The sequence below is a fragment of the Cyrtonyx montezumae genome, unplaced genomic scaffold (assembly GCF_038088225.1).
Source record: "Cyrtonyx montezumae isolate F1298 unplaced genomic scaffold, pur_monq_1.0 scaffold_4, whole genome shotgun sequence".
NCBI lineage: Eukaryota > Metazoa > Chordata > Aves > Galliformes > Odontophoridae > Cyrtonyx > Cyrtonyx montezumae.
In genome coordinates, this window is record NW_027072045.1 from 3,969,115 (window position 1) to 4,099,877 (window position 130,763).

The 130,763-nt window shown below is 44.7% G+C and overlaps 2 protein-coding genes across 13 annotated transcripts; one reads left to right on the plus strand and one right to left on the minus strand.

The window, feature by feature from the left end:
* Positions 1-8,453: 8,453 nt before the first annotated feature.
* Positions 8,454-112,173, minus strand: TACC2 (transforming acidic coiled-coil containing protein 2). Of its 12 annotated transcripts, none has more exons than XM_065746363.1 (23): positions 112,029-112,173; positions 107,231-107,306; positions 98,536-98,705; positions 87,439-92,487; positions 73,747-73,872; positions 69,401-69,535; positions 46,526-46,683; positions 39,742-41,059; positions 37,231-37,266; positions 35,657-35,717; positions 34,169-34,370; positions 30,605-30,666; positions 29,695-29,810; positions 28,777-28,948; positions 27,781-27,921; positions 26,785-26,874; positions 20,336-20,479; positions 19,455-19,531; positions 15,800-15,843; positions 11,446-11,606; positions 10,828-10,934; positions 9,718-9,838; positions 8,454-8,722 (listed from the first exon to the last, which is right to left on the minus strand). In XM_065746363.1, exons 2-23 carry the CDS (start codon positions 107,261-107,263, stop codon positions 8,657-8,659), a joined length of 8,589 nt encoding a protein of 2,862 aa, XP_065602435.1. In that variant the 5' UTR covers positions 107,264-107,306; positions 112,029-112,173; the 3' UTR covers positions 8,454-8,656. The 12 variants fall into 12 exon arrangements, with proteins under 12 accessions (XP_065602435.1, XP_065602436.1, XP_065602445.1 ...); XM_065746364.1 differs by lacking the exon at positions 112,029-112,173 and adding an exon at positions 109,844-110,142; XM_065746373.1 differs by lacking the exon at positions 87,439-92,487 and having other exon boundaries at positions 112,029-112,131.
* Positions 112,174-121,740: 9,567 nt separating this feature from the next.
* On the plus strand, positions 121,741-130,290 carry NSMCE4A (NSE4 homolog A, SMC5-SMC6 complex component). Its single transcript, XM_065746407.1, has 10 exons — positions 121,741-122,068; positions 123,089-123,169; positions 123,727-123,857; positions 125,324-125,475; positions 126,673-126,772; positions 127,541-127,631; positions 128,230-128,324; positions 128,790-128,838; positions 129,520-129,611; positions 130,135-130,290. The coding sequence occupies exons 1-10, from the start codon at positions 121,741-121,743 to the stop codon at positions 130,213-130,215; spliced, it is 1,200 nt and encodes a 399-aa protein (XP_065602479.1). The 3' UTR covers positions 130,216-130,290.
* The last annotated feature ends 473 nt before the right edge of the window (positions 130,291-130,763 follow it).

The following is a 130,763-nucleotide window of genomic DNA, read 5'->3' on the forward strand; positions in this document are numbered from 1 at the left end:
GTGATTCTAGATGCTTTCAGGGTGCTGCACGCCAAGTTAGCTGCTTCCAGCTAAAGCATTCTTCTTCCTACCTACACATCATGGGACTTGTGAGAAAACACAAGAGTTTGGTTGGCTTTTGTGGGAAGAGAGGTCACCAGCAGCTTCTACTTCCCTCCATCCCTTGCAGGGAGCACAGAAAGGCAAGGCTGCAAAAATACTGGCAAATCAGAAATTGTCATCGTATCATAGAACATTGTGGGTTGGAAGGGGCCCATCATTGAGTCCAACTGTTGGCTCCACACGGGACCACCCAAAGTGTGGGTAGAAACGTCAGCTCTGCTTTAAAAAGGACCCCTTTTGGCTCCAAAAGCCATCCTGGGGGAACTGAGCAGAGAATGGTGCTACAGTGGCCACTTGAACCAAGAAAAAGCAGTCTGATAAGTATTTTAGTTCCACGTTTAAACATATTGTGGCCTTTTCCTGGGAAGTCCATTTCCTCCTCTCCTCTTCCTTCCCCTCCTTTCCCACCTGAAGCAATGGCTACCATAAAAGAGAGGCCGTGCTCCCAGATGTATTGCATTTCCTGCAGTAAAAATTAAAATCAGCGTGCTACTTAAGGACTTTCTGTGACTGCTGCAGTTCCAAGTGAATAAATCAGGAGGACTGGGCGAGCTTTCCAGCGTTTTCTAGTTTGTTTCTACTGGCAGAAGCGCTGCAGTGAGTTTCATCCCAACAGATTTGGTGGCAGCATCTGCTCTGTAATGACCTACATGTCTAACTCTAATTTTAGAAAGCCACTTGTAAAGGGTTCAAGAGAGGCTTTCACAGCTCGGTCCTGATTTTATTTTCACTCCTTTCAGTGAAGAGCTGATTCACTGCCCTTACGTGAGTGGCAGTGGCTCACAGGCCCATGGTAGGCCCCACTCGGGGCCCGCTGCGTATAACCCACTGGGAGCTGATATCCTCAGCAGAGGACCTCTGTGTTCCTGCAGTTCTTCACTGCTGTGTGCTTTTTTCCCACATTCCTTTCAGCCATCCCTGATGGAAGCTGCTCCTGGGGCTCTCTCAGACTTTGGTTGCCAGATTTTGCTCTGATCTGCTCTTTTATCACTGGAATTCTGTCGTATTCCAACATCTGGGTTTCTGAGCTTGGATGGGCCTTAGTGCCCAGGATTGCTCCACGGGTATTTATGTGATTTTTACATCCATACTGTGCAGAGGGTTAAAAATAAATCTCAGCTAAAACAATGTAAGCACGTAAGCAAGGCCGCGTTTCTGAGTCGTACAAGAAAATCACAGAACCATAAAACCTCCTGAGTTGGAAGGATCATCGAGCCCAGCTCCTGGCTGCACACGGGGTCACCCAAAAATCAGACCCTATGTCTGAGAGCTGTGTCCAAATGCCCCTTGAGCCCCATCAGGCTCGTGTTCTTGAAGGGTGTTTTACAAAACTAAGGTATCGTTCTGAAATTAAATTCATTGCATTGATGATGCTAATAAAATGTACATTCAATATCACCAGATATAAGGGACTATTGCTATATACAACGTAAAGAAACCATTAAAGAGCATGTTCAGTCCCATGAGACACATATAGGTTTGGTCTTGTATTTCAAGACTCTCATATGATTTTCTTTTTTTTCTTAAAGCTAGTGGTAAAAACACATTTCAGGTCAAAATAGTAAATAATGAATCACCCAGAAATTCATCTCATTTCCTATCTCTCACTGAAAAAACGTCAATCCCAGGCATGGGAGTGCAACTTTGAGCCAAACAATAATTTCTTTATGGTGTGTGTGACTCATAGGAAAGAATGCCTCATGGGGATGGCAGCAGAAAAAAACTAAATAAGAAACCCCGTAAGTAAACTCACTTTAAAGGAACAGGCGGTCAAGTAAAGGGCAAAAGGTCAGCAGCTGTGTGCTCTTCCCCATGTCCTCCAGCTCCTTGGCCTTGCTGTGTCCTCCCCTGGAGCTGAGATGGGGCAGTGTCCAGGAGGCACTATGGTAAGGTTTCTATGCACAAATGTAGATTCTGAACTCCTGGAGATGTATTGGCCTTCCAAGCACATTAAATGGTGACTTCCTTCAACATAAAGAATCATTTCTATTTAATCATTGCACAACGAGCTCCAATGGTGCTGTGCTTGCAGGGACTCCCATCTCACATCCTTTAATTTCGGGTTAATTTAACATTTTTGAAGACTGTGAAGTTTACATGGGTTAGGGGATGGCACTTGGGTTGGGTGTCCCATTGGGTTGGCCGCCACCATCCATCTGCCATGTATATATTTCACTGACTTTCAGACCAGATTTTAAAGGCAGGACCCTATCAGGCTTTCTCCTAAGTCAGTGTTCGGGGTGAGCAACGGCACTCCAATTATTTCTAATCATTTTTCTCTCTTATTGAAACAGCATCAGCCAGATGTGGATAGAGAGAAACTACGCTGAGCCCCAGCAAGGTGTGAGCCTTCCTGCAGCCCGCAGACAGCTTCGCCTGGAAGGGCAGTGGTGAGAAACGGCACAGAGAGCTTTGCCTTGGTGTTTTTGTACCCATCGTCATGGTGTTTGTTTGTTTTACAAAGCCGTGCTCCACTGGTAGACGTGGTGTGCTGCACAGCGTTTCCAGACGTGGAAGAATGTTTATAAATCCGTGGGGAAAGATTTAGCTATCTTTTAAAAACAGGCTATTTATGTATCTGGGTGTCAGAGTGACGTTCCCTCCTGAGCCCTCTCCCATCAGCTCCTTGCTGCTCTGGGTCACCACAGGCACTGCTGCGGGACCTCCCTTGGGGGAGAGACATCTGAGATCCCTAAGCCCACCCAAACCATGCCCACTGCCCACGTCCCTCAGTGCCACATCCACCTCCAGGCACAGGGGCCTCCCCACCGTGCTGGGCATCCTGCGTCGGTGCATTACCACTTTGTTTAGAGAAGAATTGTTTCTTAGCACCCAACCTGAGCCTCCCCTGGATCCACTCCGTGATGCAGCACACCGCTGAAGCAGCTCTGGTGTGGCCTCCCCGTGTTGGACAGGATGCACTACTTCTGAGGATGGGAAAGCAATGCTGCACCAAACGGACTGCTGGTTTTTGGGCTGTTTCGGGTTAAGTTCAGTAGCAGAGGGCACAAAAGAGCACGGACATTTGTGAGCCCCGGGTACCCCCTGCTGGTGGAAGTAGTTAACGTCAAATCAATTCCGTCGTACTGTTTGTAAATCTCAAACTGCGGGAAAGACATCTCGAGTCCGAAACCCTCACATTCCAGGTGGACGTAAACGGACGGGCGACTCGCTCAGCATCCATCGCTATTCCGGATGCGCAAAAATGAGGTTTCCGAAGCACGCATCCGAATCAATCTGACATTACACACAAAGCGGGGCACTATTCACTGCCTGCGAGCACAAAGCACCTGCCTGCTGCTTGCCCTGAGCTGCCTGCGCTCCAGTAACTGGGGACAAACACCGCAGTGCTCGGGGTGGGAAACGGGCGATGGTGAGTGGGAAGCTGGCACCTTTGCCATCAGTGAGGTCACGGGGGCTGGGACACAGCTTTCATAGGCTGCTGCTTTTAAAAGCAGTTACAATTCTGCACGCTCTCGCACAGCACGCTCTCAGGAGTCCCTGCTGATCGAGGTGGTGATGCTTGTGATCCCACAGAGAAATGCAACTGAAGGCGCAGAGCGACGTCAGATCACCCACCTCAGTGCGGCGCTGGGAGCTGTTCTCATTGCAACACAAAAGCAAACGTTTCTGCGACTGCTGAGCAAAAAGAAAGGAGAGGGAGAACTATTTGAAGAGTTGGGTTTTGCTCCTGGAGAGCGCTCAGCAGCAGCCTGGCCTGGAGCAGTGGGCATTTGCTGGCCCAGGGCGGTAATCTGCCACTCATCCCGAGCAGAGCAATGCAAGAGCTGTCCGGGATTTGCCCCAAATAGCTCCGGGTGTCTGCGGAGCCAAAGTTTGGATAAGCATAAATCGCTTTGTGTAAGCCAGGGGGAGGGGGAGGGGCGGGGAGACCACAGGCTGTCTGCTCACGTAGGAGCGATGTTTTATTTCCCGTTTCCAAGGAGATCCTGAGCTTTGAGCAGGCAGAAGATGGCTTTTTAAGGGCTTAAGTACCACCGACAGGAAAGTCAATCACAGTTTTCTTTTTCTTTTTTCCCATATCCATGTGTATTCTCAGGAACGTCCCACCATGGCTGGCTCTGAAGGGCGTGCACAGCCCCTGCAGTGTCAGCAATCACAGCAACCAGCCAGGCTGCACAGCCACCCACTGAGCACTCCCCTGGGCTCCAGAAGCTGCAAAAAGAGCCAAGGATGATCTGGTGGCAGGAGGCAAGGAGGCCCCTGCAGCTATCAGTGCTCACGGGAGGAATGGGGGAAGAGCACAGGAACAGACTCTCACAGGTTAGTGGTCAGTGGGAGCCACCTCTCAGACATTACCTTTTGCTGATGAGTCCTTCCATTCGGATGATTTTCTACTGAGAACCTTTCCTGGCACTCTTTTGCTCTTGCACTCTCATTGTGACTGAAATTTTATCTGAAACATGCTGCATTTACCCACAGCAGCAAAAATCCATCACCTCCAGTGAGATGCTTACGCCCAGATGTACTTCCCACCAAGCCAGGCTGACAAACACATCGTTGTCCCTGAGCTCAGTTCCACTCAGCTCCTCCCTTATCACAGAACCACGAAGGGTGGGAAGGACCTCTCAGAGGTCCACGAGGTTGGCTGTCACAATGCTCTCCTTTACCCAGAGACACTGTCAGACACTGCATATGTTTTAATCTGTCATCAAGGAAGTGCACAGAGCATTACAGAGGTTGCATTAAGTAGAGTTTTATCATTACAGAGCAATGAGAAAATAAAGGTACTGTCAGTGCGTGTTTCATGTAGCAGAACAGCTGGACGGGGATGATTTGAGTTGAGAATGAGATGAAATCTTATCAGCTCAAGTGATTTGTTGCACATATGAGATATTTAAGCCTCAATTCATATTCTCAGCCAAGGCATTGCAGTGCAGCAATCCTGTCTCAGCCTTGTGCCTAAGAGCTACCCACAGAGCAGAACCCCCCGGTGTGACAGCCCCTTCCAGCAAAACCCTGCAGGAACAGCCTCAACCTGACAGCACAACCTACATGAGACAACGGAAGGATCCAACTGGAGGGAGTGCAACAGGACGAGCACGCTGCCTAGTACTGTTCTTGCAAAGCACTCTACTTAAAAACAAAGCCACAGCACAGAAAATCTGCTTTGCCACATAGTTGGTGAGTTCCATCAAACTGCTTGAATTCCAAATGGGCAAAAAAAATCAGGACTCCTCACTGGAAGACCACCTCTGCTGCGATGACACCACTGGAAGCTGCTGTGTGCTGGAGGTTAAACCTGGGTACAGCTGGCTGCTGACAGCTACACAGAGAATGAATCACCCCTGCCCTGCCAGCTCCTTCCTGGCATCCCCGACCCAACAGCAGCTCAGTGCAGTCACGTTGTGTTACACCACTGCCACGGCCCAGGTTGGGCATCACCACTGTGAGCAGCAGCCTGCAGGCTATGGCTGTGCAGTGACGTGGCCCACTCCGGGTCATTTACTCAGTAAAACTGCAATGAAGGGATTGTTAATTATGTTAATTTAGTTCCTCAGCTCTCTGGACATCCCCACGTGATTTCGCTTTGCAATATTAAGATGTTATATAACCCACCACACAACACTCTCTAATGACATCAAAGCAAGGAGGGTCGTGCACCCTTTTCACTCTTGAGGACACTGAAGGACACAGAAGAAACCACATTAGGGATCTGGGTATTCTGAAACGTTGTGACCCGAGTTATTAGCTGCCTACAGCACGGGGACTGACCAACGAGCTCCAAAGGCAGCAGTAGAAACAGCCAGACAGAGGGAGCCTACCTCAGAACACTCCCAGGCTGCATTTTAGCTGCTGCTCCCACTGTTGTGATACGATCTCAAAGTATCAGAGGAGAGGAGACAGGAAAAGCTCTTTTAGCCCTATAAATATATGTAATACAGTGTGCTTCCAGTTTTTTCTCTTAATAGCTTTCTCTTAGTGCTTTGTATCAATACTAAACCAGTCATACATCGGGTTGTCTGCCTTTGTCCGGATTGGAGATATTCTCTGAACAACTCAAGAGCAAGTTAGAATTCTCGGTCACTTTGAGCCTGAAAATTGTAGCTTGCTTTTGAGTGTGTGCTGCCAGCAAACAGCAGCTGGAGCACGTCGCTCCCTACCTTAACTACAAGGCTGCTACCCGCACCTAAGTGCCTACGGCTTCTTCCTACCGAGAAACGCAGAACAACGCGGTACAGGAAGTGTAATTACAGCCATCCCTTTCTATAAAGGCAGAGTCGTTGCTTCAGAATCCCATTCCCCCTCACGTCAGCTTCAACAGCGGGTGCCAACACAGGGACAAGAGGAGGAGGGTGAAGCATCCACCAGAGGGGCCGAGCCTCGCGCCCCGGCTCTTGGCGTTGCAGTGGCTGGAGTAGCAGCAGTGGACGCTCACTCCGGGTGCTCGGGCTCCATCCCTCATTGCCCTCTCACAGAAGGAGCGGAACGAGCAGGACTTCATCACACCGCCTGGAACAGAGCACAGGGAGCACTCGACACCACACGACACGACAACACAACACGACACGACACAACACGACACGACACAACACAACATGACACCACACAACACAACATGACACCACACAACACAACATGACACCACACGACACGACAGGACACCACACCACACGACAACATGACACGACACGACACAGACACCATTTTGATGGTGGCTAATGGCTGCTGTCAGCAGCCCTGAGCCTGAGCTGCTGGTGTTACTGACTTGCTTGTCCTCGCATGACCGCGCACGCATCGGAATGCCCCGGGCACTGCTGCGTCCCTTGTCTGTTGCAGTCATCATCACTGGAACCTACGCAGGTGTAACACTGCAGTGCTTCACCTGTCATTAGGAGAGAAAAGAGCTCTTGTAATAGTAGCAGTTAGAGTTTGCAAACCAACAAAGAAAACCAACAAAAAAACAACCCTTTCAAAATCCCATCTGTGCAGTCTCTGTGGTTCTGCTTGAAGCACGTGCAGAAATTGCTGAAAGATTATACGTATCTAAAGATTTTGTGTATCCTATCCATTTTTCCATCACCAGGGTTGGAAAAGACCTCCAAGATCACTCAGTCCAACCATCCGCCTCCCACCAATATTGCCCACTAAAGCCACGTCCCTCAGCACAGCACCCAAACGTTCCTCAGACACCTCCAGGAATGGTGAATATCTGATGCACTGCAATTGCACCCACACCTCCTGGTAACAGTTTTAGAACAAGCTGGAGTGTGATGGATTTCCCTCTCCATCGTGGTCCATCCACAGCACCATGAGGAGGTAACACTGTGAATGCCTAAAATCGTATTCTTCATGATGTCTCTGGTGAGATGTGTGGAGCAGGAGGAAGGAAAGCATGCTTGCCTCCACATTTACATTAGTTTGCATTCACCTCCATGTTTCCATTACATAGCAGAAGTGAAATGCTGCCAACCGCACACACACCAACGCTCTGAAAACCAACCCAAGCTGGGAGGAAAGCCCAGAGCAGCAGAGCAGCTCAGCCACGCCTGAAACTGGACATAAGGGATAAAGAAAGAAGAGAGCTGACTTACTTTTGATGACAAAAAGGGAGCTGACGAGAACCAGGCTGAAGACCGTCCGCATCATGGAGGTACAGGAGATGCACCATTAGACAAAGAAAGCAGTTTGTTTGCTACGAAAGCTCTAATGCTTGTCTTACATACTTAATCCTCTGCAGAGGATGACTTGGAGGATAAGGAGGTGTGCGAGAATGCTACTTATCTAGCTTATTCTGGTCGTGCTTCTAATCACACGCATCTCACAAACGTGGCAGCAAATTCTTCCAGTGGCAGAAGCACAGAACACATTCACCCACCAACGAATCGCTTCAAAACCACCATCCCACCCCCCCACGTCACAGCACCCATCTGTCCTTCCCTACGTGCTTTCCTGGCAGCACGACCTCGTGTCCAGGCCCACCGTGGTGCAGGGGCACCGTGGAGGAGCTCCTTAACCAACCTGCACGGCAGAGGCAGCGAGCACGGCACACGAAATACAGCCACTCATCTTCAACTTCCAACGAGAAAAAATTTATTTACAATAGAGAATCTCATTTAAGTGACATGCATCTTCTTTTTTTTTATTATTATTATTTTTTTTCCCATTTTTTGTTTTTATTTTACAAATCAGCAAATGCAGATAAAGTTTACACTCCTTAAGGCAAGAGTCCCCATGCAAGTAATACATGTTTATATTAAATCCAAAAGACATCCAACATGGGAACTCATGTACAAAGGGAAGGCTAGGATCAGCAATTTGTAATTCCTTAGAGAACTTGACAATCTCCCTGATACAGGAACTCTGAGATCAACTTGCTATGAATTAGACTATGAAAATGCAAACGATAGCAAGAAATTCTGATAGTCATCTTAGTACTGCGTACAATTAAATCAACTTTTTGTTTAGAAAGAAAATACAGTAGTGCATACGAAAAAAGTGAAAATATAACCTGTCCACGTCAACGTCGGGACGTCAGCGTGCCAGAGGTCATATTGCACTCAGTGCTGAAGTCTGGTGATTTGGTTCCAAGTTAGCTTTTCCCCATTTTGGCAATCAGCTCGTCGCAGATCTTTGTTAGCTCTTCTATCTCTTTGTTCTGGGAAACAAGAGGTGGGGTTAAGTACCACGACAAACACTGCTGCATCGAGATGAGTGTATTTAGGGACCATGTCTGCTTTCCTGTAAGCATCTTCTCCAGGACTGAGAAAAGAATATATGTATGTATAATAGGTATGCACACGAAGTGCAGCTGTGCTCCAACAGTTCACTTCTTTCCACGCAGAGCCCCTCTGCCTGCAGTAAATGCAATCACATGGAGATTGAGGACAGGAGCACAGCAGTCACTCCTGGCACATGGTAATAACATGCAGTGTGCATTTGTTTCTAGGCTGTTCCCTAGGGCATCATTTCCATTCTGTTTTCATGGGGCTCTGAGCAAAGACCTGATGTGTTAAACTGGAAGCAAGCTCCTTTGCTAATCTAGAGAACATATAAAGAGTGATTTTCTGCATCACTGTACAGGTCTGCATGTGATGACTTTGTCTATATAATGGTGACTAACATTTAATACTATACTGCAATTACAGCTAAAATAATGAAGCAAAGAACTGTAGAACTAAAATTGAGAGAGAACTCACATACAAAAAAAACAAAGCACACGTGCACGCTGAGCTTGGCCTGAGACTGAAGCAGCCTTTGACAATGGCCAGTGCCTGAGATCAAGGCCTGGCAGTGCATCCATGTGCCTGAGCTGCCTGGTGCACAGCAGGATGGTTCTGTTCCAAGCACTGGGCTTTGCTGCTCTTTGGTCTAAGCTCCAAAGGATGCAGCCACACCGAGGGAAAAGTTTTGCTTTGCTTTGGTCATGTCATTGCCTTAGAACCACAGAGTCCTTAAGGTTGGAAAAGACCACTGACATCATCAACTCCAGCTTCCAACCCATCCTCACTGACCGTGACCCCGCACCACCTCCCTGGCTCCTGCACATCTACACAGACAGTGGCCCCACTGGGCAGGCAGTGCGTGTGCATCACTGCTCTTTCTGAGAAGACACCCTTCCTGATATCCAACCTGAGCAGAGCTGCTTCTCACCTTTTGTTCCAGTGTTCTTTCCAATGCGTCCACCTTCAGCTGCTCTTTACGAAGGCTGGCCTGGTATGCTGCTTGCTCTTGCTGAGCCTTGCCTCTCACCTGTGCAATTTCAGCATTGGCTCTAGAAAAACACAGATTCTTGTCACATCAAGCGCTCTACAGGAGAGGATGAAGAGTATCCAAGGAAGGACTGCGTGTTAAGAGATGGGCAGGGCTGCTTTCTGCCTATCTCTGACAGCAGCCTGAGCCTCACCGCTACAGACTTTTAGTGAGCCTTTCTCTTGCTCAGCAGTCTGTAAAGCCTTTTCTCTATGTCTCTAAGAGAAGGGGCCAAAGATACCACCCAGCACGAGGTGTTCTGTGCAAGTTTACCAATCCGACCTCCAGTTCTCACAGACAAGGCTCACAGCTGGGAAGCAAATCCAAGTCTCACTTTGCTTTAGGCTCTGATCAACACAGGCAATGTCTTGGAGACATCTCCTGGGCCTAGAGGACTGCATGCAGACTCTAGAAATGCTTACTTGGTCCTTACATGGAAGCATTAAAGATGTCAGTAACAACCACCAAGTGGACCTACATGTCCTAAGGCACAGTCAGGTGTTCACACCTTGATGGTGGCTTATGGATTTACTGCTGACGTGGTGTGACCTTTTGTGCAAGTGCTCATCACCATCAACACAAGTGGGCAGACAGCTCAAACCAAGGGTCCAGAATTAACAGACAGAGCCTGCTCTGAATTACACACTCGGTTCTGCTGACTGATGTCAGGGCAGTAACACAGCACAGGGCAATAGCAAAGCACTGGGGCACGAACAATAGCTGCAAATATCTGAGCACAGCCCTTTGCAGCTGCAGAAAGCTGGCTAACAGCTTCCTCCTCCATCTTCTTAGGCAGGCCTAATGCATGAAGATACTCGATGAGGAGGATTTTAAGGTGCTCAGTATGGACCCCTCCCAGAGGATGTTTTCAACGTGCAAATAATTCTTTCTTTAGCTATGGACAGGAGCTGGACCATGGCAGGTGGAAGGAGCAGCTTGGGAGTGCAAGGCTCAGCCACAGGGACCTTCCTACAGTGCAGGTCCTCAATGGGGAGGTGTGTAGGCAATTACCTGTCCAGTTTTTCCTCAGCGTGGATTTTGAGTGCTTGATACCTCTGTTCTTCTTTCTTTACTCGTGACAAATACTCTTGTGCACATTTCTTTAATACTTCTTCATTCTTAAACGAAAACACGACACTGCATTTAATCCAAATCGCATTCAGATGCTTTGAGGGAGCACAACTGACACACCCCCACAGATTTCAGCCAATGCAGTTCTGCACAGTGCAAAAAGCTCTGCAGTGCTTCTGTCTGTGTCTGGTAGCGGGCTGGAATCCTCTGTTTGAGGGTTCCACCACACCATGCACTTCAGACATAATCTCTGAGTGGAGATACACATTTCTCCAACCACTCAGCCTGCAACCCAGCCCTGACATGTGCTCAAATCACACAAGTGCACGGCATCTATTGAAACAGCACCACTGTATATGGCTACTCTTGCTCAAGGAGAAAGAAAGCACAATGAGCATCCCCATCATCCCTGCCTGCAGCGTGCTGCAGTGCCACACAGGGAATCAGACTCATCCCTGGAAACCGAGAGGTGCCCCCTGTGAAGCAGCACAGGCTCAGCACCACACGAGAACCCACTCAGCTTTCCCCGTAACAGGAAAGGACATTCCTAGCACTCACCTTTCGAAACCCCTCCAATACTTCTTTCATTTTTTCATATCTCCTGAAAAGATCTGCCAGGGATTTCTCCACCGAGTTCAGATCCGCCAGCGCTTGCTCCTTCTCCACGATCAGCTGCTGAACAGTGTGATGGGAGACAGACTTCTCTCTCTGCTCGTCCTCTGGTAGAAAGAAGATGGGGGAGGGAAAAGAAATCAATACAGACACTGATTTCACTGTCATCTATAGTTCCTACTACACTGTGCTCCATGCTGTCTGCTTGTAAGTCCACAGAAGATCCAGAAGCCATTGTCACTCAAAAAATGCAACCAAAGGTTGCTAAAGGCAGTGATAGTTAATTACTGTAACACTGGGGAAAAAAGGTGAAAACCTCTTCCTACAGATGGTTTATTTCACTTGGAGCTCACACGGAGGAGGCACTGCATTCCCCATTTGGCAGAAGAGGCAGCAGCTGAAGGAGATGACATGCAGCGGTATTATGAGCACTGGCAATACATTATTTGCCACTTCTGATCCGTGTTGTGATCTCCCACCATCTTTTCTAATCCCATACAAACGTGCCACTTCATTTCATTTAATCCAGCTCAATTTCTCCCCCTGGAAAAACAATGTTTTGCAAACTTCCCTTCCCAGGAGCTCTGCAGATAAGTGCCAGGGAGGAAATCTGACTTTGAGCAGAACTTCTAAGCAGAGAGGGTGGGAAGAGTAAAACAGGATTCCAAATCTGTACAGAAGACAATCTTTATCAAAGTAATAAATTGGAATAATTTTATAACAGCAGAAAAGAAACATCTGCCACTGCCTCCAGGAATGGTGCAGTGTTGGCTGCAGATCCCCAAAGAAGATTTTTATGCCTCTGTTTCAGGGGCTGCTTTGAAATATAACACTGTGAGATAAACTCAGAGAAATGAGCAGTTTTATACTACTGTTTTCTTCGACCTCTGACAGGAATTAAAATACAGGGAAACGTTCTCCCATCTAAACAGCAGTTTCAGAATGCACAGCTTTTCATTTAAGCCCCCTACATTTTGCCATCTTCTGACAGGCAGTTAGTTTTCCACTTGAAGAGAAGCCTGTATCAGGGAGATGTATTTCATGGTCAACCCTGAGACACTGCAGGTCATGCTGTGCATTCCCAAGCTGCAATTAAGCTCTTCCTTTTGCATATTCAATCTCTTTGTAATCCTCTGTGTTTGTGTCAGCCTGGCAGTGACAAACACCTCTGGGATGGCAGAACTGGGGAGCCCAGCACCCTGTAATGCCCCATCACTCTGATAACTCTTCTCCCTTTTGAATTCTTGAAGACAACACAATGGGATTATTTGTAATACTCAAATAAAAGGAGAAACCCATTAACTTCCCTTCCTTTATTTATATCATTTTTGATATAAGATCTGAGTAGCTGCCACCCCGTGCTCCAGCAGAAACCTTCCTTAAGCACACTGGAGATACAATGTGCCCAGCCCTCCCCCCAAGCACTGATCCCTGTACTGGGCAGCACCAGCCACATCTCAGCTAACCAGTTACAGACACTTGTTTCTGCACCGTTTCTAAAGCAGTATGAGGCCTGTGTGATTAAAATACTCTAATTAAATGACTCCCATGTCCATAAATGCACACAGTGTCTGTGGCTCACCACCACCACGAGGATGCTCAGGACTGACAGTGGACAGCAGATCCACCCCCAGGCTCAGCACAGCGTTATTACATTACGGAATGGGAATGCAGCAAAGGGAGAACAAAAGCAAAAGAAAGGAAAAATGCAGAGTGGTGGGGTGAAAGTTGGTGAAAAGCTTTACTTACCAGGCTTGCCTGTTTGTTTTTGCAAGCAAATAGCAAGAAGCAACGAAAACGGAAGCAAAATAGAAAATCAGGAATTGTTAGGAAAGCAGAAAATAAGTAATGCACAAAGCATAACATCTGTTTGTCTTCATAATGAGAACTTCATTATGTCTTTAAGCTTACAAGTACACGGATACACTAAACAAAAATAAAAAGCCCAACATCACAAATCCAACAATACAAATAAATCTACAGCAAGGATTCCGGACGGGGAGCAGGTGACTGATTGCATGAGCTGAGGTGGGTTAACATTGGCTTCCGTATGTGGCAGCAATGGCCTTTGAAATCAGTGCCAAGGACAGCTTGCAGTGCTTGTTTGATTTATAGGCAAACACATCCACAATGTGATTTTGTTAGTACGTAGTATTTTCAGTGTTCCCTCTGCATACACACAGCAGCCTGCAGAAGCTGAGTAGGATCGCTCAGCCACACTGAATGTTCACCAAAGGGATTTGTGAAATCGGTTCACTTGCAATGCCCTCCTAGCAGAGGGCTCTACAAACAGCTCAGAGGGGTTAGATCACAAACAGAAAGAGCACAGGCATTCCTTCTGTTGAAATGCATACTTTGCTCCAGCAGGGAGACAGTCACTGGGATAACAGCTCAGTGAAGTGTATGCAGATAGCACACAGACAGTCCCCTCCCTCACAATGTGGCATTTGGGGGAGAAAATTCCTTCATCAGAAGGGGCAGTAATTTACAGCAAATGTCAGGAGAAAGTGGGTTAATTAGATCGAAACTTTACACTAAATGCAGGGAGAGGCAGCCTCACATTTATCATGCTGTAAAATTTGCATGCTGCTCTAATTAGCACACGCTTTCTGTGTCACTGCTGTTGTTTCAGTTCTTTTGAAAATGAATGGCACAGTACATTATTTGCAGCCAAAGCTCTTAAAAATTTGCTGTACTTCATTTGGAAGACTCTGACTGAATACTCTGAATTAGAAGTTCCAAGTCCTTTCTATGCCCTCAGTGGTCAAAGGCCCAATGCTTTAAATATCCTTGATTTCTTTAAAGAAGATGAACTGTCAGCTGTAGAATCTTCCACGCATGCCATGGCTGTGCTGCTACCTTAGGATCCCTGTTCCACACCTTCTCTTTGCACTGCAGACTCACAGCTTATCTACATACATTTAACCTGTTTCACAAGGAAAGAATTTTGGCCTGCAATCAAAAGAAACTTCTGTTGCTAGCTGCATGCAGATGCATGGGGAGAATAGGGCAAGTCCTGTGTCTGTCCATACAAATGGCCATTTGAAGCTGAAGAACTCCCTGCATAGCAGTAGAATACATATAAAATAGGGAACAAATATCCCCACTATTTTGCAGAAGAAAAAAAAATTACATTTTGGAGAATGGTGACCCTGAGTCCTTTGCCATGCTTGGTAATGTCCATGCTGGTGCATGCAGCAGCACCAGAGTACACCCAGTGTACAATAAAGGGAATCAAGTTCTTGGCATAGTCAGGTCACTCCTTGCATGATGCATGATGAGAGTGACAGACATGATGTCAGAAAGCAGGCAAATTCCTTCAGGTTTACACACAAAAGGCAATGGAGGCAGAGCACTGCGTACAGAGGAGGAAGCAGAGATGAAGACTTATTTCTAGACCCTTTTTTTCCCCTTTTCGTGAAAGGAGGTCAGGGTGTCTCCCATAGGCTGTGACATGCAGGAAGGCAGCAAAGCACCAGGCACTGAACAGCTCAGCTCCCCCACCACTCTTTTTGGGCAAAAATAAGCAAACCTGCTATAAAATTGAGAGAACTCAAGCATCAAATGCTAACAAAACAATGTAGAAGAAATCAAAAATGTGGGGGTTACCCCACCCAGACCACGAGGGGACTACAGATTTTAAAAGGGGTAAAACATATCTATATTAGGAATCAAAAACTGTGAAGAAAGCTCTTCTGTGTTAAAACCCTTTCAGAAAGATGCACAGATGCCTTTTGTGCTGCTGACATGCAGTGCTCTCGATGACAGCTCTCCCAGAGGAGTGAGAAGAAGAATTTCTTGTCTTTTTCAGTAGGTTGTGCAAATAACTTGGAGACCTTTATGGGTGGATGGGGAGGTGGATTGGCCACTCACAATCTCTCAGCTGGGATTGAAGTTAATCTCGGTTTTGGTCCAACCAATGCACTTAGCACAGATAATCCCTGTTGTTGTGAAGAGCTAAGTTTGGTATCTCCTGTTTAACAGCTGTGAGCGGACTAAAGGGTTTTCAGGTCATTTTATGACCAGTGAATGCTGGGCAGAGTGTCTGAACACGTTTCCTATGGGACAGTTTGCTTTGGCTCAGGAGAAAAAGCCCTGACCTTTCTGTATTACCTGGACAGCCTCAGGGTTTACTTTCTGCAAAACGAAGCACGAGCTTCTTGTCCCCACCTGGAAGCACACACTGTGTCCTCAGTGCTGACTCCCAGCAGCACGAGCATCACAGTGAAGCCCACACACTTAAATCCCATTTCAGAAAATCAGAGTGCAGGACAGCATCTTTCATGGCAGAAACACCTACCTATCATCTGAGCAATCGTCTTCTCATATTCTGAAACTATTTTCCTAAAAGAAAAAAGAAAAAGAAAAAAAACTTTTGGCACACATCATAATAGCTAATAGTTATGTAGGAAACTGAATTATGGTATAAAAACAGATACAGATCCCACTCCACACTTTTATATGCTCCTTAGTACCACATAACAAATAAAACTGAGAGCTTAAACGTTGCTCCTCAGCAGGGAGGGAAAAGGAATTACTTCGAAATGTACACAAAGAACATTACTGATCTCAGTTTAAACAGGAACATAATTACATCAGCCTCGTTTAAGACTTGCATCAAGTCTCCTTTTCCTATTGCCTTCTCCCATCCCCTCTATTTTCTGTTTGCTTGTTTTCAATGTAAACATCAATCCAAGTTATCGCTGGTAGGCAAGTAAATCTAACAGGAGTACAGCTGGCCCTCATCCAAAATAGATCTACTCTTCCACTCTCCAAACGTGAAGAAGTGACCCATTAGCATTTAAGACAACACAGCTAAAACATTTAATTACCAAGCACCAAGCCCACCGTGTTCTACTTCACAAATCTTTTGAAAAACAGAGGGGGCAAAATGTTACTTTCAAGACTGTTTTATTTCACACACTCGTAGTAGGCTTTGAGTTTCCTTCTTGAAAAGAGGTTAGCCAAAATAAGCAGATTAAATGTGATTTAGAAAGATGATCCATCCCTTTCCAGAGCCAAATAAAGCTAATGAAATGAGACTAACTTGATCTGTGCTTTGATTTGTGAGCCACGTAGGATTGCCTATGAAAAACAAAATTACTGTACATTTCATCTGAAGTGGATATTCCAAATAGCCCACTGGTATTTGAATACTTTTTTTTTTTCTTGAAGTCTTTGCTTGCTTTGACTTGCTCCATTTTAGCTAAGCCTGCTGCAGTCAGTGAGGTTACAGCAAGGATAAGGGGAAACCCTAGGACAAAAGTCAGTGAGGAAAGGGAAAAGCTGTGGAGATCCCCCAAACCCAGTGCAGTAACTCCAAGCATGTACTGCCTTCTCTGCACCATCCAGCCTTATGAACAACGTGGCAGGTGTTCTCTAAACGCGGATACTACAGTGTCACAGTGATTTTAATACTATTTGATTTGGAAAGTGAGGCTCTCGAGGCTTGTTCCATATTCATCACAAAGCTCTCTCACTCAAGCAGCCTAAAGAAGGGTCATTGCAGGTGGGGAAGCCAAGGATGTTGGCCATCTTGTTCCTCTCTGTGATAGAGCATCTCAACCCTTCACTACCTAGGCCTAACTTCTGCTGTTTTAGACCTTTGGTCTACTTATTGACTGTCCACGATTTTGTAAGTCAAAAAACCACACAAATCCAAGGCTACCTCTCAAAAGGTCTTCTGCTTGACTTCCCACACAGAGGTATGATCAATGAGACCTCCAGTGAACTGTGTTTAAACGTATCTGGCCTGACTCTGGTTCTACCCTTGGGCTATGGCACAGCCCATCACTGTTTATCTGTTAGATAGGTACTACATCATTATCACAGCTTCTCATTTAGCTCTTCTCCAGAGTGGAATTTCCTCCAAACTGACATTTTTCTGAACACTTGTCTAAACTTGGGATATTCCAGGTAGAGCAAGGAGTGCTTGCATGAAGAGGCATTGCTTCTCCTGCAGAAAAAACAGTGATGCTACTATGCTTGCAACTCGATAATCCAGGCCTCTCCTATCTTACAATTGTCACCTCTAATTCCTGCTTCTCTAATTTACCACACATGGACCGTTTCAGCACTTAATCTTCCAAATTAAATCTTTGTGTACACATGCACATTTCATCATCTTGTGACAAAATTAGCCAGACTTTTTCCCCCACGTGCCTCTGGGAAATTTGGCTTACATAAGGCTTTTTTTTTTTTCCCCAAATCAAATTTTATTGAGGACACAGATACAGGAGCAAATCAATGCGAGGTTCAGAAAGGAACAAATCTGCAGTGTCAGATGCTCTATCTCTCTGCTCTCCTTTCATTAAGGGATAAGCAACCTCTGCCAGTGCCTGCTTGCAGCCAGCAGGCATGTGTGCCCTGGCAGCTTCCAGAAAACAGACACAGTGCTGCACTGGAGTGTGCACTGAACTCTGAGTCATTCTTTACATAATTCCTAGGGGCTTTTTTTCATCCCAAGTTTTGTTTTTTGGATTTGACTGCTTGCAGCAGCTCCTTTCCATTTTGCCTCATTATGCACTGAGAGAGCTCTGCCAGGGTTTTGGTTCCTTTCCCAGGCAGACAGCAAGAGAGGTGAGAGAACTCAGCGGGTGCTGGGAGATGGTTCCTCTCAAAGACATAAAGGGGCTGCCCTCGCCTTCTGCAGATGCCTCTCTTAAGATGTGTTGGCTCAGAGCCCTGTGCTCCTCTATTCAAATCTGCCACGTGTGACTCCTGGCATCTCTGCTAGCATTTGATGACTAGTGCAGCACAGTTTTCTTTTAGCCCTATGCCATCAGTACAAGCTTCCTGGATGCCAGCAGAACTGCAGGTGCAGATCACCTCTTGATTCAGCTCACTGGCTTTAGCTTTAAGCTACCTAGATCTTCAATTTTGGAAAGAAGTTGGCACTAGGACAGAAATTTCAGACTCAGAATTTACCATAGAGATTACTATTTGAAAGACAGATGCTAAAATAATCTGCCAGATCTCTTTTATTTTATTTAAGTACAGAGGTAGAGAGAGAGCATGTCTGTTTGAAGGTAGAAAATAATAGGCTTTAAAAATTCCATAGAATATTTATACAGAATCTCTTTTAAAAGTGATGACTTTTGCAGATTCAGGTCAGTGAATGGCTCCAAGTTATCTGTACGTTGTCCTTATGGCATTACCACTGCATAAAAAAAGAATGGCTGAAGCCTTCAGCTGACTAGATGCAAAAGCCATTGTTTGAGCAACTTCATCCACTACAGTGACTTCCTTTCTCATTTTTGCAAATGGCAGGGAGCTGGGCTGGGAAGAAAGGCCAAACCAGTTTTCCTCTAGTATATTGATATTTAATGTCACAGAGACAGGCTTGCAAGGAGAAATGGAACATATCAGAACAACAGAACTAGAAAGAACTGAAAAGCTCAGGGTGCTGAACTCAGTTCAAAGAAGAGGATGTTGAAACTCCTTGAAAGTCAATGCTCAAAGGCGAGAGTGGCTCCAAGACAAAGAAAGGTTTTCCTACTGGCAATTGAGTTTTTGTTCTTTAATGTTAAAGAAACTTTTTATCATTATCTCCTGAAGGGAGCCCCCGCTGCTCATATCTGTATTCAAACCTTCACGTGCTCTTTTCTGTTGGCAAAACTCCTCGTGAAAAAGAACTTCAAATTGTCAGGTAGACACCTCTGCCAGTGCTGGGGGTGCTCTCATTCAGACAGGCTTTTATCTCTTTATCTCTTTATCTCAGTACTTTGAGGATGTAAATGAAATAAGCAACATACAAGTTCTCAATGATTACCTTCAACAGGAGTGCCCATCGTGCACAGCAAAGACAAAATATCAGCTTAGGACCAGTCTGAACCCCGAATTTAAATATAACTAAACAACTTCAGTTAGCCACAACTGTGTACAGTCACTGTACTCTGTGTACTACTCACAGCCTGAAATGAGACTCTGTGATTAGTGACAAGTGAATAACCCACCTCATCTCCATCACTTCCCTTCTGCTTTCTTCATATTTCTCTTTCCATTCAGATACTTCTCTTTCCTTGGCCACAATCTGAAAAAAGGCAAAAGAAAAGAAGTGATCCACTGAAGAGAAAACTGAAAAAGTGTACATACGGACATCAGATTCTATTTGATACAGCTACAGTTTTTCCAAATGCATATGGGCTCCACATACAAGCATCTCTGGTGATTTACAGACTGCGAGGTGCAATTTTAACAAGTTCACATCGTGAGAATTTCAAAACAGTTCATACAATGTCTGATTTGGAGCCAATCCTGAAGTAATGTTGTCTGTGGCTTTGGAACACAGTCCCACATCTTGTCCTCTAAGGGGGCTCTGTTACTTCAGCATGCACACGTCGGGCCGACCATCCATGAGACTTTATACTTGAAGGACTATGTTCCTTTGCCTTCCTTTTATTCACATGATCTGTCATAAAGTTTGGAATGTCTAACCCTAGGCTGTAGCCTTTTTAAAGATCGTTAGACATCAGAATGGGTTTTCTAGAGAGGCTGTTGACATCTTGTGCCTGTCCACTTCTAAGTGAGTTTTGGATAATGCTCTTATTGCTATTTTTTGCTTTGGGTCAGTCCTGAAGTAGTCTGACAGTTGAACTCAGTGATTTTTACAGCCCTCTTCCAGCCAACACTGATCCTCACTGACATCCAAAACAGGCAGCACTTACAGTGTAAGTGCAGCACCTTTTGCTTTGGTAGCCTCCAGTGTGGCCTTAGCATTGCCGAGAACAGACTCAAAAATGGCAAATGTAATCATAACATGAACAGTCTGGGAGAAAATGGGAAAGAATGAAACCACAAATGTCACTATTTCCTTCTCCCAACTTTGAAAGATTACCTCTGCCCTGGCGAGCCGTAACGCGGCGTCTACGTCTTGCTGGGGGTACAGGAGACTCGTGGTGCTCTCTGCATCCGAAGCGCCGATCCGTGAGTACAGCACACTTTTAGAGATGGAAACATCTGCTGGGATAGCAGGTTCTCTCTGTGTGTTTGGGTTTTTTTTTTTAAATACAAAGAAATGAGCCATTAAATGCATGTTGAGCTGATGTTTTCTGGGTGCTAGGCACCAGGGTCCTGAGCTAGGACTGGAAGCCTGTGCACTACTAAACTAAAACAGTGGTAACACTGACAAGAACATTTCAATACACATTTAAAATTCATAGTAAGCATCAGGAGAGCCAAATTAGCCTTACAGAGAGAAAACAGAGACAGTGCTTCATCCACAATATTTTAGGGGCTTACTTTACTACCTCCTGATACAGAAACATCATGAAAACATCCACAAGAAATGCATGTCAGCAGAGGAAATTAGAATGGGAGGCAGAGGGCTCATTAAGGGGAATTCTGCTTCCATAAAAATAGATGAGATCAAAAAGAAACCAGGAGCAAAAGACCAGTGTGGATGAACCGGGATCTTTTGTTGAGACTCCGAGAGAAAAGGAGAGTCTATGTCCTCTGGAAGATGGGTCAGGCTACTTGGGGTGACTACAGAGAACTGGCCAAGATCTGCAGGCAGAAAATTAGAAATGCTAAAGCCCAGCTTGAAATTAGGCTGGCTACTGCTGTAAAGGAGAACAGGAAACCCTTTTACAAATATATTAACAGCAGGAGAAAAACTAAGGAAAATTTCCCTCCTTTACTCAACGAGGCAGGCAATATAACCACAGATGATAAGGAAAAGGCTGAGGTTCTCAATGCCTTCTTCACATCTGTCTTTAATAAACAGGACAGTTATCCAAATGGTACTTGCCCTGACCTGGAAGTCTGGGACGGGGTGCATAATGCACCCCCTGTGATTCAAGCAGAGACAGTCAGAGATCTTCTCCTCCATCTGAACTCCCACAAGTCCATGGGGCCAGATGGGATCCACCCAAGGGTGCTGAGGGAGCTAGCAGAGGTGATTGCCGAGCCACTTTCTGCCATCTATCAGCATTCCTGGTTATCTGGAGAGGTCCCACAAGATTGGAGGCTTGCCGATGTGACTCCCATCTTCAAGAAAGGCCGTAAGGAAGACCCGGGGAACTACAGGCCTGTCAGCCTGACCTCAGTATCAGGGAAAGTTATGGAACAGATGTTATTGAGGGAGATCACACGACACGTGCATGGCAATAAAGGGATCAGACCCAGCCAGCACGGGTTCACCAGGGGCAGGTCGTGCTTGTCCAACCTCATCTCCTTCTATGACTGGGTGACCAGACAGGTAGATGAGGGAAAGGCTGTTGATGTAGTCTACCTGGACTTCAGCAAGGCCTTTGACACGGTCTCCCACAGTATTCTCCTAAGGAAACTGGCAGCCCGTGGTGTGGACAGGTTCACTCTTCTCTGGGTGGAGAACTGGCTGGAGGGCCGTGCCCAGAGGGTAGTGGTTAATGGAGTTAAGTCCAGCTGGCGTCCTGTTACGAGTGGTGTCCCCCAAGGGTCAGTTTTGGGGCCCATCTTGTTTAATATCTTTATTGATGACCTAGACGAGGGAATTGAGTGTACCCTCAGTAAGTTTGCAGATGACACAAAGCTGGGAGGATGTGTCAAACTGCCTGAGGGTAGGGAGGCCCTTCAGAGGGATTTGGATAGGCTGAACAGCTGGGCTGAGCAAAATGGGATGAGGTTCAATAAGACCAAGTGCCGGGTCCTGCACTTTGGCCACAATAACCCCATGCAATGCTATAGGCTTGGGGCAGAATGGCTTGAAGAATGTAGAGAGGAAAAGGACCTGGGGGTGTTGGTTGATGCTCGGCTCAACATGAGCCGGCAGTGTGCCCAGGTGGCTAAGAAGGCCAACAGCATCCTGGCCTGTATTAGAAATAGTGTAGCCAGCAGGAGCAGGGAGGTGATCATCCCCCTGTACTCAGCTCTGGTACGGCCGCACCTTGAGTACTGTGTTCAGTTTTGGGCCCCTCACTACAAGAAGGACATTGAGGCCCTGGAGCGTGTTCAGAGAAGGGCAACAAAACTGGTGAGGGGCCTGGAGCACAAGTCTTATGAGGAGCGGCTGAGGGAGCTGGGATTGTTTAGTCTGGGGAAGAGGAGGCTCAGAGGAGACCTTATTGCACTCTACCACTTCCTGAAGGGGGGTTGTGGTGAGGAGGGGGTAGGCCTCTTCTCCCTGATAAGTAATGACAGGACGAGAGGGAATGGCCACAAGTTGCGCCAGGGAAGATTTAGATTAGACCTCAGGAAGCATTTCTTTTCTGAAAGAGTGGTCAGGCACTGGAATGGCCTGCCTAGGGAGGTGGTTGAGGCACCATCCCTAGCGCTGTTCAAGAAGCGTTTAGATGAGGTGCTAAAGGACTTAATTTAGTAGTTGGGTAGAGATAGTGATAGGAGGATGGTTGGACTAGATGATCTTATAGGTCCTTTCCAACCTTATGAACTTATGAACTTATGAACTTATGAACTTATGAGCAAGGGGATGACTATCTTCCTAGTTTCTCACATGCTGATGTATTTTGTCATAAACAATATTTTGTAAGAAGTATGGATACGCAGCTGCCATCGCTGCCCTGCTGGTATTTAGCATGCTATTAATATGTTAAATGAGGTTTTGTTAGCAGCTGCCAATCTTGCTCACGCTGGTGAGGAATGAGGATATCAGAAGGATATGAAATAAGGAAGAGAGCCAAAAGAGCCAAGTGAAACTGAGATGCCTGATCCTGTGAATGTTTCAGCTATCAACAACCCACATTACAGTGCATTAATGCCAATGAGTTTATAAAAACCCACACCTCGAGACACCGTGTCCAGCACACCGATGGCCTGGATATCAATGCTTTTGTGCTGCAGCTACAGCATGCTCTTCCCCTAACAAAATGCTGTGCAACAGTGCCTTTCTTCTGCACCTCCTCCCCTACAGCACTGCCCTCAGTGCAAACTCTCAGATTTATTACAGGAACGGTTCACTCCTTCACAGCCCTTCTTCTCATGCATCCCAGAACAACAGAAAGGATCCAAAGCCACGGTTACTTCTTTGCAGCCCTTTCTGAGCTCCCACAGCACACCTTGCTGAAGAAGCTGTCTCAGTGACACGCAATGCTCGTGCTAGGAGAACACAGGAATTGATGTGATGAATTCTACATCTGTGGGCAACATGCTGGAACTGCACCAGCAACATTAAACAACGAGACAAGAAAATTTAATTAGAGCGATAGCGAGCTCAACAGCTTCAAAGCACCATGCTGAATGCCTGCTTATACAGGGGACTCATTAATTTGCTCTGTCTGTTGTTCATTTTTAAACACAGGAGTCATCTGACTCTGTGCTTTTAGCTGCAGGCTGTTCCTCTCTTTGTTACGTTCAACCACAAACACACCAACTAACCATCAGCTCCAACAGCAAGGAGGCACAACCTCCAATCTGGTGGCTCTGCACACCACAGCAAAAAGCAGCACAGGATTTACCAAAATTACACAGCTTGTATCATAGAATCACAAGGTGGGAAAGGACCTACAAGATCATTCAGTCCAACTGTCCACCCATTCCCATTGCTGCCACAAGCTGCTAAACCACATCTTGTAGCTCCTCACCCAGACTCCTCCTGAACACTGCCAGGGATGGCAGCTCCACCACCTCCCTTTGCAGGCCAGCCCAGAGCCTGACCACTCTCTGAGAGAAAAAGTTTTTCCTTAAGTCCCATGTAAACCTCCTCTGGTACAACTTGTGGCCGTTTCCTTGGGTCCTGTTTGTTGCCTGAGAAAAGGCCAAACCCCTCCTCCTCATCACAACCTCCCTTCAGGAAGTTGTAGAGTGCAATAAGATCTCCCCTGAGCCTCCTCTTCTCCAGACTGAACAATCCCAGCTCTTCAGATTTCTCCTGATGTACAGTGATGATGCAGGAAAAAGCACATCTTGGGCACAAGCTCAGTCATCTCAGTGTATACACATACATAAAGACACACGGGGCTGCCCACAGATCTCAGTGATGGTAAAACAGGCACGAAATCAGACTGCTGCTGTTGAAATTCAGTATTCCAGCTTCAAGAAATTGCACTGTATTTCCTACTCACACCCAAAAAGAAAAAAAAGAGATGAGAGATGAGATGACAAAGAGCTATTAGAGCATCAAAGCTGCCCTCAGAGGAAAGGCCATCCTGCAGCTCAGTCTGTTGAGCCATACATATCTTATTTCAAAAGCCTCCTGCCGCATGAATTGCTGGGTCTCACGAGGGGATTGCTGGGAAATATTAATTGTGGCAATGGAAACACACATTTCCTTAAGCTCTTGTAAAAAATTTGTGCAAGTAACTGCAAATATGGTGAAGACTTTGAAGGGAAAAAAAAGGCACACTTCAAGAATTTAATACATGGTTAGGGATTTTTGTATGCAGCGCTCAACACCTTACTGACATGCTTTTTCTGATTCTCTCCTGCGTTTGAGTGAATTTTACGAAAGAATAGTATTAGTGACATGCAAGAAAATCTTAACATCTCCCCACAAAACTATTGTAGGAGCTCTTGGGACTCAACCAGTTTGTGGAAATGCTGGTGGCTACTAGCCCAGCCAGCACTGACCTGAATCTGGAAGCAGTGCACGCAAACCCCAGCTGGGCTGCTGGCTTCTTTCCTTGGCAGGAGCACAACTACCATAACTACCTCTGTCACAGTATCCAGTACTGGTCTTATTGGTTCTGATCTAAGAGCCAGTTTTACAAATCGATGGCCAAGAAGCCCAACAGGATGACAATATTACCACAAGTAACTTTGTCTACCTTTTAAATTCAACACCAAACTGCCAAGAAAGCAAGCGGTTAATTGGGGTAATAATGAGCACAGGGATTTATAAGTCACTGAACCTCACACAGAAAGATTAGAGTCTGCAGGGGAATTACTACGAAATGTAGGTCACTGTGATCCTAGTGTAAATATTTGAGAGCTTCCCCTGCTCTTCCCAGCACCTTGCACAGAAACCAGATATCTGACCAGACAGGGAGTAAATGTGTATTGATTAACCAGCCACAGTTATGCAGCTTCAAGAAGGCCAGAGTGAAAGAAAACTGAGGCCCCACAATAAAAATGATACATCACTTTTATCATACTGTTTAGGGGAATATGTATTTGGCCTTGCTGAAAATGAGTATGAGTGCTTGCAAAGGATAAGCTAAGTGCATATCAAATGATGTTATCTTGTGACTAATTGATGTGTGCACACAGGTCGATGGAGGCATAACCAGGCTAATTTATGTCTGCAATTTTATTGAAAGTAAAATCTGGGTGCTTCCATTTCTGCGAGAGGGTGGAGTTTTGCTTACTTTTCTGTCCTTATCGTTTTTGCTATTTTTGTTATACAGACTAACAGCATTTGGAGTTCATAAATTTCACCAAGAAACTCCACCTCATAATGCTGTTATGATGCAATGTACTCCAACATTAAGATGATACAGGACCAAGCCCAAAGCTTCCTGACTTATTAATGGCCATTGTAACATGAGAAAGGTCACTGGAGAAGGATGTGCAGCACATGTCCCTCATTTGGAATAAAATGACTGGTTGCAGCAGGATGCTGCCATCCCTTCAGCATCCTCCTCAGCTGACAGCACCTCCCAAGAAAGCCATTAATGTTTTTGGCTTGACTTTTCTGTTTAAAAGCACCACAAAGTACAACACAAGCTATCTGCAAAATTGGCTAATCACCAAACACAGTGCATCACAGCAAGTTTTGTGTCCTTTAGTAAAGCCAGTAAGCACATCTCCAGAGCCATCCAAAGCATCACTGTGAGGAAGCACTGATCAGCACGCCGCAGAGAAAGACAACTAACAATAAACTTCAGATCTCCATGAGTGAAACTGCATTGTGTTAGTGAGCCCTCTCCCCTTGGGAACTCCACGGCCCTTGCAGATCTGCTGCCATCTCTTTCTTCTGAATCCTGATGGTAGGGTTGGCTGAACTTCTCACCTCTGTACTAGGGTGCATGTTTCAAGCTGTAGAGACTGAAAGCCAAAATCTACAGTATTCGTATAAGAAATAGGTGTGGTATTGTTTTGCTACCAAATATTTTAGGACAAACCTTGGGGTAACCATTACAAAAAGCCATCTAGCTGCAGAATCTCCTGTGGTAAGTGTGTGCCTGTTTCTTGTCTGCAAATTTGCCTTTGTTAATGTTTCCATGGATGGAGCAGGTGACAGCATTTCTGTGTGCAGTACTGCTTTCAGCATGCTCTTCTGTGCCACACTTGGATGCTAGTTTTAGTTTTCCACTCCACTCTGAGCACCTTAGTCACCTTGTTAAAGAAGAAGCAGCACTCTGTTTCTTAGTCTGTGCACACTCACACACATGGCAGGCACAAAACAGATACCTTGGCATCTAAGGAGCGGAAAGAAGACAGGGTAATCTGCCTGGCTAACTTCAGTGCTTCTATCCTCATTGCAGCAAACTCTAACTCCTCCTGTCAAGTGTTTGGGCATCAATAATCCACAGGAAAAAAAAATGTATGAAGAACACAGTGAAAATGTTTAACAAATTAAAGTACTGAATGCTATATCTTGACGTGTAGTTCTGACAATTCCTGGATGACAAACACCCCACTTTATGTCTTGAACTTTGGTGTGAAATGCCATTTTGTGGGTAGTTTTGAGATAGCTATATATGTAATTTTTACTAGGAATTAAGTGTGGATAACATGTTTGGTTACAAAAGAAAAAAACACAAGTTTCCTGCAGTCAGAGCTGCTTTTCCCAGACTTCTCTGCCTCCATTCTCATTTTATGTCAGTCTATGCCAGCTGCCACTCCCAAAGTTTTGAAATTTTGCTGTGAATATTCTGGAAAATATGTCCTGACACACAGAACTGCTCTGCAGATGGATTTGCTTTTCCTAGAAGAAGCCATGCCAAACTGTGCATCAGATGGATCATTAGAATAAATCCCAATTTCCATTTCAGCAGAATTATGATATTCATCTCTGACAACAGACCTATGGATACAGGCCCACTAAGGTCCAGTGTCATGATAACACTCCACACTTTGAGTGCTGTGTTCAAGCTTCATAGGACTAGGGTTTTATAGGACTAGAGTTGTCCTTATGAAGACTTCTTCAAAATGTATATATTCATGCTACTGGATAGTTGAAACTGCTAAGGAAATTTAGGTTCAATTCTATGTATTGTATGCATTAAAATATTTATCTTTCTTAGTTTCCTGAAAGGCCAAAGTCACTTTGGAAATAATCAAATCATTAGTTTCTTTCTTCCCCACTTCCAATCTAAGCCACCCCCCACTCCTTTCACACATGGGAAAGCATTCTCAACGGAGCACAGACAAAAGAAAAATGACATTTATATTTCTGCTACAAACCTGAAGTTTCTGAGCAAATACTGGAGGGTTCTTTTCTGCTAAGTCAGGATCCAGATATTCAGGTTGATCACATATTGACGTTTTCTTAGATATCCTGTTGAGAAGAGCATCAGCAGAGACAAAGGAGTCTTCAGGAGATGCCTGAAGGATAAGGAGAGTGTAGGATAAGCAACAGAGATTGCCCAAGTAATTCAAGCTAAAAGCAGCTTGTCTGCAAATGTCTGATTTCTCAAAATTTCATTCTCCACGGAAAATTCCTTCGGAATATACATCTCATAGGTGTAACAGACAAACATCAAGAATCATTATTCCTAATTTAAAAGCTGAGTAAATTTTTTAGACTAATATGAAATTAGTGGTATTAATACCATTAAGTCATGGCTCCTGAACCATGGACCACAGCATACTCTCTGTACATCCATTATCACATGTTTTGTTCAAATAATAGCTTTTGTTCGGTTCTGATATCTCTACATGAGCCCAAAAGCTTTAGAGATGACCAAAACTGAGTTTTGGGCTCAGTGTGGGCTCAGTTCTAATGATCAAAAAAGTGTTTTTTACACCATCAGCACTAGATGACAACAACAGAGTCGAGAGTTTTTCAGAAAATCTGAAAGCGCACCTCTTTTTACCAAGAGAAATGTAAAACCTTGTACAGCAGAGCAAACCATTTTCCTATGTTTTTATAAAACACCCAGTTTATGTCTAAAATAGCTCTACAAATACTGAGCTGAAGTGTAAACACCTGTGCATAAGGAAAAAGCACTTCAAAATGTTGGCTTGGAATAAGCAGTCACATGAACGTTTTAAAGTACAGTAAAGTTCTGAATTCCACCAAAACTGATTCATTTGGGTCCTACCACATATTGCTACTAAGATCTTTAAGCATGAGGCTGAGTTCCCTCTCTGCTTGTGAGATCCACCTGATCTGAGTTTCATATGATGTGAATTTTCTGCAAGAAAACAGTTCCCAAACTCTTAACATAAATTACTTACTATTTCAATGGCCTCTGGTGTTGTTCCTAGTGTCATAGGCTCCAAGTCCTTCTGTTTTGACTTGTCTGGTGACTGTAAGAGTGCCTCTTGGCTGTCAGCGAGGACTCGGGAAGCTGGATGTTGTATTTTCATTCCAGAGGATTGCTGGGCTTCAGGGTCTTCAAAACTTGACCTGGGAAAGGATTGCAGGCATGCTTTCAGGGTGGAGCACAAGTCCTTCTGGTAACAGTGTATGTGCTCTTCATTATTTCCAGGTGTATAAATATAAATACTGTTTCAGCTCATCTTTCTATCATTCTGTCTCATAATGCTTTGCAATACCCTTTCAAAGCCACACACTGGAGTCATCTAAATAAACCCAGTTCCATCAGAAAGGTTTTGCACATTCCTCGAATATTTCTCACTCGCCTTTTTAGCCCTTTCTCACTGTGACCTACAGCTCTCCCAGGAAACAAATGTTCCTAAGAAGAACAGATGTCCTTAAAGAGCAAAATTTGTTGAAAGTAAACACAACCCACACACACTGTTCTTAGGAACGAGACTCATTTTTTAGAAAACTTGGCCAGGAAAGGCCAAGAGAAAAGTTGCAATTTGATAGTTTCTAGATTGACATGAAAAACACCTCAGTATCTGAGAATAAATACTTAAGTAGGAAGCCACAGCCTTGTGAAACAGGTGCCACTATGGCTCTGTCTGGTAAGAATATAAAGGAGAAATACATGTCCTTATTCCTTTTCATTGCACAACTTCTGTACCTTTGCCCTCTGCTCTCTATCCTATGCGTACACAGATGGGAATCTATTTATAAACAACTCTGCAACAGAGATGCAGGAAAGAGGAAGAACTGCCCGCCTGTGTGACAGCAACCTATTTTCCTGACATCCTTTTCCACTGCTGCATCTCCTCGCAGTGACATACCCTGAGCACGGCGTGGTGGAATCAGACAGTCTGACAGGAGGTGATTTGACTGGGCTCTCTTGCTGTGCATCAAACATTAGGTACAAAGATTGTTTCTTCGGGGTGCTATCATCCTGCTGGCAACAGGAAGAGAAAGACTTATTAAGCAATTCAACTGTTTTCCATTAAAGCTAATTTACTGCCTTAAGTGACAAACAGCTAACAATAACGGGCTGTAATCCTCTCTATGCTGACACCAAAAAAAGATGATCCTTCTCAGGAAGGAATCGATAACGAACGCAACCTGAGCAGTTCACTCTTTGTAATGGTTCTCTCCCTCCCACTTTGGGGTTAATCTGATTCCTGGTCCTGTCAGGCTGGAGGCATCCCTTGACTGAAAGCTACCAAAACATTCATTGAATACAACGTTACTCTCTTTAGTTCATGTACCTGACATACACCCTTGGCTTTTCTAAGTCCCCACTGGACCAAATCCATGAGTTGAATGGAAGGCAAAACAACTGATAACATATAGTGCTGCATTCCTCAATTGACATTCATTCTGTATTCTCTCAGGATTCCCTCCATCATCCTAAAAGTTTTACTTTCTGATTCTTAAAATAGTTCAGTAGCAGGCGTGGGCAGCTCTGTGTTTTCCACTGCTGGAACTTCTGAGCTCCTTTTAATCTCCAGAAAGAACTGCTATGATCCCAGCTTAAAAATACAATAAAATGGAACAAGCTCTACAGGATATAGGACAACACAGCACATACAATTTACCCCAGTTATGCCAATTTAAAAGGAACTGGGTTTGTGAATCTGCTGCAGGCACTCCATAATTAATTTAAGGGGTAGTGAGGTTGATGGCATCATCAGGATAGTGCATTATGACAAGGGAATGCAAACGCATGGGAATGGGGTGAGAACTTACAGGCACAGAGGAGCCTATTTTCTCCATATATTCTATTTCATATGAGTTGCCATATTCCAATTCTGCAACAGAAACAAAAAAGAGCCATTAGATACACGCCGTGAAATGACTTCTGCATAAGTAAATGAGGTGTGCTCTCATTTACAAGGGCTGCTTCCACTCTCAATACTTTTCTATGAGGTATTAAAAATAGAATATACAGAGAGAAAGGAGAAGATGTACTTTCATCGATTTTCAGCAGTGAACTTATGACACACTTCAAGCAAATGTATTTGCCTGAACAATTTCTGCTTTATCAGCTTACCCAGCCTCAGCACCCAGAACATTAACACAATTCCAGAGCACTTTCACAGCAGATAACTTTCCTCTATCTTATCACAGAAAACACGCTTCTCAATTACTGGTAATGCTGATACTGGGTTCCTTTAATGTATGCAAAAAGGTGTAACGAGCTGTTATGAAATGAAATAATCGTTCTTAATTAAGAAGGACAGTTGTGATGTCACTTGAGATAAAAAAATATGCATCAAATACCTGCACGCTCACTGAACAGGGTGAGAACACAGCCCAGCTTGCTTGGCTGCTGTCACATTTTAGTCACGGAGGAAAAGCCTAAGGTGGGAAGGTTTACAAGGAGCCCTAAATCTAGACCCTAATAAAAATGCAAATCTTTGCTGCTGCTCTACTTCTGATCTCCTAATTACACTGGAGGGAATAACCATATTTCTTTCCAATCCACTGTCATCCAGTGGCAAGCTGAGAGAGAGGAGGACTGATAAAACACAGCCAAGTGGAAAGGAGAGCATATCTTCCTGGACCCAAATAAATACAAAGACTTTGTTCAGTTACACCTTAACTTAAAAATGTAATTAATTTGCCCAAATTCCATATTTTACCCTGTTGTCTAGCCCAAGTTAACTCTGAGTCTAACCCAAGAAACCACTTACCACATTTCCATTACACAGAAGTCCTAACAAATGACACACTAGCATTTACACTGAGGCAAAAGCACGTGCAAAAGCTCCTTTAGATTTGGGCGGCTTTTGAAAAGCAGGGCTTGTGTATCAGAAAGATGAAAACCATCATTAGAACATCTATCCTTTACAAGCAAAACCAACACTAAAAAATAGAAATAATCTAAGAAGGTGAGAGATTGTTGTAAGTATAAAGCATCAGAGAGTACAAGAAATGTGATTCAACAATCGGTGTGTTTTGTAACGTAACTACAAACTCACAGAAAATGACATTGGGGAAATAGTAATGCTAAAATGTCTAAGTGAAGAGAATGCTATGCTTTGATCCTGGCTGCTTTAAATTCCTGGCACCGTGTGTTTTAATGGTAATAAGAAGCCAGGTGATGCAGACAACCTCCAGGTATCAGACACAAACATCTTCCTAGTGAAAGCAAAACCAAAGCTGAAACAATGAGATGATAACTGCCTGCTGGACGTCGTGTCACAGGAGAAATGGAGAAACATTTCAGTGACTTCCTACAGCCCAGCGAGGAGCACCACAGTATTTGTGGGGCAGCTTCACAGCCCCAACAGTCCCAAGGGAGCCCACGAGCAGCCTGCACTGCATAGCCATGCCTCTGCCATCCTCTGCTCCCACCCTGCAGCTGCCCATGGCCCCAGCCAGCTTTTGGGATAGCATGTGTTTAATTTTCCTGATTAAGAAAGCAGAACGCAGATGGAAATACTTCAACAAGGAACAAAAGGAACAACACGGCTTGCTACACGCGGCTTAGCGTCGTCTCATTGGCCTCATGATTAGATAGCACCTCCTCTCCCAGGTATCATCTCTATGATACCATCTCCCCTCCAGAACCTTATGTTCCAGTTACCTCCACGCATTCAGAATCTACAAATGCCCAGGATATCCTGTAAGGTAAGATAATTATATCTTTTATAAATGCATATGGCAGACTTACTAAGTGATGTTCTCCAGCTCCTCCCACAAATAGCTGCATGGTTACGTCAGAACTTTCTGCTAATAATTACTGCTTATTTCTGGTCTGTGAAATGGCCAAAATAAAAACGGCAGCAGCTATGAGCAGAGTGCAACAGATGAGTGCTGGATGTGTGAGCTGACTGTGGTTGGGCTGCACCAGTATGAAAGCAGTGTTGGGTTACAGGGTAACAGTCACACCGCTGTCTGGGAGTGGTACAAGATCCGAGCTGAGAAACAGTGCTGGAATTGCTCAAACATTCCTCAAAGCAGCAGTACTAAGACTGCCGAGGGAAGAAAATGATTATTTTTAAGAGATCTGAAAAGCGGAAGTGCTGTTGATTATAATTAGCATGCAATGTGAAACTCCAACTATACCGTGCAGCACGCGAGATGAGACAATTAGCATTTAATTAGGAGCTTTGCACACTTTCTTCTACCACTTTGATAGCTCAAGTGATTGCTTTAGAATCTCTCACTATTCCTTTGTTCCATTTCCTTACACACAACTTCCATTTTCTGGCATTTTGGAGGTTATTTTCTGAAGAAAAACATTTCTTGGCTTTAAAAAAAATCTTAACAGAATTTCTCACTTGACCATAAAATCAAATGGATTAATCCAGACTGAAATACTTATCTGAACAGAAGACTCAACAGATTTCCAAGAAGTCCAGGCTGTGCAAATGCATAAGCACATGTGTATCAACATGTGCAGTCCCATTAAAAGCAGCTTTATCATTCATGTCTTTTAATATCAAACACATTTGACCTAAAAGCTCGGCAGTTCTTAAGCAGAAACTCCTCAAACAGTATGGAAGAGCTTTAGTGTTAGACTGCAACTCGGGGCAAAAGGTTAGGAAAAATAAGGAAATCTGATCAAGAGGAAAAAGTTAAAGCCAGGGTAAACTCATGCATTCCTCCCACCCTCAAAGCTGAAAATTTGCCCTCTGAGCAGATGTTGCAGAGCAGGGCTTCCTCTGCTAACCCCAGTGAATGCCACACACAGATTTCCAAGTGGCTGAATTCTCTCTTCCACATTTCACAGACCTGGAGTGATAATTCTCTTCCCAGAAACCTCCAGCTTTGTCTTGCAATGGCTTAATACAAAGGTACCAGAAGAAAGATGTTAGGCTGACACCTAAGGTGATTTTACTTGGCACCCAAATAACTGTCTTCCCAAAAGCACATCCTGGATGATGTCCTGACCACCCTGAAGGGGAGGTGGTAGGTTAAGGGTCTTAAAGCACAAACTTTGAGCAGAATTGTAACCATACTTTCTCCCACTCACATTTTAGACTCAAGCAAAATCCTTTGTGCAGTGAGCTCAGATCTAAGAGCACTGACAGAGAGCAGTGTGAAGACACAGGCAGCACCCAAGAACATAGCAAGTCTATAATTAATCATAAAAAGAAAGAAAAAGTCAATATTCTTTGAAGGGCTCTTCCATTTTCATTTAAGCTGCCTCTCTACCCTCTCTTGAAATCTCAAGGTGTCACTGGGGTCACTTATTCAGCTTCCCATAACTGCCAAGATCCTCAACCTGATCCAAAGAGTGCCATTTTTAGGGCTCCCCAGAATAACATCAGCTGGGTGCAGATAGCCCTGGATAAGGCATACCCTCTGTAGGAGAGCTGAACTTGGTCTCATTGACAAATGTGGACAGATCAGAGGGCTGGGGGTAGTCCTGCTTGTCCGTGCTCAGGTCCACAGTCATGCAGGTCCATTTCTGGCTGGTCACTGCCAGTTTCTCCTCATCTGTCGCATGAACCACTGCAGATATGATGGGAGGTGTCTCTGGGGTAGGCAGCGGGGTGGGATCCTGTAGAAAACAAAGGCTGATTAATTCTGTTATCTTTCACCAAGAGGTTGTATGATCAACTCTGAATTCCTCTGCCTGACTGCAGTCGTCCTTTTAATTCCACACTCTTCACTGCAGCTCTGTCTAAAACGCTTACTGAAAAATACCAATTTAGAACTGCCCCAGTGACAAGCCTTCCTCCTACGACTGAATTATTTGATGATAAACACTCACATTGCAAAGCTGCCTTGATAACAAGGCAGAAAGAAAATCTGGGGCCGTTTAAATCCGTTAAGCACTTGACAGAAATTGCACCCACCACCCAGGACTGAAGTCTTCGAGTAGCAAAGCTGACTTTTTAGGCTCCCCTTGCAGAAACCAGTCTGTGTTGGGCTGCGAGGTCACAAACCCTTTCTGCATTTCTGTACCATCAACCCGCATCAGTGAGAGGGTAGGATGGGGTAAAAGAAGGCAGGCAGCAGCGTGGAAGGAGCTGTGCTGCATCAAAGCAGTCAGGCCTTTACACATGGAGAGCTTTTGGTAACTCCTTCCAAGGGAACCACCTGCTGGCTGTTTATAGCAAGCAACAGAGCCGTCCGAGCTCGTGCTCCTGCTAGACCAGCCCCCTTGTTTTATTTCTGCTCTCCTAACAGCCCACAAGTGTCACACATATAGCTTCTTACTTGTGGATACTTCTGGATACAAGGTGGCTACTTGGCTTAATTTTTCAGATTTTTCTTTGTAACGTAGGGCACTCCAAATCATACCCAATCACAGTCTCACTGGGATCCCCAGAGCAATATATATTGCATGGATGCCAAAAGCTTAATACCTCATGATTACAGCCCCACACATTCTACCTGGATGCTTATATTCTTTACAAAAACTCTTCTATTATTTTATTATTCTATTCAACTTAAGGCCATTTCCCCTCATCCTGGTGACAGGACGAGGGGAAATGACCTGAAGTTGCACCAGGGTAAGTTTAGGTTGGATATCAGGAAACACTTCTTTACAGAAAGGGTCGTTAAGCACTGGGATGGGCTCCGCAGGGGGGTGGTGCAGTCACCATCCCTGGATGTGCTTAAATACCATTTGGATGTGGTGCTCAGGGGCATGGTTTAGCAGAGGGCTGTTAGAATTAGGGCAGTATGGTTAGGTCATGGTTGGACTCGATGATCTTTAAGGTCTTTCCCAACCTGAGTGATTCTATTATTAAATGTACAATTCTACAATTGTAAATCAAACGCCCCTTCTTCACCCCTGCAAGAACACGGTTAGGCGTATCACAACCATGCAGTATTTACCTGAGAGGGAGGATCAGACAGTGGTGATCTTTTTGGTGATTTTTTCACCCTAAATGTATCACTAAAAACAAAGTTACAACAGTTAGCATGGTAACAGCAGAAAGAAATGGGTCGTTTCACACTTAGCAAGAGACAGCTACAGAAAGTGCAATCTCTGAAAGCCCTTCTGTTGAAAATCCCATCCATGAGGCAGCAGCACCACAGAGAACCATGCCGGAGGTACAGACTCTTGTCATGCATTTGGAACAGGCCTCGATTCCCAAAAAGCTGAGAAAAGCAGGATTGCCATATTTCTAAATTCACAGAAAAAATGGTGGGTTTTTTGTGCTTTTTTTTTCCCCTGCTAACTACGGACAAAATGTTATTTACAGGAGAGAGCTGCTGCTTCATTGCAATTCAAATCTCTGCTCCGCCACAGACATCCTCAACGGCCTGAAGCAAACTATTTAACTTCTGTCTGCTTCAGTTTCCCGTCCAAAAAATAAAGCCCCAAACATATCCCAACAGGAACGACCTGGGAATTAAACCTGACAGTCTTGGTCAGTAAGCTTCAATCACCCCACAGGTCATTAAGATGGGAAAGAAATGGGGATGCTTTGGGTGAAGGGCATGGAACAAAGCTGAGGCGGATGCTGTTGATGAGATTCCAGCACAAAGTTCCATCCTTAGCAACAGACACAAGAGATATCCCCCCCTGAAACAAACAGCATCAAATATGGCAATGCTGCTTCCAGTGCCCGGCGGCTCACAATGCAAACCAGCCCTCCTAAAATCCCACAAGTTTAAATCAGGCAAAGAAAATGAAGAATTCACATTATATGGAGGTGTATAATTATAAACGTTGGCTTTATCTTTCTTCACAATTGGTTTAAAGTATTTTTGAACAAGGAAATCAACCAATTATCTACCACCTTCATGCATATTGCCACAGCTATTCCAGCACATTTTTGCTGCTGACTAGAAGAGGCAGAAAACATCACACCCAACTCACTGATAGAGATTTAATGCAAAAACTTGAGGGGCAGTGGCAAAAATTACTGCTCATCAGCTCATCCCTGATCAATGAGTGGCAAGGTCAACACTGCAAATTGTAACTGTGGGTTTCAATTGGAAGAGGGCAAATCAATACCACTTCCATAGGGGAAAATGAATCGGACAGATGAATATTAGGGTGTTCAATGCTACTAATTATCCAGTTGGGATGCTAGAAATAATTAGGACAAGTTATTCCCTTTAAGAGAAATACTTCATGCAGTGTTTAAGAAAGACTGATTGTACAATGTTTTGGAACTAGGGTAGAAATAAAAGTCTGCCGTGCTGTCTCTAGGATGGGAATTCTGATGTTTGAAAAGACCTTTGACAGGCAAACAGATAATGAGGCACCAGACTCCTCTAACTCATTCACAGATGGGCACTTTCCTTAGACAAGCTTTCATACGTGCCAGTGAAGTGACACAGTTAACATAAGAGCTTCATGCTGAATAGTAACTGATCATGCTGCAAAATAAACAAGTAAAATTAAAAAGCCCACAAATCAAAGAAGAAAATGGAATTGTTAGCTTAGAATTACTTACAACAGAGAACATACAGACATCACATCTTCTACCATCCTAAGACAAATAAGACAAAGAAAAGAGAGACAGACAGAAGGAACTGACAAAAAAGATAAACCTACAAATACGCTGTTAATGTGTTACAGCAATCTGATCATGCGTATCTTCTACCTGCATAACGTTAACCTCTACCTTTTATTGTGCAATAGCTTCAGAAGAAAAAGCATTAACACTTAAGTTTCTTTATTCTTTCTAAATTCTACATTATAATTCAGACATGCATTCATCTTACAAAGCACATTTTTCAAAGCTAAAGCCACGAAGCTAAATTCTTACTGACAAATGAACCGTCCCTGATGGTAGCCACCTGCTTTCTCCTCAAAGCATGCTGCTGCTTGTTATAGGGGATGACAGACTGCCTTGAATGGCAGTTAAGCTTAAGGAAAGCACTACTGCTCAGCTTGGCAGCTCTGTTCCTCACGTGTGTGAGGCTCCTGAAGCTGGAATGTTAAGACAGCCTCCAACCATCCAGCACCTTTGGGAGGGATGTCAACACAAACCATCTATTTGAATACATCACTGAGCAGGCACTCAGGAGGCATCAGCTGCTCTTGGTTCACTTTCACCTGAGCAAGATGATCCATCACAAAACAGCTCAGCACTTCAGCACGTGAACAGAGAGCGATGTGCATCAAGCTGACATCCATTCCAAAAACCTCAAGTTTCCACATGGAGGTCAGTCTTTCCACTGCTCCAGGTCTCATTCAACAGTTGATTACTTTTATTAATTTGGACACACGTAAGAGAGTGTACAGCACGTAGTAGTGCACATCTAGTAATGGCTTACACTCATGCCTGGCTTCCCCACCTCCCATGAGTCTTATCTAACAACAGCAGTCTTTCTGCATGATAAACATGTTCTCAATCTAGCCCATGGAATTTTATTTCTGCAACTCTCAACAGAAAACAAACAAGCAAACTAACAAAACCCCTGGCTTGGCAACATTCTTTAATTTGGACATATTACAGCATCATTTCTAATTCCAACACCTGTCAACTGCCCGGAGCAGTGTTTCACACTGGCTTCTACCCCCTTCCCTATCGAGGAGGCACCCCCAAGGAGGGTCCAGCAGCTGGTATCTTTGCCCAGGCTGGGTTCTCCTGCCCTGGATCCCACAGTGGAGTCACATTGAGGGGCCTTTTTATTGAGAGAGCAGTGACAGGCAGAGACAAATATAGCCACTGCCTCCCACGGCATCCTCCAGCAAGCTCTAGGCCAATTTTCTTCTAGAAAGTGTTAGAGCTGCAGGCAGCACTGTGCATTAACATGCAGATCCTCTTCTTTGTTAGAAACCACTTGGAAAAGTAGGTTATAGAGCTGCAGCAAGCAGATATCTATTATAATGCTGTGACAGAAGTCCCGGAGAAGGGCAGAAAATTCTTATAAACCTCGTGAAAAAAAAATTACAAAAACCTACCAACTCTTTTTAAATTCACATCGCCTCAAAATTAACAACTTCAGAATCAATTCTGATATTCAGAGCAGATGGGTGGATCCAAGAAGCTTATACCAGGAGTCCAGCTGCTGGACAACACAATAAGGCTCTGGCTGACTGTAAATATTGAACTTTATGGTCTGGTGACATAAAAATTCCCCTCTCTTCCCAAGACTCAAACTGTACTCTTGCAGTCAAACTTTTATGTCTTGGTTTGGACAAAACCAGTATGAACTATAGACTCAAATGCTTAGAGCACATCTCAATTCCCACCTAAACTTCCCTTAAATTTGAGGCATATCTCAAGAAAAAGCAATAACAAAGAAAACAGGCTTCCCCTCAATGAACAACTATATTCATCAGTCTGTAACTTCCAAAAACCAGAAAGGCTCCTAAAAAAAAAAAAAAAAAAAAAAGGCTCATGTCTCCTCAAATCTGGTAAATGAGATGAATTAGATGTCTGGAGGGCTGCAGGTGGCTTAGGAAAACTGAGCAAGCTCCTCCCTACTCCCTAACCGAAGAAATTTTTTGCAGGCTTTACCAAATTTTACCAAAATACTGTAAGTCACTGGATAAAACTTGCTGTTTACAGTAGAGGACTTATTCTTGCCTTACTGTTTCATTCCCCACTCAAAAGCTATCATTTGTAAAATAATCTTTACCGGTTGAATCAGCTTAAACAGTTTCCAATCCCAAAATGAGGTCACCAAAAAAGTTAGCACAAAATGGATAAAATCGGGACTTAATCAGATTCCAAGCTACACTGGGCCCCAAAACTTCAAAAAGCCAATTTCCAGACCAGTGATTTAATCAGGATTGATTCACACTTGGTTCTCCGTTTTGATGTGGAAATATCAAGCTACTGAGGGAACAGGTTGAGGTTGAAAGCACGTACAGACATGAGTCCAGTTGTGCAGTAAACAGCACTCAATAGCATCTCCCTCTCTCTAGTCAAAGACAAAACTACTCTAACTACATGCTACGGGGTAGGAGCACGCTGCTTCAAATCCAGAAGCATCTGAGCCCTTTAACTTACGTCTTTAGTGGAGTCTTCTTCTTTTTTGCAGGTTTGTTCAAGTTGTCTCCATCAGTTCCGTTCGTTTCATTGGCACTGGCTGGTATCTCAAAGGAGGCTGGAGATTTAGTGGGTGAGTTGGCAATCTTAGAAGAAGACTTGAAAGGGTCAACAGAATCCTCGCACATGTCTGGCTCAAAACTGTATGTTTGTTGAGGCAGTTTGGGAGATTCTTGCATTTTTGTGTTAGAGGAGAATGGGTTAAAATTGGGATCATCCCACTTGTCAATATCAAAAGTGTACGATCCTTTTGTGATAGGGATTTCGTTTGGATCAGTGGGTGTCTTTGTCGGTGTGGGCGGAGCATTGTCAAGCTTTTCCACTGACTTTTTAGTCTTTGGCCTCCGTAGTGGCATTTTAGCACCAGGTTTTTTACCTGTTTTTTTAGGAGGAGGAGCGCTCTCCTGCTGGTCTTCACCAATCCCTTTTTCTTCAGAATAATCAAATTCCAGCCTCACTGCAACACCTTTGGCCGGAGGGTCCTCCTGTCCACCAGTGTCCGACGGAGTCACCTCCCCAGCCTCTGGTGCAGGTATAAGAGGTAGTGTTTTCTTGTTGGCAGGGGGCGAGTTTTGCACTTTGTTGCCTCCAGTGCTAAAAGCACTAATCCCTTCCAAACCGTCTGGATCCAAAGGGTAGGATCCCTCAGGCACAGCTGGAGCCTCCTGTTTCTCAGCAGAGGTTTGTGAAGGGTCAGTATATTCGGGTTTTACTGAGTCAGCCTTTGCTTCGGGTGCTGGTTTCTCCTCACCTGCAGAAGCTGCTTGGCTAAGGTCAGGAGGCTCTTGTGGCGTCTCCTTCACCGGTGGAGCATCCAGAGATTTTTTTGCTGACTGCTTCTTTTTTAAGGAAGCAGGCCTGGATTTCTTTGTTCTCTTAAGGGTACTGGAAGCACTGCTTGAACCAGTACCATAAGCATCTGCTGCCGGTGCTAACGTCTCGCTGTTGCCAAGACAGGATGCTCCATCAAAATCACTAGCTTGCAAACTAAGAGACCGAGATAATGTAGATTTGGAAACTGGCACTGAATCGGTAGATTTTCTTCGAACATTCGCTTTGGGGTCACGATTCTTCAGTTCTGGAGAGCTCGGTCCTAAGGCATGGAGAGAATCAACCAACTCAATGTTATCAAAGTCCAAGTTGTAAGTTCCACTGCTGGCTATTGGCTTGTCCTCATCGAAGACGGTGGAAAAAGAATGGCAAGGGGGACGGAAAGGGCTTTCTTCAACCGACTCACTGTGTGACACATCAGTTACGGGGACAGTTTCAGGAGGTAATCCTGTGGGAACAAACAGAAGACAGTGAATTTTCAACATTCTTTTGAGTAAATTTCCTTATAATTTGGCCAGTGCTTCAGCAATTACATGTTCATATTAAGTTTTGTTTTCCATGTGCTATTTTTACTAATTTCCCAGAGGAAAAAACAATGGAACATGTCTTCCTCTCCACGAGACATCAAGGCTGCTCCTGTCTGCCCCAAGCAGTCAACACACTCTACTTTGACCTCATAATTCCAAGTTTATGAAGAGACATGAATCACTGAGAATTCTGTATGAATAATGAAAACGATTTGAAATAAAAATCAATTAGACAACTCTACAAATATTCTCAGTTGCATAGCTTCCCTAAGAAAGACCATTACATGCTCCCTACTGATTATTCAAAACATTTCTCAAAGGGTAGATATAATTCAGTGATGAAGGGAAAAGTTTTTTAGAGAGAATTATATGCTAAAACTGTTCAACAGAGCATCTTTTCTTTGTAGATGACAGCTTGTTTATTGGATAAAATCCTAAAAAGTTCTGTAGAACTCTCTTGACTTCACAATTATGTTGGATGAAATAGAAAAGTACACAGTGTACAATGAAAAGAAAGAAAATAGAAAAGTAAGAAAGGATTAAGATAATGGGTCTTTCTGCTTATCTCATGAAAATTCATTACTAAAATGCTTTACTGATCCTGAATATGGTTTGCTCTCGATGCCACTGCACTGCTCCATGTCTGAACCTCACTGCAATCTCCACCAACGCACAAGTCAGGAACAGTTTTTCTTTACTTCAGAGGAAACGTTAAGTCTGTACAGAAATTATTGTTTAAAGATGCTGAGAAGAGAAGAAATGTTTGGGAGTCAGATATGTTTCCTTAGCACAGCACCAAATGCATTCAGAGATTTTCAAAGGAATGACAGCTAGATGGCTTGTCTTTGAGGACTAGAATTTTACTGTTACATGAATTAAAACCACTGTTTTACTGTGGTTGTTTTGTTTTTCCAAAATGAATGCTAATAACTTGGCAGTACTTCAGGACAGTTTATTATTTCCCTCCTCTTCTCTGGGGTGTTCTTGTTTTCAGAATGGTCACTAATTTAAATTTAAAGCGATTTGCTGAGCTTCACGCACGCATTACTCACTACTGATACTGGTCAGACCCAAATAGTGTCATAAAAGCCCACACTATACTAATCTGTGCACTTTGCATCAAAATGGAATAGGAGACACTTAGCAGGAATACACAGCAATAAACACCCGCATAGCTCTAACAAGTCAGCAGAGCCCAAATCTAGGTCAGTGTGAAATAAAAGGGAGATCTGAACACAGACTTCTGAAATTATGTGTTATTTTCATTCCTGCACCCGCCAAAGGCCCCACTAAGGTTGAGACCTCATGTTTAAAGTCCGTACAAACATTTATTTTATATATATTAAAAAAATCAATGCCCTCCAGGACATGGAATGTAGAAGACAGGCAGAGCACAGCTGAGGTTGGGAACAGATCACAGCAGCAAACGAACATACAACACCTTCTGCGCTCACAGCAGAACAGCATTCAGATTCGGCGTGCTCCACGTAAAGCAGAGTTTTAATCCCTTTAATTGCTATCTCACAGCTTCCTCTGAACCAAACTCGCAGTACAGATTTCTGCAGAGCACAGCTCGACCCATGGCTGAGACATTTCCACTGTTTCTGTATGGAACAATATATGAAATAGAGAAAACAGAGCTTCTGGCAGAAATGCAGAGCTGCTGCTCGGTTCCCCCCGCACTCCACCCTGATTCCACTCCACCCTGGTAGCAGCAAGAATGTGGGAGGGGAAGAGGTGAACAGTATACTGCAATGGCAGTATACCATTACCAATGCCATTGCAGAGCAACACGTCTCTGTACTGCCACAAATACGTACTGAGATTGTTCTTTCCTGACGTTAAAATCCTATCTGGAGCACGATGCCGTTTGCTTTCTTACATCACAAGACTAAGCAAAACAGTCTTTCTAATTACAGTGTTTCATTAAAATACAGCTTGATGGCAGAGCAATGCACTATGCAAAATAAGGCAGGACTTGCCTTAGAACAGCATAACATCTTGAACAAGGACTTATAGGGGCCCAATGCAAGATACTGACACAGATACACAAATTATACCCATAAGAGATGCCCACAGGTAGACAGGAATAATTGTAAGGAGCACAGGTGATAGCAGGGAAACCTCTGCAGTCCTAAAAAACAGGTGAGCACCAAAAGAAAGCTCCCACATCATTCATTCCACAGAAGGCCCAAGCACAGCTCCTTCCACATGGACAGCTTTCTGACTGCAGAGGAACTCTGCCTGGATTAGGTAAGAAAAACCCCAAAGCAACAAAAGCCCAGGCTTCATGAAGCCAGGCAGCATGCCCTCTGGGTGGGAGCTGCACCCGGGGAATCCACACCAACCACAGGCAGAGCAACCTCAGGGGAAGAAACGCTTCCAAAAACCACGGAGGCAACATCCAGGGTGTTTTAAAGATATTTAAGAAGGAAAAAAAAATGACATACCTTCACCAGCTACTATCTTATTGAACCTACATCTTAACTGCTTCTTTATGAATGATGAAAATCTATTGAAAAATTAGAATAAAGAAATTCCAGCTACTTTTAAATCTTCTTCCTGTTAAATTACGTTCAATTCCAGTGCTGGAGCTGTGCTGCGTGCTAGGACAGAAGAGTGTTTTGTTCTTTGTTGACATGTCTCTAAAATAAGAGTGAAATCCAATAGGCTTGGACTGGAAAATAAAAGGCCTTAATGTTGCTGACTTGGAAGCAAAGCAAAACACTATTTTGAAAGATGTAGAAACAAAACTTGACCAGATCTAGTAAAGCAAGAAGTTCAATTCTATTTCTGCTTCCTCAAGAGGCAAAGGGAAACCTTTGGAAAATGCACACAGCACACATCCACACTCTCTGTTATAAGGAAACAACTCAGCACACAAGTACACTTTGCCTACAGCATATAGAAATTGGAATTATTTCATATTACACATTGTTCAACACTGCTTATTTCAAGTTCCTGCTTGCTACGAGAAGTCTTTGAAGCTACAAAATCAGTTGGTAGCACTATTTTTAAGATTACTGTAAAAGTACTCCTGCCATTTCATCTGGGAGAAAATTTGGATACAAAGATTATTTTCAATCTTCCTGTGCCGGGTTTGGAGAGGGAAAAAAAAGATAAGTCTTCCATACCAAAAATTCAGCTTGTTTTTGCCTGGCTCATCGTCTCTCTACTGGAAATGCTGACTTCCATTCCTCTGGCACAGGGAGGAACTGGAGACAGGTATTCCACTGGAGATGAGTGGGTTGTAAAGCAGAGAGGGCTTCAGGACCTGCAGCTCCTGCCACGTGCTGCTCCCTGTGCCCATCCATGCCCACCGCCCCTCTCCTGGTGCCCTCAGCCCTCTGGCTCGGCCACGTGGAAGGTTTTACACTGCCAGGAGCTGGCCTGAAGCCAGGTGAGCCTAGCTGCATTTTGCTCTCATCATATTTATTAAGCTTTGAAGTCATCCTAATTAAAAACTCTCCTCTTGGCTTTCCAGCAGTGGGGTCCAGCTGTTGCGCTAATGATAGCAGGCGGGATAACTGCAACCGTCTGCATCAATAATTACTGTCAGATACAGATGAAATAATCCTTTAAGCACTGACTATGCTCCCTCCTTTCACCCCTCCTATGGAAGACAAAAGCACAAGGCTGGCCATCGCTGCCTTGCACCACATGCCAGGCTCCCTGCCCACCCATATTCCTTATTGCTATTGAGTGAGCTGAGTAGTGTAATGAGAAATGCTTCTTCAGCTGCTCCAAAACCCCAGAAAGGGGCTCACTCTGTTCTGTGCAGCCACGTGCACAGCCCATGAGGTAAATGAACTGCAGGATAACTGTACCTAGCAGCTTATGGAGTACAAACCGACTGCAATGTCACATTTCCAAAGAAGCATGCAAACACCTAGATTACATTTTTAATTTCTGCTACGGATTTCAGAAACATACGCTTTGTGTGGCCCTCCTGCATTTGATTTTCTTCTGCATTACACATCTTTTCTCTCTCCCATAGATCACCCTGCTGTATAACTAACTGCACGTTGCATAACTTAGGAGCTCTGTCATTTTGGAGTAATTTGCCACCCATGGACAAAATCTGATTTGCAAATGAAATGCCATCCAGTGGCTTTTAATATAGTTCACATTGGCGATGAATAAATACATTCGGTCTCCCATCTTTCTTCAGGAATATCTGACAGAAAGGAGGGGGAGATGTGGGATACAGAGAGAAAAGAATTGCATGTGACAGGGAAGCACATGCGTAATCAAGGGCTTGAAGATAATCTACTGCAGTAATTAAAAACACGCTCCAATATGGCTTAGCATATGCATTCTTTTGTTCTCCCAGCAATTAACTTATTTTGTAATCATGGAAACTGAGATTAGAAAAAGGAAAAGAGAAGGAGAAACATTGCTTGATATAGTGAGAGCTGTAATGTAAAGGAAAGACTGCCAGGAGATCTTGGCATTTAATTTCTATTTCATGGAATCGGTTTGTTTTCTATCTTCTTATAAACTCATAGCCTAATAACAACCTTCAACAGCACTCCTTGATGAATAAACCCCAGAAACATTTCAGGTGGCTCAAGATACTTCCAAGACTTTTTGTCGCATCCCTTAAGCAAAGCTCAAAAGCCTCCACCCTGCATATGAAACACAAGTGAGCTTTTGTCTGCTTAGAGTAAAATTACCACTGCACAGTTCAGCCAGGTAATGAAGGTGACTCGGCTTTGGGATAAGGAAAATAGCACAATGGAGAAGTCAATCTTAAATTGCTGAGCTGTCACCTGACAACCCAAACAAAGCTAATTCGGGCTGATACCGTGCTTTCTACTCCCTCATACTCTATTACTCAATTTGGAGAACAAAGAACACTCTTTTAGGGGCAAAAGTTTCTTTGTTTTTGTTTTGTTTGTTTTTTAATGCAGTATCTTCTTGGAAATTCTTTTGTCAATCTATACCATTTACATGTATCTGTTTTGCACATACATTCACACACAGTGCTATTACTCCTATACTGTACCAAAGTGCTTATTACTATTGTTCAGTGTTCTATGCTTCTTTCTGTTCACCTTCAGCTTCAGGTGACAGTTGAAAGTGACATTCTGTTAGCTGTCACTGTTAACAGCACCTGTATCTTGCTCTGTAAGATACTGGGAGGAGGAAATGAGGAAAAAAAGAAGTCTAGAAAGTTCCTTTTTTTCTTTATTATTTGTCAAATGTTATGGCAGATTCTGTAATGCTTTGTTCCAGCAAGCAACTGGGTTTTTCCTCTCATAGGGAACAACGATCAGTACAAACTCATTAATCTTCCAGGAAACACTTTATTAGCATCCATCCCTTGCCTCTGCTAAGACCAACACCTCCCTGCAGCAACCTGCCCCATACTGCATGCTCGTTACCTGTGTCTTCTGGGGGAAGCTGGGGTTTTATTTCTTGCTCTGCTATGTCCACTACAACGGCTGCTGCTGTGTCAGGCGGTGGCTGTGGAGGTGATGGGGGGGCTTTGACTGGTGTAGTGGACTCCGGGGTCTCAAATGCTTCTTCTGAGTCAGAGCTCCTGGGGAAAACAAAAGAGAGAGTTTCCTTAACAAGCTGGACTAACGAGCAGAGTGAAGAGGGGACAAGCTGTATTTAGAAATGCAGAATTTTCTCGTAGCCCTTTTCAAAAAGAAAACACACGTTTGTTACATGTGGAGAGACAAGCCATAAAATGTGCTGACTCCTGGCATTGCCAGCAATCCTCTTCCAGGCCCGTGGGCTCACATGGGCACAACCAACCAAAGGATTTCAGTGGGTGGGTGCTAGCCCAGCAAGGAAAGAGCTGTACCCAAATGGAGCCCATCTAGGGAAATATAAGCCTGAAAGGGAACAAGTGCATGAAACAACACATAACCACTGAGAGAAAACTGAAATCATGCAAGTTCCTTAAACCAAACCAAGAGTAAATTCTAACTTTTTACAAATGTTCTTAAGAAGCCACTTTTAGGACCAAGGATTGCAGTAATCATGGTATATTCAGTATATATCATATGTATGTACCATACAGCTTCAAGTAGCCACTTCTGTTGGTCAGACACAGATTTTCCTGCTGGTCTGTCATAACATGAATTGAAACTGACAGTTTCCTAAAGGAAAAGAGATTTGCCCATTTCTAGCTATTCTTTGCAAGGTTGGACTGCAGTCTCCATGGCTGCCCACACTCAGCGTGACAGTGCAATGGGGACCAAACCTGCCATGAAACGAAACCAGAAGCACTCCATGAGCCATCCTGCTGCAACAAGGACTCCTCCCACTTTGCTGAAGTCAAACGATACCTCGGGGCTGCCAGATTCTGCTTGCTTTATTAAAGCTCATGATTATTTTAAGCAGATCGATGTCAGCAGAAGTACAAGTACAGGATTTGCATCCTATTACACTTGCTGAAATCGGTCACAGCAGGAAGCCTCCTGCAAGCTGGGTAAGAAAAGACCCTGCTGCCACCCCCATCAGCCTGAGCAACAGAGGGGACCCTGCAGAACACCAGGAGCCCTCTCCCTGGTGACACCAGATGCTTTGGATGGGTTTCTCACCTTCTGGGGAATTTCTGTCTGCCCAAAGCTTACACTGCTTCCTGGAGAACTGCTTAAGAAAACAGTCTGGGTATCAATTCTGCCTAGGCTGCAAGTCCTCTCTGTGACATTGCTTAAACCATGCACAGTCACCAGGCCACAGAACAGGCGAATGGGACGAGGCAGGCTGCTGCAGTGTGAATTATATCCCTTCAGAGATACACCATGCCTTAAGTTTAACATATTTTAAGAGCGGAGAACAAAGAACTTCCACGAGGCTACACAATAGTTATAGAGCAGAACAATGTTTCCTCCTCCTTCCACTGAGACAGTTCAGGAATGTGGTTAAGTTGAAGCACCAAACAGAAAGACAATTTGATATTTATCTTCTAGAGAAGTATTCCCTGTCATAAAAAGAAACTCATGATGTTATCATCCAAACCAGCAGAATTAAGGGCAATTCCTACCTCTCAGGTTTGTCTGCATCACCTGAGCTTCAGCTCACATCTTTGTTTTGTCAACAATCTTGGAAATATTCCAATCCAATACATTTAATGTTCACATGCACCCCATCATAAGCAGCTATGTAATCTGTAAGAATGAACCATAATTCAAATGCAGCCGAGTTTCATACGAGGAGCAATCGTGACAGCAAAATATAGCACTTAACAAAGAAATCTGAAAGGAAGCTCAGTATCAGAAAAATGTTCTTTGTCATTGCCTGGAATATGGCAGAGAACACATACCAGGACATTACTTCAAGGTCTACATTACATATCCTGGGAAAATGAGATCCTGTGTGGAGTCAGTTCAGTTTTCCTTAGTGAAAATACTAGATGGTCTCTCTTGCATAGGATATTTTTAAGACTATAGCTGCACTTACAAAGTGTACCGAAAGATTTTCCCAGAACAACAGGATTTCCTGTGAGAAGGAAATTACATACTTCAGCCTGCTCTATTCAGAATGCCATTCCTCTAAGAAATAAAGGGTATACAGAAGAAAAAAAATAACACTATTGTAAAGTTCAGTGTAGAACAGATTGCCAGTGGTGGGCAGGTTCTGCCGAAGAGAACTGCCCCTTGCATCCTCTACACCACGATTCTGGAGGTCCAACCAAGGAGAAGGCAGGGTGAGAAGGGACACGTGGGTTTCAGAGAAGCAGAACTGTTGGTCCCAGCTGATCATGTCGGTGTTGGGCATGAAAGTGCAGAATCCCAGCCTAAAGGATTGGTTTCTGAGAAAACAAGGAATTAAAAGCTATAGGATGGAACATACATTCACACTTCCTAAAAGGCAACTGCCAGCTTAGGTAATCAATAGGAGCTTGCTTTGAGAACACATTTTGTACCATCCTATCCTCATCTTTTGTTGGTTTTTTTTTGCATGCAACAGGCAAAAAAAGATACAGATTGTAGAAGACACCAAATGATGATAGTATTAGAGTAGAGTACAAAATACCTAGAAACATTCTTGCAGTCCATCTCTTTCACCTCTTGGAAGACAGCCAGCAAGCAATAAATAGGAAGGCAGTCAGTAGAAAGATGGTGAACAATCAATACAGCAGATACAGATGGGGAGAGGTGGGAGAGCCAAGGAGTGGCCTGGGGTGCAGGAGCTCTCCCACTCTCACCTGGAGGCTCGGAGGTCTTGCCCAGCCTGCTGCACTAACCTCAGCAGGGAACAAGGGAAGCAAGCTGCACTGACTTCTTAGTCACCTTTGGCTTCACGGAAATCCAGCCTCAGAACTGACCTTGCCATCTTTTTTGTGAAGCACAGATGGTATAATTTAAAGTCCTCCCTTATTTTAGGATGAAAAATAGTCCTTCAGTCGCTGGGGCTGACAAGCATCCAGTAAGCAAGAATGGGATTCCTCCCTCCCATTGCCTCCATTTACTCGCGGCCCTCTTCAAGTATGGCAGCCACCAAATCACAGTCACCCACAGTTGTCCAGAGCCCAGACTCAATATAAAACAGCTTACAGCAGAACAGTGTCAATGTCTTCTGCACCACTGGGAATCCTGCAGTGTCTCAGGTTCTCCTAATATTTACATTACAGCAGTAGAAACAGTGCAAGTGCATGCTCAGGTCAAAAAAAAAAAGTCAGATAATCTTCTGACTTGCACACAACAACAAAAGCAAACTGTGCTCTGTTACCGTACAGGAGTGTTTGGAAGGTAATGAGCCAAAATGAAGGACTGCAAAGTTTTACTGCAGAGCTCTCGTTTAAATATTGCCCTCTTAATTGCAATGGGCAGGATCACAGAATCATAGGATCACCAAGGTTGGAAAAGACTTACAAGATCATCCAGTCCAACCATGAATGTTGGATGTTTGGAGACACATGGAGAAACTGAGAGAGCTATCCCAGATGATAAGCAGCCTCTCATATCCTCTTGTCTGCCCTTCATGATGTTAACCTGGCTGATCCATTTGAAGCAGTGAAAACTTCCAAAGATTTGTCTGGAATACAGCTGCAGTCCTAAATACTTGAGAAGGAGACAGAAATTGCTGTTTTGCCTTATTTTTCTACCTCACATTTACATCTGCATGTTGTTTGCCACTGGCTAGAGCTGCATTCCTAAAGGCAATGCACAGGTTCCAGTAGATCTAACCTTCTAAGGCACCTAAAATATCATGAAATTAAGGTATACATTCCACATCACTATTTGCTGAACAATTTATCACATTCCATAAGAAGAATCCAAATGAGCAAGAAAAAAAAAAAAAAGCAATTTCTTAAAATGCTCAATTTAGTGCTGAAGATGAATTCTGGTTTTCATTCCTGTAATCCCACTGGGAGATGATCTGGAAATAAAAAGGAGGAATGAGTTCTGTAGTCTCACCTCCATCGATCACTTTCAGAGATGATCCTCATAAAACCTGCATGAATTATTCAGATCTGCTTTACTGATGAGATCAGAGCTGAGGGTGTAGGACTGGCTGTACACTTCTGAGGTCAATCTCTTTTGTATGTTACTTAAATGGGCACTTACTCTACAGCAGCAAGAGCCACACTGACTGACAGATCTGAAAAGACACATATTTCAAACACAACAAAAGAGCCCCGACAGAAATTCCTTTCCTGGAGACCGAGTTACCAATGGAGGCCACGGACCTGACCCCAGGTCCTGCTCAATTCAACCAGCCCTACTGGATGCTTACAGCAAAAGGCCTTCTTTTCATGCCAGCATGAGGTTAAGGTAAATATCACAAACATCTCTGCTTTACATGCTACCTGTTCTGTATGGTAATTGCCTTCTCAGCAACTTAAGGCTAACAATGCACTCCAAATTAAATAGCATCTCTGAAGATGGTGATTGTTAGCTGTGGGATTTTACATCTACACGCATTACAGCGTTTAAATGCTAATAGCACATTTGTATGGGAGCATACAGAAGATGAGAAAGATGCAAGAGTAGATTTGTTTGGTTATTTTATGTATTAGATGATAATGTTTGGTACCTGAATTACTGAAATATTCTACCTATCGTCCAAGGATCTGCTGAACACATGGTATTAAAAGTGGCACAAATGCAGTGTCAAGCATAAACCTCACAACAATATTTCCTTTCTCTCTAGTAAAATATGCCACCAAACGACTCAAAACAAATTCAGAAGTACCAATAGCACCGAAAACATTTTGCAAAGAGAAAAGCAAAACCATTAACCTCAGCCAAGCCTATCAAAACTCACAGGTCAGTGACTTAACAAGGATCATTTAAAGCCATCTGCCTCTGTCACCCCTCCCCCTTGGGAATGCTGGCAGAGTGGGATGTGACTGTCACATCAAGTCAGGGACCGTGGGAGGCACAAACGTGTCACTTTCATGTCACCAGACTCCATCTGCAAGACGCTTTCTTTAGGGAAACGTCTGACCATTAACTATTAATGGACTGTTGTAAGGATGTTCAGTGACACAACCATCTAACCTACAATTAAATAAATTCCCAACAAGCCCATAGCGTGAGAAGGTGAGCTGCAAAACTTGTGTCAAGAAGGGGATGCTGGAAGGCTGCAGTCAGATCACCCTTGCCCCCATGCTGCTCACCCCGACGTGATGCCACTGTCCCACATGGAGCATCTCTGCTGGCTTGCACCCACTGGATGAGCACATATGCAGACATACCAGATCATGCTTTGAACTTCTCACCTGCCTTGTAGCAACGATGGAATGTTTTATGGGCTTCTCACTTGCAAAGTCTGATCACCAAAGCACTGATTTCATCACAGGATCATTTGACCTGAGACTACGTAGCTGGAAAATAATTTCATCCATGGCTGCCTTGTAGATCATATTTGTTTTTACACTGAAATTGGGTGTGATTCAGTGAAAATAGGAAGAACAGCTTCTTGAATCACAACTATTTAAAATAAATTTTTAAAAATAACCCTCATTTAATGAAGCTCATTTCCTCAGTATCTTCCTTTTTTTTTTATCCAGCCATCTTACAGATACATTAAAACCCCTACGAAAACTAAATTGCAGGACAACTAAAAAAGATGGTAGTTTTGGGTGGTTTCTTTTTTCCACCCAAGAATGGTTTTTGAGAAAGCACCTACTGCAATCAAAGTTGGGAGGTTTAGACAGGAATGACGCTGTATATTCACAGCTTTCTGCAGCAAACTAATATTACTCAAAACCATCTGCAGTTTCTTTCTCAACAGAGAAACATAAGCACAGGATAATGTCACGTGATCATTTTACAGCTTGAGCTACAACACAGCACAGAAGCATTCTTTGCAGTTCCTGCTTGAAAGATAGAGGTTTTATCAAATAAATCCTGGTCCACTGAAATGACAAAGACCCACTTTAATGCAATGCAATTACACAAGAACTGATATTGACACAGACGTGTGCAGAAGGCAGGGCAGGCACCCCTCTCCAGAGAAGGATTTAAAGATGGTTTCAGCACAAACATCCCTCCAAGCCCCAGGGCAAACATGGCTACCCAGGAAAATAAGGGATCTCACACTGAAGGTGAGACCTCCCAGCCCATATGCAATGCACATAGGCTTCACTGAGGGATGCAGGGGAGCTCAGCACCAGCCAGAGTTGCACCCCTCCCCTCTGTGCAGCGTTCACTTCTCCCTCATGCTGTTAGCCCGTGGGATGCTTGCTGCTGTCTGGGCACAGCTCAGAGCTGTAATGATGTGCCACACCTGCAAAAATCTGTGCAAGCAGCAAGCGCTGCTGGGTGATACACAGCTGCTGGTGTCCCTCTTCTGAGCCACTTCATGTCAACCTGAAGCTCAACATCCTCAGACTGCAGAGCTGGGACACACTAACCTGCCTGTTTTGGTGTGGTGTTTCTTTTACATAGGTGAGAAAACAGAAATAAAAGCCACAGCTTACATTTCTGAATGATTACATGGGACTTCAGCCATGGAAAATAACACCCTGTGTGTTATCCAAACCACACAGGTCAATTTGGAGATGTGTTTTCTGAAGAAGGAAACATATGACTCCCATAAGCATTAATCACTTCCTATTAGAAGGCCAATTTCTCTTCATAGCGTGATTATATTTAGAGAACAGGATTAGAACTGCAGTGGAGGAGAATTAAAAGGGCACGATCAACTGAACAGAAAGCAGCATTATTTTTTTTTAACCTACTGCATTACAAGTAATCCCCTTTCCACAACTGGTAAGGGGAGAAGGAATCATTTTTCCTGCTTTTACTGTTTGTTTATTCAGCAATTTTGAGAGCGTTTTGTGCAGAAGCCAAATTCACACTCCCCCAGCAAAAGCCATTTCCTGCTTCATGCAGCAACAAGAAAGAAACGTCTCAAGCTGTGGGAAGCCACATCTGAAAAAGAAGATTGAGGGATATAAGACTGCACGCTTACAGCAGCACTTCAAACTACTTAACTCATTTGTCTAACTGATTAGCGAGAAGTTCTCTGTATTGCCTTAAATGACATTAAAATTCCCTTTTTATGGCTTTTGCTGAGATGTAATAGTGTGTTTCAATGCTACTGAAAGAAATGAATACCAAATCCCCACTCTTTCTGGCCAGCCTCTCCTTTTCACTGACTTCAGACTGAAGAATGAAAACACTTTACAGAACCAGGGCTGTACATTTTGTAATCTCCACAGTCCTTGCAGGCAGATGCTTTAATTCTCACAGGAACAAGAGGAAAATACCATTTAATTAAAGACAGTCATCCTCAGACATCACACCAGCAAATATACTAACCTATCCCCAAATAACCAGAGTCTGCTACACATCCAAATACCTGAAATCTCAAAAGGGACGAGAACAGTAAAGACACAAAGATACTCCAATAGCCAGGTAGAGAAATGCTGCCCACAAATACACTTACAATCAGTTAATGCATAGTGATTCCAATCAGTGCTGCACTGTGACTCACCCTCTTAGGCTAGGGATTTGATGTTTAAGTATTTAACACCCATTACAAATACCTTTCCTCTGTCTTCAGTACCGAGCTCTAAGGTTTTAATCCAGGAAACAACATCTTGTTAACTACATCCCTAGAAAGCAAACCAGGTGCTGTGCAGCACCACGCAAAGGCACCTAGGGGAAACAATCAATAATTCATGGGGTGCCAGAGCCATACCTTTGAAATGGCTTTGTTTGCTGGAACTACCTTGCAAATCCATCCAGGCCTTCCCCAGCCATCTCTCCGCTCACACGCACACCAGCTGCAGGCGCACAACAGGTCCCTTGCCATAGGGCTGCACCGAGCTGGGCTGTGAGGAGCAGCACCAGGAAGGTGACATCTGTGGCTGACAGTGGCACCTGGGTGACAAACCATGGTACTGAAGCTCCAGCTGGGCTCCTGGATCCAAGGGAACGGCCTCGGACTCCAGGAATAAACAAAGGAATTCAGATCCCTCGCTCATCCTCCCTCTCCTGGAGCAATGAAACTCAGCACAGCGCTGGGCTCATTTTTAATGAGAGCAGTGAACCATTAACAAGAGCAATAAATCCACGTTTCTGTGCTGAAAGTAAATCAAAATGCAAAAGCAGGAGCTTGACTGTAACTACTGCTAGGCTGCAGATCTGAGCTACGTTTAGCCCCAGAAACAAGTTTCTTTGGTTTAAAAAAGACCTTATTTCCTACATTTGAGCATAACTTAATCTAAACCAAAGAAATGCTAAGCCCCTGATTTTTCCAAAGTTTGCTTTTCATCTCAACAGAACAAATGACACCAGTTCCTTCTCTGGGAGGCAAGAAGCTCCCAAACACTCATTCATCTCCTTAGTCAGGTCTCTGAGGCTGAGAGAGGAACAGCACTGCGGGGAAAGTCCAAAATAATAAATGAGTCTCCTACAATGACCCTGAGGTCAGTTTCAGAGAGATCGATGCTTACTCAAACCAAAATTTGCCCACTTCCCATACTAAGATTTTAGATGGTCTACACTGCAACCCTCATTTCGCTTTCCAGAGCTACGGAGCGATCTTCCTATCTTGCATAGTGTCACTACTGATAAAGGTTTTCATGCCAAAAAGTGCCTTAAAAGAAACCTCTGAGACCCCAAAACTGTGGTGGAAAACTGAAGCTAATTCACTTTTTTCCCCCTGAGCTGACTCTCTGGTGCTACTGCAGGTATAAAACATGACATACATCACCTGCTACTCAACTCAGATGGCTGCTTCAAAGCATTTGAGAATCTGATGGGAAATGAGACACTGGTTTTTGTTCTAAAAAGTTTTGCTATAGCAAAAATAGTGTTTTTTTCTTTTGCTTCTTGCAGCATGCAGGAACCCCAATTTTTTACCTAAGTTATTTTTCCAAGACTTTCCCAAAGAAAATGCAAACTGCATCAAAATTCTAACTATGGTTAAAGCTGCCACTGAAAAGCCTCTTGCCTGGTTGGCACGTGAAGTTTGTTAGAACACCAAATCCTCACAAAGCATCAGAGACAGACAAGGAAATGGTATCTATTGGCAACGGATGGTATCCAAGACATGAGCAAATACAAGAACTCTACCCGTGTAAGGTCTTAAAACAAAGGAACTGAACTAATTTTTGTGTACTATAAGGATGTAAGAAAAGCCTTAAAAGCACAGAGGCTATTTCAAAGGGCACCTTGGAATTAAATTCAACAAACTGTTACTTTGACTGCTGGGTCAAGCCAAGCAAAAGGCGAAAGCAGATAGATAAGCAGTGCTGAGTGTCAGTGACAGCCACAGTGCACGTGCAGGAATGCTTCTTCATTCATATTTTTTACTACCTCCCATTTATTTTTATTTTCCAATTTGCCTGCATGTCATAATACATAATAGATGACAGCAGCTCCATTATGCATGGCATAGGGCACACCATTCAATATAGAGAGCTTTCTAATACATGCATATTTGCCAGATGTGTGGCATGCCTTGCTAATAGAAGGGTGAGTGATTCTGGGGTCTTTTTGCTTTGTTTTCAAGTGTAGTGACCTGCCTCCTCCTCGTGACAGATGTAGTGGTTGATGTAGTACCCTTCCATATCAAAGGAAGCGCTGTCAGTGACTTCAGAGATGAGATCCTCTGGGCTCAAATGAGGGAGGTTGGAATAAAAGGCAGGAAATCTTGACAGAAGAATTTCCCTGTTATTTCTGGTCCATTTTCTCTCAAGTAAAACACCCTCATGTCTTCCAGCAATTCACCTTACTCAGCAGACAAAACTAGGAGGTGGAGAGTGCTCTCTGTGCTGCCGGGGATACTGATTGGTGACTGTCAAACAGAAGGAAAAGATACACACAGAACGCTGACAATAGGCAGGGCTATCTGTTAAAAAGGGCTTAACTCGGTGCCATTTTGATAACAGAAGCCACCCTTCCTACCAAAACTCTCTGATTCTTCTCAACACTTTCAGCGTGTATTTCTCCATTTCCCTTATATTTATTCATTAAGGTGATTTCCCAACACATAAGCATATAAAGCCATGCAAATATTTAACCGGATTCTTTGTTTTCCAACTCTTAAGAACCACTCAGTGGATTGCTTTAGGTTTGGGAGACAGAAAAATGCTCCACTTGGTAGCCAACAAAGGCTGCACTTTTGTACATAAACATAGATAACTTATCCATATTTGCACATACATACATAACCCCACACCAAACAGCTGCTCACATCTCTTATGCACGAGGCTGACTCAGCACAGCTTAAATTCTTCTCAGTCCTTGCAACAGCCAACGAAGAAGACCACACCTCAGAATTATAACAGCGCACGAGGACAGTGTCTTGGCTGGCTACCAGCCATCAGTGACATTCAATTTCTTTCTTGGAGTCCGGTCCAGCTCCCACTGAAGTCAGTGGGCATTTCAACATTGACTTCAGTAGGAGTTGGCTCAGCCTCCAGACATTTTCCCCTTGGATTGGCAGGGGATGGAAATGTTACAGAGGCAGCACGTAGAGCTCCCGAGGGGAGGAAATAGCACACCACAGCCCTCCAGCCAACCAAGAAATGGGCACTGAACATCAGACCTGTCCAGCAGCTGCAAGGACAGCAGCTACAGTATTCCACCAAAGCAACGTGTGTTTGGAGCTCAGAAGAAAGGAGCCAGAGGACAACTAAAGCAACCCAGGACAACCAGAGCACCTCACAGGCAGCGTACAAGCACACAGCCACACGTGTGCCAGCTGCAGGTGCGTGTGCACCTGAGCAGAGCTGGTCCTGCTGAGCAGCATCATGCTGTCATTCCCTTTATTCCAGCTATTACGTGATTGAAACATGCCCTCGGTTTAGCTCCATCTATGGCCACCAGGGTGCCTGCCACAATTTGCAAAGCACACGGACAGTGCTCATCATGTCAATAGCTGGGTCTGAGCCACACCACTTTTATCTGCAGACAACTTCCCCTCAGCCTTCCCTTCTTTATAGTTCAAAATTGACTTCTTTTTTTTCTTTTCTATTTTTTCTTATGTAAAAGGAGAACTATCTACTACCAGTGACTGGGTTGCCAACAACCCATGACAGAACACCCAGGGTTGTCAGTGGCAGAAGTGTTTCTACTACAAATACTTCTTCATTCTGGCATAATTAATCATAGCCACACCTGAAAATTGTAACCTAGATCCCCCCTCAGCATAAACTCTTCCTTCAAAAGCATCCTGCAATAGACTTCTTCACTCAGTTATTAGTGAATTTGTAGAAACAGAGGTACTCTGAAACCTGCGTCTCTTTAAAGGGAATTGTTTCTCTCTCCTTTTTGATGCTAAATGAATTTCAGCAACGACTGCCGATTTATACCCCTTCAACCCAATGAATGTGTGGAGGGCAGCCAAGCCCATCCCTTTGTTAGGAAGCCATCTCCTGCCATTGCCATGCTGTTCCCACAGGGCCCACCACTCCAGGGAAGCAGCAGGGCAGCCAGTCACCACCTGCCTGGGATTCAGCTGGGTAGTTTTGCCTCTGAACTTGCACAGCCATTAAGGAATTTGCCTCGTGTATGCAAAACAGATTGAATGCAACCTCATTACAAAAGTGTTACTGAAAGCCAGAGTTATTAAAGTCAAGATCTCAAAGCAGGATGGATTACATGACATCCAACAAAGAGGGCCTTGGTCTGGGAAAATAGGCCTGTACTTTCTCAAGGATAAAGAAACATCTCCAGGCTGGTCTTAAAGAGCATGCAGTTGGAATGAAGAAAATTGCACAGGCACTTAGTATTTAGGATGAGTAATATCTTTCACTAACCCTACCCAAGAATATCAACAGTTACTGAATGATGTCTGTGCTGAAAGCACTTCTGTTGATTATGTTGGACCTTAAAAGACCATATTTTGCAACAGCAAAACATACAAAGTCATCAAAAGAGATGACAATGCCATGTCTACAATAGCATATTATTCATGTACTGTGATAAAAAATACATACACCTTGATATGTTCTTCAACAGAATGAATTCTCCACAGGTTGTGAAAATTGGAGTTAAAACACAATGAATGTTGCTTTATCTACGTCATTTTTATTGCCCAGTCCTCAGATCACTGTTAAAAATATATCCCACTTTGAGGAGACAAAAATGTAATGAATACTACAACAACAGTATCAGTTCATTCCCCTGTACCAGTAAAATAGATGCTGTATGTAGCAGTGTTAGTACTGCCTATGATGGAACTGTATAAGAACATGTTACTGGGTGAAGCTGTGCACCAAAGGAACAAAGGATGCAGAAATGCTGCTAGGCCTGTGCCTTACAAATCTAACAAGACAGGATCAAGCAAAGCTATCTACTGATGTACTGGAATATGACAATAGGGAGCATGAACCTACTTGTAAGGCCTATTACAGAGGCAAAACTATCAGTTACTGCCCTCTCATTCCCCTTCACTCAGAAGCACTTATCTCAAACAGCCAAATGATGCCTCAAATCTAATCACATCTACCTTAATAAACAGATATTACATTACAGTTTCTTTTTCTAAGGAGTTAAGCGAGGCTGGTTTATAGATCAGCCCTGGTGGATATACCTAAAACTAACGGAAATGCATCATCAGAAATAAATTCAGTGATCAGACATCTTAGATAAATAGGATCTCTGACTGAAAGGCCAATGAGAGACAAAGCAAATCCTATAAACATGCTCTGAGGGGAAGCCCATGCTCCAGCAGCTGAGTTTGGGGTGGAGGACAGGGCGAAGAGGCTGCTCACCTCTAAAATCTCAACCAATAAACAACAAAACCCTATTTTCAAATGGGAAATGACTCTGCTATTTCTGCATGCACACGGGTATTTGTGCACTATCACACACGATGTAGCAGTGTGAAAAAGTGCTCACTTTTTCTGAACGACATATGATATTTGCTTTTTCCTTTCCTCCCCCCTCCAGTGAACGCATCTTTCAGAGCTGCCTTCAGCAAGAGCTGCAGACACCTCGCTCTCACAGTTCATCACAGGGTGCAAAACCAAGGACTGATGCTGACAGGGGTGATGTGACCTGAAAAACAGCATCTGTATAGAGACCGGCAGAGACGAGCTCTGAGAAAAGCAGCTCCATGCTGCGCATTTTAAACAGAAAACCCAACGATGGTGGGTTTGGGAGGGGGAAGGGGATGGTTTTTGTTCATTGTAAATGGTCATTGTGCTCGATTTGCTATGCATCCAAAACACACAGATGAACGTACGGTACCCAGGCATGGCTCGACACGACCGAGACGAGGCAGGCAGTCCAGGAGAGGTGGGAGCACTCAAAAACACCGCTCGCGATATTCAGCAACACCACGGCCGTGCCCCCCAGCTGAACGCAGCCAGCATTAAACAAAGGCCTCGCACACAGAAGTCAGCCCCCCAGCACACCGGAGGTGCGGGAAGGCTGCGGGCCCAGCAGCGCAGAAGGAAAGAGGAAAGTGAAGGGAAGGCAGACTTACATGGCCTCTGACGGCTCCCGGGCCAGGCTCCCCACCTGTGCCTGCTGCAGGGACTGCGAGCCTCCCATCCTCAGCGTGCCCTGGGCTGGCAGCTAGGTGTGCAGGCAGCTCCCTCGGCGAGCCCTCCCGGCAGCAGCACCGGGAGCCGTACCGTGCAGAGCCTGCGGTGCTGCACTGCAGATGGGAACAGCTGCTTGCATCAGTGGCAGCACAGGCAGGAGCACTTCAGCAGCAGCCTCCCTCCTCTGAACTGTTGCCAGTTATTTTTTTTTTTTTCCTTTCCTTCCCGTCCAGATGAACGCTGTTTAGAAAATAAAATGAAATCCCGGCCACTGCGACGGGCTAATCATCTGCTGAACATCAGAGGTCTGAGCAGCCACGGTGCGAGCGCCTCGAACGTGGCACTGCTGCCTATGGAAACTGCCTTCAGAAAAGGGAAAAAAAATCCAAAAAAAAGGAAGAAGAAAAGCAGACCCTCCCTTTAAGCACACATTGTCAGCTACTGTGGCTCCCTAAGGACCTACAGGCAGGACCATTGCATTGTGTTGACTCAGCTGATTTGAAATGCAAATGCTGGCGGGCACGGGATGCTGTGCATACATTTCCTTTCCATAAGAGGCAAGTTGGACACATCGGGATGACTGCAGAGAAGATTAATAAGCAGAGCGGCTGCTTGTTTCATTTAAACAAATGAGCTCATCCCTCTTGCAGAAATGGAATCGTCCATGAGGGACAGAGGGAGAATATCATGAGCAGCCAAGGTAAACATGGCAATGCGGGAGCTTTCCCCACCCGCAGCACTCCGTCCAGAGGGAATGGGGCTTCACCGCTCCGCTGCCACACACACGGCCCCCTGCTAGGGCCAGAGGTTCAGAACCATGGGGATGCTCACAACCCAACACACGTGAGTGCAGTGGTAGGGATCCTTCAGTCTGAGAAGCACAAGCAAAAGCGAGCCACAATCCCATCCCTCTGGACTGGCTCATCCCTCTGTGAGGGTACAAGGGCAACAGAATTCATAGAATTCTTTGAGTTGGAGGAGACCTTCAAGGCCGTCTGGTGCTCAGAGCCCATCCCCTGATCTTGGGTTTCTGCAGAGATGGGGCACCACCACCTCTCCAGGCAGCCTCACCAACCTTCTTGTAAAGACCTTTCTCCTTAAATCCAGTGTAAAAGTCCCCTCTTTCAGCTTGAAACCATTTCCCCCTGTCCTATTACAACAGACCCTACTAAAGAGTCTGTCCCCTTCTTTCCTGTGGTCCCCTTCTATGGGGGAAACAAGCTGAAAGGGCTGGGCACCAGCACTCCTCTGCATCACCACATTCAGCACAGAGGCACTGCATGCTGTGTTCCAGAGCATCCTAAGAACAAAAAGGGAATCAGCTGCATCACTACCTATACTTGGAATTAAACATTTGAGAAGCTTGAGACCGCGTGACACTTCTGGATGCACGTTGGGGCAGAGGGGTCAGAAGGCTCAGATATATTTAACAGGGATATTAGAGCTCACTGACTTCAAAGCATCTCCCCCAGCATTTCAGAAGAAACCTCAGCAGACTCGCACCTCCAGCTTCTGGTTTTTATTTTTTCTGCTTGCAAGAGGAAAATCCAGTAGTGTTTGCTCACTTTACAAGGACACAGGTTGCTGTGTAAATGCAAGGCTCTCTCTCAGGGTACAACCACCATGAACTGCTATTGTAAGAAACAAAGATGCTTAGCAAACACTAAGTACATTCCATTGCTAGAAACCACCTAAACTCAAAAAGTCTCTAACAGCATCAGAACAAATTCAACTTTTTTTTTCCCTTTTTTTTTTTCCCTCCATTATTATTTAGTGTCACTGCCCCACTGTTTGTAGTTTCCAGTTCCTGAGCCATTGGGGTCACCTAGAAAATCAGCCGAGTGCCCAGGTACTCCCAGGTGTATCACAACCCTGCAGCTCTCGGGGCAGGAACTGTGGGGGCACAAGAGCAGCACCTTACCCACGTGTATGTGTATGCACTAGAGCACACAGGCTGCTTTTAAGCCCTTACACAGCAGAAAGCACTTCTGCAGATATTCACCAGGAGAAGCACAAAATATGTTCTGAGCTGGACAACATTGCAGATCTGTACAGCCACATAAAAAAAATACAATTCAGAGTGCTCGTTTTTAACAGAACCTCAGGTAATACACCGGTCAGGAGCACATCCAGGCAAGTGAAACACAGGACTTGAAGAATGAGCCTTCAAAGAAAGTCCACATTTTGTGTTAGTAGCTTTGCAATGGTTAATAAGTCCAGGATACCAACCTAATGCAGGAAGTGGCACCAGCCCACAGCCTGCAATTACAGGGCTGCATTTAGGGAACCTATTAGGTTGAGGCTATTGCTCAGTTTTATGTGTGGTAGCTGTGTTGAGCTACAGATGATTGGTCTTCTGATTGCCATAAGAGCTCCCTATTGGGTTTTATTTATTGCAGAATAAAGGAAGACAATAATTCTAAGAAAGGCAAACACCACAGCGAGAAAATGAAGCCCTTGCAGATTTCTGGGAGCCAAAAGTGAGAGAGCAGAGGCACCATTTGCCCCCGCTGTGGGGAAAATGGGAATACTGTGGTACCTTCCTAATAACTGTAAAGGGTACGTTTAAAATTCCTGTCATTTCGCTCCTCGCTACGTTCACCTAAAGCCTCACTTTTCTTTCAGTTACTCTGGAAGCAAATTTGGAAAGCTGGCTGTGTCCTTTTATTCCTCCATGGGCAGAAAAGCACCAACTCCAACCTCAGGAGTGAACACAGAGGTGGAGCAGCCCGCAGCATGGGCTCTCCCTGCAGCTCCGTGCAAGGGGAGCTCTCCCTCTCCTATCTGGCTCCAGTCCATCCACTGGGCCTGCCAACAGAAGTGCTAATTTAGAACTAAATTTAGTGCTGGCTTTTAAAAATATAAGAACCGTGTTGAGACCATAAAAGTACATCTGGTAAGATCTAGCCCAGGACCTGAAAAACACACAGCTGTGGCTCAAAAATCAAAATATCACTGTAACTTCAAAGGAGTCAAAGCATCTCAGCTCAGAGCTGTTCCAGACACCATCCACAAGACAACTTACTGTGATTCCAAGGCTGGAAAAAGGTATTTAAATATTCAGTGCCATCCTTTAAAATATATCATTTCCTTCTGTTTATTTCATTCATTTTGGCCTATACTAAATATTTGCTATAGCCCCTAAATATTTGGTCTTACTCCACTTCGTGTTTATATATAAATTCAGACTTGGGTCACCAGCACCCAATTTGAAATTTTTGGCTTCCATCAAAAAGCAGTGCTGGGTGGGACTGTGATAAGATTTATGATTAAGTAAAACTTACGTTCTGTTCTTGGCTTCACCACAGACCTCAGTAGGCTCTGAGAGCAGTTATAAACACAGCCACACACGCACACTCACAAACACTGCAAGAAAGCACTGCCTCTCATATCTCCCCCCCTCTTGGGATGGGGTGCATGAATCTCACATCATGCACCCTACTTGAGATCCAGGATTGGGGCACTGTGCAGAAGCTAAAACTGTGTGAAGCTGACAGCACAAACAAACCAAAAGCAAACAACCTGGTAACAAAAGTGGGTCTCTCGGATATGCTGAAGGCTGCTGTCAAAGCTCTGAGAAAAAGTAATGCCTCTTTTAAAATGATTAGAAAAGGGGGAGACATTAACAAAGGACAGATGACTTTTTTAAATGGGATCCTAAAAATAAACACTGAGATTCAGACAATATTACCTTTGGATCCCAAAGCTTTGAAAGCAGCCTGGGAAGAAGTTTGCATCCCAAGCACTCTCATTTGTAGGCTGCCTGGTTTCAATGCCCTCATGAATACGGTACCCACGACATAAGAAATAACAGTAAGAAGCACCAGCACCTTCACTAGCAGACTAGAGAGACCAAACTGCACAGAAAATCAATGCTGCTCTGTATAGACACAGTTGCAAGGCCAAGCAGTGCCTAGGGGAGGCTGCCTGCACACAGCAGAGCACATCACCACATAAAAGCACTGGCAGCTTTTGAAGCACAGCCCTGTTAGGGCACCCCAAGGTTGAGGGCTCCTGCACTCCAAAACCTCCTGGCTGCTTCAGAATTCAAGCACTGGTCATTATAGGATGCATAATGTGTGGCTATAAACATGTTATACATTTTCCAGCACTTCTTTACCCACCACCACTCATTACTTCAGCCCTGTGACAGCTATGATTTCCTTTTCTTGGCTTATTCTTCTCACTCCTGTAGCCAGATTTTTGTTCCGTACTCCTCTCTCCCTCTCTAGTGGCTATCAACCTTAGAACTGAGTCACTCAAAGGCATCCTCAAGCAGTGAGCTGCTGAGGCTGCAGGCTGGCATGCCACAAACCATCTGCTCCCCTTCACTTCAGCTCTTTGCTTTACCTGGTTATTCCTACAATGATGTTAAACACAGAGCTTTGCCAGCAGGAATCAATGCAGCACCACATTGACCCTGCATGTATTTCTCCAGCCATGTTGTTCCATGGTCACTGCCTGCACTGCAATATCACAGGGACAGGGGCAGTACATAAGGTACCACATCATCACCAAATATTGAAGAAAACCTTTCTCTCTTCCCCTAAGTTTTACGGGGCAACTCCATGCTACAACTGGAAGAACAAAGGAAATACTATATGAACCATACAACAAACGTACCACATTTTGGCTTACTGGGATTAAATAAAAAGAGAAAGCAAACAAATTGTAACACCTGTGTTTCAGTACAGCCTAACAAATAGGCTTTTAGTACTGCTCATGTCTTAAGCATTATTGAGATGATACAGTCTATAGTCAGCAAGGTAAGGACATATCCATCACCATCCTGCAGGGATCCAGCTGTCCCTAATTTGACCTCCTCATCAGAAATTCCACCCTGCAGTAAGAATGGAAGACCTTCAGACTGCAACCATCGTGGAGATCTTTTGTTTGGTGGTTGTTCTTTTGGTCATTTTTATTTGGTTGTTCATTTTGTAGCTGTTCCTTTTATTTACATGGGCTTAGAGAAGGGCACCCAGGAAAGCGTGAATGAAAGCCAAGCAGTAAAATCAAGGACTCTGTTAAATGAGTTGTTTTTTTTTTTCTCAATATACTCTTCAAGAACAGCAATTCTTCCTATTGCCTCTTGACAAGGTTGGGCATAACACAGCCCTCCCTGCATTACCAAGGAATAAAAGGGTATGCCACAAAATAACACAAGGTGATACTAGGTGTAAATCTTCAGAGGTTTAACTAATTCTACCATTAAATGCTTCCATGAATGCTTTACTCTGCCACTTATCTAGATTAATGTGAGTGCTTTATCTACACTGCTACATTATTACACCCTGAAAAAAAAAATCCACAGTATTTCAGAATTTTAACCTGAGCACATTTAACAGAATGCTTCTAGCTGACAAGTCAAGGAAAAATTAAGTGACCTGTGATGATGCTCTCAAAACAGACAATGCAGCTCACAGGAAACAAACACTAGCGTATGTTCCCAAACAAAGAAAACAAATAAATACCTCCCAGATGTGCACACACACAATTGATCAGTGTTCAGTTGCTAAGGTCACTGCTTAATCTAAATTGCAAGTGAGATCTCTGGCATTAAGAGTTATGAATAACCAAGATGAATAACCAAGATGCTTAGTTATTGAAATTTCCTGCATTGGAAACCCACGCAAAGACAACAAAAGAGGCCTCTAAATGCTTCTATTCAGGAAGCCAGTGGCTCTGCAGTCTTTCAGGGCCCAGTGGTGAATTAGGAAGGTAATGTGAGAACCAAACACAACAGATGATTCCACACACAGAAGAGTTTTATGAAATTAAGATGCTGTACAAACAGGGAGATCTGGTTCTGGAGAGCAGGGAAGCCTCTGTGGCAGAAATGCAGATATGTCACCCAAGGAACAAGGAGGGCTTTTCATCTCACAGATCTACAGAGACCTACATTAATGCTCAAGGGCAGCTTTGACTTAGAACCTTTTTAAATTCACCTACAGCTCCCTTTTGAATCTGAAAGACTTAACAGAAAATTGGCTCGAGTCTTTTTTGTATTTTTCAGGTTTTTCTTTTTAAAGGATGGGCCAAAATCCATCAGTCGGGGTAGCTGTCCCAAAAGCATAGGCCCTATTGAGCCATGTGAGAAATACAAACCCGATCTCAATCTAACCCTGTATTGCCTGCTCTAGCACAGGAGGTGTTGACATCCCCCAAATCCTCCTCCCTGCTGGCAGCACCAGGCCAGATGCACGATGCCTGTCCTGCACTTGTACTGCCACAGTCACAGCAAGATGATTAACATCACTCTAAAATTCCTTGTGGATGGATCAGTGTAACGACATATTCATTTTCACGCTGTTGAACCTGATTTAGCAGCAAGGAAATTATCATAAATCGCCTGAGGGAACCTGAAAAATACACAGCAAGAGCAAGCAAGCAGAGGGCTACCATCACCCTCTTGTCCACAGCCACGTGCAGGCAGTAGCTTTACAGCACACAAATAATTGCTCTTTGAGCATAAGCATGCAAGGGTGCACCCCAGGGAGTACAAATTCTAAGCAAAGATACAGTTAGAAAATTGGTACAATTTCACATTTCTGTCAGGTGCCCATTAACATACCACCATTTGGCTTTTAAAACTCAAATTCATGGAAACTGTTTGTTGAATTGTTGCTGTTTTATAGAAGCTGTCCTCCGCCAGACCTTGGGGTCTCAAGGCACCCTCATCACACACAGCCATGGGGTCACCCGGAGAAGCCTGCAGGATGCTGTCCCTTGCCTGGGGACCCCACCATAAAAGCCTGTAATCAATGACAAGAAAACCCACTTAGTCCACAACACTTTGGGCTTGAAACAGAGCTGACATCTTAGTACTTGATGGAACAGTCTGGCAAGACTGAGAAAGAGCAGCACAAATATCAGAGCACAAATATCAGAGCACAAATATCAGAGCAGCACGCTCCTGCCTGGGGCTGTGCAGTGCTGAGCACAGCCCTCAGGCCAAAGGCTAGGAGACACAATCCCATTAAAAAGGCTGGAATAGAGGAAATGAATGAATGAGCAGAGTGGCTCATTTTTTGCCTATTTCTTGCAGACAGCTTGATAACACAAAAGATATCTATTTATGTTGTGCTTCAGGAGGTGGTTTTTGTTTTGATTTGTTTTTTTTTTTTTTTTGTAGGTTATCAACCATCAAACTTCAAGAAAAATCCTTGGGTTTTAGTTTCCAAGAGCTAAGCAACTACATTTCAACATCTTCACACTTGTTTCTACTACAAAAATCACTTCATTTGTGCACCAGGCAGTCTACATAACCTATGAAGTTTGCTACAATACAGTTCACGTGGTACACTTAAAAATAAAATCAAAAGCCAGATGCAGAACGCATCACATCCATCTCTCTCCCTGACAACACAATTGGGAACGGATTGGCTCTCCAGACTCTTGCTGGCTCCATGCAAAGTGGTTCCTTAAATGACAAGTTACACTCACTAGCAATATTTCAGCACTTCTTATTAAGTGCCTGTGATGCAGTTCATAAGCAGATCATCATAACCACAGAGGAGACCAAAATGCCTCAAGAATCTATTCTGCAGAAAATTGTGCAGAGCACTTGCAGAAGTTTAGCACCTCCCTGTGCAGGCAGCTGCCATAAATGTGATGAAATGAGAAACAATCCAGCTTGCATGCTATTATTTCCATGTCCTATTTGAGTTGACTTGATAAACAAAAATGACAGAAAAGTGCACGATGGTCCAAGAGGCATTTACATAAGGGGCTGATTAAGACAGCAAAGAACTGTTTGGACAGTAATACGAGGAGAAGGGAAGAGCTATCTTTATTCTGCAGATCTCTCCAATTCCTATCTCTATATGCATTCTGATCTCTTAATATTGTGTTCGTAGTGCAAAATAAGCAAACACGGTGGAGAAGTTCAGCTTTGGAGAAGGCTGCAGGTGATCAGACTGATGATCTCCAAGCATGAAGAAGATGGACGTTTTGGTTAGTGACATCCCAGACTGGGTTTTGACGTTGCATGAAGCAGTTCTGCTAATATCAGTTAATTGTTTACTCCATTACTTTGTTGTTTATCTCACCAAATAGACTCTTACACACATATATTTCTAGCAGACAGCTCTGCCTGGCTGCACATTTCTCAAATGATTTCTCATCTCTCCACACAGCTTTTAGAGAACGACCAGGGTATCCTTTGTTCAGAAGATCCTCCCCAGACTACAGAACTTCCAGGCTGCTGTCAGACAGACCTTTAGACACCTCCTTTCCTTACCAGCTGTACACCCAGGGTACAGTACAGGACCATAAGGGAGCAAAGACTTGAAGTAACCTATCTCACAGCAAGTGAGCAACTTAAAGTAGAGGTTAGGACACCATTTTCTGATCAAAATTATCAGAAATACATACATTCACCAACACGTTTCCTAGGTATTAAACTGTGGATGATTTTTGAGCAGCATTTGCTGACAGCTATTCATTCTCTGTTCCACAGCAGCATGCACCTGCTGTGTACATTCCCAGCCATGAATCAGACTAATTGACACAGGCACCTTTTGACATTTCTGAACAGATTAAGTAGAATAGCTGTATTTCCCGTGGTGTCTCCCATCTTGGAGCATGCTTGTCACAAGCTGCAGACCTGTATCTGTGGGGTGGAGAAAGATACTCTCCAGAGAGTTCCCATTTAATACTCTCAACTGTGCTGTGACCTTTTCCATTAATAGATGTCACAATAAGGGCATGCTGTTATTGCCAAGCCACAGCAGCACAGTGGTTAATCAGCCACAAGACAGGTGTCACCGAAAGCCCTGACATGAATATCCAAGGACACATCTTCTCCTGCCTACATCTGAGATGGGAGGATGCAGCCTGGGGGTTTTCCTAGCAAAAATCCCTGAGGCCATTTAACAGTCAGTGAAAAGCTGATGGAGAGAAAGATCAGCTTTGAAATGAAGATAACTGAACGTTTCTTCAGCAAAAAGGAAACCAAGCTGAACTTCTCCCTTCACTACTGACAACTACAATGCAGATCACTACTGTGAGGAAAGAAGACACCGGGAGCATCTGAAGGGGAATGAGCAGAGGTCCTCCTGAGGAGAGAAAAATATCTGGGGAAAAAAAAAAAACTTTAAACGTTTAATAATTTACAAACAGAAAAGATCAGTGCAGTAATAACCAGTGTAGTGCAAGCTCCCTCTTCTGGTCTCTCAGAGGAAATGTAGTGGAGCAAGGAGGTCTTTATCATCTTGCAATTGGATTCAAAATCTAGCAACAAAACGTTAAGGCAACTTAGGCAAAACACCCAATATTTTCTTAAGTCAAAACCATATGGATGTAGAAATTTATTTTAAATGTATGAAATAGTTCTGAACACTACCTCTTTATTTCCTCTGTGACACTTTCAGCTTCTTGAGGAGGCAGCTCTAGTCCACCAGCAGGGGCTGCAGCCACAGGCTCATCGTCTCCAGAAACAAGCTCAGCAGCTTCTTCACAGCAATCAGACTTGGAAGTGCTGGAAATTAATTATGAAAAATCATAATCAGTTGATAAATTTAGGAAGGCCCACAGACCTGCAGTGAAATCTCTTGAAAAGATGAGTTTGTCTAGATCTGAACTTCTGTCAGAAGCACACTGTCCCACTGCCAGTACTCTCCCCCTGCCTCCCATAAATCACTGCTTCCTACAAAGCCTACTTAAATGCTCAGATGACCACATGAACAGCAGAACTATTGCAAAGCTTTGACAGCTCTTACAGACCAAAGCCGTATCTTTGGTCTGCCAGAGGAATTCAAGTTTGTTCTGCTTGCTGCATGCATAGGAGATGAATGACAGAAATCCCTAATAACCCCCGTGCAGTTCCCACAGAGACCTTTCTCCTCAGGGTAGATTACAAACATTCAGTTTAAGTGACTTCAAAAGGACCCAAGGGAGCATTGCAGCCACCAAACACCTCCCTAGGGTGGCTCTGACACACCAGGGGGACAGAGTGCCCTGAGGCAGCAGCTTCCCAGCTTGTTTCTGCAGTTCCAGACCCAAGGAAACATTGGTGGAACCAGGCCTGGGGTGAGAAGCTGCTTTTAGGCTGCCCAAGCTAAATGTTAATGGCTATTTCAGCCATTCCATCCTTTAAATTTAATTTCCTCTTCCCGTTCCCAATAGTTACACTTAAATAATCGCATTACTGGATGAGAGTTGGTAAGGTTCAGGGACAAATTGTTCCTTTCTTTAGAAACATGTATTCAAGGCAAGGACAGCCATAAATCACATCTCTCTAACTTTAGTCACAGTACCTATCAGCTTGAAGACAGTGATTCCCCAAAGTGTTTATCCCCACAGATCATGAGCACTTAAAAGTGGTCCACGTAATTAGCTCACATCCACGAAGCTGCTCTGTGCCATATGGGCTAGCTATTAAGTTATTTCTTCCAAGAAATTAGCCAATTATCTCTGCTCTGAGCACTTCTCTCTCCCTTCCTTCCTTTCCCACCCTGTCCTGACGCTGACACAAACTTCCCGACCCTTCAGACCCATCAAGCTCTTTATTTAAAAGCAAGCTGTTTCCTTTTTCACAGGGAGGACTTTTCCCTTTGCTAAAAATGTCTTTGTCCTAATATAGTAATGGCACCAACTATATACAAAGGCAATGTGACTATATAGGGTCACACTGGAGATGGGAGAAAGTGAAGATTTTAAGCAAAAAGTGAACTGCTAAAAATAAGTGAATGCTGAACATCCGTTTGGAGAGCAAGAAGAGAATCACAGAGCACAAACACTTCCAAGAGGGCCCAGCCAAGCAAGAATCCTGAAAGTACACACAATTACAGACACTGTGTTGTGCACACAAGAAAGCATCCCAGCTTACTGCCTGCAGTAGCACTCTCATCTCACTGTTCCTTGCAGTCCCTCAGCTCTCCCCTTGACACCTTTCCTCACCAAAACATCTTCAGCAACATCCTTTGACTAATGCCACTGCTAGCACTCTGCAAAGCAAAACGAGCTATCAGAATAGGCATTTTAGAAGAGCTGTGCTTGCTGGAATTTGGGAAGCACAGGACTTGCTTTTACGAGCTGTAACATCAGTATGTGTTAAAGCCCATAACGAACCACACATTGGCTACTCTTGATCCTGCTGACTTGAGCTGACCTGAAAACAGACACTCTTCAAGCTTTGCCTCAGTGTATTTTTCATCAATTCTCAAAAGCCACCTCCTGATGCTCCGTGCGCCCTTCCAGTCCACAACACTTCTCCCACAAAACAGGATTGCTGCACCTGCAGCGTAAGCAAGAATGCATCTAGCCAGAATTTCTCCTGTGACACATACTGGCAAATCAGAGTGAACTCAGCCTTTTGGTATCAGTGCTAAGACTAAAATGCGTGGCCAAGCAGCCAGTGAACTCCTGACCTAATTCTTTTCAGGGTACTACTCTGTATGTACAGTAAATACAATACAACATCAAGCAGATGATGCCATGATGCCCCTGATCAATTACCAGCAGGGGAGGAGAGGCAATCCCCAAGAAACAAAACAAAGATACAGTTTCTTGACTGACAGATGGAGGGACAACCTGATCTCTTATTATGCACTGCCATCTGGAAGACATTTGGCACAAACTGACCCTTGCTTTACATGCACCATTATTTTTCCCTGACAAAGTGCCCACCATCTGCACTGTATGATGCTCCTGATGGGGAAACAAAAGGAACTTATTAGTAAATAACTAAGTTTGTCGCAAGAAAACCCACTTTGTAATCACATTTTATTGCAGATAGACTGGAAAGGATTATGCCACCTAATAACCCTGCTAAGTACAATGCCAAGGTGTAAGCAGGGAGCATCAACACAGTGACATCACACGTGTGTGCACTGGAGAATTTCTCTGCAGTCTCAGTGAAAGCAGTGGTACAGAATTTCTACACAAAAGAGTAAAAAAGTAAAGGCTATTAATGGGTCATCTTACCTAGATAACTATCTGCTCCCTGCCACAGCTGAAGAGATGAGGAATAAGGCAATGACATGAAGCAACAAACATCACTCACACTCACCTTGGACAAAAAAAAAAAAAAAAAAAGCCCTGCCCTGCTGAGGGGGTACTGCTCTCACTGCCTTTCAGCATTATGTTGTCACCCATCCAGGTCTGAACAAACCAGCATCAGTCACTGCTGGGGCTGTGAATCTGCTTCAGGCAGGAGTGGAAGTGATGCAGCTGCACAAGACGAACCCAGCCTGCCTACCAGCTGCACCTGCAGGTGGGCTCACCTGGGAGCTGCTGCATTTTAGCACCAGACACACAAACAACACTTCTGCCAGGTGCACACCACCTGCACTAACAGGAGCTAGCAAAGCTGGCAGCCTGGACAGGAAAGGCAGGTGAAAGAACAGGCAGGCTTTTAAGTCAAAGCAGATATAAAATAGTTTGTCAATTGTAGGCAAAAAGGCATGTCACCTTAGGAAATGTTTTTGAAGAGCAATCTTCACAATATCTTAATTTACTGCTTCCTGTAAACCTTATGAATTCACACTGGCAAACTATCTCCTTGGGGGCAACAGAGCCTTGTAATTCAGACTGTATTCAAGAGACCTTATGTAAATCTTCCTGGCACTTTTGGTGGCAGGTTTGTTTGTTCATTTTTTTGTTCTGTTTCACTCATCTGCAGTCAGTATCTCATAGCTCCATAGCAGTTACTGCTCACTCTTTTTCTACCCAGTTTGCAATTATGACAAATGATGCATTAATAAGAGAAAAACAGAATCCCTGGAACAAAATACACATAAATTTATTAAATACAAAAAGGCACAACTATGCAAGTAAAACATTACAAGAACTGGAAGAAATCTACAGCGTGAGCTTCCCATGCAAGCTTCTCTAAATCCCCCTTGCTCTAACTTGGTTGTAGGAAGAAGTCTGTTTCTCAGATTCACTCAGCATTAACAGTCTAACTAGCTTAGGGACAGGTGGAAGACGAGCAACAGCTTCACGACAAGGTTACCCAGCTTTTAAGGTGGATTGTGCAAACCCCACAAGGCTCTTTCTGCCTTTGATAGTGCATTACTACTACTTTAACTAACCAGTCTAATGCTAGCTTAAATACACTGCACGTGTTTACACTCCTCTCTGAATTCACCGTGACTGAAGGTTAAACACACCCTACGAGGCTGTTGGCAGGTAAGGCAAATTCATATGCCCAAAGATCTTGACAACCCAACTGCCACCAGCACAACAAAGCGACAGACTTTCTGCTCAAATAAAAGCAGGCAAAAAGCTCTGTGTCCAACAGAAAAGAGATAACTGAATGTTTGATCATCAGCATCTGGCTGTTAAGGAACTTCTCAAAGTCAGAAACCTCTGCAGGATCAGTTACCCTGTATACTAATTGCCTCCAAAAAAAAAAAAAAAAAAAAACCAACCTAAGAAAAAACAGCACAAGCATCTAAAAATGATAAAGGCACACACTGAACCTTCACACAGCCCAACCCTCCGCTCCAAAGTGATTCACTCTTGGAGAAAGGTAAACATCATCTTCTTTTGAAGGTTTTGTTGCAGACAAAAAAATATAAATCTCATTAAGATGATACCACCAGCTACAGATTCAGCAAACCCCTCAGCAAGTGGCCGTAGCAGCCATATATCCATCCAACAAGAGAGATGGCAATTTCTCAGCTATTGCTGAGCTCTGTGGCCCTCCTCCCTCCCTCCCACCCCACCGTAATGCTCTCACAATACCTTGCTGCAGTCAGCTCAGCAGCATCCACGGGCTCAACATTTCCGTAAGCTGAAGAAACAGCCTGGGGTTGCTCAGGAGGACCAAGGGCAGAAGCCAACTGTATATCATCACCTGGCCCAGGAGGGCTGTGGAGAGAAAAAGACATGGAAAAAGGCAGCCTTAGAGGTCTGAATTATGGCAGCATTGTTGTCACTCAGCTGGCTGAAGCCCTTGCTGTTTGGCATGCCTGTGCTGACTTGTATGTTGGGGAATGCAGGGAAAGTTGGTATTTTTAATATAAGTTGCTGTTGTGTACAGCTTTATTGTTCCCACAAGACTGAAGTCACTGGAATTTTGACTGTGTTACAACTGCAGGAGCAATGAGATAATACAATCCAGCAGCAAATTAAGCCAACTGTGATTCTGATTTCTAAAAGCAAGTGAGAAAACAAGCTACTGCTTGAACAAGGGAAATGGCAAGGCTGCCTTGACACAGACACCTAACACCAGGGAGCTGGAGCCCGGCTTCCACCCACCCCAGAGCTTGCTGTGTGCTTCAGGGCATGTGCACAGGGAGCACCAGCCTCGTCCCAAAGCTTGGCACACAGGCAACCCCCAGCTGAAAGGGAGCAATCTAGAAACCCACACTGAGGAAAGGTTCCTTGCTGAAGAAGGCCTTTTCGCTGGTTTGTTTTGAATAAAGGCACCAAAACTCAGGAACCTCCTGAAGGCAGTGTTTTTCTTACCTACTTCAACCTGACTTTCTTCTGTGGCCACCCAGAGATCAAAGCCCTGGAAGTATCGCATTTCCCTGCAGCTCACAACAGTCCTTACTTTTCTGTAAAGCACAAAACGTGACCTCCAGTCGGGATTGCAATTTCACACCATGCTGCTTCTCCCAAGTGGCTCTCGGGTGCCACTTTTCTCAGCTCAATCCTCTCCATACTGTTCCCAGTCCCACCAAGTGAATACATGCCTGCATGTACACAGCCAGGACTGCCCATGGATGGATTTCTGCAGAGGTGTATAAGCCTGTATCAAGCTGTTCCCTAGCACTCGGATCTCTAAGTCACAGAACAGCTTTAGCACGGGATGGTAACTTCCTTGTCTAACTGCAAATCCAGCAGTTCTCTATGATTCTGTACTGTAGGTCAAAGAGCATAGGAAGGAGTTGAAGTGCACTATAATAACGTCAACATTATCCTGGAGTTAAAATGCACCATGATAACGTCAGCGTTCTCCTGGTAATGACTGCAGACTGCCATCTGAGCACACTCACATCTCACGTACTTTATCTAAAGATCCCGTGAAGGAGCATACCCATCTGGGAAAAGCGATTTGTCAAGCCGGCCAGCTTTCTGCTTTGCTTTGAAACTAATGACATTTATGACCCTTTGTAACCACAGATGACCGTGCCCCAGCACCAGCTGGGTGCAGGCCGGGCTGCTCAGGGCTGACACATCACCAAGACAGCCCAAAGCTGCTCCGACGGGTTCCACCACCGGCATTCCTGGGCCTGGCAGCCTCCCTCCCTCGCGGGCGCCCGCCTGTCCCCATGCCAAGGCCTCACGGCCCACAGGCCGAGTCCAGCTCCGCCAAAACACCGCCAGCTTTCTCCATTCCGATGCCTCGGCTTCTGGAGGAGGATCTACCGAACGTGATTTCCAAATCTGACTTGTGACAAGCGTGACTGAAATAGTTTTTAAAGGAAAATACTTCACAGTTTAACAAGCAGTTGCTTACTAACAGCTGCGGCTAGCGCACTGAATTCAGCCCTGAGAGCACGGGGCTCAGCCTGCTCCGAGCTGCACACAAGAATGATGCCAACCCTTGAGTGTCCACAGGAGTTTCAGCTCTAAAGCACTTACTGTCAAACAGAGGGTTTTTTTCTTTTTAAAATCGCTGTTAAGACACAAACAGCAAGCTTTGGTTAAAGCTTGACCCATACCACTCACACGCATTAAATGCCAATGAATGAGAAATAACCACATAAGCCTATATAATTTCTTTCGCTTAAACATACGAGGTCTGGGCTCTGTTTATGTAAGAAGCTTTGGGAACAAGGCGGGCAGTGTACTTTAAATATGTAAAAAATCACAGCTTTAAACACACATGGAGCCAAGGCAACAGGTTCCGCTCCAGGTCGCAGACACAGGCAGGACAGTGAGCCCTGACAGCTCACCTACTGACAGCAGGGAGAGGCAAACCTTTAAGCCCCAGCTTCAGCTGGAGCTTTAAAACTTTTTGACAGTGGTGCTAAAGACAGAAGGCAGTTGCAGGTCTTGGCATTCTCTCCCTATCCATGTTTTTCCAATCAGGAGAGCTGGATGTGACTCCCTTTGAACAGTCAACAACGACAGCTCCAAGTTTACTGCAAGGGAAACCAATAAGCATTTCAAGCCCCAGTATCTCCCAGCCCCAGATATTTAGTTGCTTTTAATGAGATAACAGGAAGATTTATGGGTCCTGCTTTTACTCCAGAAATCTCTGGAAAAGTGCATGAAGCACCCAAAGGAAGGGCTGCACTCAGCATCCTCGTGGCCCACTATATAGCTTTCCTCAAGAAACAACAAATTACTCACTGGGTAGAGCAAGGCCAACAGACAAAACCCTCTAGGTTTTATATTTGGCTTTACAGTCACTCAGGCTCAGTTTTTTTGGAGTGAAGCTCCATGCGTACACATGCGTAAGAAAAAATTCTTACTTGATTGCAGAAAAAAATATTGAGAAGGTTTATTAATTCTGAGATGTTCTTACACTGCAACTTCTTAAATTAAACATCAACATCACTGATATAAAACAGAAACTAATCTTACACGGGAAGCAGCTCAGGAGTACTGCACAGACCAAACAACCCACTGTCCTTTCCACCCCAGCAGTACTTCTGAGGTAACAGAAGCTCTGACGTTATCAGGATTTTAGGAAAAGTATACGATGTGAAAACTGAAATGTAACGCCCAGTTGTGTACCCTAGTGACCTCAGTGGACCATACAAAAACACAACGGCCCCACAGGGTAAAAACCACCACACACAACAGCAGCAGTAACTGTGGGGTCACTGGATGTTTGCAGGATGCCACACACGGGTGTGAGCAGATGAACAAGGGGCCCAGCCACGAGCTCCAGCATAGGGCAATACACAGCCTTCTGTAAACCCAAGAAAGACTCACTTATACTTTCCAATATGTGATTTTGGAAAAATATCTCCAATTTCTTACACATTCTGAAGGAGCAACTATGCCATCGGTGCTTCAAAAGAGCATCCTCTGCTTAGACTGAAGGATTTCAAGTTGAGTGCCCCTCTTCCAGGTGCTGTGCAGTGAGATAACCAGGCCATGAGCCGCCATGTGGCAATTACACAAGCAATTTTGATGTACATCACTTCTACGCTCATGGAATAAAGCCATTACTATCACAGAGATCTGAGAACTGGCTCTTGGGGAATTAATGCAGTGTCTCCCACCTGCATGCTGTTCTGGACCGGGCAAGGAGCAGAGCGGCTCTGGATGCTGCAGTGCAGCTCAGCTGCTCCTGTCCCCATCCGGGGGCTGGCATCACTGCAGCTGAGCAGCAGGAACAAGCTGTACATCTCAGAAGGGCTCCCCAAGGCAGTACCCCACCTTGTTACTAGCAAGCTAAGCCCTGGCTGCGGCAGTCCCTGCAGGTAGGTCCTGTACCTGCCGGGCAGGTGGCAGGCAGTGCTGCCAGGCTGCTGGGACAGGAGGGGAGCGCTTCGGGGAAGCGATGCTGTTCTGGCAGTGCTGGTGGAAATGCTGACGGGATGTGGAGTTATCTTGGCAGGGTGACATTATCTTGGCAGGGTGACGTTATGTCACACATCACCTGAGGGCCTGGACTTCCTCACCCAGCCCTCCTTGCTCAGAAGTTTTGTGTAACCTAGGCAGCTGTCTTCCTCATTGCTGCAATTAGTCATAACCATTACATGGAAAAAGAGGGCTTTTTTTCCTTTTTTTTTTTTTTTTTTTTTTGCCTAGGCGCTCTATTAGACTCCAATCACGTTAAACCCAGTTCAGTTACGCCACGTTACTACACCAAACCCACAAATACTTTAGGTTCAAAGACTCGAGAAGCCCAAAACGCATCACGCCACTTCCCTCATCAGCTCAGGTACAAAACCTTACAGCTCTCAGCAGCACAACCCTGGCTCGCACGGGTCGGGTACGCGCATTCCCATGACAGCTGACAACCGCACCTCCGGGACTCGAACCCGCGGCCCCCGCATCCCGCAGGAGCCGCCCCGGGAGCAGCGGGGCGCGGCGGGCGCTCGCACATGGGCGCGGGGCTTTGAGGCTGAGAAGCGCTCTCTCCGCTTCTCAAAAAGTTGTCGAGAGGACGACGGAAGAGAGAGAGAAAAAAAAACCACGCAAGCCAAGGAAACGCGAATCCTTCAGAAATACAACCTTTTCAAGATTTAAAGCCACGCCAAACTCTCCCACAAACTCCCCCTTCCACGCCTACGAAGCGACTGCTTACCGCGGCCGGGACTCGCTCACCGGCTCCGCCGTCCTCCGTCACCCTCGGCTGCGGGAACGGCCCGGCCCCGCTCCGCCCGGCTCCCCGCCGGCTCCCCCGGCGCCGCCCCGCGCTCACTGCCGGCCCCGGGCAGCCGCAGAGCGAACCCAGCGCCGGGAGGCGGCCCCGCATCGCCCCCGCGGCCCCTCCGCCCGGGGCTGCGGGAGCACAAAGGGCCAAAAGCGCGGCGGCAGCGGGGCTGCCCGGCATGGCTCCTCCCAGGAGGATCCCGCAGCGGGCTCGGCTCGGGGGAGAGCTGCGGGCAGGTTGGGTTGCGACGCGTCTAGCGCAACAAAGGCTCCGAGGCTGGGTGTCTCCTTTAAAGCAGAAAAAAAAAAGAGAAGGACCGAGCAGCCTTCACGGATGGAGCTCAGAGCAACTCGACGGGCGGCTTGCACAAACTTCTCCCAGCCCGCTGCTCAAAGGCAACTTTTTCAAACTTTTTTTTTTACCTGAAACTTTTAACAGCTTCTAACAGCATCTTGAGCTGTAAGTTGGAACCTGAGCGGAACCTCTTTATTCCTCCCACCGTCCTTGCAGGGGATTGGAACTTCAGGTCCCCTTCAACCTGAAGCATTCTGTGATCCCACAAAATCCTACCTCGGAAATTTGCACCGTTTCACCTACACGAAAATGGAGCAGATTTAATTAGCTGCATGGCCTTATGAATGTCTCCTCTGGGTTTATGGCAACACAAAAGACCAGCTTCATCAGTAATTAAGGGTTTGCATTGAGATGCACTCTGGAACCTTCTCTGGAGACGTTCAAGACCCACCTGGACACTGAGCTGTGCAACGTGGGCTGGGAGCTGCTTTGGCAGGGGGGTTGGACTTGATGATCTCTGGAGGTCCCTTCCAACCCCTACAGTTCTGTGAGTCTGTGAACCCCAGTGCATGCACAAGGCATCTGCACCCAGGGAATTCACTTTGTGTCTACCCAGGAAGATGATTATCATGTTTATGACCCGTCATACAATAACTACAGGCTGCACGTCTATGCTATCTATCATCTCACAGGGAGCCAGCTGATAGGTTCTTTGCTTACCAACCTAGATCAAATGCTGGAGCCACAGAGGCTGAATTCCAGGGGTGACAAACCTAACATCTCTTCCTCTGCACAGCTCAGGGCAGCTCTCAGAAGGCTGTGCTGCTCCTGGAGCCACGAGCATCCACTGCAACAGCAAGGATTAGGATCAAGCTGAGTTAAGTTGTGGGGCGAGCAGCTCTCTGCCTCCCAGGCTGCAGGAAACCAGCAATGGAAAAAAGTTGCTGTGATTTCTGATACAGGTACAGGCATCCAGCTGCCCTCACGTTTGAGGGGGAGCTCAACTCTGTTGTCATCTGGAAACCATTCTGCAAATGGCTTCTGCAGGTACAGCAGCCTTCAGGGGAAGGAGACCCTGGAGAGAAGGAGGGTTGTTAAAATAAACCTTCATTTTCTTTGCAAGCAGCACTTGAATCTGGCACAGAGCTGTGGATGCAGAGTAGCTAGGTTCCTGCTAATGCAACCAAACTGAACATTTTTTGGAGTGGGATAGTCCTTTCACTCAAATAATGTGCTGTCCCTGCTCACTCATCAGCCTCTGGCTGTACCCAAACCCTTTCCCCTTGGCCTTTAGGAAACCGGCACCTGGTGGAGCACTGGGGGGGACACGACTGGAGGCCGTGCCCCGTTCTGCCCCACCCCTGTGAATTCAACCTGAGGGTTTTTCCCATAAACCATCATTTTTTGCCAAACCAAGGCACTATGCGGTGGGGGAAATGAGCAAGCACTCAAAAGCAAAACAAAACCAAACCCCAAGCAAACAAAAAATCCCACAACCTCCATAAATTCCCATGAAATTGGCTTGAAAAAGAGCACTACATTAAGTAAGTTTTAAAACTGCATATTTTTCTTCTGAACTTGCCTTCTAATTTTGAGAATGCAGACAGGACGAACTAACATTGGATTGACAAGTCCTTCCCGGTAAGCACGGGGACAAGATGCTTTGTTCTCCACACTCCAGCCCCCTTTAAACTGAAGTTAAGGTTACCACCAGCCTACAAGAAAAACCAAGCACTGCAGTATTTGAGATAAACCTTTAAGTGCTGCAAAGCCTCGATGCATTTGTTCTGAGCAATAAAGTCTGTGAAAGCGCTGAGAAGAATTCTCAATTGCTCTTTGAGAAAACTTAGCGCCCAATTTCAAGGCCATTGGCATGAAAGGAAACCGTATAAATGCACTTAAATTTGTTTAAAATTAAAAAGGAGTTTATCTTCTGTGTTTCCCGGTCAGGAGTTCATAGCCGTGCACTCTGCAAAACCACAGCATCAATTAGTTGCAGCCCAGCTTGGCTTAGATATCCAAGCCACTTCTGTAACAAACACCTGATATTTACATTTCCACTGCTTTCTACATACAAATTGCCCACACCGTCATTTGTGGCGGTTGAAAATGAGGTTGTGCAACTGCCAGCAGTTATTTTTGGCAAGGCTTTGAGTTGGCCGTCCCTGTAGAGCCCCAGACATTCACCTTAAGCCTCTGCTTCGAAAAAAAAATGAAAAGTCAAATATTAAATCATTACGTTTTGGAAGACTGCAGTGACAGGAAACTGACATTTGGAAATTTTCAAATTCAGCTGATTTCTTCAAAAATCCTCAGAGCTGTAGGACATATCCCGCTGCATCCCATCACAGCAGTAAAAAAAAAAAGAAGTGCAAGATCTCAGAGACTTTCAAATACTGAGCAGAAGCTGACTGTATTTTGACTCCTTCGTGGCCAGCAGGTCGAGGGAGGTGATCCTCCCCCTCTGCTCTGCCCTGGTGAGGCCTCACCTGGAGCACTGTGTCCAGTTCTGGGCTCCTGGTACAAAACAGACAGGGATCTGCTGGAAAGAGTCCATTGGAGGGCTACAAAGATGATAAAGGGCAGAGAACAGCTCCCTTATGAGGGAAGGCTGAGAGAGCTGGGGCTGTTCAGCCTTGAGAAAAGAAGACTCAGAGGGGCTCTGATCCACATGTATAAATATCTGAGGAGCAGGAGGCAAAGGGATGAGGCCGGACTTCTCAACAGTGTGTGGTGATAGGATGAGGGGAAATGGCCACAAACTGAAGCATAGGAAGTTCTGCACCAATGTGTGTGGGAACTTCTTCCCAGTGCAGTGATGGAGCACTGGAGCTGCACACAGAGGTGGTGGATCTCCTCTGGAGACATTCAAGGCCCACCTGGACACTGAGCTGTGCAACCTGGGCTGGGAGCTGCTTTGGCAGGGGGGTTGGACTCCATGATCTCTGGAGGTCCCTTCCAACCCCTACCACTGTCAAGGAGGGGGGTTTAAGGTTTTCACTTATTATTTGCCTTAGTCATTAGAAGCAGAAAACTGATCCAGTCGTCTCTGCTTGCTGCAGCTATTCTTAGCTGGCTTTGATATTTCTATCAGCTAGGAGAGCGTAACAATGTTATCGTGCTAACAAATTTCAAACATTTTACATAAGCTCTTGAGTGCCTTTAAAAAATGCTGTATTGATTACACTGCTCGTGTTTCACCAGCCAGAGGAGCTATGAAAAAACAACATGCTTAAAGAATAATAATAATTAAAAAAAAAAAAAAAACAGCCTGATGGGTTTCAGTCTCATGAAGCAAGTGCTCTGTTTGTTGGAGCATCGTTTACACAGAGAGGCCAAGAGGCCAGCTTTGAGGTTGGAAAACGGCAGTGAGTTTGGGCCAGCAGATTGCTCAAATCCTGCTTGAATGCATCCCACCTACTTCCCTCATTTCTGTTTTATAAACTGAAACAACTGATGTCCCCGTTACTCCAGCAAAGTAGGATTGCTGCTTGTAGGGGGTCTGGGCGAGAAAGGACTGCACAGCAGCTGAGTTGGAGGCTCAGAGACAACAAATTCTTTGCACGGGAGCAGAGATGTTGCCCTAAATTTAGTGGCTTTAAGGGCAAGCTGCAGCTTTCGCCTCTTTGCACACAGCTGTCTGGAAGGATACACCGAGAGGGGAAGGAAACAAACAGCCAAGGTTGAAATGGAAGCATGGCTGCCAAGTCACAAAGAACAGATCCAAACAGCACACCGGGGCTGGCCCAGGACAACACACCCAACGTGCCATCCACCAAGGACACCGTGCCCTCTGTGCCTGTGTGCTATCCAGCATTTCAGGAGACCACACTCAATGTCCCACTCTCATCAAGTACAACGCACCCAACGTGCCACCCAACATCTCAGTTCAACACACCCAATTGCCACCCAGCATCTCAGGGCCTGAGAATGTGGGGCAATGAATCCTTTGATTGGAGCAGTTCCTGCCATTCAGGGAGAGTTTCCTAAAGGCCAAGGGGACTCTAAGAATCAAAAAGTCAAGATATGTGCACATGAGCAGAGTGCAAACAGATGCACAAGAGATGTCAGGTTTTCCATGCACCCCACTCACCAATCCTCACAGTTAAAAACTGTCGTGTTACTCCTGAGTCTGCATGCAGGCATGGTGATGTTAAAGCAAGCATCACCTAAAGCCAACTTTGATATCCTTGCTACTCAACAGACAACGGACTGTCGGGGCCATTCAGATTTGGAAACAAAGCCTGCACAAGGCTGCTTTCCTCGTTCATTCTGGAAATGTAAGTCTCAAGACTTTATATACTTGACCTTCTGCTGTTCAAAAAGCTTTTTACCTACAGGGAGCCCTCAAGATGAGCAGAGTTCAAGTAAGGAGAAAAAAACCAACTAAAACAAATAGATGGAGGAAAAACATACAGCAAAGGATGAGGGAAGTGCTGGGGGATCTGTCTCTTCAGGCACAGCTCCAGAGGAGCCTTTGCTGAGAAGCACTAGTGCTGTGCAAGCATGCCAAGATGCAGAAAACCTGGAAGAAAGCCACATCCAAGTCATTGAGAATATGCCTGTGTCTGTAATTGCTGTTTTCAGAGCTGCCCTCCGCAGGGTTCAAAGCCAGAATTAATCCTACTTTGCATATTCTATTAGAAACAGGGACAGTAGGACTCGCTCCATGGCACCCAATTTTGCGAGAAGCCAGAAGATAAGAGTTGGAATACAGAAAATGGGGGAGTACGTAGGAGATATAAAAACCATTTTGGGAAAATAGACAGCTTACTTGGAAGAAGCAGGGTCGAAAAATACATTTGGGGAAAGATTAATCAGAAAAGAAAGAAAAAAGGGTAATCCAAAAGTGATTTTTAATGAGAAAAGAAGACCAAAACGGACACCAAGCTGCCTGCCCAGATGCTGGGTAGAATATCACCATGTCCTTGCTGGGTTTGTTTAGTGAATGGCTGTGTTTGACTGCCACAGACTCACATTAAACCCCAAAGCAACAGCAGGGCATCGCAGTCCTCCTTTTTCCACTGAAAGGTGCTCTGAGTACAACTGGGCACACTGTCAAAGCACCGCTGTATAAAGACTTTGCCTTTTCCGTTGCCTAAAGCGGCACTCCATGAGGTCAGCAGCATCTGCTAAGAGTAGGTGGCAAAACTCCCTTCAATTCCTTAGAAAGCACGTTGGGCAAGAGTGAAGACACCGTGATGTTATTCTTCCTTTAGCAGAAAATTCCCCAGATGAACCATCACAGGCTCCAACCTGCGGCCTGCGTGCAGCCAGAACTCCCACAGGACTCACCAGCCAACCAAGGGCTGCAGTCAGAGCTGTGTGTGCACCACCAGTGGCTCCTGAGGATAGCAGTGAGGTGGGAGGAAAACACAAATCTCAGATGCAAATACGCCAGGGAGAAGGGCAGGAGAGAGAGGCACAGCCCTATTCACTTTGTGCCTTTTATTCACGTGTAGATTGCCTGCAGCCATTTTCCTCTTTGTTTCATGATATGAGATGCAGGTAAGCTCATTATGAAGGTGAAAAAAATAAGGGAAAAAGGGAACGAAAGAAGGGAAAGAAAGGGAATTGAGGAAGGACACATCATCACTGTTTTGAGAACAGTTTTAACTCCAAAATCTCGTGTTCAGATGCTAACGACACAAAGAATTAGGGCTAAGAACTCACTTGATTGATCTGAAAAGCAGTTCTGCATTTCTCCTCCCTCATCCAGTGAGACTGTTAAAATATTTAACGCTATATTTGTCATACAGACAAAAACAACCGAGTCAGTGTTTAAAACTAAGGAGTGCACATTCCTTTTGTACCTATGGAACTTGCCAATTTTCAATGGCAAGAACAAAGCACACAGACAATCCAAAAGTATGTCTGGACTAACTTTAGAGATCTTATCTGATGCATGCATAGGACACAGGACGTTTTTCCAGTCGCTCTGCCGATGCCAATTGCTGTAATGCACTTTCCATATGAGAATACTGCTTAGAGAAGTCAGCCAATGCAGCAGAACCCTCAGTGTGCTGCTGCAAGAAGGTGTGCTATGAAGAGCTCCCTTGGCACTGCTTCCAAGAGAGGCACTTTGCACATACCAGCAGGGAGAATTACAGAAAGTCAGCAGGAAACACCACACCACCTCTACACATCTCCAAGACTTGGCCATCGTTTGCTGGTTGCATCCATGCTCTGTCCAGCATCTGCCGTGCCCACAATGCAAGCAGACTCATTTCATGCAGACCTCTTTCCTCTCCCCATAAAGGAATGGAGTATATGGAGCAGATATTACTGAAAGAGGCAAAGAAACAAGTTTTGTTCTTTCCTGAGTATAACTTTGACAAGGAATTGGAGCAGCCAGGGGACAGCAGTAAGGGACCTTCCACAGGGATGTGTGCCCAGTGCTCCTGTCCCAGCCTCCTTCCAAATATTGCTTTCCTTTTTGCTGAAGATTTGAAGGGAATGGTGTCATATTATTGCCTCTTCTTATTTGCTCACTCTTGCCCCACTGCTTCAGCATGTGGGGCAGGAAAACTTTGGGCTGATCCTGCATCTGTTGCTCCAGAGCAAAGGCCAGCAGAAGTAATTCCTCCTTTTGCTACAGAAAGAAATCCTAATGAGGATTGAAGAGTCAGAGCACAACTCTGCAGCTCAGCATGGTTTCAACATGCAGGGCCTTGTAAGGGTGCACCCCTGCAGCTCCACGCTGCACAGAAGCAGTAGAGGTGGGAGAAATAGGGCTAAAATAATTCAGAACATAATGTTTCCTTCTCCTCAGTGTAATGTGCTTCTTACTATTCTATTCCTTTAAGTGTCATAGAATCACTAAGGTTGGAAAAGTCCTCTAAGATCCCCAAGTCCAACCCCCACCCACCCCCACTATGCACATGTCCCTCAGTGCCACATCTCCATGGCCCTGGAACACCTCCAGGGATGGGGACTCCCACTCCCTGTGCAGCTGTACCAATGTATCACCACTCTTTCCAAGAAGACATTTTTCCAGATATCCAACCTGAATTTATTTTTGAGGGGGATGGAAACGTTCCTTCTCAGTGGACTTCTTCCACCAGGCCCAAATCCCTGCACTCAGCTCTTAGAAACACACTCCTTGTCTGCGTGGCTAGAGTAGTGTATCTCCTTCAACAATTAGAGGGCAATAAACCACTGGAAACACTGAGACTAGAAGCACCGTGCCTGGAGTGCATGATTTAAATTCAGCCCTGCAAAACCAGCTTTGAGCTCACAGGGAGAGCAGAGCAGTCAGCGTGCCGAGCTCAGCTGAACCAATGCATTCTGCTTCTCACCTGTATTACTGTAGACACACGTTCCTGTAAGAGCCAAGCCTGTCCAGGAGCAGAGCTTCCCCTGTACCTGTGAGTCCCCAGTGCCTGAGCCCCAGGAGCTGCAGCATGTCCTGTGTCCCACGTACCCCCACTCACAGCCGCAGTCCCAGAGCAGCAGCTGCTGCTGGCACCCACCCTCCCTCTGCAGGAACAGGTGATGATGCATTCCTGGAGCTTACACAAGTATGAAGCAACCACTCCATGAATTGCCAGCAGCTGTTTCCAGAGCCCCACCCTGCCTGCCACAGGTATTTGTTTAAAGTATGGCACCCGCCCTGACGGAAGGCACATGCTTAGGCACATGGAAGTATCAGCCCTGTAAGGCTCCTGAGCCTGGCTGTGCCAGCAAGCAGTTGGGTAACATCAACACTACAGGGCTGGGACACCTTCCATCACGTAAAGGGAAATGCAAAGAGAGGAAAGGAACCAGAGAGAAATACCAGCTCTAATTTCATGGTCACTTTACAGGCAGAGCCTAAAGAGGAAGTCACACAGCTCAGGCTTCCAGCACCAGTGACGTTCTTTTAACACATTTTGCTTGTAAACCCAGATCCTATTGAGTCTGCATTGCTGGCTCACAGGAGGAGCTCCTTTCTGTTTTCATAGAGCTGTTTGAGTTGGAAAGGCCCTTTAAGGGCACCTTGGGCGTCTGCAGGGATGGGCACCACCACCTCTCTGGGCAAAAGGTGGATAATATTTAATATTTTCACTGGTGATACCCAAAAAGATCCCATTCAGGCAGAGCACTCACTGACATCACCCGCTGTGGTACAGAGAAAGCAGCAGCATGCCCAGCTGACAGCAGAGCACTGCTTCTAAACTGTGTTTCTCCTGAATTAACTGAGTGTTGAGCTGGGAATTCAGATAGCAAAGTAGAAACTCACCGAAAAAATAGTCTTGGTTTCTGCTAGGCTTTGAAATATAATAAGGAAAAGCAACAGTTCCTGCACTCCACAAGTCCCAGCTACGAATTCGTGTCTGAAACAACTCCATGTCATTAGAAACACTGAATAATGCAGTGATCAAAGGCACTGTCAGTACAATTCCAGCATGCAGCAGGATGAGAGGGCGGCCTGACAGCTAACTGAGAGTAATTGGGCTGTACTCAGGCTTGTTTTTAAGTGCTGCAGGTCTCAAGTAACTGGGTCACCAAAACTCAGGCAAAAACCTGCTCACTTCGGGCTGGGGAGTGCTGTTTGCTGCCTCGCTTCAGGCTATGAGATGTGAGAGAGTGCTGGGAAACACAAACACATCCATGCAGATGAGGGCAGGGAACTGGGGCAGCAGTGGGACAATGAGAAGGGCCCTCCTTGGGTGCTGAGACACCTCTCACACCCAGACCCTATGCATGACTGCTCTTTTCTTCCTCTGAGTCCACGTTTAGAGGGATTCAGATTGAATCTCAGAGTGGAGCGAGTGCCCTGCCCACCCGGACAGCACAAGTCCGCCTCCAACATTTGTCCCCATGGAGCCCCAGGGACCTGGCGACCGTGTCATGCAGCAATTTAAAGACAATACCTGTCGGTGGGCAGTCCTGCCACAGCCGTGTCTTGAAACGAGCCGAGGTCGAGTGTCTCAGGCTCCAGGAATGCGAATGGGGACGGTGTCCTTTGGATGTCCTGCAGCGAGAATTCATGCCCAAAGTCCACCTCACTCATATGAATGTCAGCACCAGCAAAGCCTGCACGTGGGGAGCACTCCCCCTGCTCCATCCCGGCGGTGGAGGGGGAGCAGTCACCACGCAGCTCTCCCTCCTGCTCCCTGGTACTGCTGCTTAACACTGAGCCACCTCCAGCAGTGTCCAGCATCCTTGCTGTGCCTGACTCAGGGCTGTCCCCAGGTTTTTCAGCGCCCATCTCAGGGATGGCTCCAGGTTTTCCTGCACCTGTCTCTGCCGAGCTCAGCACTGTGTCACTGTTCTCCTGCACATCTCCTTCCATCACATCGCTGGATCCCAGCTGGGAGTCAGTGTGCATGCAGCCATCCTGGCTGGCTTCTTTTTTTATGTAATCCATTACCTCACACGTGGCTCCTCTCTCCTCTCGCCGTGGACTTTCTGATGTTCTCATGCATTCCCTGTTTCGTGGATCATCCGGCATCACCTGTGTGTCACTCTGTGCCTCAGTGTCACGCATAAAATTGTTGCCCAGCTCCTGAATTCCCCCTGGTGACGTGCTAACGTTGTCCAGCAGTTTTTCACAGCTGTAAGACCCTCCCAGGAGGAGACCTGAAGCTGCCACATCAGAGGTGCTCGTAGTGGTGTCCAGACTTCTGCACCCATTTTCCTCTTCTCCTGGCTCACTGTGACAGCTCACACCCTCCTCAGGTGGCTCTGCACTGCGCTCCGTCATTGACCTCTCTGTGGGAGCAGCATCCTCCAAGTCCTCTGCTGCTGGGAAGCTGGCTGTGCTGGGCTGTTGCTTCTCTTCCAAAGAGAAGTTCTCATCTGCTGCCCCATCAGATGCAGTCGGTCCATGCTCCTTCCCCTCTAAGCCCATTAGTGACGCAGGCTCCGCACTGCCAGCACACAGCCCTGCCTCTCCTTCCATCCCACTGCTCTCTGGACACTCAGCATTCGCCTTTTGCAGGTTCTCCAGCACAGATGCAACATATGCAGAGCCCTCCGAGCAGGGAACCCTGCTCAGACCAGGCTGCCTGCTTCCCTCTGCTCCCTCTGCCACTGCGTCCTCCTGCTGCAGAGAGCCAGGAGCCGTGCGCAGAGCTAAAGGCAGCTCCGGTCCCTCTGCCTGCAAGTGGCTCTTGGGTACCGTGCCCACCTCGACTGACCCCAAGAGGTTCCCAGCACCGCACGGTTGTGCCGTGCCCTCAGCTGCTGGGCTCTGAGTGCAGCCTGCATGGCTTTCAGCTGGCAGCTGGGCTAACTCTGCGCTCAGCGTGCTGCGGACTGTCTGCCTGAATATCTGGCTGATGTGCTCCCTGAAGGCCGGCAGGCTGGAGCCCAGCGAGAGGCACGGCACAGCCTCATGCTCCTTTGCAGGGCTCTCCGCAGCACTCTCTGTCCTCTTTCTGTTCTTATTCTCCTTTAAAACCCCTTTCCCTAGCTCTGCACTCCCAGCTCTCTCTAAGATCTCCCCGTACTTGTCATCTGCACAGATACGGGTTGCGATTTCCTCATTACAACCTCCCTGTTTACCAGCAGATGAAAGGCTCAGCAGCTTTCCTTCCAGAGCAGGGGCTGCGAGCAGAAGCTCTGCCGAGCTGTCACTCTGCTGCTCTTTGAAGTTTACATCACCTTTTGTTTCTTTGGATTTAATTGCAGATAGTTCTTTCTTCAGCTTCTCGGAATTAAACTGTGATAAGTTTCCAGAGCTCTGCCCCACATTTAAAGTCTGTGTGTCTCTGTCACGCTGAACTCCCTGCCCAGGAACATCTCTTCCATCCTCACGCATGCCACCCACAGAGCTGTTTTCTGCCTCTACTGCTTTCCCTGTGCCCACTCCAGATGAGTGCATGGACACCTGAGAACCTGCAGCCATCTGCTCAGGAGGATTACTTTGGCTGTTTTGGCACTCTGCTGCTTCTAGCTTGTTGTTTAGCAATTCCTCCTTGGTACCACTGTCTGCATTGCTCCCAGCTTGCTGGCTGGGATGATGGAATGCAGAGGTCAGCACAGAGGGGGCTGTAAAGTTGGCTTGACAGAAACCAGGCTCCTCCGATGCCTGTTGCATGCAGCTGGATTTATGGGGCTTATCAGCAGGAATCACTTCCCCTTGCACCTGGGGCAGTGAAGGACACCATTCTGCCCCTGGACCTTTGGCACTTTCCATACTCCTGGTTTCTTTGACAGCAGCATTGTCCTCTCCGCTCATCCCTATGCTCCCACCCCTCCGGGTCAGGCCCCAGGCAGCACTCAATCCTTCCATCTCTTCTGAGCTTTTCACCAGCACTGCTTCCCTTTGAGTTCCTGCACTGGCCATTTGAGGATCGCTTCTCCCAGCACTATCAGAAGTAGATGCTATTTCAGGGTCGCTGGGCAAAGCCTGCTGTATGTTAGTGGCACTTGCTGGGTTCTGTGTCCCTGGAAGAGCATCTCCAGCAGCAGCATGGCTCTCCCCAGCACTGCCTTTCATCCTGCAGATGCTGACTGGCCCTTCGTTCGTGTCATATTCTTTAGAAATCGTATCACTCTGACATGCTTCCTCACGCTGACTAGCTGAGATCAAAGGATTATCGCCCTGCTTGGGCTTGTTTGAGTTCTGCTTACTGCAGCAGCTTTCTTCTGCCCCAAGATCACTTTTGTTCTGCTCAGTGCAATTTTGCAAATGAAGCACGGTCGCACCAGGAATGTTTTGCAGGTGTTCACTGCTGCATGCACCCCCCAGGATCTCAGCGCTGCTCTCATCCTCCTCCTCTCCTTCTGCTCTGCTGGAGCCACACTGGGATGCTGCAGGACCCAGCAGAGCTCTTTTATTCACGTTTGGAGGCATTTCTGGTGGATTGCTGGGATCTGTTAGTTCTGCAAGCTGCTCAAGGTTGTGGGGCCCATCTTTGTGTCCCTGGTCATCCTCTCTCGTGGCAGTCATCAGCACACTTCGGTGTGCCTGGCGTTCGAGTCCTGCAACTGAAGCCACCAATTTCTCAATCTGCTCCTCATTGGGAAGAGCAGCCAGAACATCTGCATTTGCTTGCAGGTCTCCAGGACAGCCCCCCACCTCTGCCATCTCATTTGAGCCCTGAAATTCAGGTTTTGATGCAGAAGTTTTGATGCTTCCTCCGGCCTTGCTGCTGCTCTCAGGCTCTCCTTGACCGCCCGTTTGGCAGTCAGTCCCTAACACAGCTTCTCCAGCACCAGCTTTTTCCCAGGCTTCACCCTGCCCACTCAGCATAATGCCATTGTTCTCAGGGTGGAGGAGCGGTGAACTGTGTGCACCAGCTGAACAAACCTCCTCAGCCCCATGACGGCCTGGCTGCCCCCGAGCTGTGTCCCGTGCATGGCAGCAAGCAGAGCCCAGCGGGCACTGTGCCCTTGTGCATGGCACAGAGCTGCCCCTGCTCTCCAGGGCGGCTGCATTCCCTCCATCCAGCTGCTGCTCAGCTCTACCAACAAGAGACTGTGAGTGGTCTTCAAGGGAGTCCAAGTCACCCTCTTCATGCAGGAGCTTTCCTGCAGCTCCTTCCTTCACATCGCCTGCTGCAGCCTCGGCACGAGGACTGAACACTTCGGGGCTGTGTCCCACGTGGGTTTCTTTTGCATCTTCAGTGTGGATGCCAAGGGAGCTCAGCAGTTGTGTTCCTGCCCCACCTGACCCCGCGCTGGCTGCTCGTGCCTCCTCTCCTCGTGTTTTGTTTTGCTCTCCTGTTACACTCGCAGATTCAGTCCCCTTTAGATTCAGCTCCATAGATGTGCTCAGAGAACCACCTAACACATATTCTTCCAGCAGTAATCTTTTATCTACCAGGGAATTGTCCTTGGTGGGACTGGCAATGCTCTCCATTTCAGAAAGCGTGGAGCTCTCTCCAGACACATCAGCTTTTATGATTTCATTGCTACTGGCTTCATCTTTTTGGCTTTCGGTTGTGACAGCTGATTTTTGTTCTTCTCTTTCCTGAAACGATGAAGGCTCAGCACTAACAAGCTCATCCTCCTTTTGAAGCTGCCTTTGAGAAATGGGTTCATCTTTCTCAGAGGCTGTTCCCACTGCTTCGCTTCTCATTGGATCATGGTAGTCATTTCCAGGCAAGCATTCCCTCAAAGGTTCTTCCAGCTTTGGCACTGGGAGATCTGGGGGGTCAAAAGGCAGCTCTGGCACTGAAGGGCAGGCTGCTGGTGGTGCTCCTTGCCTTTGGGCTGTGGTCACCTCGTTCCCTGTTGTTACAGCCCCCACCTGCAGGCCACAGACCTCCAAGGTCTCAGGCCTCGCTCTGGAACTCTCAGCACTTACAACTGCTCCTGTTGCTGGGTAATTTGGGATTAAGGTTTCCTTTCTCATTAGCAGACCCTCTCCACCATCTGTGTTCCGTCTACCTTGCTGCTCTACAGCTTGTGCCTGACCTACTTCCCAAAATCCCAGCTCTTGCTCAGCCTTCTGGGCATGAAAATAATCCCCTGCTCCTGCACTCCAGGGAGCCGTGCTGACCCACGGTTCCCCCGTGTCCCCCAGCTGCTCACTGTGCCACAGGGACCCCAACTCCCTCAAATGCATCTCTGGAAGTGCTGCAGGATGGCTGGGATCTCCAGGATCATTCCCACCAGTTCTCAGAGCAGCAGGTGTAACAGGGCCACGCCTGGGGCCTCCTTCCTCAGAAGTACCACACGCTGTTCCCTCCTCTTTGTCATTCAGTGCTTCATTGCAGTTTGAGGTTGGTGACACGTCATTGCATCTCATAGGATCTGCTACGACATCCTCCAGACAGCCCTCTGCAGGCACAGAGACAGGCAGACATCTCTCCCTTGCTTCTGCAGCTTGCTGTAAGGCACAAGAGCCCGTGTCTCCTCCATCTTCTTGCATGATAACACACTGTCCTGTCCCCTTGGAAGGCAACATGCTTGAATTTGGGCTGGGCACGTCTTCAGCGCTGGAGCTATTGAAGCCTTCATCACTGATGCTGCCAACAGTGGAAATATTTGTTTCGTGTCAATAAAAAGAAGCAAAGAATAAAAACAGTTCATGCCATTGACGTTTCAAAGCCATGCAGGACATGCATTGAGGAGCTGGCAGTCTGTTCACGGGGGCACACCACCAGGCACGCGTGGCAGCACCTCATTACACCAGTACACGAGCTCAGTCCTTTCCTACCAGCTATTGTGCCTGTGGCATGCATTTTAAGTATTCCCAAATCCCACATTCCAGCCAGATGTTCCCCTGCTGAGGGAGCAACCCAAGGAAACAACAGCACCTTTGAGAAGCAGAAAGGAAAAAGCACCTTTCTAGAGGGCTACTTTGCACAAAGCTAAGGGCTGTGCAGTCCGCGGGGACTGCTGGAATTGCACTAACAGAAGACGAAGGCCCATCTGTCCTATTTCCTCCTGCTGGCCAGCAGAGCTGCTTGCCACCAGCAGCACCAAGCTCCCAGCCTGCAGAGCCACACGGCCCTTGTGGTCACCTCACAGCAGTGGTTGTGTTCCATATACCCAAGCTGTAGCTGTTCAACTACAGATTAGAGTGAAAACGGGAATAGAAATGACGTGGGTGTCAAACGGATTTATGGAGTCGGGTACAGGATGAAGAAAGTGGCAGACAGTTGCCATTTCAGTTCCTTGCTCATTCTGCTGCTTTATCTTCTTAGTGATTAACTTGCCAGGACCCTCCGAGCTGGAAGCCAGCTCTGTTCCCAGGGCTCTGAGCTCCAGGAGGCTGAGTGCTGGAAAAGGGAGGAACCACCACCCACAGCAACAGCTCCTCCTTACGGCTTGTCTGTGGATCTTTAGCTATTGGCAAGCCCATCTTCCAGCTGAGTTAGGAAAGCAAGGTAACAAATCTGGGATCGAAACGCCGTTGATGTCCATTCTGCATGACACTTCTGTGCTTTGCACACCTCTAAATGACCAAAGTTTCTCAAAGACCTCTCCTCTTTGTCATACTGCATTTGTATTTACAGCTATGCAATATGAAATACTTCCAAATGAGTCTGAAGCAGTTACATAACACGGATGCATCCACAGATTTCCTACTGTAGGACGCAGTAGGATAGCAGCAATAGTAAAGTAGCAACTGAATAGTAGCAAACTTACCACTTCCAGATTCAAGGGGAGAAAACAATCCTATGAACTGTGCTGTTCATCAGCTCTGATTTTATAACACTTGATAATGCTGAAATCCTGTTTGCTTTACTTGTGAGTGGATGAAGAAAGATTTTGGACAACTCTGTAAGCGATGTGTACTGAATGAGTTAAAATTAAAGCCCTGGCATGTCCTTTGATGGTGACTCACATCAGTGCCTTTTAAACGAGGTAGCACAGGTAGCACACATTCCTCTTCCGTGCTACTTCTGTCCTCATTCAGGGCCCTAACACAGAATACAAAGCTTTTAGTTCCCAACCATGATAAAGTGCACCTGGACTGGCCTGTTTGAATGTCTCCGTTGATGTTTCTCCTCCTGCTGTAGGTAGCATAGAGAACCATAAAGGGAAGACATGCTGCTACTTCTCACTTCTTTCCTAATCTTGCTTTGCTAGTTGCAGGAACTCTAGCGATCAGCCAAACATCTGCTGGGAATGACTTAAGCACAGCTGATCCTATGTGGGGGCAGAAGGACAGAATAAATGACCTCAAAGGTCACACCTCACCCCATTATCTTCCACTCTTTTTAAAGGGAATAACACTACAGGGGGAAGACTTCAAGGGCTGAAGATAATTCTCCCCTTAGGGAAATGCAATCTACATGAAAATGTATTAACAATCGATAATCACCTGCACAGAGCCTGTATTTTCAGACTACTCTGTCTGAGCAACGTCAAGCTATGACTAAACTTGTTATTTTCTTTTTAAATACAGGAAAAATGTGTTTTCTCTTGTGGTTTCCCGAGATCTCTTCTATTGGCAATCTGAATGGAAAAATTGCATTAAAAACTGCTTAAAACATTCCAACAAGAAAGCATCAAAGACTGTTGGAGCTCTTCGTAGTTTGGTCAGAGCTGAAGGCAGAAAGAGCCTTTTTGCAAGGAATAATTAATGCTTGTAATAATTGCTGCATGTAATTGATACATTAAAAAATGAAAATGCAGCTTAATTAAGGATAGCTGTATGGCCTTGTTAAAACTAGGCCCCCTAGCTTGCTCAAAGGAGCACAGGGACCATAGACACGCGTGGCCCATTGAAGATAAACGAAGACAAGCAGAGCTGCTGTTTGCAGCTCAATGCGAGGGTGATCCTGTGAAGGGAAGGACAACACAGCGGTGTGTAGGGTGGTTGTTTACAACACAATGGAGAGTCCAGTGAGAATAAGTGGAGTCACTGTTTGCAACTCAATGGGAGGGCCCTGGAGATAAGGAGGCAGAGTTGCTGTTGGGACACAATACAACCCCCTAATAAAGGTTTCACAACGATACCACCAGGTGTGCCCAGAGACCCTCCCCACGTTCTAGGATGTAACCCATTTCTTGGAAATGCGATGAATATGTATACAGTATGCCTATAAACGTGCAGTCACTGCTCTCCCTGGTGTGCACATTTGGTGAGCAATTCCCAGGCACCCAGTGTTGTAATAAAGAGAATACCTGCCTGACATAAATCACTGGCCTGTCAAGTTGCTATATTGGATTTCTCAGCTTCCCAGCCATACTAGGTGCATACTGAACGTGGAACATTCAGTTGTCTCACTGAATTCAAGATACACCCAACAGAACCTTTCCCACATCTTAGAAGTTAGGCACACACTGATGGATTTACAAGTCTGGGGTCTTAATGTACTGACTGCATGAATGCTATCCTTCCAGTTACAACAAGAGGAGATTAAAGCTTTGTACATCCAAGGTGTTTGATTTATGTAAATTACTGAGAAGCTGCACGCTTGGAAACAAGCAGCAAATTTAGCACTTGATATCTGTAGTTTAATTTCTTCCACTTTTGTTTTGCCTGGTTAGAGCTGTCCTGGGCCAACACAAGAGCACTGCCAGTTACTGAGATGTTTCTTAGGACAGTGCTGGCTGGATTCTGCTTAGGGTGTTGTATGCAGTTGCTATCTGTAATTGATGTGACTTGGGGCCGGAGTGGCCGCATTTCCACAACAGCCTGAAACCTGAGCACTTAGGGCGCACAGCACCCCGAGGCCATGGCACAAATCTGGCTGCTTCTCAAGTGTTCCTGTTCTATTTTCCCTGAGACACCAGAGATGAGAGCTGGCATCTGGAGTTCACACACACGGACACGCTGTGCTGGGGACCTCACTTAGACAATCTTGAGCAATAGAAAATGGGTGAAGAAAACAGAAACCATTCCCACACTCCCTTAGAAAAAAAATCATAAAATAAAAAAATTAGATCAGTGCTTTTAAGGCAGAGCAAGACACGATGTGAACTTTTTGCTGTAAACAAGCACATGAGAAATCCATCATCCCCAAAGAGCTGCACACGTCAGCCAGATTCCCCCGCCCTCTCTGCATATCTAAGACTTCAGGAAAAAGTAAAGCAGGAAAACGATCTATAATCCCCCTGGGAACCATCCCCTCTCCTCTCCCAGTCACTTTTCACCTCCCTGTCATTCTCCTGGGCTGTCCAGTTTGGGATTCTCTGGACACATCACTACACCTCGCTGCTGGTGCACATCTCCAGCACACAGCCTGGGGATAACAGTGCTAGAGAACTTCTGTGAAATAATTCCCCCACTGACAGATCCACTGCTGATGATGTTATTATTCAATCCACAGCACTAGCAATTAAAGAAATGACCAAAACAAAGTGTTTTGTCACACACCTCAATGTTTTGGCCCTGAGGGATGTGGGCAGTGGGCATGGTGGGTGCAGGTGGGCTGGGCTTGGACTTAGGTTGCTGAGAGGGCTTTTCCAGCCTGAATGTGTGATTTTCAACTCCAAAACACGAGGATTTAAGGCCTGCTGGAAACATTTGTGGAGGATGGAAGGAAGACACCCAGAAGTCTGGAAAAAAAGAGCACACAGCGGTTTCCTACAAGCAGATCTTCCATCAGAGCACAATAGGTCAGAGGCTTCTATTGGGTCAACTCAGGGTGGAAAAGATGTGTTTGAAGGAGCACAGGGGAGTGAAAGCTGAAACACAAAGACTGGAATCTGAAACTTCAAAGCTGCTTCCGCTCATTGTCTTTGTTTCTGCTGCAGCAGCCCAGATCTCAGCAGCCACCCCGAGCCAGGAGCGTGCCAGCAGCTTCAGGAGTACAGCACAATAAAAAGTGGCTGCCTGAGCCCCTGCCCACTGAACGCTTCCTGAAGCAGAAGTCCCATGAATCCCTTTGGAACAGCTCCGTGACTCACCCACGTAACACTCATCCCACAGGAATGATGATTTTGGATGTTGATGGGTAAAGCTGATCCGGCCAGCTACAAGTCTACATATTCTTAGTACTCAGAGTCTGAAAGGGCCCCTTAAAGAACTGCAGCTACACCTTTCTCTGAGCAATATGCTTCAAGAGTGCAAATTCATCACAATAGTATAAAAATAGATATTCTGATTTATCTTTACAGGAACACGCAGATCCCACAGCCTCCATTACCACCACCCATCCATCCCAACACCAATTCTGATCGTGCTGGGGGGTAACAGCACAGCCTTGTGCTAACACGCTGCACTCACACACTGCACTCAGCCCATTGCTTTCAAACAACAGCACTGTGTAAGCACTCTCCTCCAGTCGACACAGTCCTTCAGAGTTGCTGACACTGATGTAAACCCATCCCAGTTCCCATCCCTGTGTTTGTTATTTGCCTGTTCATGCTCACTACTCCCAAACCTCACGGCTGGAGCCTGAGCTTATGCCTCCAGTGAAACCCACAGGGAAGGTTCTGCCCCATTTCCCAGCAGGACAACTTTGGGCTTTCATCCAGCCTAACAACCTGTTATGTCTGCCACCACCAGAGGAGGAGGAAGAGATCTCTTCTAAAAAAAGAATGGCACTTCATCTGAGTTAATTCTGCTCTCTCCCAGAGCCATCAAAGCAAGGCCAAGGTCAGCGAAACAAACCAAAGAACACAACACGCTGCTCAGTTTTGCAACATGTTCATGGCTATCTGCATTCTCAGAGGAGAAATCCCAGCAGGACAGGCCACTCTCTGTTGTATTAAAAGCTGCAGAGAGCTCCTACCTTACGCTCTCACTTGATGTGACTGCATTCCTGATATCTCAACAACCAAATAGACGAGCAGGAATGCCAAGAAACATAAAGCCCTTCTTGATGTATTCTGGTGAAAGAGATGCAGCCAGTCTTCCTGCAGTAAAATCTCCAATCCAAATTAAAGTTTGGGAAAGCCCTGTAAGTGGTGCCCACAACCTAACAGCCCTACCCATCTACCAGCAGATTACAGTTATCCATTCTAAAATGCATTTATATCCTATCCAGAGTGGTTCTGATGATCTGGAAAGCATTCAGCCTCACATTAAGCTCAAGCCAGCAGATGAGAAGCTTAGTAGCATCAGAAAACCCAAGTGCTCAAGCATTAACGCTTCAGAGAAAGTTTGCCCCTTTGGGTTATTTAATAGGTGCCAAATCATGTTGTCTTCTGCCATCCCTAATTATACTGAAGAATATGTTAGCTCTGAAAGTGGATCTATTGCCTTCATCAGGTGAAGAAAGACATTTAGAAAAATAAGATACTGACAAATATCAGCTGGGTTAATGCTTTGGAGTTATACAGAGCTGTGCGTGGCATTTTGCAGTTGTTTACAGTTATGCCTTACTTCACAGCAATACAGCTGTGCAAGAGTCTTGGCAACATTCCTCTGTCTTGGGTAAGAGAAAGTAGAAAGTTTAGGCCAAGGGTTATTCCAACAGCCAGAGCCTTGTTTATAGCTGTGCAGCAAGGTGAGAAAGTCACTGTGGTAAGCAGCAGATAGCCTTGCTCTGGTCAGGTTGTTCTGATCACCATCCATCAGGATGACAGATTTCAAACAGCAGAAAAAGAGCAAACAAGCTCCAGCTTTCAGCAGGGTTTGGGTCATGTTATCAGGAAGAAACTTTATTTCTTACCTTGCAGGCTCTGCAGTTAGAGATTTGCTCCCAGCTGATTGCACAGCAGCAGGAGGACCATCTGAGATGTGCTGACCTCCACCTCTTGCCACGCTGTTTTCCTGGGAGCTCCTCTGTGTGCTGTGCCCATCACCTGGTGGCTGGCCTAATTCTGAGTCCTGGAGAGCACTCTGGAATGAAACAGGACAAATCAGATAGATGCTGCTCTTCCAGAGTGCAGGAAATTCTGGAGAATCTGATGGAGATTTGCTGTGCCTTCTGACAGACAGCTCCTGTGGCAAATGCAATGCAAAAAATGAAGAAGTGCCCATTTCAAATCCCAGAGCATATCAAGGGGATACTGAGAGAGAAGCTAAACTGCTTGCTGAGGTCACCCTCAACGCTCAGCCATTGTTTTAAGAACTCTGAATTTAATTGTAGCTGCAGAAAGCCTACAGCACACCTAAGGTAAGGACACCTCTGTGCATGCACTGACCACTTGAGAAACAGCACAGTGTGTGACTCCATTTAATCTCTCATTCCCCTAATTTTACACTCAAGCCTTAGGTTTATTTTGTTCTAGATACAGGCAGTAGATTTCCCATGGTGGAAAGTAATTGTTTCCAAAAATACATTTATTTCTGTGAAGCTGGCATGCCCTTGCACCACCAAAGGCTTCCCTTGATGAGAGCCAGGAATGGCAGACAAGGAAAGCCCACGTAATAAGCAACTGAAAAGGTCAGGGCACTCAGAGTATGAGAAGACTTGCTTTAGATTTAAGGCAAATTTGATTAACTCTCATATCCTCTGCCTTTCCCCAGAGGAACCGCCCCTCACTACTGCTCTGTTTGCACAAGTCCCCTTTATCACACTGCTTTCCTCTGGGACAGGCCAAGGGCTCTGGGCTTCATGATGCTTACCCAGCACATGCTGACATCTGGCATTTGGAGTATTTATTTAAGTACATACATTGGCCCCAAAAGCACAGAACATGCAAAAAACTACTTGGGTATGCTCAAGTAAATTTGTTTTTTTTCCAACCAGAAGAAAAAAAAAAAGAAAAGAGTTTAGTTAGCTCATGGGGCTTTGTTTTGCTCTTGCTACTTTGTTTTGGGAAGATCTGCTATTGTTTCCATGAGAAAGTTTGTGGAGAATTCATTTCAGCAAGCATAGATGTGTGCAAAGAGAACAAAGTCTGACAAAAAATGCATTATTAATTACCAAGACAAAAAACGAATGGTGGCAATGTTGACTTCTGGGGCCATACTGCTGGGGCATGGCCATTGCCAGCTACCAACCACCACCAGTGTCCCCCAGCTCAGAGCCCTCCGCTCCCTGCACACAGCACAGTAATGGAGGCAGCAGCTGGTGGAGGCACTTCTATCATGCTGGGGTTGAAACCCCTCAACCAGATGGGCCCAGCACCAATGCAGGGAGCAGCAGGGCACATGCAGGGCTGGCAAACACACTGAGCCAGGCCACGCACTGGGGGTCAGCACCTGGACATGGCTCGCAAATAAACAACCCACAGCAGCAGCACCATGAAAGATCATTTCCAGGCCAGCTGCAGAGAAAAATCATGCTCATTTCCTTCCCCAGCATGGCAGGGAAGGAACCACATAAAGAGCCCCAAGAAATTAGGCCCGTTAACGAGTTTGTCCAGGTGCCTCCAGGACTTGGAAGAGAAGTACCAGTTCTTCATTTCTCTGCCCTTCTACCACCAACACCTCAGATTTCCTTCGGCTGGTTTGAGCATTAGGCTCTCAGTACCACACAGTGTTTCCCATTGACCTCTCTGACATGAGATCAGCCACCTCCTCTCATCACAAGTAAGCTGCCTCCCTGTCAGACTGGGAGCAGCACCTACATGCCATGGCTTTCATCTGTTGTACTGCCAAGTCTTAATGTTAAAAGAAAAACAAAACGGGAGAGGCACATTGAGAAGGATGAGAATGACTGCAACAAAACTCAGCTCAAGAGATAACTAGGTATGCTACTTCGAAGACTACATCTAACACTTTCCAGGGACTGCCAGGGCAGCAGCCTTACTTTTTAAAATCATTTCATTTCTATAACCTTAACAGTTTTGTGCTTCCAGGGGTCTCACAGATTGACAAACTTGTAGGGGTTGGAAGGGACCTCCAGAGAGCATCCAGTCCAACCCCCCTGCTAAAGCAGCTCCCAGCCCAGGTTGCATAGGTAGGCTTTGAACATCTCCAGAGGAGACTCCACCACCTCTTTGGGCAGCCTATGCCAGTGCTCTGTCACCCTCCTGCTTAATTACTTATCATCCACCTCCCATCCATCCCTAAACAACTGTGATCGGTCACAGAAAGACCCAAGCCTTGTTCAAGTTCCCAACACAACCAAATTTAACAGATAACCAAAGCAATCTCTGCAACTTGGCTCCTGGTGGAGCAGCAATGGGTCCAACCTCTGACAGCCACTTGCTTTCTGTCCAAGGGCTCAGGTGCTGGAATGACCAAAAAGCAAAGCTGTCCTCTTGTCTTGTCACCCAGCAACACATGCAGCCAGGAAATGATGTTCTCAAGAGATGATTTTAACAATAATACATAACAAAACTTACTGGCCTTCTACATTTAACTTAGCAATTCAATAATCACAAAAGCATATGCTCTGTGAATCTGTGCCAGCCAATGGGAAAACATAACCCCATTTCTCTATTGAGTTTTTTTTTGTAATTTAAGAGAGTTAGGCAAATCAGGAGCCAAACTCACTTTACAGAGCATATTATGTTCTCCTTCTCAAAAGGATTCTCATTAAAGAAAAAAATAATAATTGAAAGATTTAATGAAATAATCATATTAAAAAATCAGAATACATGAGCTCTCAGAAGTTTTGCATCTAGCACCATTAAGAAAAGAAAAAACAGAGTTTGTTACAGAAAGTATACAAACCACAAAAGGAATGCTAGACAGCCTATACCTGGAGCCACAAGCCAAGCAAGTGATTTTTTCCCCCCCCCTTGTCTCCCTTTCTCTTCCAGTTCCCAGCACAGCATCCCTCCCTGCATGCTGCCCTTATAGCAGGCATGAGCGTGCCCAGCTCTGGCTGCACCTGAAAGCAATCATGGAAGAATGACATGAAGTTTCCACTCCCGGCAGCTCCCTGTGTTTATGGGAGGAGGAGGAGAAGCTGGAATAAGCCATAATGAGTCTCAATTGATAAAGCAGAGCCTGCCTTAATCCACGTCTCCCACTACAAGCTTTTGAAAGTTGATTTTAGAAGGTGGGGCTGTGGCAAGCACTGGTTCACTAGCTCCAAGCACCCAGGTCCCCATTGGGGCAGGATGCTGCAATTTTAAGGCAGTCTTTAGGAGCTCCCTTTTGGCTCCTTTAGCTCTTTTTCTGGTTGTTCTGCCAGTACAGTTACCAAATACTGAATTAAGATTTTTCTGTGTTTAATGGTCTGGAAAATGGTACCAATGGTAGCAATTAGATAATGAACACGCATTGCACCAGAGCTTCAGTCAAATCAGCAAAAATACTACTCATAGGACGGGAGGTAACTGGTGTATCAGGGCAAACTGGAACTCCATTTGAGTTTTGAAGAATTACACTAAAACTTGGTTTTGCCACAACGTGGTGGAGCCAAGTGCTGATTTCAATGAGCACAGCTCAGCACCTGCCCACTGCTGAGAGCTAAGTTAGTGACCATTTCTTGGTTTCTGGCCTTAAACTGACGGCGTGTGAAGCACTGTGGCTATTTAGTTAGCTGGATGTACATATGTCACCACCCTATCCTTGGTTTAGCTTACTTTACTGAACACACAGCTTTCTCTGGGCCAAGCAAGAGCAATTCAGACCTTCAGGCTTCACAGCTCACGTTATGACCTTTCCAACACACTGAGGGCACTAACTGTTCATCTTCAGGTCCTTGTAATGTCCACGTTAGTGTCTCCTCAACAATTTGCTCTTGTGTTAAGTCACGTACGTAGCCCTGGCTCACACTGGGCACAATGAAGCATAGCTACACAGCTGGCTTCATAGTTCTTGTTAATATCATCTTTCCACTTGTTTATGACATCAAAGCTAATAGGCAAAGGAAACTTTGTAGCTCTCCTCATAAGTCCATTTGCTTTCCTGCTGCTTTTTAATTTTCCTTTGCCCCTTTGCTGACACTTGAATGAATACCTAGATTATTTTCTTGTGGATGACAGATGTATGAGATGTGCCAAGAAAGAGAGGGGATCAAGTCGATGGTCTTAGGCAAAAAATTTCATCTCAACATTTGTAAAATGGGTACAATTTTAGCTAAAATGGCTTCTTGGGTAGTTCTTAACAGCTTATGAATTGTTTTGAGTGGATGCAGTTAGGTCTATATGAGGCACTGTAGGAAAATCCTCTCCACACTGAGATCCGCCCTCTGCTGTGCTCAGCAGCTGATAGTGTTTGCTTGCTTAGTAACTTCTAACTACCCGTAGCAGTGGAAAATGTAGATCTGCCATTCTCTCACTAATTTAAATAGAGAAATATACGGAATAATTATAGAGGTTCTTTACAGCGCACATAAATATACATCTCCCTTAGAAATGGCTTTACAGATAGCTTTAATGATTAGCTCAGAAGTGAAGGAATAGATTCCCAACTTCCTTTCCACGATGCCTTCACATTAAGAACCCTTCTGCAACTCTGAATCTTCGTTCTCCTTTCATCTCCCCTCATTCATTTAAACAGAAGTTGAGAGCAAGTGCAATCATTATTCATTATAGCGAGAAGTGTCCCAGAATTTGCTGCACTTGTACACATGGATGTATAATTCTCAGAAAACAGGCAGTGTTCCTTTTGTGTGAACTGAAACAAATGCCTGGTGTTACTCACCAAGAACATTGGAGCAGTAGTAGTTATCACTGGAAGTAAGCATTAGTGTCTGACTGCACATAAAGTGGAACTGTGTAAGTATCAGTAGTGGGCACACTGCCATTGCCACTCCGGAGCAGATAAATGCTGAATAAAAAGATGTGGAGCAGGTCTGTTGCTTTGTGCACTCTTGATGTGTAATGGGTGAAATGAAAGGAGTGAAACAAAATGAGAGAAGTGTATCCCATGTAGGGTCATTGTGTACCTCATTAAAATGCTATGGGCACAAAATTATGCAGAAAATTGGGAATGCATGTTTGTTGCCAATTGAAAATAAACAACGGAATGCATACAGATGTTATTGCACTATTCAAGAAGTATGTAAACACACAGTATGAGCTCCTGAGCCCAGAGGAATTTGCCTAGTTATCCATGGATGGAGACTGAAGGCAGGGAAGCTGCTAGTGGGCCTGCTGCATTCTCTGCTAATCCCATGGTACTGGGATCTGCAAGAGGAACCATGCTGATTAACTAGATCCACTGGCTTCAGTAAGTTGAAATATGGGAAAAGTTATAATGCAGAATATTAACTGCAGAACATGAGCAGCAGTCAGATTTGTTTATAACAATTAAATGGAGAGACTCTAGTAGGAACACAGCGTGATGCTTGAGACAAACAAACTCTTCAGAAGTTCTGGCCCCTCCAGCAAGTATGCATGTGTTAGCTGTCTCACACATCTCACAGTAAAAAGCAAACAAGGACACACAAGAAAGATAACCACACATCAGGATTTATGAGTAAAATGAAATGAACAACACCACAGCTGAGTAACAACTAGCTTTGTCTGGCTCCCTACTTATTCAGAAAGCAAGGAGAAGAAAGGATAAAGCAAAACAGATAGAAATGACTTCTGTGGTAACTGACTTTGAAATTCCCTCTCCTGCTGTGGGGCAAAGCACTGGCTGCCAGGAGCTCATTTCAGCAGCACCTTCTGAGGCTTTATGAGTGCTAGGTGACTTGGGTGACTTGGGCTTTTCTGGAGTCATGGGAAGGGCTGTGAAAGATGATGGTTCTCCTCCTCACAACTCTGAGTAGCAAGAGCTAAAACCACCTCTGTGTATTAGAAAATCTGTCCTGTTGCAGCTCTAGAGAGGTTTGTTGTGCCCAGCTGTTGGTTAGTTTTGTTGTAATAAGCAAGTGGTGCTTAGAAGATGGCACCTGAACCCATCCAAATGTCTAGGGCAGCAGCAATGTGTCAATGTCTATGAAACCAGGAGCCTAGTTCTGGTTGTGTAGATGACTTTTGAACACTTGGCTTTCCAAAAAAATTCAGGTAAAAGTCTGATTCTGCCCAGGCCACTCCTCGGTAGCAATGTGTGGCTGAAGAGAGATGTGTCTGATGGGCAGCACAGCTGCTGGGATCGTGAAGAGCTCCAGAAACTGCAGTACTTCTGAGAGCTTCCCACTGAAGGCCACTTCTTTCCTTCCCACGTATATGCTAAAGCAGGGAATCTCTGTTTCTCTGGCTTCCCTCTTTTTCAGTTTAAACATATTTATCTTCACGTGGAGTTTTGTTTCCAAGGAGAACGCATCTTACAAAGAACTTCCATTTAATTCAGCTTAAGCCCAACATGCTTTGCCACCTACAGGTCCTTCAGAAGCAAGATGTGTCATGCTAATGGCACAGAGCACAAGCCTAGAATCTCTCAGCAGTTCGGATTTTGTGCACTGCTGGAGCAAAACAGCATGGTTAGTGCATGTAAAACCACTTTGTTCAATATACTGCTGGCCCCAGCCTCATTTTGTCTGTTTATTATTTTTGTTCATTGCTACTAAATTTAGATTATATTTTCCTTGGAATCTGGTCTTTAAAAGACAGATTGGGTATTTATTTTTCTGTAAGTGCCTACTACGTACTCCATAGTAGCACATTTATCCCGCAGATCTTCCCTCTTATTAACTAAGTTCTAAACTTAGCACAGACTCTCTCATCTTTAATGCAAACCATGTGTATGGCTTCCAAACAGCTCAGCTGAGAGCTAAGGCTGGGGAATGCTGCTCTCTGATAAATACATAAACAGAAACAACAACTCATGTCAAATGGTACTGCCTATAACGACATCCACTGCTCTACTCCAATTGTGAGAGAGTGGAAAGGGAAGCCAGCATGCAAAGAGGGTCAAATGCAGGCTGCTGCTCTTAAGCACAGAAAGAAGTTAAAAGAAACCAGATTATTTTTTTTACAACTTGCTGAAAACCTAAATGTTGCTGCCTAGCAAGTTTGCAGTTAGTGTCAAAAAACAAAAGCCAAAAGCAGACGTATAAGAAGAGCCAAGCCTGATGCTAACATTTGGAAATGCAAACCATGCAAACCAGTTTCATCATACACTACCTGCTGTGTTCCTTGGCTTGGCGGCATAAGGATGACTTGATTTGCATTGGGAACTTCTAACTAAAAATAAATGCATTTTAAAATTCCAGTGACTATACCAATTTTGACTATTTTTAAGGCATACTTTCTCAATGAATGTTCAGCAGACTAGGTGCCTTTTAAGATGTTATTACTACCTTCAGTTGTTTCTCTGTTAATAGTGACTTTTCAAGTAACTTGGTTTTTTAGCATTTGTTTGGCTGAAAACAGCTTCCTTTCCTTACTGGAAAAGATCTTCCAATTACATTTCTTAATAAATAAATGGCATTTAAGTGCAGCATTTTCAGGGTCAGGAGAACTCAAGAAGAAATACATCTGTGTTTCAAAACATCCTAAGTGAAGGAGAAGAAATTCCCATTATTTACTTAGAATCATAGAAATCACAGGATTACCAAGACTGGGAAAAACCTCTAAGATCATCCAGTCCAACTGTCCACCTATCACCAATGCATACAAGTGAAGTGACTTGTATTTACTTAAATGAATATATCTTCCCATCCCTGACCTGAAAAATGTTGGGACCAAAATCTGGGATAACAATGCAACTTGGCCAGAACAACCCACATTTAAAGCAGAAGCCCTTTCAAAAACCTCATAAATGACAAAATGTGGCTAACTTTTAATACAGATTGTCTGGAGGGGGCCCACGTTGCCATGCACAAAGGTACACAGGCTTTGCTCAGATCTGAAGGGGAAACAAAATGAACCTGAATGTATTTTGCCATCTGCTATAAGATATGGACAAAGAGAGGATGAAACGTTCTGGTATTTTATCTGCTGAAATAAAGAAATCACAACTTTTGTTCAAATGTACAGCAACATAATATCTTCTGATACAATTATACGTGACCCAGCCTCAGCACATGGCTTCCCTTCGGTTCAACAGTTCAAGGAGGGATGACCAAACAGCAATGTGCATTAACAAAGCACCCTTCTCATGTAGATATGAACTCCTGAATCAGCACACCAAGGTCTCTTGTCACAACAACTGTGTGGCAGAGCCCTGGGGGCACTCAGAGGCACTGCTGGCCCCCAGGGCCCCTCCCACCCTACCCTTCCCATGGCCCTAGGGCCAACTCAAGGCCAACATGGCGTGCTCCACATCAGCTCTGTGCAGCCAGCACCCATCTTGGCCTATCCCCATCCCCTGGGAAGGGCTCATGCCTGGGGCCATCCCCACTGTGCTGCTCTTGGCTCTGGGGACAGCCTTGAGCACTCCTTGGGATCCCCACAGCTCCTGTCCCGCAGGCAGCAGCACGGTGCTGAGACACCGCGGAGCATTATCATCATCATTGAAAAACAAACAAACAAAAAGTTGCCCTCAGTTATCACTGACTGCAATTAAATATGAGTGTTACTGGGAGCAGGAGATAAACACGAGGCAAATGGTCCGGGAAGCAGATTTCTGCAAGGTTTGCTCTCGGGCAGTAGGGAAGGGAAAGGCAATCATGCTGCCGCACTCACCTGATTTTCTGCACTACTGTTCTCATTGCCCATTCTGATGCTGACGTCCAGTATCACAGAGCAATTAAAAAGATCACTGGAAGAAAAGAAAAAGCTCTAAGAGTTCTGTTAAAGAAAAATGAATCAAAAAAGCAAAACACTACAAATTTTGAAGGAGCATCATCTCAGTCACCTTGTCAGCTGCCTCTCCTGACCTCCAGTTTTACAGTGATTCTGAACCACGTATTAGGGATGAGAGAGCTCTTTTGGAATCTCTCCCTGCTGCCTTTCCCACACTGGCTCTGCTTATGCTGACAGACACTCCCTGAAACTCAGCTTTGTTGCTCTGCTTCTGGATTATCCCATGTCATTTGAGCAGAAAGGCATTTTCCTTGCCAAACCTCCTTTGGATGGACAGCCCGTATGAAAACTTTATTATGTTAACTGTATTCAAACCACTTCTCTTTCCTGGAGACTCTGCTCTGAGCTGCATGCTCACTCTGCCTGGAACCACAACGTTATACCTGGCTGTTCCTGTAGCAGAAACAATTTTACATGTATGCAATCAACTTTAAAAAGTGCATAATTTTTCTATTCTTCTTACTGAAGTCGTACCATGCTTTGCCGAGGTAATATTCCACTCACAATTTTATGATCTAAAGCACATTTAATTTACACTGGACAGGGTCTGCCCGCCTCAGTTACTATTGGTTTTACACTCGTTCAACTCTAATTATTTAATTAGCAGAACTCCTCAGAGCACAGAACAGTCACCAGCAGCTCTGGAGGCAGTGCCTCCCCAGGCACCATGTGCTTTAAAGGCTGCTCAAAAGGAGTGCACACAGCAGAGCTGTAGACATGTACTTCTTGTAGACATTTCACTTTGGAGCTCAGGCATTTAAATTTGCTGTATTTATTGCATTGCTGGCTAGGTGAATATTACAGCCAAGAAAACCATAGAAGCTTTTAAGGAATGTTACTACTTATTACTGCAGCACACTTTTTTAAAACTTGAAAGATTCATTTTCTTCACAGGAGGTTTGGAGAGAGAGGAGTGCAGCGTCGTGCCTATAAGCTACGTTCTGTTTAAACTTGAGTGTCTTCAGGGGATATACCAGTGCTTGAACTTGCTCCTGTTGAAATCCCTAGGACCAGGATTGCACTTTTAGTGATTAATTAGCAGCCCTAGCTTTTACCTGCTAAGACTACTGCCAAATCCTCCTCTCTTTTAAAGCAGTACTGGAATTACATGGAAGACTACAGGTGATGTTTTCAGTCGCTATCCTCCGAGCACGCAGTGCTCAATCACAAAGTGTGCCTGTGCAAAGCTGTTCAGGTGCAGCTCAGTGAAACGCTCCAGGACAACAGGTTAAGATTATAATATTTTAAATACGTGTTGTTATGACAGCATTCTCATCCACTGAGCAGCTAACTAAGGTCACAGTGCACAGGTGGGAAACAGCTACAACTTCTCTACAACAAGCTTCCCCCAGCAGCCACACACTTCCCTAGCAGAGAATATACAAGCAATTCCATGCCACTGAGCCATCAGCTCTTCTTTTCCCAGCTCCTTTTCTGCTCCCACGGACATAAAATGGAAACTGAAAGCTCTCAGAGCATACCCCCTATGAGCACTCTCAGTAAGAACACAAGCTGGGGAACAACACAGCTCTCCAAGTCTAACCAATGTGCAACAGGGTCTTGTACATCAACGATAGAAAATGCAAATTTTACCATTTTTCAAGATTTGTCAGGCTCTTCAGTGGATTACACAGCATATGATACGGTGTTGCTCTATTTTACATTTACTCCAGTGCATAACATAGTTTCAAGGCTTCTGTACCAACACCACTGTCAATATCGCAACGACAAATAGAGGCTGAATTTGTAGTATCCACTTGAAAGCAAAAATACTTTCTGCACTGTTTGTTTTGTTTTTAATTAAAACATACAGGCATCAAGTATAAGATTACAAAAATGTGGCTCAAATATTAATGGTTGGAAATTTCCACCAACGTATCAACGTTGTGTCTACCTCCACTTTTCTTTGCTTAGAGTACAAATTTCACAGCAGTCACATCACTGTCACATGAACATTTTCTTAATAATGGAGATAAAAGCAGTAAGCAGGGAATAAATATACACTCCATTGATCATAGAAGCATTCAGGTTGGAAAAGACCTCCAAGATCATCAAGCCCAACCATCAGCGAGATAAGTAATAATAATAACAATGAGTGAATTACACAAATGAGTAACTGAGATATTTCTTCAAATTACAATCTGATTTCCATCCTTTTTACATACATCACTTTTAAAATATTTTCTCAGTGTGCTTAGGTTGTAAAATTTGTGAGCTTTACCATATGTATGGAATCTCAAATGAACATTATAAACATGCTAAAAATCCATTCATTACACAAGCATGGGTTCACTAACAGATAATCTTTCTCATCTTTCTGCACTATCTTTTACAATTTACATGTCATTATTACAATTCTTTTAGCGCTACGTATCTCAAACACGGCTCACTCGTACCAACTTGGACATCAGCCTACAGAGACTTTTGTACATATACAAGAGAAAAAAATGCTCTCCTGAAACTGAGAGGGAGAACATCTAGCTTTACACTTACGTTCTGGCATAGCCTGGCAGCGCTGGATACGGTGGTGCTTTCAGAGCATGTCTTCAAACCCTTCCTCTCATCTCGTGTGTTTTCACCTTATTTTCCTCCTGCCTCTCCTCGGCCCAAGATGAAGTGTAGGCTTTCTTTCAGGGACCCACCTTCATAACCTGCTCAGCAACCAGCCTGCCTCCACCCCAGGCAAAAAAGCAAACGAGTTATTCCTCCTCCTCCCGACCTCCCCCTGCTCTGGGAGGCCGCTGTGGCTCCGTGTTTCATAAATCCTCTGCTAATGGTTTTCAGAAATATCAGCCTGGAGAAAGCGGCCTTTGGTCAGAGCCTATTTCACTGCTGCTGTTCCTTGGCCTATGGTAGCAGTGGTTTCTTGCACTGCAAGGATTTGGTGAAATGATGAAGTTATGCATTCCCTGCCAAGGGAAAATTAGTATCGAGGGGAATACAAGAAGTCTTTTATGATAAAGGTGGTGAAGCAGTGGCACAGGCTGCTCAGAGAGGCAGTGATGACCTGTCCCTGCAGACCCCCGAGGTCAGGGGATGGGGCTCTGAGCACCTATGGATCTGTGGGTGTCCCTGCTCATTGCAGGGAGATGGATCAGAAAGCCTTTAAAGGCTCCTTCCAACTGAAATGATTCCGTGATGCTGTGAAATATTTGTTAATAACTGATCCTGATCGAGTTATGCTGTTATCACTTCCAGTGTAATTGTCATGAAGGGTGGAGGTGTGACAAAAACCCTTTGAAATGTGATGTTGCAAGAAGTACTGGTTTATGGGCAAGCTAATTGCTGTTACTGATGTGCATTGTCTGTTCAAGCACAGCTTCACAGAGGGCTTCTCAGAAAGACAGCTGATAACAGAAGACACTGCAGCAGTTTATCATTAGTGGTCACTCCAAGGGATTTCTGCCCTCACCAGTGGCATTTGATGGTGCACACAGCAAAGGAATAGCAAACCATTGGGTTATTGTACCTGGAATGGCTGCAAGACAGCATTACTGAGGCCAGCACGTCCAATTCCTATCTGACATGAATAAGAGGCAGGAATTTCAGGTGGCATCAATATGCTGGGCCTGGCATTCCTGTGGTTGTTCTCTGCCCTGGTGTACAAACATCATGTGAAGGGGTGGAATGAACAGCTGCCCAAGAGCTCTCTGCCTTTACAAGCTAAGGTACATGTGAGTAGGTTTGGTGGCATGGGGCTAAGACGAAGAGTCACACAGGATCTGTGCTACATCTCAGAGAGCTCAAAATGAAGAAGTCACAGTTTACAGTGAAGCTCAGGAAGTAAAATACGTGAAAGCAGCCATCACATCCCCTTTTCTCTGTTCTCCCCATCCCTCTTCATGAACCAGAAAATTGCAGATCATCAAATTGAAGTTTTAGTATGTGCTTCCTTACAGCCACAGTAATATTCACTGCCTATAGACAACACATAATGAAATGTTTTTGTTTAGGCTCTCTGCCACGAATTTAACAACAAGGATCCTGTGGGAGCTCAGGGAAACACAAGCCTCACAATATATCCTCACTTCTGCTAGCTGGATTATTCCCTCATAGCAGAAACTGAGCTCATATTTGGTGCTTTTCCATTTCTAAAGCTAAGACAAGAGAATGCCACGAAGTGAGAGCGAGGAAGCTGCACTGCAAAACAACAATCTGGCACGCCTGTTGGGGAAAATGACCTCTTGGTAGTCACTCATGATTTCTGATCGCATATTTGTCTTTTTTATCAACATGTGTGCAAGGTAGAAGCCCTCTCTTTGATGGGTGAACCTTGTGTGAGCTTGCAGAGCCACGCAGACAGCTGCTCTGCTGCCAGCAGTGAGTCACGAGGGAGCAACAGGCATCCTACAAGCAGCAACTGCTCCAAGCTCTGGGCCCAGAACAGCCCTGTCAGACAACACTGACATTACATTTTGGCCTTGGACAGAGACCAGGGCTTTGGCCTCATCCATTTTCTGACCCACTCTGTTGTCTCAGGCTCTGTCCCAACTATGCCAAGCAACATCTACTCACTGCAAGTCATTTCAACCTACACAGATGCTGCTCATCTGCTCTGTACCGGTATGAAGTCCAATCAGTTTGCATAAACCATGACTTGTGAGAGCACTCCTCATCCTCTGATGACTCAATTTATTCTTTTTGATTCCACGTCAGAAAAGGTGAGAGAAGTACTCACACTGGGCTGATTTCCTGTGATCCTTCGTCCACACTTCTTCCTGCAGGGGACTCCAACTCTTTCTTGATCAAAAGAGGATCTAACCCAGGAGGACTGGAGACTCCAAGCAGGGAGAGCACAGCTCAGTCTGAAAGGTAAGCTATGTATCTGATTAATGAATTAAGCATTTCAGTAAATTCAAATAGTTTGGCAGGAATTAATAGATGTAATCCTATTGCATACAATATTTGGTATAATTACTAACCACACACTACTCAGATACCTTAGTTTTATATATGGAATACACGTTACCTGAAGTATTTATATGGGACAATTTAGTCAGAGCTCAATTTGCTTGGTGGTAGAAGTGCTACCAAATAGGTCAGAATATTTTGAATATCTGCTTGGTGTGCAAGTGTCAGAAGGAGGAACAGGGGGATGCTGAACACCTGATAGTTTTATTTTAAAACCTAACTAACAAAGTTAAAAATTATTCTTCCTATTTCTAGCTGACTGCCAGCAGTATAAGAATCTGGCACGGAGAAAGTCTGGTCTATAGCACTCCACCATCACTTCCCATCAGGGTGTCCAGATTAGCAGAATTTCTAATTAGAAGTATTTCTAATTAGAAGTACTTCAGGACATTCTCACGCCACGGGTGGCAATGCAGCAGGGATATGCCCAGGGCACCAGTGGTGGTCAGGCTGCAAAGCCACAAAGCAGGGAGGGAGGGAAAGTCTTGTATTTTGCTATGGTGTGAAAGCTGTAAAAGATACTGTGATCCAAAACATTTTTATTTCGGTGGGATTCAGTGTATCAAAAAGTTTTATTCATGCTCAGGGTCATGAAGCACTTAGTTAAGGGGGCAGTAACAGCTTTATAAAGATGGGAAGGTATCATTTCTTAAGCAACATAGGGGTGACAATTAATTTTATCTACATTCTATTCAGGAATATTTCTTTCATGCTCAAAATAAATCTTTCTTTTCAGCTCGTAACAGAACTTGCATTGTCCTATATAATTTGGTGCCTGAAGTAGATACTTGGCACCATATGGGACACTTCAGGGTGTCCTGCTGTCCCTCAGCTGCCACTCTGGGAGCCACTGGGACTCAGCTGAGCTCTGTGTGCTATCTGCAGTCACACAGGAATGGCATGGCCACTTCAGAGTGCCTAAAATGGTGCTCCCTGCCTAAGTCCACAGGTCTGAATCACCTTTATCTTACACATCCAGCAGCAAATGTTTTAAGCACGCTTATACTCCCTTTTCTTCACACTGATTCCAGATGTCAAAATATTGCAGAGGACCTAATCCACGAAAGTGATGCCAGAAGTAGCCCCGCAGAGCTCACCTGCTGCTCTGTGCCTACCATTGCACACGGCTGCACGTGATCTCCTTGTTATTACTGCCTGCCTTTTGTGAACAGCCAATTATGACTGATGACAAGTATCTCGCCCACAATTAATCATGAGACACACGTGACTATATAGCCCAGGTCCATAGCCAACTTGGCAGAGTGCACGTGTGTTTTCATGCCCTAACGCACCCAGTCATTCACTCAAAGGGAAGCATGCATGTTCCTAAACCTCAAAGGTGAGACACAGGAAGATTCCTCTGGCTTGGGGTGAGTTCTGGGAGGAGTGGTGGCACCTGTGAGGAGAAGGGTGAGGAGAAGCTGCTGACAGGTAGCTGTCCTGCTGCGGGGCCCAGTCACAGTGCTGGGGTGGTGGTACGCAGCTCAGAGACAAAAATCGATGTTATTCTCACTCAAGATGTGCCATGGTTTATCAGTCACGAGAGCAAGCTACGAAAACAAGTCTCTCAGGAGACTGGCATGTCGAGATAATTTGTTAATAGCACATCCTGGGCTTGGTTTCAGACTCTCGTCCAAGCAAGTGCACCAGGTCAGAGCAGGACTAATGCTGGGAACTGAGTCACTGGACTCTGAAACAATCTCGCAGTCCAGACAGTGTTGGGAAAGCCATGTGTCATTGTTTACAAATATGCTGAAGGCGGCTGAAAAAAATATTTACTTTGTAATGAAAGGTGGAGTAGCACCAACCTTCTGTTCCCCGAAAACTGCTACGTTACATAAGCACGATGCTTACGGTTAGGCAGGATTGGTGCTGGAAGTTCTTCACTGATTTACAGAGCAGGAGAACACTACAACACTTTGCAAAGGGGAAACTGAGGCACAGAGTGACCAAGATATCAATACACTGTGTCATCCCAGACTAAGCAGGAAACCAGAGCTAGTGTTCAGCACTCAGAACAACATGCACGGACTGCGTTAGGGACTTTTCTCCATGATGCTACATTGATTTAACCCTGCACAGTAAGACCCCATTGCATTTCAAGGCTACAGTACCTGAACACTTCCTTAGGCTCATCTGTGCCAGCCAAGAATATTCTTCTGCACAGTAATATCACAGAGGTATGATTAAAGGCATCACAGATAAATAAGTAAAGCAGTAAGGCTGAAACCCTTTTGACATGCTAAAGGTAATAACTGCATAATGAGTGCTTCCTTACTGGCGTTACCACTCCTCCATCATCTTTATAGCGTTTTTAAAATGAGTGCAATGAGTGAATGCTTAAGTTGGACATCAATTATACACCCATTTTCCCCCTTGACTCTGTTGACTCAAGTCAGCAGGCATGCAAAACAAGACAATGAGGTCAGCGACAGACTGTCCCTGAAGTTTGTGTGATGATCTGGTGACAGTGATTGCTGCTAAAATGCACTGACTCTAAACTGGAGCTGTTGATGCTTGCTTCTGTGGTTGTGTCTTTTTTAAAAGATGATCTCATGGTGGGAAGCTGTCCTAGCAACCCTCGGGTGTTGGTGGAGATAAAGTTAACTAAGCTGCTCGCTGTTCTTACAGATGGCACAACCCTTCATCCTTTTGACAGACACAAACCTAATCAGCTCCTCCTAACGACAGATTTAAACACATATAACATACTGCCTTGTCCAGCTGGGCCTACACTATTTATATTCATGTTATCATTTTCCAATAATATAAACAATATCCAGTTTCAGAATCTCATTTTTCATTAATGGGTGTATTTTCTCCATTAGTGTTTCCTCATCGTTAGCAAATACTTAGGGCACAGGCTTTGCAGTATGTTAACTGCCTTGGTATTGATTTGGGAAGGCTCCCTGGAGGCCAGGCTCAGAAAATAACTGTTGTCACATAGAACTCGGTGCTGATATTACATTTTACATCTTTTAAGCAAAGATTGTAATACTGAGTGCAAAACTGGGAAGAAAGTCTTCAGAAATCATCTGCAATATTGGGTTCCTGAGTCTGGAAATAGCCTAGTTCACGATGTCAGTTTCCCATTTCATCTCAATAAGATTTTAACACCAAAATCTAATTACGCATTTTGAACATCAGCTGTAGTTATTTTGGTTTTGGTCGTTATGACAGATGGAACTTGACAGATGAACAGATGAAACCTGATTCCGCAGTTGGTTTCCATTTATCTGCTATTTATCTATTTGTCATTGAGCTGTTCTTTCAGCTCTGGGAAAATTAAAAAAAAAAGGTAATAAAGTGAATGGAAATAAGTATCAGTCCAGTTTCCCTTCTGCTTTACCTACCATGTCTATAACCAGCTCCATCACTGTCTGGACTCAGACTTGGATGTGGACCCCAAAGTGAAAATGTTAATTCTCCCAGTTCCAGCCGCTGTTCTTAATGAATCACAAAGCACTTGGAGATACTAAATGAAAAAGTAACAACACTTCTGGCCCTGATCACCTCTAGTATCCAAAAAGTGGATAGAAACCATATTTCAAGTCAATGCAGTGAGCACAAAATAAGGCCCACAGCTGTTTGTCCAGTTTAAAGGTCATATAAGGTTGGAGGATATGCAATACCACCCACTGTAGCTAATGGGATAAACTGAATTGAGATTGTATCTTCTTGTATCCAGATGTGAACATTCTTTTCTTGTGTGAGCAAACTTAAAAGGATCTACATACACTGGAATTCAGTGAGCATGGTGAAGGAACAGCAGTATTTCTCACAAGTGCATGTGTGTGTAGATTGACTCAAACTCTTCAGGCTTCAGATACAAGAACATAACTTGCCATGGATAGATACTATGAGACTGTAGAATACATTAATGCCATTTCCAAAATGCTTGAAATACTGAAATAATGCTGGGCCTAAATATGATGTGCATAACAACAAAGGAATGTTAAGGCTAGTTTATCACAGTGCAAGAACGTAATTAGGTTAGTAAAATATGTCAGTGCTCTGTGATCCTGGTGCACATCGCCTTTGCTAAGAACACTGAATTAAGAGTCCACCAGAGAAACTGAAAAAAGACTTCAGGTAGCTCATGAATTTATTCATCCCCATCCCCCTGCATCATGCAGTGATTTTCATATGGTTTCCATCAAACCGTGCAATGCTCCAAATTTGTGGCTTAAAAGCAGCTTTTTCTCATAAAGAAAGTGATTAAGTGTAATTTTCAGTTTACAGTTGGAAGTGGCATGGAAACTGTGAGTAACAGACAATGCAACAAGTAGGCATGCAACTTATTCCAACAGCTAGTAGCAATTACTGCAGCTTCAATTCAATATGCTGTAGACGTAGTACACACAGACACATGAAGCAATATAAGAAAAAGCTCAAATCTTTATAGGTTGATCAAAAGTTTTTTCAATGAGGATGAAAAATAGGACAACAGCTCACAGTATACTTGGGTAATAATAAGCAAAGTGAAAGGCAGCTATGTATAATACATCACACCCGTAGTGTTAGAGAATTCACAATCTGTGAAGCAAAAACCAAAATGGAGCTCATTAAGACCTAGGCATGCAAGGTCCATAACTGCTGACCTACTAAGCTGTGCTTTCACAATTATGATTTAGACACTCATGAGCTGCTGTTTTGTACTTCTCTTCCTGCAGCAGTCTGTTTCTGGCTGCAGCGAGGAGATGCTCACAGAGCCAGAGTTTGTTAATATCAAAGATTGGTTGTGCTCCAGCAGACCTAGACATATCTCTGCCCCTTTGAGGGGGTGAGTGAAAAGCTGACACTGAACCTAAGGTGCATGGGGTAGTGCTATCTGACTGCACCTCAACAGAATCACAGGAAATAGGGCTACGGGGGACTGCATCTCCCCCCAGTTGTTGGGTTTTCTTTTCCAGGTGTTATAGGGGAAATACATTTTGGGAATGGGAGAAAATGTCCTTCAGCTATCTTTCCAGAAGGACTGCTGAGCAAATCCTTGCCACTTGGTCTAATCTGATCACTTCAGTCAGATCTATTCTGCACACACAGCTATTGCATTGACTCACTCCTAAAGATTCCTGCTTTCCTTTGTTATCACTATCTCACGGTTTTGCTTTCTTAATCACACTTATACTGGTCTTGTTTCCTTCTAAAATATTTCTGTTGCAACTCATTGTGGCTGGGGGACTACAAAAAGTTTTTACACCATACACCCAGCCCACATGAATCAAGGGAATCTTTCCTGATTATTTACATTCAGAAAAGCAGATTTCATATAGATAAATTAAATCACCCTTACCTTTCACGTATGCAGACAGAATTTATTGCTAGGAGTCCTGTGCAATTCCCCACAGCACACTGCTGCTCTGGATATGAAGCAAACAAACACAGCCTGATCCATTTGCAAGGACTCAGAGCTGGCTGAGTCTTGGTTTGCCCAAGCACCATGGGTGCTAGCCAGATCATATGCTTCATGTGAAACTAGAGAACTAAATGAGTCTGTCATGCCCTAACTAGCACTTTATGACAAATTTATTTTGGCAAGAATGTATAGTGCAGTATTGTGTCAGACTTGCTGAGCCTTGTATATTCTGTATCTGTCTTGGTGATGGACGTATTTTCACAGTATCCCATGTACAAGAGTGTCTAATGAAAAACAACATACGAAAATTAACTCAAATTTTGTTTCACCATGTGATCTTTAGAAGCCTGTAGTTAAAAAGGATTATGTCAAGAAAAATAGAAACTATAATCTCTGAGGTCTTTACTCTGAGACTGGCTGTCAGCACTGCAACTTTTCAGTCATTAATTGCAGTGGCTGAATGTAGAATCAATTGGATTTAAGCTCTTTAGTTGGGTTTAAGCTGAGATCAGAGACACGGGACAAAAGTTGACTCTCTCAGACTTGTTCTGGAGTTGAGGGACTGTTGTATGTTTTATTCCACTGGCATCAGAAAACACAAAAGCTGACCCAAACGTTTTCTGTGGTGGCTCCCACCTCCCCCTCTCTCCTGGCACTCTTGTCACAGCCTGCTCTGGGACTGTCAAAACGCTTGATGAAAAATGCTAACTAGCTGACTTGGAGCACGTGCAAACTGGTTACTGTCTGTAGAGCTGAGCACCTGTTATGGTTTTATGATTTTTGTTATATTATTAACAGCACCCAAGCCTGTCATTGTCACAGACCTCTATTTCAAAGATGGAAAAATGCATGGATGTAGGTGTAGGTGTAGGTGTAGGTGCAGATGTGGAGAGCAGGGTAAGGGAAACTAAAGCAATGAGGCTTAGCTCTTCTGTCCCTAGGTCCATTTGAACTCTCTGGCCAACTACCATCCCTTCAACTAAAATCTAATGCAATATAAACCCTGTTTCTTAGAAAAATGCAGAAATAATTGAAGTTGCTCTGGCCTTACATGTTAGTGACATATTTCAATATAATTACATAATGGTACAATTCTTGTTAGTCTCAAACTAATGAAGTACAATTTTAGTCATAATTCTCTTAGCAGGAAAGGCTAGAAGTGTCTTCAGCTACCTGAGGATCTATAAGAAGAAGGTTTGGGTCACCAGAGGTAACCTTCCACCTAGAGGTGTGGATGATGATCAGCTCTCACTTAAGAATGCAGTTAAACATCTGCAGTCTTTCTAGAGAATAGCCAGCTAATTTTATCTCTGAAATTCTGTGTATGAAACACATTCTTGTCGTTACATGGCAACGTAAAGTCAACAAGCAATCCTTTCTAAAACAAATCCTTAGAACTATTTGTGAAAAAAAGAACCATGGAAGAGTGCCATATTAAAAAAACCCAGCATTTGCAAATAGCTATCACAGTCTGTAATGTTGTAGCATGTTTTTCAAATCTATATTTTAGGACATGCATGCTAATATCAGTCTGCTGGTCTTAGAAAGATACTATTAAATAGCCATCATCCTGTCGTCTACATTGTAGGTTATGTGGATTGTAAAACAAGTTATACGAGAGATCATGAAACTATAGAACCTCAAAGGAACCACTGTATTTTTCCTGGTAAGCAGAAAAGTTTCTTTAACTTATAAGACACTCCTTTCGCCCTTCAGTAATGTCTAAAGCATAATTAACGAACTGCTTTGAGTCTAGACATTTCTAACTTTAAAGAACTAATAAAATATTACTTACCAATTTTCCTCTAGACTAAAAATGAAAATACACCATTCAATTTACCACTGATTTTTATAACCTTCTGCACTCCTCCTCTCCTAGCTGGTGTATGGATCCCCTTTCTCCCTGGATCACATGAAAGTGTTCTATTAATGTGAATTGGCTTCTGTTTGAGAACACTATGCTGGACAGCTATGAAGTGTAAGGAATCTGACCCAGGGATCTGCAGGGCTGTGACACATCAGTTCTTTACAGGAGTTCTCAGTTGCTGGTTGAGAATATCACACGATGGGCCCTGTACATGGCGTGCAGTCTGCTGTCCTTGTTGATGTTGGTAAAACTTTTGCCTAAGGCAGCGAGACAAGCTCTGTGATACAGCATTGTAACTGGAATTCTCCCCTCTGGCATCCACTCTGATACTAACTACCAAGTGTCAGGCCGTCCCTCCACCCAACTAACTCAGTAAGTTGGGAAAACTGTTCACCACTAACACATGCAGCCACAGCATGGCTAGAAGTGAGAGCTGCCTCAAGGAAAACATTGCAAGTCAGCCCTGCTCCGTGTATTTCCTGAGGAATGCTTTGCTGGAGTTCAGAACAAACATTCCAAGTCTGGGAATGCTACGAGAGTACCTGGCAGAAGAAATGTCTCCTGCCACTGTTCCATTCTTCATCCCTTTGCCAGTGTTTAGTCTTCTCTCATCCACACACTCGGTAAAGAGGGAAAGCAGCCTGCCTCTTCTCACTGTGGGTAAGATGGATCTCCCAGCCCACTTGTCTGAATGCAGTAGCTGAAGAATGCTGAACAATAGGGTTTTATTTTGCTCCAGAGGAAGCAAGTCTGACCTATTTTACACACAACTAGAAAGAACATTACCTTTGTGATTCTTTTAGGAAAAATATGTGCCACTGCAGTGTAGGTGACTTAACTACAAAATCCCACACCAAGTGCAGGAGAGAAAAGAACAATGAGGAAACCCACAGCAATCACTGAAATTACTTTAAGTAGAACACATCTTCAGTTGCATAGCAGCTCTGAAAAATTGTCCCTTGGAATACATTATTTCAGACAGGAAAAACCTATTCCTTTCTTTGTAGATTAAGTTACGTGCCTTTAACCACATGTAATAAAAACATAATGAATTCAGCACCAAGTGTGAAGAAATGACTGAGTTGTTAGCATAAAGCCAATCACAGAAGCACTTAGATTTAACTCCATTGTTTGCATAGCGTTGGCAATGTCTGAAAAGTGCTAACTGCCAGAGACTGCCATAAGGAAAAGGGAATTCCTGTGGGTTCCCTGGGAATAGAGAAATTACTGCTGTATCAGAAGTCCAGTGTCCAAATAACTGCATGCAGTTATGCACAATGTTGTGGTCACAGATCCACAGAGCACTAACTGGTTTTTCTTTGTTGTTGTTGCATTTGATTTTCATTCCTTTGTTCCCCCATCAGAAATGCACTGGCCAGACCTCCAAGGCAGCAGCAGTCTGGCTAATCTCTACTCTGAAGCACACTGATGTATGTATATATTTCATGATCCTGCTTCCTGAGTTCTTTATTTTTTTAATTTTTGTTTTTAAATAAATTACTCTCTGAGTATAATGAGAAAGTAGAAGGTGTTGGGACATTTTAGTCTGGGCCAAGCATGGCTCTCACGTGCTAATGGAGCAACACTGTCAACCTTTCACATAATGAAACATTCCAAATCAGCAAAGAGTTCCTGATGCCAAAAAGGGTATGAATCATCAGGGTGTTATGCTATTGTACCCAATGAATAAAAGGCCGCGCTCGTCTGAGCACTGAGAAAGGCCAGCTGTGGATTCCAAGACAGCAAGCATCATCTTCTGAAACACAAGAGCGGTGGCTGGACACAACGCATTGCCTCTGCCAGGCGCTGAGCCTTGCACCTGACACTGCTTCACCTCCCACTCTGCTCAGCGCTTTCTTTTGACTCCACCACGCAGTCCTTGGCACGGGGAATGCTTCTTGCTATTTCTGCCTGCGTTCTGTGTCGCACAACGGGCCCGGTCGCCATTTGTTTCCCAGAAGGGTATTACCAACCATCAGTTAGTGGCACGGCTGTACACATCAGGCCGTGTGCGGGTCCCCACACCGCGGCTGCGCCCTCTCCCGGTGCTCCCGCGGGGCCGCGCGCTTCGGGCGGAATTTGTTGGAAATAACCGGATTATTAGGGCAGTGAACGGACCCGGGACGACCGGGAGGGCCGCGAGCCCCGTCCGGCACCACCGACCCCGGGCTTCAGGCCCCGCTATCCCGGCGCTCCGGCCCCGCCCCGGCTGAGGGCGGCCCGGCCCCGCCCGCTTCTACGGCGGCCGCAGCGATGGCGGAGTCGGATGGGAGCGGCGATTTCTTTTCCCCGCGCGGCTCCGGCTCTGCCCGCAGCCGCCTCTCGCTGCCGTCCGCTTCTCGTAACGGCGCCATGTCGCAGCGCAGGCGGCGGCGGCGGCGGCTCTCGGGCGGACTGGGCCGTCCGCCGGCATCCGAGAAGGGAAGCGAGGAGGATGAAGAAGAGGAGGAGGAGGAGGAGGATGGAGAGGAGACGGAGCGCGAGAGGCCGCGACCGCCAGGGAGCTCCGAGGGCGGCGGGGATGAGCGCAGCAGGAGGATGATCCGCAACCAGTACCGGGAGCTCATCTGCAGCGTGCAGCGTGAGCGGGGGCTGCGGGGAGCGGAGCGCGTACCGCTGTCTGCCCGGGCCTTGAGTTAGGCCGGGGAGACGCGGAGGAGCTCCTGCCCCTCTGCTCTGCGCTGGGACGGCTCTCCTGCAGTCCTCAGTGCGCGGAGGAGCGGGCAGAAGTGACCCGAGGGGTGCGACCCATCCCTGCGAGGACAGGCTGAGCTGTGTGGGGAAGAGGAGGCTCTGGGCAGAGCTGAGTGCGGCCTGACTGTGCCCGAAGGGCTGTGAGAAGGGAGGGGGCAGAGGTTTTTAGCAAGATGTGCTGTGACAGGGCAAGGGGAAAAGGCTTTTAACTGAAATATAACGGGATATAATGAAGGAGGTATTTAGGGTAAGGGCGGTGAGGCGGTGCCCGGCCCTGCAGACACGATCAGGGATGGGGCTCTGAGCATCTCTGATCGGGGCTGTGCATTGCAGGGGGTTGGAACAGTTGGCCTTTAAGGGGCCCTTCCGACTGAATGATTCTGTGAACGGCTCTCCAGGTCTGTGCCTGTGTTTCTGCTTCTTCTGCACCGTGTTGCTTTTTCTCATCTAGTAAGCAGTGCCAAACTTAGCAGGATCTTCAGCTGAGTGTTTCCCGCGGGCTGAATGCGTAGAGCTGCTATAAAGGAATACAGCATGGGCCAGACTGTGCTTAGTTAAGAAAAACAACAGTCCTGGCTGTGCCAGTGCATTGAGCTCATTCCTGAAAGAATGTGAGTGATTCAGAACTGCATGTCTGAAAGCCTTGTTAAATCATATGTGTACTTTACTTAAAAGTAACTGTGTTTGACCTGGTGACGTTCAGAAATCACCAGGCATAGATTTTTTTGTTTTGTTTGCTTTTATCCATTTCTTTCCTGAAAGTCCTTAATATAAATGTGTGAGTGGCACAAAACCCCAATGTCATTAAGATGTGGGCTGTGAATAAGACAGTTCTGATTGAGGTGTGTATGTATTGATACTTAAATATTTAAGTAAATTAGGTTTTTATCTGTGTCCTTCCTCCTAGAAAATCGTGAGGATATGCTGAGTTCCAAAAGCAACAGGCTGACAGAAGCTTTGGAGGAAGCCAATCAACTCTTCAGTGGAGGTAACAAATTCTGTAGTCCTTGTCAGAGTTGATTGCTTGATGGCTGGTCAGGTGTGAGGAGATGATGCTCTTGTAAACAAAAATAGGGGCAAGAGAATGAAGCTGATGTCCAAGTAATCTATCAGAAATATGAAAACGTAACGTGAAGTTGAAGAGGAATTATTTAAATAAGGTGTTATGAGAAGAAAATCTAATTACACTGTTTGCTTGCACTTAGAAATGCTTCTTTATCTTGATGCTGTAGGACAAGTGGTACAGAAAAGATGTTATTGTAGATGGATTTGTTTCACTGGGAGGGAAAAAAACCTCAAATGTACCAATGAAAAATGCATTTTGTTCCACAAGGTAATGTGTCAGTTCTCTGTGCTTGCCCTTGTTCAAGTCATCCTCTCCTTTTCCCTTATTTAATGCAAATGTAAGTATTATAGAAGTAATTGCATTAGAGGTCTTTACAATAAAATGGTTTCCAAAGCTCCGTACCAAGGATCTTCTGTATGCTAAATTTTGATTTTGGCAGTTGTGTGTTACTAACATTCAGTCTTTTTCTTCTGTAACAGTTTCCCGTGCACGAGAGGCTGCACTGGATGCCCAGTTTCTTGTCTTGGCATCAAATCTAGGAAAGGAGAAAGCCAACGAGCTGCGCTCAGAGATCACAACATTTGATTCACTAACATTTGCAGAAGATGTGGTAAGTTCCAGGCTTAGGCTTTCCCTACTTTTAGTAGAATCATAAAGGAACAGCCTCAGGTTGTCAGGCAGCACCTTCTGGTTAGTTTTGTTAATTGTTTTGAACCATGTGTTCAGCACTTCCAATTTGTGTAGATGGAAGATCTTAACTTGCAAATGTAGCTATTGCCCCCTCTGCCATTGCTGTATTGCTGCTACTTTATCAGTGCATGTTTTTAAGGTGGTCTTGAATGCTGTTTTTGTCAGACAGTGTTCTCTCATTTGACAGTAAGCAGTTTCTTTAGTCTAGTGCTTTGTGTTTTTGGAGAGTTCTCAAGGTTCAGCGTGTATTCACCTGGCTTTTAGATATGTCAGGTTCCTCTGTTTTTGCTGTGGCTGGATGGAATAGTGGCTTCGTGATTCCATTGAAGCAGACTCTTTCCCACCCAGTTTTCAGTATCTTTTTTAGAGCTACTTCCTGGGGAGGGATTGGTGGATGCAAAGTTGAGCCAAATAAGTTACGTGATATTTGAGAAGCTCCTTCCTGGAGGTACGTGGTGTCCAGAAACTGAGATCTAATGCAAAATGCTTTGCTGCTCCATACGTAATTTAGACACTGTTAAATATTGGTTTTGTTTGCCCACAGCTATCTTTTTCATTGTGTTAAAATGCTGTGTTTACTGGGAACAAAAACAATATGTGTAAATCTACCACATTAGTTCCTTACAGAAATCAGCAAGTCTTTTATCAGTGCAACTATTGAAACAGTGGGGCTCTTAGTCACTATTAGCTGAAAACTTGGCTGTAGCTTATGGGGAATTGTTGCTGTAGTTAGTGGGGTGATGGCTGGTGTCAGCTCTTGTTCTTGATTTCATTGACTGGACAAGCATTACACTCCATCTTCATCCTCTAGTAATTAGAGGACAGAAACTCCAGTGACTTGTCCAGGAGGGAAAGCAATGAAAAACATAAAGGCTGTGTGTATTCTTCATTGTCTGCTGTCATTTGTATTATAAGAAAGAGAAGTTTGTTGAAGGTGGAAAAAGACATTTCTTTGGATTTAGTAAAGTGTTTGGGAATGCCAGATTGGTTCATATTTGAAAGCTTAAGATCCCTTGAAGTGAGGCTCTGTTTTCTTACAGTCCATACCATGGTTTTTCCATGCAGTGGTTTGAAGAACTACAGGTCGTCTCTGTATGAAATCAATTCATTACAAGACATCAATTTTCGATTTTGTCATCTAGTGTAGATGAAAATCTCTGATGTTAAATCCTCTGTTTAGATCTAGCGTGACTCTTGCCTGTGTAAATTACAAGTCTGTGCTTTTTCTGTGATTGTATCTTCAGGAAAGTCAGATTTCTTTCACTATACAGTGATGTGAAGTGCTAATTTAGCAGCAGGCACTGTAATACAGGCTTTCATCACTGATCTGTCTACTAATCTTTCTTGATGGGAATTTTCATTACAGTTTTCTTTTTCCTTTTGTAGCTAACATTCATGGGTATAAATCGCACAGAAATAGATGGAAACAACAGTGATTCTGAAAACATGTCAGGTGGCTATTTACCTAGTAAAGCCTGGTATAAGCTGGGAGAAGAAGCAGAGAAGTACTTCAGGAGAGCACCTTCTTTTCACTACATGTAAGTTTACTGCAACGTAAGCTAACAGCCCTCGGTGGTGTTAGTTCTGATTAATTACCTTTAGTGCCCTGGGCTTGAGTAGAGTTTAATCTCAAGTCAACAAGAGCTTCTCTGTGGCCCGTGTTTGGTTTTTTTTTTTGTGCTACAGTGAACACCTTGTCTCCTAAATATGTCAGTATTTATTTGTTTCACATTTGACTTGGATACGGAAATAATATCATTTGTGTCTAGCAGGGGTAGCATTGTATTCATGATTCACGTTTCAGACCAAAACCAAAAGGTGCAGATGATCTTCTTCCCTCTGAATACTGACTCTTTCTTTACCTTTCCCTCCTTTTACAAGCTGTAGGCAGAAGTGCAAATTGAAGAACGTTTTCTTTTTTTCGCAGACATCTACAGACCCTGATGGACTCTTTCTATATCTTTTACATGATTACAGTATTAGATTGAAGTGACTAACAGCACTTGTCACATCTGTGTTAACGTTGTCTTAGGATCTTGCTTTTTAGCTCTGCATTCAGAAGAAACCACCTGATCACTGGCAAGTGGCCGTGTGTGGGATCAGGATCATCTCTCTTCCTATGCTTCAGCAATTTTAGTAGGACCCTCAGTAGGGTCCTGACACCTAGTTGCCTGGCTTATACAGATAACACTTCCATTTAATTCTCTTGTAAAATCTCCTACAGCAGCTGGATGCAATTCCATTAAATTATCAGTAATGGAGTTGATAGGATGTTATTCAGTTATCTATGCTTTTATGCTTCTTCCACCCCTCCCCTGAAATAAGCATCACTGTATTTGTAAGAAATCTTCTGAGTATGATGATTAGGTCATACAGTATCTGATAGTTGATGTTGGACAGCTAATTGAGATTTCGGGTTTGTGCAAACTTTTAAGCAAGAAGTCAAGAAGTGCCAAGTATACAATTTTCCAGTTGTTTTTATGATGAGACAAAATGACTGTAAGACTTTTTTCCTTTCATTGGTTGCATTTTGATGTCTTAAGTAGCAGTGGGCTTCCTGTGGTGGCAGAATGTGAATGTTATGAAAGTTTTATTTCAAATATTTAAAATGTAGTCCTCATTTTCAGTAAATAACTACTTCTTCCTGAGTCCGTCTGGTTTTTAGCTGAGATCTAAATTATGAATTGTTTTCCCCATGTCATCTTTTTTGTACGTGTTATTTTTATTCTGACTAGGTTGGGATCTTTCAAGTCTGAACCTCCTGTACCCAGGCAGCGGATTGAGAGGCAGAGAAAGGCTCCAGGAGGGGAAGAAAAACGGGCAATGCCTGCTCAGGTCTGTACACTGCTATCTTTATTAATGCTTTATTATAACAGAATAATTTCCAGGGGCATGTGGATCTTTGTTATTGTGTTGTTATTGTATTTTAACTCCAAACTGTATAGTACTAAAAGATTCAGACTTGAATATTCATGCCTGCTAATTTGTTTCGTGTGGACTATGGTATTTCATTAATAGAGCAGAATGAAGTAGGATGTAGGGACTGTTTATTTTCATTTTCCATGCTAGTTTCTAGTTGGTTTTTTTTTTTTGTTGTTGTTGATGTGAAAGATTTGCTGCCAAGAGTGGTCTTTCAAACACATTTTATAAATAAAATAAAAATTTTCTCTAATGAGTGACTGACAGATCTTCCAAAATCATAAAAAGATCTGTGGAGTTTGTGTGGCATTGCTGCTTATGGAGGTGTCAAGTGCCCACTTACATGCACAGAACTGTGTCAAAATACAGCAGAGAGTGATGTTGGGTTTATTTTTTTGCTCAGAGAGAAAGATCGTAATATATATCTCATGAATAGTGAGAATTTCCAGCTTACTGAGGTTTTGCAGGTCTGATGATACATTATCTGTTCAAATTAACTTATTTGCTCTGACTCTGGCTTTGAAAAGGAAGGCTGAAAATGTATCAGCTGAAAGGTCACTGTCTATTGTACGATGGGGACTCATTCCTAAAGCACTTAAGTTGTCACATGCTTGTAGAAGTGTCTGTAACTGTATATGTTATGAGTTCATAAAAGGTCAAATTTATATTCTTGTTTTATAACAGTTAAAAAAAATGGAGGAATCTCATCAGGAAGCTACAGCAAAAGAAGTAGAGAGGATCTTGAGATTGTTACAGACTCATTTTAGAAATGATCGTAAGTATGACTCAGTTTAGCTTTTATTAATTAAGAGTACTTATTCTTGAGTTATCTTCCACAGTTGAGAGCTGTTAAACTATAGAAGAAAATGAGGTCAAGTTGGGAAGCAGAAATGTTTATTCTGAAGGTCGTGTAGTGGCTATATATTCTTTATGAGATCTTATCAGTTGAGGTTTCATTTAGTCCCTTCCAACCTCAACTTTTCTTTGACCTCTGGAGGTCATCTGGTCCAGCCCCCATGCTGCTGCAAAGCCACCCAGAGCTGGTTGCCCAGGACCACATCCAGCTGTTGAATGTCTCCAAGGAGGGAGATGCCACATGATAGCAAAGTCAGTTTAAACTATTGATTTTTTTAAGAGAGAAATCAAACAGTGATGTACCTAAAAATTGATATGGACAGATGTGTGCATATGTGGGCCAGAAGATGGAATGAAATACTCTGTGGAAACTTTTTCCCATGTGCATGCAGTTGTGATGTCAGCCTTGTATCTAAGTCTCTGTAAACACTGACTTTGCTTTTAAAGTGAGAAGTGATGTTAATTTGGGTGTCATCTGGTGGTTGCTGTGTTTAACTAAACCTTTTTGACGTTGCCAGCTTGTACCCCCATTTTCTTCTTTGATCTTGTGGTTGATCCCAACTCCTTTGCGCGTACTGTGGAAAACATCTTCCACGTGTCCTTCATCCTAAGGGTAAGGCAAGACAAGTTCTTGAAATCCAGCTTTAGATGCTTGAGTTATGTGGGAACTTCGCTTTGTTGTTTTTGTTTTGTGTGATATTGAAATAATAGGATTTAAATGTTAGAGTTCCTGGTTGGCTTTCCACAAACGTTTCTTTTGGAAACTGAAAATAAAAGAAAATGGACCATTTCTGTGCTAGATTTTTCTTGCTTTTCAGCCAGTTTCACAAAGGTGAAATGTTCACTATTAATATTTTCAAAGAAGAGTTCCAGCATACACATGTTAGTATAGAAGAACCACTACATGTCAGTTTAATATTTACTGTGCTCTCCTTTCTAAGTGCTGGAATTCCTATTTCTTGCTAATTAGGATTACTTATGTATATTTTTGTGTATGATGATGTAATGTTAGTGACTATTTAGATGCATCAGTGCATTGTCTTTAGGTCTAACATCTGAAATCCTACTGTGTTTTTAGGATGGCTTAGCAAGATTAAAGCTGGATGATGATAAATTGCCAGTAATAGGTACGTATGTCTAGCTGTAAAAAAAACAACAAAAAAAACTGTTTTTATTGTCAGAACGTTGAAAAGTAGCTCTGTCTGAATGTGTTCACAAAGCTTTACTGATGGGTAGCTGAAAGAGCAGAGATTTGGTTATAAGCAGTTTCAATGAATGGAACTGAAGGCATGAAGAGATTTATATGAGTTATTAAAAAGTTTGAGACTCTTTAAATGTAGAATTACAGAAAACCTCTGTTATTGTGATTTACACAAATTACGACAATAAAAGGTTACCTTCCAAGTGATATTTCAATCAATAAATATATGAATACTGCTGTGTTTTGAGGAAAAAGATATATTTTTCTCTTGTTTATTCAAGTTGAGAAGTGCTACAACTTTAAAACAGTTGTGCATAGGCTAGCATTTCCTTTTCAAGGTATCCAGTTCTCATTCTCACAGCAAATCAATGGGATTAAGACTTGGTGGGAAATAATGAAACACTCAGACCCTCATGGGAATCTGGAGAAAGTAAGTTTCTAAACTTTAAAGTGGTAAGACTAGAGAAATTTCCTAAGCAGCATATAATTCAGGCTGCTGTTAGAGAGGAATTTAGTGGAGTATGTATTAGTGATATTGATCTTTGTGAAGCTTTTGGATGCTGCCTTTATAACTGTAAAGATAATGAAAATGCAATATTTTGAACAGAGCCTGTACAGAATGTTGAAGAGAGAAATAATGACCACAGTGCTCAAGCCCGGAGCCAAGTTGTCATTTCCCTGAGCCATGAAGAGTGGAGGGTATAACACTTTAACTGATTCATTTCTTTTCCCCAAAGTGTGAGTGAGCTGTGCCAGAGTGTGAGAGAGCTATGTCCTCAGATGAGAATGAATGTTCGTGTAGGTATTGCTGCATTTAATTTTATAGAAGCAAGAACGACCACAAATCTGGTGGAGTATTTTTCCCCACAAGAAAATGAGGAAGTGTAATGGCAGTTTGATCTTTAAATCATGAAGCCCTGTCAGTTTAAGTGCTTTTGACTTCAATGGCTTGCTTTTATCTTGTGAGGACTGCGTAATCACACTTATTTCCCCTTATATATGATACTTGCTTCTAGAGAGGAAGTATGTTTTCTTCACTGTTTGCTATTTTTGACTAAAAAGTTTCCAAGCAGTTAATTTTTTCCTATCAGAATGTGCAGAACAGACATCTGAAATAGTGCTTTAGTATGAGAAAACTTGATTCACACCTAGTGGTAACTACAGGAGCTGAACTATTTAAATACAACTGCAACTGATATGCTCTTCTGTCACTTCTAACTAGGAAATTGTAGAAACATATGAAATAACAGAACCTATGATCAGCCCTCCTAACAGCAATGAAGATGAGATGGAGACAGCTTAATTTTTCAAGTAAGTTCTCTGAATACATCAAACTAAAGATACAGTGCGTGAGTTACTTATGCACGTGGAGGAATTGCAGAGAAATAGCTGTGATGATGCTTGTAGAAGCACTACAAGCTGGGTAATGGTGCAGCATCCTGGCTTTCTGTATTCCTGATCTTTTCCTGGGTCATCTAGTCTTCTAAATGGTAATTAACTGACAAATTTTTTGTATTTGTTGGTAGTTCACTTGTGAGGTGTTTTATTGTGTTACGTTCCTGAAACGTTAAGCTGTGAAGAATCACATTGTAGCTTCTGTGATTTTTCTGGTAACTTACTGACAGTTGAGCTGGTTGAGAGTAGCCTAAAGAAGGGCTCACATTGTCTGGTTCCCTCCAATAGCCCTTAAACAGTAGGACTGAATTACTTTATCTCAACCATGTGCTAAGTTCTAAATGTGAATTCTTTTCTCTCTTCTTTCCCCCCAGGTGCCTTAAAGAAAAATACTTTAAAATGTATTCTTCGATTAAGATTTTATCTGTATATATTGTAATAGTAAATTTATTTTTA

Bases quoted from the DNA above. Each gene is read 5' to 3' on its own strand.
- TACC2 (XM_065746363.1), bottom strand. From the start codon at position 107,263: ATGGGCAATGAGAACAGTAGTGCAGAAAATCAG. The intron at 27,922-28,776 runs GTAAGTAATTTA...CTTATCCTTCAG, and splicing joins CACCAGAGGCCATTGAAATA to GCATCTCCTGAAGACTCCTT. The intron at 11,607-15,799 runs GTAGGTGTTTCT...TCTTTCTACCAG, and splicing joins GACGATTGCTCAGATGATAG to AGGACGAGCAGAGAGAGAAG.
- NSMCE4A (XM_065746407.1), top strand. From the start codon at position 121,741: ATGGCGGAGTCGGATGGGAGCGGCGATTTCTTTTCCCCGCGCGGCTCC. The intron at 123,858-125,323 runs GTAAGTTCCAGG...TTCCTTTTGTAG, and splicing joins TAACATTTGCAGAAGATGTG to CTAACATTCATGGGTATAAA. The intron at 126,773-127,540 runs GTCTGTACACTG...GTTTTATAACAG, and splicing joins AACGGGCAATGCCTGCTCAG to TTAAAAAAAATGGAGGAATC.